The 144,179-nt window shown below is 41.1% G+C and overlaps 1 protein-coding gene across 1 annotated transcript; it reads right to left on the bottom strand.

Moving 5' to 3' along the window:
- Positions 1 to 49,008: 49,008 nt before the first annotated feature.
- On the bottom strand, positions 49,009 to 124,168 carry TIP1 (Ankyrin repeat family protein with DHHC zinc finger domain-containing protein). Its single transcript, XM_087701045.1, has 13 exons — positions 123,609 to 124,168; positions 122,902 to 123,042; positions 122,234 to 122,346; positions 122,067 to 122,146; positions 121,795 to 121,958; positions 121,576 to 121,714; positions 121,371 to 121,470; positions 88,762 to 88,819; positions 88,404 to 88,481; positions 88,215 to 88,313; positions 81,980 to 82,058; positions 81,686 to 81,834; positions 49,009 to 49,857 (listed from the first exon to the last, which is right to left on the bottom strand). Exons 1-13 carry the CDS (start codon positions 123,894 to 123,896, stop codon positions 49,453 to 49,455), a joined length of 1,893 nt encoding a protein of 630 aa, XP_087557171.1. The 5' UTR covers positions 123,897 to 124,168; the 3' UTR covers positions 49,009 to 49,452.
- Positions 124,169 to 144,179: the final 20,011 nt, after the last annotated feature.

Genomic DNA, 144,179 nt, shown 5'->3' with positions numbered 1-144,179 from the left:
AAAGATGATGATGATGCATCGTGCCAACAAGCACCAGTCTCACAATTCCAACAGGCATCAGAGGGTCCCTGTTATGTGACGTTCCTGGACGCGTCATCAGAATATGAGTCTTCAAGCCAAGAGGTAACTAATCTCGAAACCAAACCCGAAACGGCTCTAATCCCATTTCAACATCTCAAGGAGAAACCTAAGTCTCCACCAAAAGGGGTAGTTGGTTCTAGTGGGACATCACAAGAGGACACCACCCCCTTTAAGGAGTCGGATCTGTACCCAAAAGCAGTCCGTGGGACCTTCATCCGTGAAATAGAAGGTGAAAGGCAGTTAACCTTTGTGGATTTAGATGGCACTGAACGCCACTTGAAGGTGGGTAACAACCTATCGGAAGAGGAGTTGTCAACCTTGTACAACTTGATGAAAGAGAATTTGGACGTGTTTGCATGGTCCTACAAAGACCTAAAGGGAATTGATCCCACAATATGTCAGCATCATATTGACTTGGAGCCTGATGCCAAGCCAGTACGGCAACGACAGAGGCGAATGAACCCGAATTATTCCACATTGGTGAAAGCAGAGCTGCTGAAGCTTCTGGAAGCCGAGTTCATCTGTCCAATGGCAAATAGTGAATGGGTCTCACCCATCATGGTTGTACCCAAGAAGAATGGCAAGCTTCGTATATGTGTGGATTTCCGCAAGTTGAACTCCAAGACCAAGAAGGATCACTTTTCGATTCCTTTCACATACCAAGTGTTGGACACAGTGGCAGGACATGAGCTTTATTCCCTTCTAGATGGATTCAGTGGATATAACCAAGTGCAGATAGCAGAGGAAGATCAGTCTAAGACAACCTTCACCATAGTGGGGGACCTATGCTTACAGAGTGATGCTATTTGGGCTCTGCAATGCCCCTGCTACCTTCCAGCGAGTGATGATGGCCGCATTCCAAAATCATCTGCATGACTTCATTGAGGTATACTTGGATGATTTCTGTGTTTACAGTTTGATCCTTAAACATTGGGAACATTTGGAGCAATGCTTTGATCGAGGCCAAGAGTATGGGATCTCCCTCAACCCCGACAAATGCATATTTGGAGTCTCTTCTAGTGTTTTGTTGGGCCACATTGTCTCTGAACAAGGGATAGCAACAGACCCTGCAAAGATTGAGAAGATTGCAGCTTTGACAGCACCCAACAACCTCAAACAGTTGTGCGAGGATTTCTTGGCCATGTGGGATACTACAGAAGGTTCATAGCCCATTTTGCAACAAAGACAGCTCCCCTGCATAAGCTTTTGAGGAAAGATGTGGAGTTTATTTGGACAGAAGATTGTGACAAGGCCTTCAACACTCTGAAACAGTGCCTGGTTGAGGCACCCATCCTGCAACCTCCTGATTCGACGAAGGAGTTCCACGTGCACACTGATGCATCCATTGAAGGCTTAGGCGCAATTCTATGCCAGAAGGGCTCCTCGAACCTGGATCAACCGATCTATTGCCAAAAAGTCACTGATAGGGAATGAAACTATACAGTGACAGAGCTTGAGTGCTTGGCAATGGTGTTTGCCCTAAAGAAGTTTCGCCACTACCTACTGTCTGCCCACTTTAAATTTTATGTGGATCACAAGGCCCTGTCCTTCCTGATGAACAAAGCAGACATGAAAGGACGAATGATGAGATGGCTCCTTCTATTCTAGGAGTTTGGCTTTGAGGTAATTACCAAACCTGGTCGTTCCCATGTTCTGGCTGATCATCTGTCGCGTATCCCACAAACTGCAGATGAGGAGCAGGATTATCCAGACCTCCCTGATGCTTCCCTATTTCTGGTCGATACTGTAACTCCCTGGTATGCAGACATTGCCAATTTGCTGGCAACCCAACAGTACCCTCCTGGTATTTCTAATCAGGAAAGGAAGAAGCTCATGTTAGAATCAGCCCCCTACACCCTGTAGGTGGTGCACAGTACAAGAAGGGCCAAGATGAAGTGCTTAGAAAATGTGTTGCAGGAGATGATATTGGGATTGTTCTAAAGGCTTACCATGACGAGCCATGTGGAGGCCACTTTGCAAGAGAAGCTACAGCCAGGAAAGCTCTATTAGCAGGTTACTGGTGGCCGACCCTCCACAAGGATGCTTATGATTACTGCAAGCGATGTGATGCTTGTCAGCGAATGGGGAAACCCACCAAGACTAGTGCTATGCCACTACAACCTATCCTTCCCTTGAAGCCTTTCGAGAAGTGGGGCATCGACTTCGTAGGCCCAATCGATCCTCCCACCGGACGGAAACAGAATAGAAACATCTTGGTATGTACGGATTATGTCACAAAGTGGTGTGAAGCTAAAGCCCTAAAGCAGGATGATGGTAACAGCGTGGCCCTGTTCATGTACGAGAATATCATCACCCGTTTTGGCAGTCCCCTAGAGCTGATAAGTGACAGAGGCACTCATTTCATTAATAAAGTCATGGAAGAGTTGACAGAGTTGTATAAGATCTGCCATCGCAAGTCCACTCCTTATTACCCCAGAGCCAACGGCCAAGTCGAAGTCACAAATCGCATCCTCTGCTCGATCCTGACAAGAACAATTGCCGCACATCGTCATGATTGGGATGATCGACTTACAGAGGCCCTCTGGGCGTACAGAACCTCCCATAAAGCAGCAACAGGACAGACACCCTTCCAGCTGGTGTATGGTATAGAAGCTATTTTCCCTGTTGAACTGGAATTGCCCTCTTTGCGAGTGGCTATTAAAGAGCATTTGGGGGATGATGATTCACTGCAACGCCATCTCATGCACTTGGAATGTTTGGACGAAACTCACAGGATGGCTCTACAGTATATGGAAGCCACGCAAGCTCGACGTAAGGCTTACCATGGCAGCTTCATCAAGCACAAGGAGTTCAAAGAAGGTGATTTGGTCCTAGCCTATGATTCATGATTTGGCAAGTTTCCTAGCAAGCTTCAATAGCGGTGGATGGGCCCATATAAGCTACTTGCTGTCAACCCTAATGGCTCCTGTCCAAGTGCAGACCGTTGATGCCTCTGATGATCCCTTCCTGATCAATGGATATCGCCTGAAGAAGTACTTCCCTCCTTGGGGATCTTGACAATCACAGTCACCTGATCCTTTTCCCCATTGGTGTGGCACTATAACTCTTATGATGCTACTTCTAATAGCCATTCTTTAGCCACTCCTGATGAGGTGGACATAACCCTCTGTCCCCTCAGCCCCATCTCCCGCCCCTGATCTCTTATCCTCTATTTTCCACCAGCGACAGTGGCGAGGATGGTTCTGACACATGGTATTTCTACCATTCTCCTTGTTACTTGAAAAAAAAAAGATATATCGGTCATGGGAGAAAAGGACTTCGGTCCCTATCATGCCGACCTTTTCTTCGAGAAAAGGTGGAGACACCCTCGGGAATAGGGGAAAACAGGAAAAAAGAAGAAAAAAAATAAAGAGAGGAAAAAAAATTTATTATGGGAGAAAATGAAGAAATTCCCTATCATAGCCTCTTGCTCCAAGAAAAGGTGGCAAACACCCTTGGACAGGAAGCTGGCTGTGGAAAAGGTAGTAACACCCTATAGTTTAGGATAACTGACTCACCAGCAGAAAATTGTCTAGAAGAAATTTGAAGCCACCTCCCTTGGTGCGTTGTCTCTGCAACTTCATCAGTCTGTCTGCCCCCTTTCGTAGACGATCTTTTCTACAACCAATTGAAGTACCAGATTTGTTGGCTGCCTCCCTGGGTATGCCTCATCTTCAACACCCTGATGACAACAACAGACACAACGATCTTCATCGACAACCCCTTGAGTAATGTGAGCTTTCATCCTAACCGGATGGGGATGTGAGTATGGATTGCCCTCTGTATTTATTAAATACGTGCGAGACAGAGGGTGGAATGAGTGACTAGTCTTTCCCCTGTAAATCAAATGAGAGGTGAGAAGTGTGAATGGAGTGTTGCATGCACGGGAAGGGCCTCTCAATGCACGAAGCACAATCTGTTTTTGTGCACTGCACCATAAGGCTCCCTGGCCTTCCTTTTCGCACCGTATGCCGGCACAGGGCGGAATGCACAGTTGCACCATAAATGCGCACAAGGCATACAACCTCTGCACAAGTGACCGTGAGGATTACATCAATGGATTTCAGGACATGGTTTCCCTCTGTATCTTTCAACAGAGCGTGAGACAGAGGGTGGGCTGAGTGTGACTGGAGTTTCTTCAATCAATTACCGAGAGGTGAGGATTGAGGGACGTTACAACACTTGGAGTCAGGTACGTTCTCGTTTCCCTATGCACCCACGGGGTGGGTCTCTGCCGTCATCATAGGACACGCCACCCTGTTCTGTACACTGCACTGTAAGGCTCCCTTGCCTTCCTCCTTGCACTTATGCCAGATGGGTTGGACGCATTGATACACCATCAACTGTGCACCCTGGCATACTTCCTCTGCACCATCCCCCTTTTCAATTCCTAAACCGAGTGTGAGATATGGGTTTCAATCATTATTCATCGAGTGATATTCGTACTGGGCGAGTGACTATTCTCTCATTCCATCTGAGTGCTGTAAGAGCTGAGTGACTCTCCTTCGTCACAGCAACACCGACTCGACGAGATTCATCCATCAGCTACCTCCCTGGGTGCTGCCGCGTGGTCCCTGCCACGAAGGAAGTGTGCTATGAAGATGCCTTGGTACCTCCTGGAGAGCCGACAACGACAATGGACGTGCCATCGCCAATCAACCTTGATTCTCGACAACATGGGCCAAGTTTTTCTAACCCTACACCTTGTGTTCCCCCTTTTCAATTCCTAAACCGGGTGTGAGATATGGGTTTCAATCATTATTCATCGAGTGATGTTCGTACTGGGGCGAGTGACTGTTCTCTCATCCCATCTGAGTGCTGTAAGCTGAGTGACTCTCCTTCGTCACAGCGACACCGACTCGACGAGATTCATCCATCAGCTACCTCCCTGGGTGCTACCGCGTGGTCCCTGCCACGAAGGACATGTGCTGTGAAGATGCCTTGGTACCTCTTGTAGCCGACAACGACAGTGGACGTGCCATCGCCAGTCAACCTTGATTCTCGACAACATGGGCCAAGCTTTTCTAAACCTATACCTTGTGTTGTCAGTGATGTTCATGTTTTAAGTGTGGGGACATTTGTGGATGGTCTGTTGTGTGGTATTAGGTCCCTGTTGCTCAGTCAACCCTACCGATTAATGTTTTAAGTATGGGGACACGTCCCTGAGCGTCACCGCCCTGCATATGTCTCACTTGGATCATGCATGTATGCCATGACTTTTTGTTACGCTCCTGGGGTCCCTTCCCCACCCACCCGTCTCCTGTCACCCCTCCCTTGGGGCTGTTCCTCCTCCATTTCTCTTTTTCCCTTATTTTGTTGTGTTTCTATGTGAACGTACCCTACGTTCAGCGGCATTCCCATTTACCTTTATAGCCCTATTTGTCCCTTCGAACTGTCCAATTTTCCTATTTACCTACCCCTGTTCTGATGCACTGTTTTTGAGTTATTAATTTTTGACGAATTTTGCGTAAATTGGTCATTTTTCCATGTGACCATATTTGCTTGCTTCGAAATGGTGATCTGACATCCTAGCCCTGCCAACCACTTTCCCCCTGACATTTTTCCTTTTTACTCCGTGTCCTTCCGATGCATGGTTTGTCCAATATTAATTTTGCGGTTTTTCGGGACCTTTTTGTGTGTCTTTTTGACATTTTTCCATGTGAACCTTCCTTGTTTGCATCGGCATTCCAATTTGACTTGACAGCCGTGTCCAGCGCGCCTTTCCTTACATTTTTACTTTTTTCTCTCCCCTATTTCGACTTCTGGATTTTTAATTATTAATTTTCAAATGTGTTTTTGAGTGTCTTTTTGGTGTTTTTCGCATGTAAACCCCTCCTACTTCCGTCGGAACTGAACTGCATTCTAACATGACAACCCTGTGCCACCCCTTTCTGTAGACCTTTTTCCTTTTTACTGCATGTCATTCCGGCAAGCGGTTCGTCCAATATTATTTTCCGATTCCATTTTCGAGTTTGTTTTTTGGGTTTTTCCCATGTGAACGCGTCCTATTTCGGTCGAAACTGTATTATCACGTGATCGGATTGTTGGGCACATCTTTTTGCACATTTTTCCTTCTTCTTGCACCTCGTTCCGAGGCACGGATCTTCCGATATTAATTTTCATTTGCATTTTTGGGGCCGTTTTTCGTGTTTTTTGCATGTGAACGGCCTTTATCCCCCCCGGAACCCCCGTTGCACGTTTCCTCTGTCTTCCCCAAGCCGTCCTGCACAATTTTTGTTTTTACAACATTTCGTTTTGATGCCCGGATTGTGAGATTTTAATTTTTCCTTGTTTATAAGTGTCTCGCGCGACTCGTCCCGCGCGTAAACGAGCTTGTTTTCGATTTTATGTTGAGAAACATGCGGGATCTAGAGAATGGCAGTGAGTTATGGTGGATGGAAGGAGAAGTGTGGACTCATGATGGAGAAGACAAAGACATTGTTTGTTACACAAGTGAATTAGGTTCCAAGATTGAGACTTGGACTCATAAACACAATCTTGTGTATGTGGACAATGACATTGACACTTCACTCAAAAGAAAAGAGTACTATCATTGCATTAAGAAAAGGAAGCAAGTACAATGCTTTATAGGAAAGTAGGAAATTGCAGTAGGCACCACTGTGCATATGGGATAGGTTAGCCTGCATGTCCTTGTCCTTGAAGCTCCATACAAAGAGGCTGTTTAGTGAGTGTGATTGCTGAATCTCAACACCCCTCCTCAATCACAACTAGAAAGGCACAAAGTGTGTAGAGGTTGTAATGAGAACCACCTGCAAAGTGTGGGCACACCACAAACATGGTAGACACCAGAGGCTGCAAAAAAGGCTAAGTGTGGGCACCAAAACATGATGGACATCCAGAGGCTGTAACAGGGGCCTCACAAAGTGTACAGGGACTGTAATGCCAAGTTACATAAGGAGTTTACAAAGCTTATGGCAGGAAGCATTAGGGCAAGGAAATACAAGGCTTTTAAAACAGTCTATCAGAGTAATGAGAGTAGAAGGACTGATGAGTCTTGTCCTTCCGATCCTGGTGGTCTTCGTCTTCATCTTCTTCTTCATCTTTTGGTCCATGGTCTTATTCTTCTTTCACAGCTGCAAGATAGGCCTTTTGGGACCTCTTCCTAGCACGACAGAACTTCTCAGTATGTCCGGTCCTTTTGCAGAAGTCACAGAAGAGCGGTTCCTTTTTACCTTTGTATTTGTTGTTTACATATAACACTTGTTCATCCTTTGAAGTGCTGGGCTCTTATTTGCTTTTAATTTCTTTTCTTCTTCTAACAGAGAGGCTTTAATATCAACAAGTTGAGGATCAGGCATATTGGTTAGAGTGGTTGATACATTATCATAGGCGGGAGGCAAACTTTTTAACAAGACACCAATACAGACATCTTCATCCATTTTTAGCTTTATTCCTGCAAGTTGAGTAAGTAGGCTTTCCATGTAGTTCAGATGGGATGCCAGGGATGTATGAGGCTTCATATCAAGTCGGAAAAATTCAATTAATAGACCGTACTTAGATGACTTTGACTATGCACCAAATAGGGTATCCAATTTATCCGAAGTGTCATGAGACGTGTCACAGGCATCCACATGATGGATGTAGCTGTCATCTAATTCCAATTTGATGATGGCTTGTGCCTTGTCATCATTCTTCTGTCAAGTAACTGCAAGGTCCGCATCTCAGGGTTTCTTCTCTTTACCATTTGTGATGGCCCAAAGACCCTTCTTCATCAGGATGAGCTTGATGCGGGTTTGCCAAGTGTGGAACCCGACTCCTTTGAATCGAGCATTTGGAGAGTCTTTTCCCATGTTGAGGTTGCAAGATCAGCAGCAAATCAACACCAGAATTCTGAGATTTTATCAGTAGAAGAGCATATTGCAATGTGTCAAGAGACATAGTTAATGACAATGTGAAAACACACTATGTCAATGTTGATGTTGAGCTTGATTCTTCTTGTTCGGGATCGTTCGGTCATTCTTTAATCTTCTCAGGTCCTTCCCCTCCTTGATTTGATGCTGGGTCAATGGATTAGAGTGGGCTTTAGCTTGGTTTAGTGTCAAGAGTGAGAAAAATTAGAAAAAAAGAAGCTTGAGAGATTTTGGCTATGGCTAACAGTTTAGGGTTTCAGATAGGGGCCTGGTTTTTTGCAGATTGCAAGAGCTATGGTTGATCATTTCCAAAACTTTTTTTATGGAAATGAAGCTTACTTCAAGCTCTTCAAAAGCCCTATCCTCCTCATCAAGATCGTGGCCTGTATGGCACGCGCAGAGTGGACGAACAGGCACGGCGCAGATTTGGGCAGCGATGTCAAATGTCTACAATACCAGGGCTGTAGATCACCAATGTGGTCGATTCTTGTGCCAGGAGGGAGCGCCCTAAGTAGAGGAAGATATGTCTAGAAGAAAGTTCATCAAGATATGCTCTACAGAGAGAGATATGAAGGCTCCATGAAGGGTATGTCCTGCAGGTCACAGTTGAAGACTATGGCAGTGACTGGGAATTTTCACAATGCTGAGCTTCAGATAGCCAAATGTCATAGATTGATGTGATACAGGGAAGCTTTGTGAGTTGGGGAATACTTTTCTAGAAGGAAGCTCCAAGAGATTTGACCTGTGGAGTGAGATATAAGCAGCTCAATCTGACAGGGTGCTGCTGGCTATGGCTGCCATGGAAGCTTCAGTGAGGGTAGAGTTGGGAGATGAAGTCATGGGATGGAACTAAGCTGACCAGAGATTAACATGAGCTGAGAGAGGACAGAGGAGAGCTAAGCCAAGCTGAGCCATGCCCGACTGGGCTCTGATACCATGTTGAGAAACATGCGGGATCTAGAGCATGGCAGTGAGTTATGGTGGATGGAAGGAGAAGTGTGGACTCATGATGGAGAAGACAAAGACACTGTTTGTTACACAAGTGAATTAGGTTCCAAGATTGAGACTTGGACTCATAAACACAATCTTGTGTATGTGGACAATGACATTGACACTTCACTGAAAAGAAAAGAGTACTATCATTGCATTAAGAAAAGGAAGCAAGTACAATGCTTTATAGGAAAGTAGGAAACTGCAGTAGGCACCATTGTGCATATGGGATAGGTTAGCCTGCATGTCCTTGTCCCTGAAGCTCCATACAAAGAGGCTGTTTAGTGAGTGTGATTGCTGAATCTCAACATTTTACACGTCTCAACACACCCCGGTCGCGTACGCATATCTCGTACCAACATCCCGGCTGATCCCGTCACGGCAAATTTTTTTACCCCGCCCCATGCACGCGCGCGGGACGGGGGCACGCCTTTCTTTTATTTAATTTATTTATTATTTTAACAAAAAAAAATATTTATTATTTAAAAAAATTTAATTATACCCCCTCCTCCTGCGTCCCTTCCCAACCACCCCCCCTCTCTCTCTCTCCTTATTTCTTCTTCTTCCTCTTCTGTTTGTTTCTCTCTCCTCCCCCTCTTTCTCTCTCCCCGACCCCTCCCTCTCTCTCCTCTCTCCTCCTGCCATCCTTCTTCTCCCTCCCCTCCATCCTCCCTTCTTCTCCCTACCTCCTCCCTCCCACCACCACTCTCTCCCTCCTCTTCTCCTCCTTCCTCCTCCTCTTCTCCTTCCTCCCTCCTCCCTCGCCCCTCCTCGGATGCCTTCCGCCTCCCCTGCTTGGGCCCTCGTCGCCTCCCTACCTCAGCGTTCACCTTGCCATCGCCGCCTAGGCCTTGCCGTCGCCGCTTGGTGTGTTGCCCGTCGCCGCCTGGTCGCGCCTCCGCCAGTCTGGCCGCCTTGGCCCTGTAGCCGCCGCCCTGATGCCTTTCGCCAGGCGCTGCGCCACCCGCCTGTAGCAGCCCGATTCCCTGGTGGCACCCACCCTTGGCGTCATACGCCACGCCGCCCGTTGTCGGCGCCTGCTTGCTCCCCCTCTAGGGCCTCCTGTCGCCCTACTGTCCTACGCACCCCCCCACACACACCCCCACCCTCCTTAGCCCCCGGTCACACCTCCATTCCCGCCACCCATCCAACCCACCCCCCTAACCCTGGTTCCCCTCCCCCAACCCCCCAGTCACCCCCTCTTAAGCCCCCCTTCTCACCCTCTTTCCCCTACCCCCCGCAGAAGACCTACAAAACAAAAAACAAAGAAGAAACCCACAGAAACCCCTCTTAAGCCCCTGGTCCCCTGTCACGCGCAGGGTGTGTGTGCGCGCGAAGTCATATGTGCGGGTTCGTGCGGGCTTAGCGACCGTTCACGCACGAGAACGCGCGTTAGCTTGTCCGTTCGGCGGTGTTCACCAGCTAGCTGTTCACACGCAGCTGACACTCAATCCATTCCCGGGTATATATTCTCAAATTTTTAATTTCCAAACCCGAAAAAACCCTAAAAATACATTTAAAAAAACAAAAAATCATTAAAAATCAATTAAAATCCAAAAAAATTACAAAAAAATCCTTTAAAAATTCCCAATATTTTTGCAGTCAATTGAAATATTCTTCCAAACTGAAAATCTCAGAAAAAAATTTTAAAAATTTCTGAAAGTAAAAATTCTTTCAAAAATACATACAAAATGAGCAAAAAGTCATTGAAATTGATAAAAATACCACTTTAATTGCAAAAAAATTCTTGAAAATTCCATCAACTTTGTTGCTTATTTTTGGAGTGTTTTCTAAGTTGAAAATGATGTGTCAATTTATTCCATTATTATTTTATGGCAAAAATGCTTCATTAAATGCCTAAATTCATGAAAAATCCTCTTTAATTCCAAACACAAGCTGAAAAATCTAGAAAAATCCAGATACCTTGGTCACACATGGTAGATTGATGTTGAAAATCTTCAAAATTTTATATGTGTTTCATTGTCAAAATTTTGCCACAAATATCACCAAAAACACGAAAAAAGAAACATTACAACAATCCAAAATACACAATCAACAATACATAACATTTGAATTAAAAAAACAAAAAAAACAACAACAACAACATATAAGCCATCAGTCATCCAAACAAATTCATACACACTAATCTTGCTATGGCGTGTGTCCAATTATTTTCAGTTCGTGGTTTTTCTTTTTGGATTGCTGACCTACATTTTGGGGATTGAGACGTGCGCATTTATTGCATACACATACATCCACTTTCAGGTATTTTTTCTTTTATATTTTTTATTTTTTTCGCTACCCCAAAATTCACACTTAATTTTTAACATGAATCTTAAACACCACCATGGCATGCGCGCTCGCACCAAACACACCTTTTTCTAATTAAAATCAACCCACCGTTTACTTAACACATGCTACGTGCGCTTCAGAGGCACCTTAATATTTTTAATAACAATGAACCAACCATCACAAGAGCATGCCCTGGCAAAAAAGCACTCCACATCACATTAATTTTTAATAAATGAATTTGCATTTAGAGACCTCAATCTGGTATCGAAGTCCGGGATTCGGATTAATGCACCGCTCCAACCTAATAATTTGTAATTAAAATTTTAAGAAGGAACCGCCATTTTTTTGTTAAGGTTTAACACTTAATTAAAAATTTACCCATTTCTTAATAATTCATAAAATGAACCGTTAATTAAACTATTTTCTCTCACTGCACTTATTTTCCCCTTTTTAATGAACTCGCTTCGTGGGATGGGCATGTACAAATCTATTAGTTGCCACTGATAGTCAAGTTATGGTCCAGTCTTGATGTCCGTTTTTTTTTTGTAGTCTAATTTGTCCATGTGTTACGATTACGGGTACGGTGTGTAGTTTTTTTTTTCTTTATTGCCTGATAAGGGAATTTGGGTGCTTGCATGTTGCATCGCATGAAGCTTTCGGTCACATATGTGTAGAGGTCATGTCGAATTTTTTCTAGGCTGTGGTTTGCTTGGGGATAGTCGGTCAAGTCACGTTTTACCACCTTGGTTGATATCTTATCCTTGGTTGTCGTTTGTTGCTTTGCAGGCATTCTCTTTGTTTGTCTGTGTTTGTGGTGTGTGTGTGTGTAACCATTTGAATGGTGCCCTCTCGTACTCCTCCCCCAATCCAATATGTTCCTTTGGCTTTATATGATTATTCTTTGTTACTGGATTCGGTCATTGTCGCTAAAGCGGGCTTGTCCAAGTTCGTAAGCCTTTCTTTCCCACTGGTTCCAGATGATCCTACCATTTGTGACGAGTTTTTAACCTCTTACAATAAGAGGTCTGGTCCAGTCCATGGCACTACTGTTCTTCTGACACCGAAGAGTCTAGGAAAGGCTCTTGGTCTGCCATATCGTGGGGAGTCTGTCCCTACTGCCACACAGTTGTTCGCCAATGACGATATTTTGAAGCTATTGCAGAAGCAGACTCAAGATGTTCTTGATCCGAAGAAAGTCATTACCACGTCAGGAGTCGGTGTCTCCATGATTTCCAATCCCCTATGGAAACAACTATGCCAATTCCTTCAGGACAGGTTTATGCCTGCAAAATCCCCATCTCATTATCTTTCCAAGAGTTGTTTACAGCTTCACGAATGATTTTGAAAGGCATAACTATTTATTGGAGTACCTACCTCCTCTCCAAGATGGATCACCACTTTATACGAGCTACTCGAGGAAATGTGACTAATGTTACATTTGGGTCCTTCCTCTATGTCTTCTTGCTACATGCTGCCCCTACAAAGGAAGTTCCTTTACCTCTAATTGATCCTCCAAAAGTTCCTCCTCCGCCTCATAATGAAGATGATGATGTGATAATTGAGGATGATGATTCTCCTCCTCCCCTTGTCATTCAGAGAAAACACCTCAAGAGGGTGGCTGAGTCAGTGCCTATTCCTCCTCCTCCAGTTCCAGTGACAGTTCCTGCCCAGTCTTGTAGCACCTTACCTGCATTCCTTCAGACACCAAATCTTTTCAGAGCCCATAGAGACGGGATGCTAAAACTTACTATTCCTTCTATTCACCGCCTGGTAACACGAGATGCTATTCCATTCCTGCGTAAGGATATCCAGAGTTCTATTGAACTTTCGATGACTGCCTGTATCCAGCAATTATATTCTTCATTTTATGATGAAGTTCAGCAGTCTAAGGAGGAACTGAATAAGACCAATACTGAGTTAGTCTCTGCTCAAGAGAAATTCTTTGACCTTTGTACGCAAATGGAGCAGCAGAGTAAGCTCATGGATACTCAGAAAGCTGAAATCTCTAAGTTGAAAGCTGAGTTGGCAGAAGCTAGGTCTCAAGTGGTTGCTGTAACAGAGGAGAGGGATAAGTTACAGAAGGAGAGTCAAGAGATGAAGGAGGTGAAGCTAGGTCTCAAGTGGTTGCTGTAACAGAGGAGAGGGATAAGTTACAGAAGGAGAGTCAAGAGATGAAGGAGGTGATAGCTGCCCAAGCAAAGAAGTTTAAATCCACCACAGCTATCTTAGACCAGAGCAATGCTCAAATCCAGCAACTCAAAGATCAGTTGGCTCAGTCTCAGTCTAATACACAGAGTCCTGTGCAACCAGTTTCTCTTTTATCCCCTACAGACTTGGCAGCTCTTCAGAGACACGCTATAGATACGATGCTTCTGTCCTATATGTATTTGAGGGGTGATTTACTGATTCCAGATGATGAAGATCTGGCTTGGTATATCGGAGATGTGGTATTGCAAGCTTATTTGTATGTCTGACATTTGGAGTTGAGGATTGATGAGATGTTCCAGGGATATTCTTCAAAGGTGGTTGAGTGTCCTGAGTTTTCATGGCACACTATGGTTGATGCTGTCATTTTGAATCACCGTCAGGTCAAAGCTTCAGCTCATGCCCAGAACATTAACCAACTGAGGGTGGATCTTTTAGCCTATCTCTCCAACCAACCCCCATTTGATACTTCTTTCTTTGAAGCCTATCATCGTAGATCAGCATCCTTACCATGCCTAACTCATTATCAACAAATGGCTCATAGGTATGATGCTTATATTTCCCTTTTTCAATCTAACCCAAAGGTCATTTTACCCCTTCTTTTCCAACCTCAAGGATCTCCTCAAATTCTTATATTTACCCATTGTTCTTTTATTGAAGATCGAGTTTTTCTACCTCCTAATCCTTGTCCTTCCACATTCTATCAACTTTCCCTGCTTATCTTTTAACGCCTTTCTTAACCGAATCTCCTCAATTTTCAGCAAATCCATCTTTAATCCATTCTTCATTTTATGATTTTGCCTATCCATCGCTTCATCCTCTTTCATTAGTCCCTCTTCCGTCTCCTAATACTTCTATTCCTAATCCTCCTCAATTGGTTAGTGGGTATCAAGGTTTTGATCAGAAGATTCTTTGAAGAAGAGACTGAGTTCAAATGATTCCCTTACTGGACCTCAAATCAATTGGCCATTGACCCCAGGAGAATGGATAATTGCTAGTCAGGCTTATCAAAATTATCTGCATTTTGCTCAGCAATATTCTCAGTTTGCAGATCCTTCTGTGTGCTTAACTGCTCATTTTACTTGGTACCTGGCATATATGCATAGGCATTCCCATAATGATTCAAAATCTATTCCAAAGTTATGCATGAATGTCAATGTGAGCATTGATTCCCAGCAACTAGATGCCTTGTACTTTCATGCCCTCTATTTGCCTAGCAGATACCTTGTCTTGTTGGAAAGGATGTGCTGCCTTCAATTCTTTCAGAATCCTCCCAAGACATTTGTAGATGAATCCCTGTCCATGGATCGTTTTCGAAATCACCAAGCCTTCAAAAGGGATCATCTCCATTGATACCTTTGCAATGTATTGTGGATGATTTTTAATGATAAATCTCTCTTTTTGGAGGAGTCATTCAGATGGTTGTGTTGTGTGCAGTGTTTGTGTTGTGGGTTCATTTATGTGATAAGATCGTGGTGGTTGCCTATTCGATTTGATGATTTTCATAGATAACCTTCTTTAAACGTGCCGGCCTCGAGGAAACTAGAGAGGAATTGCAAATAGGACATGCATGATATCCTGATGTGGTTAAACCTGAACAAATAAGTGAATTAATAACATGCAATTGATTCAAGTCTTGAATTTCAAATATAGAGTTATATACATGTACCTGAACACTCTCTATATCCTGAAAATTCATGCATGGTCCATAATAACATGGCCTTCAACGTGAAATCTCTAGACCTCTTATATCCTTTACAAGTTTGTTGAGATTTCCAGTTTGATAAGAAGTGTTAATATATAAAGGGTTTTCTTTTCATTGTATTCTTTATATCAGATACAGGTTATAAGTTGGGCTCGTGGTTGGATGGATTGTTTTTGAAGATTTATTGAAGATCAAAGTTGAGCTCTTGAATGAACTTGTATTCCCTTTTTCCTGGGTCGCAAGGACGCTTCCTTATTAAGTATGGGGATATGTTGAGTGTTGAAATGACTTTTTTTTTGGCTGATTTTTGTTGTTTTTGAGAGCTGAATGGTTGATTTTATGAGATGATTGATTGGTTTGGAAGTGGTTTGAGAGTGTTTTGGATAGGTTGGAATGGTTTTATTAAGCTCATGATGTTTATTAGTAGAAATGTGAAGTTATGTTGATGTTCTGATATGTTTTGTTTGGTCCTGATAGCTTCTGTTGAGCTTCTGTTTTGTTCTGTTTTCTCTCTATATGGAAGGATCTAGTATTGATTGATAGGGTTTGCGATTGTTTGAAAGCTTATTGAGTGTTTTTTTATGGTTTGGAATGGTTTTGGTATGAGTTATGTGGTTCTAATGCTTTCAGTTGACCTTCTGTAACTCTCTGTTGAGCTTCTGTGAGCCTCTGTAGACCTTCTGTATGCCTCTGTATGTGTTCTGTTGGATGAGAGTGTAGCTTGGGAAATTTTTCTAGCCTTGGAAAGAGGTGAATACAAGTGCAAAAGAGCTAAAAGAAGTCAAAGAAGTAGCTGCTAAAGACTCAAGTAAAAAATGGAGTGAAGTGACAGTGGTGAGCTATGAAGAGTCACTGTAGTGGCTCTGGTGCCTCTTCATATCAGACATACCTCTTGGGAGGTGCATCCACGACCTAAGAAGGATTATTGAGGGTCATTATGAGAGTATTTTAGTGAGGATATGATGTACTATTGATGGAGAGAGAGAGAGAGAGTCAGAGATAGTCAAATCTATCAAAACAGTGTGATTATATATGAGAGATTGAGAGAGAGAACTGTGAAGATATTGAAGATGAATAATATGTGATTGATTTCCATTCAAAGATGGTGTATTCCTTTGTGTTCTTTGTTCTATTGATGGATTTTGTGAAGATATTGAAGAATGTGGTTGATTCTATCAAATCCGTGGGAGATATCTACTATGATGCTGCATGAAGAATTGTTGTTTTCTTTGTTTTGATGATCAAAAGAATGAAATAAAAGCTTGTTGATGTTACAAGATAGATTTTCTTGCAAGAGAATTCCCTTTTCCTTGGTGTTCCTCTTGGGGCTCCACTTATCTTATTTCTATGAATTTGAATAAAACTTTTTAGAAAAACCTGTGGTATCGCGATTAGTAAAGGGTTGTTATCTGCCCCCTCACTCCGTTAGTGACTGCTCGCAACTCCAACTATTGCTTCCACATTAGTAGGGTCATTCACGATTTTTGTGTTTGAATTCTTTCTCTTCAAGGCCATGACGGAATAGAGGTATGATAGAATAGGATAGAGTTCTTCAATGTCTTCTCTTCTTGGATCAGAGTAGAAGAGAATGAGAGACCTTCAGGGTATCCCGGATGATGTCTCTTCGTCTCGTGGAATAGAGTCTTCTCCTTCTCGATCAACGTCTTGTCCTCGTCAAGATTGCTCTTGTCACTCTCCCTTCTCGATCAGCGTCTTGTCCTGTAATGATTGCTCTTGTCGCTCCTCCTCTCGTGGGAGCCATGGATTGGGGAGAGAGAGAGAGAGAGAGAGAGAGAGAGTGTGTGTGTGTGTGTGTGTGTGTGTGTGTGTGTGTGTGTGTGTGTGAGTGAAGCTGATTACAGCAGAGCTTCGTCGTGTCAATAGCAACAAAGAGACTTTGCATGGGTCGTTGTGTGTCTATGTGTGACGCTCTACCCCTGTTTATATAGTAGTGAGAGAGGGGGTAAAGAGAGGGCGCCTGCTTTTTGGCATTTTTTATGACATCATCGATATCAAATATTTTCACTTTTTTCTACCTTGCGACTTGTTTGGATCATAACTTCGTCATATGAACTCCAAATATAGACGTTCGGGTACTTAAAATGATCGCAACACATTTGGTTGAAAAGCTAGCGTAGGAAAAATTACAAAAATCCATCAAAAATTGGCAAAATGATGATTTTTGTAAATCATGTTATATTTATCCATCTTTTGTCTTGGACGACTTATTCCCTTTAAAATAAGCCACTCTATATATTTGGATCCATCTAAGGTGGGAATTAAATTGTCTAAACATGATACTAGAGATTTCAAACTATTCTAGTAAACCAGTTCTGCTTCTTGTAAATCCTGTAGAGATTCTGCAGTTTTTTCCATGTGTGGATGTACAACATAAATCAATTTTCTTTGAAATATATGCGCACATTGTTTATTAAAATAAACTAATTAATGGGAGCATTACACTTAGTGAAAGAATTACTTCTCCTCTTAATTCATTAAGAGAGAAAAGACCCTTAAACCTTGACTTGTAAGGGAGAGGATGACCCCAAATGAATGCAATACTCATTACACACAAGTAAACGTTCCCAGGGGTCCCCGAATACATACATAAATACATATACACAATGCTAATGCACTTTCTCTTCTTAGAACTCAATCCACCTTCATTTATGTGTAACTCCTTTTGGTTATTATGTACACTCTTACACTTGGCAGACACTTTCTTCCCCCTTCATAAATTATACTGCATGTACCAGATATCCCCGTCATAGTGCTCTGATCATCCCATTAAGTGATGCACTAGGAAAACTGGCCTCTAAATGGTCACATGCCCATGGTAGATCGTCATCCACACTTAAAGAAAAGTGAGTCATTAGTTTATTGATATAAATTTACTAAATAGAGAATGTGTAATAAGCAATCAATTTAGTGACATCACTCTGGCTATAAATAGTTGACCTCAACTATAGAGGGGATACATAGTCCTTAAGAAGATCTGGAAAGTCTTGTAGTTCTCTCTCAATCATAAATTGTGCGTCCAATGGGGGATAATTCTTAAACTTAACCAGATACTTCCATGATATCTTACGTGACCTTAGAGTATTGTCGTGATGGTGTAAAATTTTTTCAAGCATAAGGAACTCTTTTGTTTCTTCTATGTCAAGTAAGTCTTCCTTGATTAGTTCCATTGGAGGTTCTCCAATATAGGGACATAGCAAACTTATATGGAAAGCATTATGAATGTTCCAATGACTTGGTAGATAGTGTCTGACCACTAGGACATGTCATAGCAATACTCTGCTACAAATCAGTTTTGTAGATACATGAGTAAAAGGTGTATCCAATGGCATTGCAGCTAGTGGTATAGAACAAGAGGCTATCTCATCAAAGATAACATCCCTGCTCACCAAAGTCTCCCTGGTAGAGGGATCATAGCATTTGTATGCCTTCTTCTCCTGCGAATATCCAATGAAAACACACTTATGCGCTTTTTGATCCAGCTTCTTCCTTTTCTCATATGGGATGTGCACATAAGCAAGACAGTCGAAGGCTTTCATGTGACTTACATCCGGCTTAGAGCCATACAGCTTCTCAAATGGTGTCATCTCATGAATACATGCAGTGGGAGTCTGATTCAAGATATACATGGCTGTCATAATAGCCTCAGCCCAATAATAGAGCGGCATCTTCTTCTCGTTCATCATGGCACGAGCAGCTTCCATCAATACCCTATTCTTACGTTCAGCCATTCCATTTTGCAATGGAGTATAGCTACAGGTAAGCTACCTATGTATGCCCTTTTCAGTCAAAAAATTATCAAACTCATTTGACACATACTCCCCACCACTATCTGAACCTCAAGCAAGAGATATAGCAGTCAAATTCCTTTTCAACCTGCTTTTTAAACTGCTGAAAAGCAGCAAACGCCTCGCCCTTTGTTTGCAGAATATACACCCAAGTATAGCGACTGTAATCATCAATGAATGTTACATAGTACTTCAGCCTCCCATAGATGCACTATGGGTTAGCCCCCAGACATCAAATTGCACTAACTACAATGGGGACGTGTACTCTGCTTTACATGCCTGACAAATGGCAACCCTAACTACTTACCAAACTGGCAAGCATCACATACATGACCAATATCTGTGTATTGGAACTTGGATAAACCTGTAACAAGCTATTTTCTCTACATAATTTGCAGCATTTGCAAATTCACATGTCCCACTCTCTTATGCCAAATTTCCAAATCTCTAACAGTGCCAGAACCATGGGAAAACATAGTTGAATTCAGCTCTGGCAAAGTGTCATCAAGAGTAAACATTCTGCCATTCCTGTGACCACGAGCAATCAACTTGCATCCATATTCCAAACTCTTTAATAAAGCAACCATGCTTATTGAACCTAACCTGCAAGTTTTGCTCTGTCATCTGACCGATAAACAGTAACTTCTTTGTTATCGATGGGACATACAATACATCATGCAAATTTTTATTTCTGCCATCATGAACAACAAGAGGCACTTTGCCTTTATGCTCAATGCTATGTTGCATGTCATCACCTGTGCATACATAGCCATGTCTTTCAGCTACCATGTCAATGAACCAATCACCGTAAGGGGTCATGTGGTTCGATGCCCCTGAATCAATGTACCATGCTACATCATCAGTGGATTTTTCAGCAGCCCTGTCTTTGACATACTGCATGGCAAACAATCTATCTCCTAAAGCATCATCTGCCTAACTGGACGTAGCAAAATGTCCATGCTATTTGCCCTTCTGATTGCCATGCTTCTTCCAGCAATCCTTGGCAATATGACCATACTTGCCATAGTAATGACAATCCTTATCCTTATTCGGATTGTCATGTGGATGCTACTGTTGCTGCCAAGAGCCTCTGCCTCTACGGCTAGAACTCCCCCTACCTCTAAAGTTTCCACCACCTCTTCCATTCAATATCTACTCATTGTTATTGCCATAGGATGCATTTTTTTGGCCTCCTCTACTAGAACCATAGCTTCTACCACGGCTGCCACGACCGCGTTGATTGGAATGAAAGACTGCATCCTTACTTTTGAAACTACTTGACCTTGTAGCCAAGCCAAGTTTAACCTCCTCATGGATAAGCAATGCAACCAATTCATTGAAATCATGCATTTCAACTTGCACAGATGCAGAAGTATCAAAAGACTTATACTCAGGCCCCAAGCCATTCAAAGTCACATCAACCATGTCTTCATCTTCAACCTATGATCCAACAGATGCCAGCTAATCTGCAATGGTCTTGATCTCTATGACATAGTCTTGTATAGATCTCCTCTTTCTCTCCACATTGTTATATTTCTGCTTTAACTCGATCTTTCTGGCACTTGTGGTCATGCCATAGTACTTGATCAAGATGTCCCAAGCATCCTTAGGAGAGCTGCAGTTCATTATCTGCATTACCATGGCATCTGATATACATAGACACAGCCAATGCAACACCCTTCGAGCTCTTTCTGTCCAAGCTCGATGTAGTCATCTTTGATCAGCTGTAGGTCTCTCTGGGAGCTCAGATTCGGCTTCTACTCCCATCACCAACTCCCAATATCCTTTCTCGATTAAGAAGTTCTCCATGCGAAACTTCCATATGGCATAATTATGGCTGTCCAATTTCTCCCCCACAATCTAGGTAATATTTTATGTCCTGTCAGCATTTGCCATAGTGTAAACCTTGCCTGGCTACCTACAAACTAAACCTTTTTTACAATTTAGTTTCAGCCTACAACTGTTCATGACAGTTTTCAGCACACCCTCTGCTCAGAACAATTATTCTATTCACTGTATGTTTAGGACAGTTTTAGTCCTCCTATTTTCAATAGTAAATTCACTACAATATACACATTATCTAAGCTTCCAAACTTGTCCAAACATGTTTCAACATGTATACTCTTAGCTGAGCATCAACACTTAAGCATTGTGATCATAATAGTAACACAAGCTTCCCATATTTATGTAAAAAAAACTTTCAGCAATCTGAAATTTTAGAAAATTGCAGTATTCAGCACAACCTTATTTCACAATTTGTGCCCATAGCAACTCAAATAGCAAGGCATAATCATATAGCAGCATTCACACATGTATGAGCATCAAGACATGCTACAATGAGCTATTTCTAGTAAAATAACAACATGTCCAAGCATCTTTACAGCATATGACATGCAACTATTCTTTCAAGTTGCTTGCCCAAATATTCAACCACATAAGTTGCATGACAAGTTCAATGCCAACATTTGTGCTTACCTTCCAAGTTCTATTCCTTTTGCATTAACCATTGAATATGGATAAACCTTTCAGATTCTGATCATATCACTCTCCTGAATTGTAGCCATTGAGCTCTAACAGGCTTGCAATGATGCCAACCAACTATTGACACATATACTCATTGTAGACAAGGAGAAGCTTGATGATATCACATCTGTTCGGATTTGCCACATTCTTTCTGCAAAACATGTTTACACAGCATCATGCCTTTTGCTGGTAGCATCAGCTGATGGTAAACTCATGATGCATTTCATTTGTACACCATTCAAAATAGCTTTTCCATTTCAAGCTGCCTTGTCATCGCCTTCTTCCAATGCCTCTTTCAAAGCTTCAATCAATTCATGATCTTAGTCAGTGTAGGTGCTCTCAGCCTCTACAAATATTAATCTTGCACCTCGCGTAGCGCTAATCTGCTACAATTGAGATACCTCTCTCAAAGACTAACCATGCAAGGTTAGTTGTATGTGTCCATGGAGGAAGATAAAGCAGCCGCGTATTACGACGATAGTATGAGAAAGGGAGGGGATGCTACCAAGTTCAAGCAAGGTCTCGACTATGGTGCCGGCTCATCACCAGACGCAGCTCAAGGGCTCCCAAAACCTCGCCTTTGTTAGCTTTGTCAAAGGAGACAACCATGTCGACAGCATTGCAGTGATGGAGAGAGAGGATAGGATTACCATAGTCCACACTAGTTCTAGCTGCCCATGTTGTCAACCAAGAGAGATAAGTGCAATCTCTAGATGCTATCCATGTTGTCAGCAGACCAAGAGAGGTAAGCACAATCTTAGAGTCCACACTACTATCCGCACTGAACCATGCTATTGTCCACGCTGTTCCACGATGAGATTGCCATTTACTATAGTCCATATTCAGCTCTTGGCTATACTTACTCTCAGCCAAAACCACTCTCTAGTACCATGTTTGAAGTGTGAGAGTAGTTGGAGCAAACATTGCTGAGCAGAGAGCTCACACACACTCTTCTCCTTTTTTCATGTGCATTAGTCATCACTAAAAACAAGAACTACAACCTTAGGTCTCAATAGGACCATTCACACCAAAGACATAGAAGTAGAGCTTGAAGTGCTTGAAGTCTAACATCTCACGAAAATCATGTATGCAGAAATAGCTTTCTTCATTTCTTTAGAAATGCTAACATGACTAACCATTGGCAAAGGCCAATCTCCAACATCAACAATGCATACTATGTTCCGACCCTTGAATTGAAATGCAAGGGTCTTCTTAACAAAATCGAGAAGAGGTCTAATCTTGTAATGCCAAGGCATACCTAAGATAACATCACAGTTACCAATGGGTGCAAGTAGAAAAGATTCTTGGTCGCGGTAATCCCCAATTCTAAGATTCACCTTCCCCTGGATAGGAGTAGAATTGGTTGTAAGTCCTTCAAATGCTAAACCTAATCCAATTGGTGTTCCCAATCAATCTAGTGGAATTTTTAGCCTTTCATCAATAACTACTGACACAAAATTATATGTGGACCCTGGATCAAAGAGTATCAAAACTCATTGTGTCCCCAACCCTTTAAGAGTTGTCTCTTCTTTTCATTTGAATGAGTGTTAGCTTGCACATTTGGAATAGAATTTGAGTATTAGCTTGCACATTTGAATGAGTATTAGCTTGCACATCTGGAATAGAATTTGAGGATTGCAAATGAGGATCTTTAATCACATTTTCTTCCTTCCTTTTGTGAGGACAATCAAGCTTCATATGCCCTAACTCACCACAAAGAAAGCACCTTCCTTCCTCTTTGTACTTTTGTATCTCAAAGGGGGAGAGATACTTGTGCTTCTTCTTGTTACCCTCTAGCTTTGAATATTGTTCATGGTGGGTAGAGGTAGGTCTTCTTCGATTAGTCTTGTCTATTGGTTGATCATAGAGTTGCTCTTGTCTAGCTCTATAAGAACTCATCTCCAACTTTTGAGATGTACCATGTGTATGCAAACTTTCAGCTATGATGGCAGATTACATCATGCGAGATAAGGTTTCATGTGGATACACCTTCATGTTCTGTGTAAATGATGGAGTAGGCCACCTTCAAACTTCATTTTCTTCTCTTCATCGCTAATCTCCATGAAAGGAGTAACCTTGAGAAGAGTAGACCAAAACTTGTCCACATAACTAGTGACCTTCTCATGCTCTTTCTGGCCTAGCCAATCCCACTCCTTCTTGACATCGTTCTCAAAATCAGGATGCAAGAACTGAGCATAAAACTTATTTTGGAACTTCTCCCAAGTCATAGGTTTCCTTCCCTCCAAAGTGAGAGTCAACCACCAATTGCTAGCGGTGTCTTTCAAGTGCATGCATACATGCCTAATGAGCTTGGACTTTTCCGAGAAATTACCATCAGAAAAAACAACTTCAAATTGCTTGACAAAGGCTAACGCCTTAGCAAGATCTCTCTTACCGAAGTAAGACTCAAACTTTATGTCCTTATCCCCAGAGTTGAAAGTTTCAGTCTTCTTAATCTTGCTCCTCTTATGGTCCCTCTTTGTCCATTTGCGGATTGCACGAGACTTAGAACCAAGAAAGTAGGAACTAGAAGATGAGAAGGAGGAGGAACTTGAGCAATCAGGGAAGTAGCTGGTTGCTGAGGGAGATAACTTCCTCCTTATCTACCTCACTTGAGGTGAGATCTATTTACTCTTCTTGACCCGAAAGTCCTTCTTCCTTCTAGGAAGCTTCTCGGCAATTGGAGGCTTTGCACCTTCACCATCAATTGATGCAATGGTGTTTCCTTTAGTATCACCATCTTTTGGAGGATTCAATCCTTCATGAGTAGCTTCTTCCCTTTCCCTTAAGCTGTCAATCAATTGACGTACTTCGGGAATCTCCAACAAGCTACAATACTCTATCAATTGAGCTTGTAATTGCTCACTTGTAGGCACTTCATCAATTGCCAACTTTACCTTCTTCTTGCAAGGATTGCCTTTACTTTGAGAAAAGTAAAGAGACCTGCTCTGATACCACTGTTATAAGATCTGACATACACACTCAACCTTCTTTTATACTTAAAATATATATGGTGAATATTATGCTGGAGCGCAGAGAGAATAGATGAGAGAAAAGAAATATGTAGAGAGAGAGAGAGAGAGAGAGATTGACAACACACTAGGGAATGGAAGATGGGCTAGTCCCCCCCCTTGTGGATCTATATTATTGACAAGGAGGAAGCTCCTCTATTACACATAAACTAGTTCTTAACTTGTAGATCTTGGGAACAAGATCGCGGTTCCTTACACGATATACAACCAGCTAACACTTGCACAACTTGGAAGTTGGCACCTTTTGATCCTTCTCGAGTCTCTTCTTCGCTCCTACTACACAACATGTGTAGAGCTCTACTCTTGTAGCTTGATTTTTTCAGCAAAGCTTTCGCAGTGCTTGCACCTTCTCTCCTACACAATATGTGTAGGGATCTCCTCTTGGAGCTTGATTTCAGGAGAGCTTCTGCAGCGCTTGCACCTTCTCTTCTCCTCTTGGAACTTGATTTCAGTAGAGCTTCTGCAACACTTGCTCAATCTCTTCTCCTCTTGGATGCATGCAAAGTAATGCTTTTCTTCACCTCCTCCCCAAGGAGAGCCTTCCTTTTGATAGGCTCCAAGAGCTTCTCTTCTTGGAGAGAGAATTGAGTGCCAAGATTGAAAAGGTTGATCTTCATGCAAGATGTGGCTGTTCCAGGACCTACTCTACAGCACAAATTTTGAAATATCTCTCTATGTGTTAGTCACGGATGGAAATACATCCAACACAAAAGTTGTACATCTCGTCGTTTTTGATAACCCACGCGGGTCGTTTTTAGAAATCGGCTTTCTATCACAAGATATTTTAAAAATGGATTCACCATGTCTATTTTAAGAAAAGCAGCTTTTTAAACTCTACTCCTAACTTATGGTCCATGCAATCACCTTAAGCCAAAGATAAAGAGAGTTCATTAGATTGCCTTGGGCCTCAACCTTAAGATTGACTTCCCACAAAATCTTGTGTCATCTTAGACCTTAGAAAGAGAAAATCACTTCTCTCCTCACTTCCAAAGGATCACGTCTCTTGTCTTTCTTAGTGAGATAATTACCTCTCTCATTTTTCTTAGTGAATAAATTACTTCTCTTCTTAATTAATTAAGAGAGAAAAGACCTTAAACCTTGACTTGTAAGGTAGAGGATGACCCCAAACGAATGCAATGCTCATTACACACAAGTAAACATTCCCAGGCGTCCCAGGATGCACACATAAATACATATACACAATGCTAATGCACTTCCTCTTCTTAGAACTCAATCCATCTTCATTTATGTGTAACTCCTTAGCAGAAACTTCCTTTCCCTAATCATGAAGTTTTTTATGAGGTTGATAAGGCTAGACAAGGGCATTTTGGATCAAGTCCAACAAAGAAAACTTAAGCATCCTTGAGTAGGGATGGAATAAAAATAAATGCCACTCGATCCTTTAGAGTGGAAATTGTAGGCAAATGTGGACTAAGTTCATGTGCTGATTTGAGTCTCCCTCAAGGTGTTGGGTTTAGTATTTCTATAACTTTTGGGAAATTTTATTTGATTGCAGAGACATGGGAAGAAGTGGATTGTTAGGTGGATGCTATCATACTTGTGTACACAATCTACTTGTGTGGACAAAGTGACATTCTTGGTGGAATCATAGCTGGTTAATGGAGTGAAGTGGTAATCTGAATGGAGAATGCTTTCTTTCTCCGGCACTATTTTTAAGCTGCAAGGAGCTCAGTTATATTGTTTGCAAGGGAGGAAATTTGATGTTTGCTTTCAAACTTCTCTGAATTCTCTGTTTGTATGACTTCCAGCTACAGGGAGAATGCTGACCAAACTTGCAAGATATTTCATTATCACACAAACAACAGTACCATAGCTTGGTCGAGGAAAATGAGACAGACAATGGTTGATCACTGGAAACAACTCAGATCAAGGTAAAAGGTAGGCATCACACAACATTAGGTCATTTCTCAGATGGAACCCAAGTGATAGTTCGACGCACATGCGAACCAAGTGTAGCAATGCCTCATCCTACGCCCTCTCCCTGCAACCCCAACACAAGTGTAAGAACAAGGTATGTTTCAAGAAGCTAGCCACGGCCAAGATGACTGACATGTATGTCCACCCTTGCAACAATACTATCCCATTGTCTTTCACAATAGGATGCATAATGAGGACCCCATAAAGGTGGCAAAAAACATTCAGTTAAAGCTTTATCATTTTTTAAAATGCTTTAAAAATTTTAAGCTAGCTCTAAAACAAACTAGAAGAAAAAAAGCCTCTCGACGTGGGGAAGGAAAATCTATATAAAGGAGGTGTATGAGGAGTTTTGGACATACCCTCCTTGATCTCTCCATGAAGACCAAGTATGAGAGGCTCTTGAGTCGAGCTTAATGCTTCTCGCCTCCTTGAAGACTTTACATGGGGGTGGCTTGAGTATGAGCTTGAGCTCCTCGCCTCATTGAAGATCTCACATCAAATTCGGGAGAGAAGGCTTGAGATCGAGAGCTTTAAGCCCCTCACCTACATTGAAGTTTCCCTAGTGAATCATTTATGAAACTTGGTTTGAGTTGAGCTTTAAGCCCCTCGTCTACATTGAAGTTTCCATCATGAGTTGTTTATGAAGTTTGAGCTTTAAGCTTCTCACCTACTTTGAAGGTCATCATCAAGATCCGCAGAGTGGCTTTCAAGTCGAGCTATGAGCTCCTTGCTCTCTTTGAAATTTCAACATAAATTCTATGGGAGTGGCTTGAGTTCGAGCTTGATGCTCCTTGCCTTCCTTGAAATTTTTCCCATAAAATCTAACTTCCCACCTTCTTCTCTTCTCTCTCAGTTTGAGAATTCATCCTTGTCTTTCCCATAACTCTTTTGATCTAATCCAAAAGTCTTATGAACCTATAGCTTGCCTATATTTTTAATCAACAATGTGCTTTCTCTTTCAAATTCTTCTGGATAAATTTATTTCGTTGAATTCTCCCATCACAAAGAGTCCTTGTGGCAAGAGACTTTCACGAGCCTTGCGCAAATTCCATGTGACAACGGGCCATTGTGCAGCTATCTATTCTTGCATTAATATCAAAAAGGAAGGGCAGTAACCACTCTTCCTCTACAACAGGCTTTTATTTTATTAGTATTCACAAAAGGTAGAGATATGGCATGTGGTAATGAAAGCAAGATTTGGGCACAAAGTGAATTCTCTGAGGACGCCTGCTATTGATGGTGGGAAAAGGTCCCTTTTAGTGAAGGTTAAGCATTCTTCAGGAGATGTGGCATTCACATTGTAGATCATAGGTAAGTCATACCTACCATGCGCCTTCCGGTTGAAATCAACTCCAATCCTCCATGGGTAGGGTATGTAGGTAGGATCATCCCTCTTGTATGGTAGGGAGCTATAGAAATCCATCCAAGCCTCTAAGTTAGAGTCCTAGATGTTTCTATGCCTCATACCCTTTCATTTTCTTAGGCACCTCCACTACCTTGTCTTCCTAATAATCTATAGGCTCCTGTTGACTCCTCATGGGGTGTTTCATTCTTTCCTCCAACCATCTCCTTCCCAGCCTTGTCAAGAGCTTTATTACATCCTCCACCACCCTTGGAGATAATACCCTATCTAGTATTTGAGGGAAGGTGAAGGTGAATTTGAAGAGGTGGCTCTGATTTTTCCACTACTCCCACACTGCAAGTTCCTAGCCCTAGTTTCCAAGGTTGCACTCCTCTCCTTGAGGATGGCCACATGCGGAACATGCAATGGCTTGGCTTAGAATTTTCTACGTACTACTTCTACCTACTCTCTTTGTGTCTCATTTTCACCATTGTTTTGGATGGTATGGCTTCCTCCCCTTGCTCTTCTAGTCGTGCTTGTGATTGCAAAGCGGGGCTTGGTTCATGCGGAAACTGCTCTTCTTCAATGTGGTCATGCTCAAAGCATGGCTCTTCTTCATGGATTGGCTTTGTCAGTTCTTGTGTGGAAGAGGCTATGCTCATTGCTCTGACTCCCCAAACCCTAGCAATTCAAATTATTATATGGTTAACCCAGCTGCAATCAAATGGGCTCTTTACTCCTCCACTCCTAAGCTAGTGCTAGGTGGGTGCCTTCGCATGGAGTCCATGCTTAAGCACTCTCCTTGCCAGCTCTAATTTCCTTTTTACTTCCTCAAATGTTTATTTCTCTCATGACTAGGTTACATTTAGCACTATGTGTAAAAAGTTTCTTTTCTACTTCGACATCCCCATTTCTACCGCTGCAGCTTTGCTCTCTGCCCCATGAGGCATTCACTCTCTGAATAGGCCAATAGGTAAGTTAAGTATTTAATTGTATCCTCATTTTTAGCTGTCCGTTCTTTTGCTTTCTCTTTCATATGCTCCAATCCTTGGCTCCAGCATTAGGCTAGGGTGATGATGACCTACTCTTGCTCTCACCATAATGTATTCATTTGTTCTTTTTCTTGGTTGTTCTGATGCTCCACTTGTTCCTCTAGGATTGCTTGCTCATGGAGGCTCTTTGATAGTGATGCATCGAGTTCTATGACTCCCCAAGGTGATTTGATACAAGATCTTTGTCTATTCAAGAGTATTGTCATTACTGGGGATGGCCTACTCTTGCGCTCACCATAATATATTCATTTGTTCTTTTTCTTGGTTTTGGCACTCCACTTGTTCCTTTAGGATTGCCTGCTCGTGGAGAGCTTCTTGGAGTTGGTTATGCAATTCTGTAGCCTTTATCCTTCCTTCCCGCTCACTTGATGCCTTTGCTTCTTATAGTTCTTTTGATAGATGTTCTCTTTGTTGCTTCAACCTATTGACCTCTTCTTCAAGGCATTACATGTGTCCTGAGATACAAGAGCGCATTGTGCCTCTAGGAGCAATGAGAATCTCCCTTTCTTCATCATATAAGTCTTTTAGACTTTCTTCACCATGGCTTGCCTTTAAAGCCTCATTTAATGCCATCACCTTCCTAGATACTATCGTATTCTCCCTTGTTTTTTGTAGATGATAGGTTGTGAAGGCATTCTTTTCTTCTTCCAACTCTATGTTGAGTGTAGCCTTTTTCTCTTCAGACATATTATCAAGTTGGCTCTATAGTTCTTTTACTGACTTGTCATACTCTTTTATTTTGTGCATGGCTGAGGGCACTGAAGTAGTTGATACTTCTAGGCAAGGTACCTTTGGCCCTAGGTGCAATTCAGTGTTGTCAACTACAGCTAACCTTTTAGTTCCTACAAGTGGGGCTCCTTCACTTGGTGCATGTATAAGTCTTGCACTTTGCTCACAAGGTATTGCACACCCAAGCCATGATACTGCTTTCATCAACTGTCCCTTTTGTGGTTTCCTACATTGGGGTGATTGTTGGAGTGACCATGATTTGTGGGATTGCATGCAGAGGGGCCTTTTCCTTTCCTTCTACCCATTGGTCTTTGACCTACCTCTTTTGCAATAGCACTCATGCTTGGCATGTCCTCCCATGTGGGGCTCATCATAGCTAGCTCATGAGATTGAGAGGGTTGCTCCACTGATCTTCTACTGGCCAAAGCTATTTTTTTCTCCTCCTCTTGTCTCATTCTTTTTTTCTCTTCCTCTTCTTTCTTCTTGCACTCCTCTTCAAGTATCCTAGATTCCTCCTCCACTCTCTGCAATTCTTTGTTTTCTTCTATGGTGGACCAAGTTCTCCTGATAAGGATTTTTCAACATGATCCTTCTTCTTTCTCCTCATTGCTCTGAGCCCTAATATTTGTTGAATGTCCTTTCACTTGAGGCTTCTTATTGCTAAGTGGTGTAGTCGACTTCTTTCTCCTTAGTAGCTTGTTCTTCCTTCTCCTGCTAATCTCTATTGAATTCTTCCTCTCACTGCTCTTCTACTAAGAACAAAGTGAGAGGTCTCACTAGGGTGGGGGAGCAATGCTCCTCTTGGATCGATGATGGTTCAGGGGTTTACTACTTCTTCTCTTTTCACCTCCCCTAAGGCTTCCTAGATTATAGTTGTCTCATCACCTGTCCAAAGACTATGGTTGATGCCTTGGGCGTTGGTTTTTTCCTTTTTAAATCTATTATTATAGCTGAAGACTTCTCCCTACTACGGTTGGCACTATTGCTAGCACCTTTGCTTATGCTGCTTGGATTGTTTTTGACGTAAGCATTCTAGTTCACCTCATTCTCTGTGCGTTTGGTACAAGGCTTTCAAGTGAAGGCACTCCTATTTTGTTCATGAGGTCATTATATCTTTGGCTTGAGAAGAGGGCATGGACCTTCTTTGCTTCTAGTCTGATGGTGGGCTCAAGGACACCAACCAAGTTGATTCTATCATTTTCTTTGGCTTGAGAAGAGGGCGTGGACCTTCTTTGCTTCTAGTCTGATGGTGTGCTCAAGGACACCAACCAAGTTGATTCCATCATTTTCATAGACTTTCTTCTTGTTCATTCCCATCATCCCATAGACATCTCTCTTGGGCCTCTTCTCTGACTTGTCCACTAGTCCCAAGGTCCTCTCCATAATTTATGTGCTAAGTTCAACTTTCACCCTTCTAGTGGCATCTCCTTGTCTAATTGTTACAGTGCCATTGTTCCTCTAGGCATCAAAGGTCTTCAAGAACTTAGTGCATTTGCTATGGTCAATGTCCTGCCCCACCTTCTCCAAGTACTTGGCAAGGTTACATTATTCTATTATTAATCTCTCTACCTTTTCAAATGTCACAAACCCCCCAGGTTGTGGATACTACAATATTTCAATTGTTTGAAGGCGTGTATCTCCATGGCTAAGCCATTTTTTCTATGTTCCTTCTTAGAGAATGGAAGCATGTTGGTTTTACCCTATTGCCCTACCATTTGGGTTCTTATTACCGCATGATAGCCCACAATTAGTTCTCCTTAAAGGATTTTTTTTGCAAGGAAGGTAAGGTGATTAGAAAAACCACTATCAAAGGATGAAATGTAAAACTCACGCAATGAGAATTTTTAGATCAATCAATCCATATATTTCACACTAGAGCAGTTTTACTAAACGAAGAAGAAAATTACATTCATCCTTTTTTCTTTTGAATTTTAATTCCTATTTCAATTTTTCCTTCACTCCACTTTACCCCCTTGCCCTTGGAATGATGAATATCCTTTCTAGGATTGTGGAAGTAAAGATGTAAGGGCCTTCAATGTATTATTGTTGTGCCTTAATTTTTCAAGAGCCAGTCATAAAACGTTGGGTTATACTGAGATAGTCCATATCATGTGGGTGAATGCCTACTTGTGTGATATAAATTCAATACATTGGTTAAGAGGTCACCCGAGATAATTTATCTTGCAATGTGGAGTTTCTCCTCTGTTAGGATCCTATCCAAGCATGGATATAGCATGATATTATCTTCCAATGGCTGATTTCTTGTCACGGCTAATACCCTAAATAAAGTTGAGGCCACATATGTCTAGTCATACTCAAAATTCTTGATGGCACGTCATTGCTCCACGTTGGTCATGATTTGATAACCCTCTTGAGCCAATGAAATGTGTAGAGTATAACACCTGTGCAACAAATTAGACTCGAAATCAACTAATCATTGGAGCTAAGCAAGTTCCTGTTGGGGCATGGGAATTTTGCTTTCTTTTAGGATGTGATTAAGCGTTGGCTTAAGGCCTATTCTTATGAGATTTCATTGGCAATCATATCTTCTACAATGGTGGAGGCCTTAATGAATATGAACTTGTATTCTTCCAAAGAACACGGCAAGGAACACACCTCATTTGATATGGGTTTGTTAATAAGTAGGCCTAGGTCTAAACATTCGTAACTTCTAGCAAGCAACATGAAAGTTGAGTCCAATCATCAGACGCATGCTACTAAGTCATCCCTTGTGTCCATGGCCATGTTGAAAGCCACTTCAAGAATGGGTCGTCATTTCTTGTAATGGCTTAAGGCCTACCGATGGCTTTGATTTTTGTTCGATTGGATAAGTTGGAACATTTTATTTCCACCTTGGGGATTCTCATTGGATTTGGTGAGCTTGGTTTGAGAAGTTTGTTCAATTAATGCTTTGTCGTTGGTGTTTGTAGTGGTGATCATGTCAGAGTCATTAGGTGGGAGATCATTAACAATTGGGTGCACATTGGGGCTTGGTTGAGATTTTGGTCAATAGACCATTGGAGCACTCATGTACTGAGCATCCTTCCTCTTGGTTTTTGTCCTACCTTGTTTTGAGTTACATTTCTAAGCATTATTTTTTGGAGCATGAGATAGAGGGGCATACATGCTACTTGTGGTTTAGGCAGCCACACCAAGGTGTTACCTTTGTAGTAACCTTGGGCACATAATAGGGATTTTGGAACCCAATGTGGCCTAGTCACTTGTGAATTATAGAAGTACCAACTCCTCCATTTAGGTCTAGAGTGTGAGACATGGAAACTATGAGTTCTGAATGATTGGTGTTGGCGAGGCTATGGTCTACATTTTGGGAACCCATTTGATTGTTTGGATCATAACTTTGGTTGTGGTCTCTAGATGTTGATGGGACTTCACCATGGGTGTACGTTGTGGTGCACTACCCCCCTCAGGGTTGACACTAGGTTTAACTACCATTGGCACTACACACTCCCAGATGGCTGTGGTGCCCTTGTTGCTGAAAGATGTTATGATTCTAACATTTCATGTGGTAAGGTGGATACACTACGAGTTATAGTCAACATTACAATGAACTTGTTTTTTGAACATGAAACCCAAGAATGATTCCTTGCAAGCACTTTGTGTGTTAGGTAGCACATAAAAGATGATAGGTAGGCTCTTAGTCTCAATAGAAACTATTAATTTGCATTTCCCCAAGAGTGGATAGGACAACCCCCCAAATGGACTGAGTTTTTCATTGGTTGATTGCAATTGGGGTTGACCCACATGGGTCCAATGTTCATACATTAAGATGTTAGAGCCAACTCCCTCATCAATTAGTGTGTCAAAGATGTATGCCTTTTGAGAGCGGTCACTGTTATATGTAGGTAGGTTGGTGATGTTGCTTCTTCCTCATCCTCATCCTCTAATTTAGTAATGGTTGCAATGCTCACATTCATTGGTGGTTCTATCATTGGAGGTTCATGGAGTGGATGTGATCGAGAGTAATACTTTTTTATGTAACTTCCATTGAAAAATCCTATGCCCTCCCACCCCTCTAGGGTTTTGAGTTCCACATTGCCTATTCTACTGGTATTGCAAACCTTGAAGGGTCCCAATCCTCCTCTGAATTTCATCTTCTGGTTATGTCCCTTAACAAAGTATAGTAATACTAGGTCTCCTTGCTTTTGAAGTCTCATTGCTTGACCTGTTTATCAAACCAACTCTTACATCATGCTCTTTCACAGAGTACAGTATGAGTTGCGATAAGGCGAGTCTCAAATAGGCGTTCTAGCTCTACCAGCTAATTTGTCCATGCTTCCTTGCCCTCCTATATCTTCCAAATTTCTACTCTCAATTTTGGAACAAAGAACTCTACTAGTATAATCTCTTCAGTTAGATAGATCTATTTGAATGAGGTCTGTCCTATGGCGGCTTTGTAGGCCATCTTATATGCCCACAAAGCTTCCACATGAAAATATTTTCCCAATCACTATGGGAAGCAGAAACTACCTTTGTTAGGATATTCATCAAGATCTTATTCATGGATTTAACTTGACCATTATCTTGAGGATAATATGGTGAGGACTTCTTGTGGATTATGAAGAAGGTGAATAACAAGTGATCAACCACTTCATTGATGGAGTGTGTGTCTTGAGTTGGTCACTACCAACTCTATGAGACAACCAAACCATGAGGTTACTTGCCCCGAAAAGAACTTGGACATGGTCCTAGAGTCATTTTTGCGAGTTGCTCGAGTTTTTTTCCACTTGGTAAGATAGTCTGTGACAACAATGATGTACTTGGCTTGTGAGCAGTATACTGCAAGGCTAATTGGACCAATGAATTCAGTTTCCCATTTCTCAAATAGTTGGCATGCAATCACTAGAATTGACTCCATTTTTTTCTTACAAATAGGGACTTTGGTCTATTGACACTCATCACAATGCTTTGCAAACTTAGCTACATCACGCAATAGTGTTGGCCACCACAATTGAGACTAGAGTACCTTGCATGTTGTGGTGTCTCCATCCAGCAATCCCACCATGTGCTTCCATGAGCACATCATGCATTTCATGTTTGCAGAAACATCTCCTTAAGAGTCCATCTTGTCCTAATCGATACAATTCACCAATAATCAACTGATAGGGTTGGATCTTTAAGATTAGTCTCCTTAACCTAGCTTTTTCTACGGGTCATTCGGGTAATCCATTCTCTAGGATGTGGACTACATCATCTATCCAATATGGTGTGAGGTTTGCTCTAAAAAAATCTCATTGTTGGGATGCCCTATCCAACCGCTTCACTTGTGGATATGTGGAACATATGATCTGCCATATAGTACCGTTTGCTCTTGCATACTACCACATCATAGAGAAGTTAAAATCCAAAAGAAAAAGTAACCATTGAGTAATGTGTCTTATTACGCAAGGTTTTTTCATAAGATATAGCAATGCTTGATGATCAACAAATAAGGTAAAGGGTGTCACTAAAAGATAGTGTCTAAACTTTTTTACAGCAAACACCACAGCTAACCCTTCCCTCTTTGTTGTGGAATAGTTTATTTTGGTATTAGTGAGCTGTCTACTAGCAAAAGTCACTGGATAATCAAGGTTATACTCACCAAGTTAGCACAACATTGCCCACGGCTAATTCTTATGCATCAATGTGCACATGGAAGGTAATGGACCAATCTGGGGCTCTTAAGATAGGGGTTGAATTTAGAGTATATTTAAGCCTTTCATAGGCTTGTTGGCATTCTTCAGTCCACTCGAATATTATTAATAGCTTGTACAAATATCTAGCAGTCAATACATAGTTTAGCACAAATCATCAGTAGTACCCTATGTCATTGAACTCCCTTGAAGTTGGTTAAAGGGAAAAGGTCTACAATTACCCTAACTTTCAAGGAGTTAGTGGCTATCCCATTCCTCAACATAATGTGCCCTAAAATACAATCATGCTTCACCCAAAATTGGCACTTTAAGGGGTTCAGTGAGAGATCGTGTTGCCTATACCGTTCAAAGACTATTCGTAGCTTTTCCAAGTGCTCTTTGTAGTTGGTGTGGATGCACAAGTCATTGACAAATACTTCCAACCATTTTTTGAGCATGTCCTTGAAAATGGCACATACGAGGCATTGGAAGGTAGCAGGGGCATTAGTCAACCCAAATGGCATGAGTATGTAGGCAAACACTCCCCATTCGTGGTGAACATCATCTTGTGCCTATCTTTTGGATAGACTTACACTTGGTTATAGCCTAAAAAGCCATCCAGGAAACTATAGGCTTCCTTTCCTGCCACTCTCTCTAGCATGTGCTCAGTGTATGGTAATGGGTAGTTGTCTCTCTTTATAGTTGTGTTGACCTTTTTATACTTTATGCACACTTGAATCTTCCCATTCGTTTTCATGACTATCGCTATTGATGATACCCAGTTTGTATGCTCTATCTCGTAAATGAATCGTGCATTCAATAGCTTATCAATATCTTCCTTCACTACATGTGCATGCTTAGGATTCATTACATATGGTCATTGCTTAACTAGTACTTGTCAAGAATCGCGTGGTGGGGGGACTTGCTTGAGCTGTGGCGCCAAACATACACTGTATACACAAGAGGAAGCTCACTCAAGAAACAAGAAGAGAGATGGAGGCCAAAACGTTTTCTTGCTGGTTTTTTCTTCTTCTTCCACACACTATACAATGTACACAAAGTATAGATAAGATACAACATAAAGGAAAGTGGCCTACTAAGTCAAACAGTGCATAACCGATTGCACTAATCGACTGGCGCTATGCCTTTGCCAACTGTAGGTAGGTGTAACAAACTAAATATAATAAGTGATAAGTCAGTGGCCATGTGAGTATCATAATGACCACCAACATGCTAAGTGTAGATGTGCGGACACATCTAGCCAGGCGGTCCATCATCAATGTCTGCACATGTTGAGCTTGCCATCTCAACAGTACTGCATTGGGATGGAAATATTATAAGTCATGACACTCAAATTTATTCCATTCACCTTGTCTAAGGACCATGCGAACACGTCAAAGAATTCCCGAAAGAGATTTATGAGATTATTCTCCTCCTCCTTAGTTAGGTCATCTGCTATGTACATAGGTTGAGGCTTTTCCCCTTTCCTTGCCAAGTTGACTTCTTTAAATTTGGCCGGCGGTCCCTCAATGGATTCACTTGCTTGCCCTTTCTGCTTGGCTCCTGATAACACCAATATTCAATCACCCTTCTTAAACTTCGTGAAATGCTTGCATAGGTCCTAGGGTTTCTTCAGTCGGTCAGCTTCTGAAGACTTTGATTGTTTCCTTCTCTCCTCTTTTAGCCTCTTGTGCCTTAGATGGACTGAGAGGTCCCCCTTGGTGCATCTAGCCCGAGGTGATCAATGCATTTTGGGGTTACTATCAAAGCTCACCTTTGACTCGAAATTGTACTCACAATCCTCACTAGACGAGATTATCTCCCCTGGTGGTCATAGCTTTGAGGACGAGTCCCCAAATGATGGTGTGGTGCCATGCTAAACTAATCATGCTTGCTCATAATCTACTACCTCTAGGCTTTCTAGCCAAGTTTAATCGCAATAATCTACCTTGAAAACTCCTTTGTTCACTCTAAAGCATTGACCTCTGGGCATTTTTAATCTGCTCTGATTTTCTCAATTACTCTTCCATCTGTGTCATTTTCTATGATATCCACTTTCTCTTGCTTTCTTGATTGATGGAATGGCAGTCGTTGTACTCATCATCAGAATCCTCATACTCAGACTATGCATTGTTTTTAGGGCTCCTATTCTCAAGCTTTTTCTCACTTGTCATGAGAGTCCCTTTGTATGAAAAGTTTAGGTCATGCACCTTAGTCCACTACCAGTCCTTACTCTCCATGAGATTCTTAAGGGGCTTTAGGTTTGTAGTTGGGTTGCTGATGGCTAGTTCACTTACAGGTACTCAAAGATTCTATGGAGTTCCAATTTGTTAGTTGGGACCGAATAGGTGATTGGTGTTGGTCAGTTGATGGAACTCCTAGCCATCTTACATAGGGGCAATGTGGCTGGGTTAGAAGTTATGGCTTTGTTGGGTTTGTTGTAGCAAAGTCTACATCTTGCCTATATTCATCCTCATCATCCGAGAACGGAAGGGCAATGGTTGCCAACACATGCATCTAGTTTGCTTATCCTCAAGGCAAGTACTTTGTTATAGATCCATAATCGCTTCTCACCTTTGAGTCACCCTTTAACATGGCAAAGATGGCATCTAGGTCTACTAGTAAGGTTTCCCAAGTGTCCATCTCTACTCAGACTACTTTTGATCCATTGCCTAAGAATATCATGCCATTACCCCAATCCTCTATCACTTGGGCATTCCTTATCCAAGTCTATCTACTAGGATGTCATAATCCACTCCTTCATGACTATGAAGTTCACAGAGAATTGAATTCCTGCTATCTTTAAAGGCCAATCCTTCAAAACTTCAAAGGGTCTAACCTTCATCCCATTTGCTAGAGTGACATTGAACAGTGCATTTTCCACTAGTGGGTTTCCCCAATCTTGTAGGACTGCATGGCTGAGTATATTAACTCCTAATCCTATGTCTACTATCTCCTTCCGCGTAGTATCCCCAAGGGCAATGATAGGTAAGATTGTGTGCATCTTAGTGACTTCCCAAAAGGCATTCACTTGTGGAGACTTAGATATTGGATTCAATGTTAGTCTTGGTATCTGCATCAGAGCGTCATGATCAGGCAAGTCTTGCGGTTCATGTCTATCAGTTTGTTCTACCCATTGGTTTAACCCTTGCTATAATGCAATGTTTTGCCTAAGCAATTCTCCCTATGGCAATGTTACAGGAGTTGATATAAGTGTGTTTAGCAAATTACCAACCGTCTTTTCCTCCTTGGTCTCATGGGATTCCTATCAATGCTCTTGGACGGGGCCCATCTATTCATGGCATCCATGCTCTACCTATGCAGTTGTGTATGTAGTGATGTTGCCTCTCCTACTCTCAAGTACATGGGAGAGACTAGTGGGCTCATAGTTGAGAGTTTTTTAATCTCATCCTCGACAATGGGTTCAACATCTTGCAAGTAAGCTTGTGCTTGTTTTATCCATTCTTTGACCTTATCCATGGCCTTTAGTTGCTTGTTGGGGTCAAGGTACTCTCCAACCTTCACACTTCCCTTCTCTCTCTTGTCTTAGGTGTAGATGTTTCTGCTTCTACATCAATAATGTGCTTTCTCGTTATTTTTGTGGTCTTCCTCTCTGTCTTGATTGAGTGTTATTTTTTCCTCGGGCCTCTTTCTTCTTCTTCGTCGACTCTTCTTCCCTATAGAGACAGCATCTAGATTGCTAGTTCCAAGTAATGAGATACATGCATGCTTTGTTTGGGCTCATGTCATGACATTTATGAGGATGGGTGTGGCATCATTGATAGGTAACTCGACACAAAAGAGTCCGAGCAGCACAGATGGTACAATTGCCAAGTTAATGGAAGATTTTCGCCTAGGAAAATTGGCAAAAAGGTGTGTAACTCCACATTCAAGACACCTCAAGTTGGCCTTCTTCCTATTTGCTTGCTTCTTTTCAGGGCAGCAAGATGAGATATGCCTTAGATGGCCACATGTCCACCAACATGCTATGAGCTCATGGTTCTGAACTCCTCCTAGGTCTCTGTCTCTCCCTCTACCTAAAGCCATGACTGGCACAGGTCTAAAGTCCATCAATATGGGATTGCCCTCCTTGTCATAAGATACATAAGGGGTCACATGTGAATCTTCCTCCAATGGTTCCTCTACAAAGTGCATTGGAGCTTCGCTTGGTGGATGGGTCACTATAGGTCCTAGCGGTCTAGGGATTCCTGTTGGGTCAATGTCGTGGGTCAATGTTGATCCTTGGAGCGGCTCGCTTTAAATTGTTAGGTTCAGGTAGAGCCAAAGGGTCTCCCATTCCAAAGTAAGGCTATCTAACTCTTGGATAGTCTCGGGTAAGTTACTCATAAATATATGCGTGCATCACATGAGTTCAAATTAAGGTATTTTTAAAATACCATTTTTATGCATTTTTTTACATATAGAAAGGTGTAATATAAAGGGGTTATTTACAGATTGAATAGAAATGGATTATATTCTATTTAGAAAAAATCACATATAAAACTATTTATAAATAGGCCTTGAACACACGTGATGTAGAGGTTATACATACAATAACTTCCCCAAGTGGATAATACGGTTGAGCATAGGATTGCTAGTATGGCAACGGACTTGGCAATCATGAGCAATGCATGGCATTATGTCTAAATCTTCTACAATTAGCATAAGGCCGGGATCTAGGATCGGGACATTCAAATGGCAGCAAGTGGTTTTCTCCACAATGCACATACTGCACGTACAGTCGTACTAGCCTTCGTATTGAGTCATATAGTCTGGTCAGGTCACTTGAGCTAAGCTGTTGCTTGGGTCTAGTCGACACTCTTTCCTTTATCTTGCTTGCTAGGGGCTACTCATTTGCTAACTGCTCCAGCTCTCTCAGTATTTCTAAACATGTTGCTCCCTTACTACATAGCCCTGGAGCTTCTCTCTCTAAGCAAATCATCCACTCGTATGGCCTCCTCAAAGACTCTTGCTAGCACATCGCTTTTCTCCTTACTCGCTAAGGCCTTATAGAGTTTTTCGTTGTGGATCTTGTTAATGAATACAGTGGAGACTACTCTCTCATTGGGTCGCTCAGTTGTAGGTATCCTCTTGTAGAGACTCCTCACGTAAGTGACTTAGTCTCGTATATTCTCTTTGTCTTTTTTTATGGCATTCATCAACTTAACAATGAGGTTGTCAAAGTGTCCTACCTCCAAGAATCTCTTCATGAAGATATCCTTTAGATCGTTGAAATTATTGTGTTCAGCATTATGTAGACTAGTAAACCAAGTCTGTCCCTTGGCTCCTAAGCAAAGATCAAATGCTTATGCCCATTGAACGAGGCCCATGAGGTTGTTAGCCTTGCACACCTGCTCAAACTACTCAACAAAGCTGTAGAGATCATTGCATGCTTGATATTTATCAAGTTGCTTTGTAACTATGGGTATCTTTGTTTGCTCCTAGCATTTGGGGTGGCTCCCAGCCCTGCTAGCAATGATGCTGCCAAGGGCATTTCACTTAGTTGGCGATGGTGTTGTCTTAGCAATCGCTTTGTGAGAAACTCACTCACTATAATATCTGCTTCTAATGCTCACTCCCTATCAGCATTTCCTCTCGCTCTGTTTCTATCTGAGACTGCTAGTGTCCTATGAATCTCATTAAGCTCTCTGTTGGCATGACCTCTGAGCCTTTTTCTATTGGCTCTAGCTCGCTATGCATTGCAATGCAATCCATCCTAGCCTCCTCTCCTCCTCAAGATCAACTATGATATGAGTTGGAGTTCTTCCATGATGCGCTATCCTTATATCTACTGATCATATTGTGTGATAAGTTGTCGAATGTCCTCCGGGTACCCTACTATGTTGAAGTCAAGGTCGAGGTCGAGGTCATTCTTATTCGAGTCAATACTTGCCATGGTGGTTGTCTCCTAACCCACTAGTATTTCTATGAGGTTGACTAGGTTGGCTAAAGATATATCTCTAATCTTGGCTAGTCCTTCGATCCCTCTATGGTCTAATGGTTTTGTCTTCCCTAGATCTTTGTTCTTGGTGTCTTGGATCACTTGTCTATTTCTCAAGGTTACCCCTAATGAACAAATGCTTGAAGATGAACCTTATGGTAAATCGCAATGCTTTGAAAATAATGCATTTTAAGAAGGAATCAAACACTCTTATGTGGCACAAAGTAATAAGAATGTTTGAGAAAAGTGTCTAGCCTTAACAATATATAATGCATCATACGAGATGTAACGACATAAGGGTTTCTCTAATTGATTACCATTTAGGTACTTCTATCACTCCCAATGAAAGAGACTACTCTCTATCCCTATCCCCTCCCCCCCACCCCCTCTAGCTTACAATCTTTAAAGTGAACATGATTTTTTTTGGGAAAAGGGCAATGACCAAAATGACGAGTGAGCACCCATTGTACATTCTTATATAAGTGAATATGATAAAGAATAAGGTTAATAGAGTACCTATAAAAGCTTCTTGTGCTCTCTCTCTCTCTCTCTCTCTCTCTCTCTCTCTCTCTCTCTCTCTCTCTCTCTCTCTCTCTCTCTCCCGACAGGAGATCCGGAGGATTCTTGATCTACATCGACAGCAAATTGAGATCCGACGACACTCGACACATTGGATCTCAAATCTCCAGTTTGCTCTTTCTCCACCGCCGATGTACCACATCCTGCATATCCAAGAGGAATCACCTGCTATTAGCGACTTCGACAACTACTACTACATCCCATGATAGTATATCTCCATGCATCTGTTACATATACACATCGCACCACTTTATCACAGCCGATAGTTGTTTCCCTATCACAACCGACAGTTGTTCCCCTTTTGTAGCCATTATCTGGAGTACTAGAGCTACATACGCACATACACATACACGACACTTATCACACTCACAACACCGTATTTTTAGTTTCCAGTTTTTAGCTTTTCATTCAGCACTTTTATTTTGGATAGCTGGACCTCATTAGTTGTATCACAGTTTGTCTCATAGGCCAGTTTTGGTCTTTAGAAAACATTAATATAACTTTCTCTCTCTCTCTCTCTCTCTCTCTCTCTCTCTCTCTCTCTCTCTCTCTCTCTCTCTCTCTCTCTCTCTCTCTCTCTCTCTCAAGCTTGTGACTCCATAGCCCATTAGTGCCTTTCAATTGGTAATAGAGCATCATATGTGAGAGCTTATGGTTGGAGTGAGGAGTCCATGGCTTTTGCGAGATAGAGGAATCATTGCATATTGTGAGATCGATTGCTTCTTGCGCAAATCTAAAGGACTAAAAATCCGAGAATTAAGCTTTCCATGTAAGGGACAGCTCAATGTCACTCAATTTGGGGGTTGCCACAGCCAAGTTTGAAGTGTTTGGATAACAATAGCAATTGGAAACATGGCAAATTAGATTCATTTTTTATATCTCAAGAAACTTGGTTTATGTATTGGTGTATGCAAGCATAGGAGTTGCTTACGCATAGGGGCACCTTATTCAAGAACCTTAGAGCTTGGTTGAGTTTCTCTTTGTAATAGAAAGAGAAACAAGAGATTAGAAAGTTGATTTGATATTTAGGAGCATTGGGTCCCAAAAGCCAATGCTTGATGTGGGAGACCTTTTGTCTTAGTTTGATTGCAAAAATGTTATATCGTCCTCTTGGTAGAATCACATCATTTTTAAGATGGTTGCTCTTGTCCATATTTTATAAGGCTCAGTAGTCGTAAGCCTTCTTACCTAAGGCTTAAACCCTAATGCTAGCCAAACCTTTTAATGCTACATCACCATTGGGCTGGTTTGGAATCAAACTAGTTTGAAAGATTTGTGTTCACATTGCTAGAGTTAGAATTGGATGCTTGAAGATATGCTAATTGAATATTTGAGCCTTTCTTTCATATTGACTACATCTGAACTAGTTTTGATTGAACCACTTCGCAAAATAGCTATGCTTACATTGCAAAATATTGAATTGGTTATATTTGACCCATATGTATAGAATCATTTTTACAGTATCAGAGATTTGAAGTGGTTATTTAGGGAATTGGTTAATCTAAATTACTTTTTTTTTGTAGATAATTTACAAAAGTAGCATATATCAAGGAGTGTGTATGATTATTTTTGGGCATCTAATTGGGCTATTTTGGTATTACATTTGCCATTGGCTGGCTATTTCTTTGAACACTCAATCTATAGCCTTACTATGGTCTTGCTAGTGATGCAGTTGACATTATTTTGGTTGCTTCTTGGTTTGGATATGTTGCATTGGTTATGACTTCATCATTTGCTTTAAACATTGCAGTATATTTAACATTGAAAAGTTGGATAAAACTAACGTCTCCTATTGGAAGGAAGAATCTATAATGTTTTGGTGTAAAGGAAACATGTTAAAGCCAATTAAATGCAAAGGTATAAAACCTAAAAGGCATTGACGAAGATGATTGGGAGGACGAAATGATTGAGCTTGCACACTATACTATTATGTTGCACACTCTAAATTAGTCTACTTTAATGTAAAGGACATAGATGCTAGTGCATATGGCATATGGAAAAAGCTTTGTAACCTCTATGAACTGCAACATTTTAGGCTTACTAGTTGAATAACCTTGTGCTATGAAATCATAAGCAATAGATCTTTGTATGAAAGAGGGGACATCTATATCTAACCACTTATATGAGCATAACACTATTTTCAATTAGTTGTCAGCTCCTCAAAAGATTGGTTTTGAGAACTTCATCAAAGCCATGCTTTTTCTTGTGACAATTCTTGAAAGTTGGGATACTTTTAGGACTGCTATTAGCAATTCAACATGTGCTAGAGTTTGAACTAGCTCAAATATTGAGAGTGGTTTCCTTTACTGAAATGGTTCAATATAAAGAATAAAGGAGGTATTAAAGCTTCTAGTACTATGAGAGGGAAGTATAATGGACTTACTATGAGAGGAAAAAAGTAGATACTAAAGGTTGTAATGTACTTACTGTGAGAGGGAGGTCTAATGCAAGGGGAATATCTCATGAAAGAGAAATCTCTAAAACTAATACTCTCATAAAGAGGGATGTAGAATGTCTTGATTGTGGAAAGAAGAGTTACATGAATAAACATTACTTCAAATGGATGGGCAAAGGCAAAGTAAAACAAAAGATTGGTGAGGATGGCAAAAAGGAAGAGAAATCCAAGGCAAAGATTAAGGAAGAAAACACTATTTTGCAGGAAAGTGTTGATGGTGATGCATTTTCAATTACTACTTATGATTATATATCACATGATTGGATACTTGACACAGAAGCATCCTTTTATATGTACACATGGAATGGTTTGCTTCATATGATGCATACAAAATAGGATATGTTTGTTTGGGCAAGATTATGTGCCATGTAACATTGTGGCAGTGGGAGATGCCCACCTATCTCTTGCTATGCTAGTGATTCTTATTTGTGCTAAAGAATGTATGGCATGCATGGGATCCAAAAAAGAGGTTAATTAGCACATGAAAGCTACAGGTCTATGGATATGATGTTGAGAGGAAAGTGATGAATGGTACGTCATTCTTTGTTATCTTCACATATATATTCCTGTACAAGGTATTTACACAAGGGATGCCCACTTGACTATTAGTTATTGGCCTTTACCCCAACAACCTCTCACTTAAAGGCTCAAGAAGAAAGTGATGATACTATCTAATGCCTATTAGCACTCTATTGATAAACTCTTCATGAGAAGATCTACACGGTTATGATCTATATATGGACCTTGACAAGCTCACTTTGCTTATCGTCAAGCACATCCCTGATGAAGTGATACTTAGAGAGAGGGAGCATTGATGTGAGTGATCAAGGATAGAGAGAGAGAGGGAGGGGGGGCGGGGGGGAGAGATTTTAAGCCTTGATGAAGGCTATTCAAAAAAAGTTGTAAAGAATAAGAGGCACGGGCTAAGAACAAAGCTAATAGGAAGGAGGAGGAAAAAAGAGTGGAGGAATTGACAAAGGCTAACCAAAATGGAAATGGCTACCCAAGGAGGAGATAGGGCATGTATAAAAGTCAAAAAGTGAATGGAGAAGATCATTCTTGGTGTCTGGCCAAACTTCCTCTTTTCTTGCTTCTTGCTCTTACTTCCTTCTTGTGTATGAGGGAGGGAGAGACGAAGTGTGAGAGAAGGATAGTGTGTGTATGTGAGAGTGAGGGACCTTGGAGAAGCTTTTCTTCTTCTCTCTTCATCTTCGTCTTCTTTTCTTCTTCTTTCTCGTGTGCATGGCTATGGAGGTTGAAGCTTAGAGCTTGTTTGAAAGCGCATCTTGGATCGTGGAGCTATCAACAGTGTGGGAGGAGGTAACTCAATTGGATTCAAAGGTAAGCTCACTACATTTGTGTGGGAGAGTGTGCACGACTATGTGAGAGGTAGCCATAGCGCTAAGCTTGAAATTATTGAAGAAATAAATGGTACGTGGGTCTTGGTGGTGTGCTCGCGAGAGCAATGACATTTTGGTTCTATTGTCAAGACCAATTGATTCAAGCTTGAGTGCTTGCCCACTCCAAATCAAGTGACAAAGAGGAGTTCGTCTCCAAAATGGCGCTTGGTTTTAGATAGGAAATGAGGGAGTTAGAGGCTCGAGTAAGTTACTCATTAATATATGTGGATTCAAAATAAGATATTTTTAAAATACTAGTTTTCATATTTTTTTTACATACAAAATGATGTAATATATAGGGATTATTTATAAATTGAATAGAAAAGGATTATATTTTATTTAGAAAAAAATCATAAATAAGGATATTTATAAATAGGCCTCGAACGCACGTGATGTAGAGGATATACATATAGTAACTTCCCCAAGGTTAGAGGCCATTCAACCTCTCTTGTTGACTAGTTCAAGTTTAGAAAGCTTTGTATGCATTGGTTAGAGTAGAAGAGGTGTATTTGGATCAAGTTTGAGACATTAATGTTTGAAAAATAAGAAAAAAAGAAGGAAAAGATAAGTCTCTATATAATGAGGAAACATGGAAACAGAGAGAAAGAAAAAAGATTTTTAATGTTTGGGAAGGAAAATAGAGAGTAAGGGAAGAAAGAGAAAACACAAAAGGTGAGGAAGGGATAGCTCATTTGCACATTGAGAGATTCAGAGAGAGAGAGCTATTGAGAGAGATAGAGAGCTACAGGTCAAGAGGCAGAAACAACAATAATTTTTTGTATCCTCGCATTCGAGTGTTTCAGGTACGCTTTGAGTCTCCCTTGATGTTTGTTGCATTAAGTTAGAACCTTGGGTGCATTAATAGGTAATGCATTGGATTGGTTGAGTCCATTTTGTACCATTCGGTGTTTTTTCCTACGCTGCTTGGATGGCAACCACATGCCTTGGATGGCAAAATTTCCATCAAGCTCGAATGTCCGAGTCACTATCCACTTAGATGTTCAACTCGGACAAGAGTCTACTTGGACTTTGACCAATTTTCGAGCCTTAGATGGCCAACCCTCAAGCCTCAAACATTCAACTCTAACACTTAGATGTGTACCCCTCATCTAAGTCAGAGCAACCTGTTGACCACTGTTGAATGGTCATTTTTATTGAGAACCCACTCAGACGGTCAAGTCTAAGACTTGGATGAGTTGTCTAGAATATCAATTTTTACCATTCATGGTCATTCTAAGACCTACTAGGCCCATCATCTAGCTGTCTAGCATTACACATTTTGAAATCTAGGCTTGCAAACAAGACCATAGAGCCAATTCTCACCAGAACTTTAACATAACAGTCTAGGAGTGATTGAAATTACTGACCATCGATCGCTCACCTCTAATAGAGACTCAATTTGACTGCTTAGGCTTATTACATATTAGATCATCTATCACATTCTGCGAGGGACCCAAAATAGACTCTTAGGAGTGATCGAGATCCGCTTGAAAGAGCTAAATTGCATGAAATAGACCAGATATGATTGACTTCATCGAAAATTGCACCTTGCATCATAAACACTTAAGTGCATATGAAAACTGGAAGGCATAATTTCGCACAGTTCGCATTGAGTCACACTACTCAAGTGTAAGTATGTATACATTAGCAGACTCATTGGATGAACAAAGAACACACTAAAGGGGATTAAGCTAAAAATAAACCCACCATAGGAGAGCATTGATTGTCCTACTTTTCTTCCACCTGAATTCCACAAAAAAGCAATAGAACAGTAGAATCTTCTGCAATAAAGAGATCGTGAGCTTATTTCACAATATACCGAGCGTTCTTGGAATGCCTTATTGCAACTTTGAATGCTCGAAGATGTACCTGAGGCGATCTATAAGTGCAAGTTTATGTCGGGTTTACTTGATCACTTCTATGTGGAGGTGAACATGTTCAAGCCAACGACTCTCGAGGATGCAATTTCTTTGGCCCATGATGCTGAAGAAAAAACTCGAGGACGAGAGAAGCTACTACAACATTTCCCAACTAAAATTGATCTCTTTAATATTTCTCTTACTAGCACTCATTGAATTATCAATCCTACCTCACAATTGCTGGAGACATGAAATAACAATAGGTTTTTTTTATTAGACTTGTTCTCTAACATCCCAAGTCTCCTCTCATTGAAGTGAACAAGATGTCCTAAACCCCTTCTTACTAGTGTTCATTTAATGAAGGATCAAAGAACACCACCACACAATTATCGAAAGTGGCCATGACCCTCAAGTAATCATCTACCTCTCTCTCCACCCTAAGGTTACTAATCCCTTGATTAGATTTGTTTTCTAAGATCTCAAATTTACACCTCATTGAAATGGAAAAAGTTGTCATCCACCTCCCTGTCTCTCTCTAGCCAAGGTAACTAATCCAGCCTCAAAGCGCTTACATGAAATGGGAAAACTAAACTCAACCTCCACCTCTCTCTAGCACTTGCAACCGCATATGATAAAACATGCATGCACAATTGATAATGCAACTTCCATTCCAAGCCCAATGTATCGCGAGCCAGCACAAGTATAATAGATGCCAAGCCACACTTATACATTTGAAGGTGTTGATAGACCATCTTAACTCTAAAGACATAGAAATATTCTAAGTCTAGGGAAACAAATCCAATGTATTGAAGAGACAATTCCCACGTGATGTATACCATATGTCCTTTCCTTTTGTGTGCATATCTAGGTTACATGATGATGTGGATCAATGGGCATTTCGTATCCTTTCTTTCCTTCTTAATACCCGTGCATTTGCTACCAATCCCAGTGGATTAATTGAGGCCAAGAAGCGAGTAAGAAAGACTGCTATCGATTGGAAACTGCCTTGTCCAATTTTATTGGGCTTTGTGAGGTCTTTGCCTTATTTACAAAACACTTAGCAAATGTACATAGCTTGGTCCCAGAGGGTTGTGTGTTTTGCTGAGAAGTCCTAGCATAGCGTTTTGTGTGTTTTGCTTGGAATGCGCCAGCATATCTAATCTAATGTGTTTCTATTTAGCTTCTAGAGTAAAATCTCCCTACTGCTTAGCAACTTAGTTTATCGCAAAGTCGACCGTCTCACTTACCCCTTAACCCATAAGCAGATGGGCGCTGGTTTGGAATTTTGGAATTTGTTTGGAATAATTGTAAGCTTCTCGCACAATGATGTTGGATGCACCTCTCCCTCTGAATTGGGGTATTTGTGGGGGAATATATGGCCCTGTTCAACCCCACGTCGATTCGAAAAGGGCTGAAGACAAAGGGAGGGAAGTTGCATACACACGGCAGCCATTTATTGCATACACACGGCAGCCATTTATTACATCCAAGGCACGATGCTAATTAGCTAGATATGAACAGACGAAATCCAAGTTCGAAAGCTAACCATGAAGTTAAGCCAGCCTGATTTCTATGGCGATCGAATGTCATGACTCCATGTGTCACTCTCATCTTCAGAAGACGGCCCTGTTTCTAAAATGGGTTTTTTCCTGTTTTAAGAGAGAGAGAGAGAGAGAGAGAGAGAGAGAGAGAGTGTGTGTGTGTGTGTGTGTGTGTGTGTGTGAGTTCTTTGTGCCATGTAACTTGAATACTGTTACGTACCCACTGGCATGGGAAATATTTCATGTAAGATTACAAGCACCCTGGTGTCCGCTTTTTACATCCCCAGGAGTGAGCACTACAAGTAAAAAATTTGGCGAGGTGCAGAGAACCTCAATGACAAAAACCCATGTTTTATATATCACATGATCAGATGGCATTATTGAACAAAGAATTAGTGGTGAAGACAACTGCCCTTTTCCTCAACCACTTTGGATAGCTATGGGAAGCATCACATGCACGAGACTTGCTCTGTTACTTAGATTACCCTGGCTTTGAGAATTGAGAACCTGCATTATTACGCATCAATCCAAGCCCCAGACCTGCAGGAATGGCACCTTCCTGCCCATGGATATGATTATTATAGTTGCATCCCAGCGAATGTTGATGAGCCCTTGCCCCACTCGAGCTAGCTGCTGTGTTTGGAGAAGATGCCGTGGAAGATGCAGATGGTCCAGATTTCTGCATCAACTGCACCATTCCAATCCCATTCTGCTGCAGCGGTTGCCAGGGCACTTCAATATCTTCATTGAACCCATTTATCAGGAAATCACTGCAGTTTTTGCGAACACCATAATCGTAAGGGTTGTAAAAGCGACCATCAGGACCCTTCAAGTAGCTGTATCTCATTGCATTTGTAAGCTCATTTGTGGTGATGTTTCTTGCAATCTGCACATTAAAAGGGTGCATACACATTTTCAACAACCAACCACAGTTTTATTACAAGCTAGGATACATCAGCACAGCAGTAGAGTCCAATACCACAGTTTTATTACAAGCTAGGATACATCAGCACAGCAGTAGAGTCCAATACCACATGCAGTTCTTAAAAGTTAGTAAAATCAGAAACTACAGAAAAAAGCGTGTGCACACACGACGTACTTATTTTTTGGCAACCATTTTTCTGATTATGTTGGTGTACAACAGGTCATCTCCAATACAGCCAGTGTCACAAAGAATGTGGGAAACCTTTGGAAAACCCAAACATAACCATTCATCTCACCACACCAAAAAGCAATGCTGACCTATGAAAAACAATGCAAGGCTCAAATTTTGCAAGAACACGCATACATGCAGGTGCACACCGTGGACATGCATTCTTTTTGCAAAACCAATGTCATATCCAGTTGTTTACAAGGGGATTGATGCTACCAAGGACGAGAGCACCACAAAAATGTGTCTAAACATTTGGATAAACATAAGAGCATGGAACCATCCACATGACTAATGAAGTACAATCACATGGTGATGCCAGGTTTTAAGAAAAAGAACAGCTGAAAAGATGAACACCCACAAACTGGGCCTAGTTGTGTCCGTATGCAACAAGACCCAGGTTTTAAGAAAAAGAGCAGCTGAAAAGATGAAGACCCACAAACTGGGCCTAGTTGTGTCCGTATGCAACAAGACTCACTCAAGCTTGCCAAATAATGTTGGTTAATGTCACATGAACTAGTAGGCAAGACCAGCTTGGCAACATTGTGTAATTGGAAAAGGTACAATCTTTAATGCAAATTCAGACTCATACACTTATTACTTGGCACAACATAGCAGTAAGACGATCGAGTTTTCAGTAAGGAGTCTAAGAGAGTAGTCCACACACACACACACACACACACACACACACACACACACACGCACGCACGCACGCACGCACACAGAGGCATAGACAGAGATCCACACACTCACAAGAGACTTGCACAATGTGTAGGTCAAGAATAACCATGAATCTCTCAAACATGAATACAAGGTTTAGGCCTTTATATATGGGCGGCCAATGAATTCACCTATAACTTTGACCCCTATTTAATGTAGGTAGGTATAATGGCATGTTCACATTGACATGCGCACACACACACACAACACTGTGTTCATAGAATGGATGATTAATATCTACACAGTGGAGGACTAACATTTAATGTAGGTAATATAACGGGGTGTTCACATTGACACCCGCACGCACGCATGCACGCACACACAACACCGTGATCATAGAATGGATAATTAATATCTACAAGACTTGCACAATGTGTAGGCCAAGAATAACCATGAATCTCTCAAACATGAATACAAGGTTTAGACCTTGATATATGGGCGGCCAATGAATTCACCTATAACTTTGGCCCTTATTTAATGTAGAGACATATGGGAAGGGATTACCTGTTTCTAAGTCATGCATAATCCCTTGCAACAAACATTTTCAATGGAAAGTCTGAAAGAGGTAGGAAGGTGTGGAGAGCTAGAAATATCGTGTACTTCAAATAATAACTAAATTCAGAGAGGATGCTCAACATGATCAAAGGTTTGACTCTATGCATGCTCAGAGGCTGAACAAAGGCCAACATTGTCAAACGCACAGAGAAATATGATGGAAAGGTAGAGCCCACATGGTTTTCTCATCTTCCCACCATGGTACATACAAGAATGAAAATCAGATAGGACCATGGATACCCAAGCAATGGGTGATCAAGCACCACCAAGGTGCCTCGAAAAGACTATTCAAGTCAACATCCCAATTCCTACAGAGTAGAAATAGCTAATCTCAATGCCTGTCATGAGCCATGGAAAAGCATTATCATGACAATGGATTCCCCACCTTCAGCCAGACCACCAAAGGGTACTCCTCATGTGGAAACAGGCTAGGAGCTAACATCACTCTCTATCACACCTGCCATCGTGAACTTAGAAGGCAAATCAACTCCAAAATATCAATCTGCCAAACTTCATGAGGGCATGTAGAAAAGCCATGTTCAAGGTTCATCACACTTGCATATGGATGAGGCTCACATGCTCCACCACCACCCACTCACGCTCCCCCTCTAGCACTGGAGAAGTGTGAGGGATGACATCACTACTAGGATTAAAAGAATGATTTTGAGGCCTTCCTGACCTTTGCCACATTGTTTGAGTTGAAATCCAAGGATGACAAAGAATCGGAAGAGTTCGTTCCCTTCTTTTTCTTCTTCCTCTCCTTCTCTTTCCACAACAAGCATTGATCCTTTTTCTTTTGCATGTCACCTCTCTTTGAAGTAGTCAAAGCATTGAAAGGGTGGATGTCAAAACAAGATTAAAACCTAATCATAAGATAGACTTATGCTCAAGTAGCATTGAGATCATCTATTGGAAATTGATAGGAGAGAATTCGATATCTAAGCTTGTAAGGCATTTGCAACTCCAGAAACAGTCCGTAGAGAAAGGTCTCCACAAGGTTGGAGGGTTGAATGTGCAGCTCAATAGACACAAAGTGGAGTAGAGAGAGAGAGAGAGTGAGAGTAGACAAAGAAAAGTGTGCAAGAGTACCATCACTAAAATGAATCACAAGTACAAGATACCCTTGGGTTACATAGACCTACACACTGAAGTGTGCTCACATGAGAAAAAAACCCATCCCACACAAGAGGGTAAAAAGTGCTTGTGAATAGAGTGTGCTCACACTAGAAGAACTTAGGAAAATACAAGGTGGTGTATCTAACAGACCCCCCTTGCAAGAGCAAAACAAGGATGTCGTAGATCAATCCCCAAATGGAATTAAGCCCATTTGGAAAAAGCTTCAAACTTTGCTCCAGATAGAGCATTGGTGAATATGTCTACTATGGTGTCATGTATCAGCACAAACCAAATCAATCTCCTCTACTTGGAGTCTCTCTAAAACATACCGATAATGCACCTCAATGTGCTTTGTTCATGTATGAAATACTAGATTTCATGCAACTACCAATGTGCTCCAATTGTCAATGTGGATACACGTAACTGACAAAAGTGCAATATCCAGGTCTAATAAAAGGCATCAGAGCCAAACACACTCAATTGTAGCTGTAAAAGCTGCCCTGTTTTCAACTTCACAGCTGGAAGTGACCACTACAGATTGCTTATTTCTAGGCTAAGAGACACTAAGCATTGCCAAGTAAGAAATTGTTTCCAATAGTGGACACTTGTATCAAAACATCCTACCCACACACTATCTGTAAAAGAGTGCAAGTAGAGGTGTTGCAAGGGTAAAACAGCCCCAAAGCTTCTGTGCCTTTCAAGTATCAAAAGATTCAATTAACTGCTTGCCAATGCCATGTTCTTGGGTTATGCATAAATCAGCTCAACCAGATACGGCATACCCCAAAGCTTCTGTGCCTTTCAAGTATCAAAAGATTCAATTAACTGCTTGCCAATGCCATGTTCTTGGGTTATGCATAAATCAGCTCAACCAGATACGGCATATTGAATGCCTGGTTGTGTACTGTACAAATACATCAAACATCCAACTTTGCTGATAAAGAAAAGTGTCAGAAGGATCACCAGCATTCTCAAGAGAAAAACGAGAGGAGTGACTCAACCAAAGTAGAGACATGTTTGTAGTTCTCAAACTAAAAAAGTTGCAAGAACTATCCAATACTTGGACTAACTCAATACAACACCCCCTCAACAATATCAAGCTTGATACCAAGATAGCAGTGCAAGTGGCCAAGATCTGTTCCAGCAATGCTTGTTGAAATAGCCTTAAACACTGAAATTATCTGCTAATCACTCTAATCATGAGCATATCATTAACATATAAGATCAGAATGAAGATATCATGCCCTTCTTGTCTAATGTAATGGATGCTCTCAATTAGGATCTTTTGAAAGACTAAGCGAATCAAGTAAGAATGAATCTTCTCGTACCGTGCCCATGCTGCTTGCTTCAGCCCACATAAGCTTTTCTGAACGGCAAACTTTGTCTTCCGTACCCTCCTATACACACCCTAGTGGTGGCTGGCTGACAAAGACTTCCTCATAAGTTACCATGTACGAAAGAATTCTTAATACCAAGCTGATGTAAATTCCAGCCCTGATGTGCAGCCCATGACTCCACAGATGGTCATCATACATGGTGTGGATGCAAAGGTCTCCTTGTAAACAATGCCTTGTCTCTAAGCATAACCCTCTGCCATGAGTCCAGCTTGATCGAAATCAATGCTATCATTTGCACGATCTTGAAGCTTGCCTTTAGGCAAGTTACATAATGCAGTGACGGGTAATTTAGGCATGAAGATCCAGACAGCAGGTGTTCGTTAGTCGCAGAGAGACAAAGAGAGTGATAGAGAGCAAAGCAAAGACTGAGCACGATTTTAGGTACAATGATGAGTGTGTACCTCTAGATTTTTTAAATAGATATATATGTATAAGTACAAGTGCTAAGGGTGTGTTCACACCCCAGCACATTTAAAAGGCACGAGGGCCTTTATTCCCAACAACCTCCCACCTAAAGGCAATGTGCCTTAAGAGGAGAAAAGAATCAGCTAAGTCTAGGTATGTAAACAGGTGAAATACATATATCTATCCAACTCCCATCATTTGTCGGCAATGAGCAAACCGCTCTGTTGGAAGACCCTTCGTGAGAAGGTCTACAGGATTATCATTTGTATGCACTTTGACAAGCTCAATGCTCTTGCTGTCAAGTACATCTCTAATGAAGTGGTGCTTCACCTGTATGTGCTTTGTCTTTGCATGAAAGACAGGATTCCATGCTAGCATGATAGCACTCTGACTATCACAATGGAGAACAGGTAACTCTGTGATGCCAAGCTCTCCCACCAGATGTGAAGCCATAAAGCCTCCTTGCATGCCTCAGTGGCAACCACATACTATGCCTCTGTACTAGACAATGCAACACACTTTTGTAGTCTGAAGATCCAAGAGACGACTCCTCCTGTGAAAGTAAACAAATATCCAGAAGTGAACTTCCTGCAATCCGCATGACCAGCATAGTCTGCATCCGTAAAGCCAACAACAGATGCCTTCTGCTTTCCAAAGCACATACACAACTCCTTTGTGCCTTTGAGGTAACTCATAATACCTTTCACTACATCCCAATGCTTCTTACGAAGGGTTGCCATGTATCTGCTAACCACACCCATTGCAAAGGCAATGTCAGGACGTGTAGCAACCATAGCATACATCAAACTGCCAACAGCTGAAGCATATGGTATCTTGGCCATTTCAGCCTCCTCATCATCAGATGTAGGGTTATCCTCTTCACTGAGTTTCACATATGGAGGCAATGGAACCCCAATTATTTTCCCCCCTTCCATATTGAAACGTTGCAAAACCTTGCAGATATATTCTTGCTAAGACAGATAGAGTAAGCCTATCGATCTATCTCTGAGTATTCGCATGCCAAGAATGTGATTTGCATCACCAAGATCCTTCTTATCAAAGCTACCATGAAGACTTTGCTTCAGTAAGTCCAAGGCATGAGTATTTCTGTCAGCAATCAGCATGTCATCAACATACAAAACCAAGATAATCAAGCTGCCATCTATTGCCTTCTTGGTGTACAAGCAATGATCCACTTGACTTCTATGAAAGCCTTGAGACTGCATCAATGTATCAAACTTATGATACCATTCTCTTGGTGCTTGTTTCAACCCATACAAACTCCTTTTGAGTTTACATACCATTTTTTCTTTCCCTTTTTCAACAAACCCTTCAAGCTACTGCATATATATGTCTTCATGCAAATCACCATGTAAAAAATACAGTCTTTACATCTATCTATATGAGTTTCGTATCTTCAACTACAACCAAGCCCAAAATCGTTCTCAATGTAGTCATCTTAACTACAGGATACAGAGGAAGAGTTGAAGAGTCACGTGGCGGACCACACCTCCCAATGGACGGGAGAAGAAGGACTAGCATTGTTTGCACAACAGTGGCCTGGTTGCATGATGGACATTAACTGGTGGGTTGGTGCCGAGGCCCCTCACCTGAGCATTATCTTTCGGGCCCCTCCACAGTGGAGAGCTCCGAGGGATGTGATCGAGTGGCCCCTGGCACAGGCAGCCCGTTTCTACCAGTGCACAGAGTCTTGACTCTCAGCATGGCTGATAGATGCATTGATAGTACCACCTCGAACTTCTATCACCCCTATGGTCCAACCGAGGGCCACCATGAGGGAATGGAGCTCGCCGTCCAAACCGGAGGCAAAGCGTACATGCATGCCTCATAGCTCCTCCTCGTCAACAACAACCTCCACACCGAACAAATACATATTCAAGCAGTCATAGGTTTCCCCATGACCTTACACCTTGCATCCTAGAAAGTGAATAGCACTCCAGTACAGTGGGGCACGTGGTTCCAGAAATTGATTGTTCAGCATGAGTTGCAGCCTGCCCTTGCCAGATGGATCAACATCTTACTTCTACAGGAGCACAAGCTCACCCCCACCCAGGCCCAACAGGTAGGGAAGGTACTCCCAGGCAGCTCGCACACTTACTGGGAGCACGCCATAGGTGCCCACGGTAGAAGTGGAGACGTATGCACCTCTATTGGTCCGAGTCTTACCGCTTGTATTCGAGACCACGGGACGATAGTGGCAAGGAGGGTGCTATGGATCGGATTGGATATTGGGGACTCGTGCATTGGAGTCCTTAATATCTATGCCCCTACGGAGGTTAGAGCACGCAACAAGTTCTGGGTGGAGATCGCGGAAGAACTCCCAGAGGTGGACTCCTGGATTGTTGGAGGAGACTTCAACAACCTGGAGGCTTTGGAGGACCAGCAGGGCAGAGGGAGAAACTACCAAGGCATGGCCAGGGAGGAGCAGGAGACATGGGAGGTGTTTCTACTGGCAGTAGGAGCACGCAATGCCTGGAGAGACCTTGCCTTCCACAGGAGGGAGAGGTCGTTGGACTTCTCTTGGGGATATAGGCAGCTAGGTGGAGTCCTACTGGAGCGGTTGGACAGGTTTAATGTGGGAGAGTGGGGAGGCTCTCGGGGAGGCCAGATTGGGCAGTTGGCAGACACCACATTGTCCGATCATTGCCCAGTTCTCCTGACACTAGATCCCCCAGCATCTGCCCTAGATACACAATCTTGTCGAATCCCTGACTCGATCTACAGGAGGGAGGAGGTGACGAGACAGATAGAGCAGATTTGGACCAAAGAGTGGAGCAAGAGGGGCCAAATCATAGAGGATGTTGCATAGACCCTAGCTGAGTCGAGCAGAATATGCCAAGAGGCAGCCATACAAGCCAGGCAGCAAAGCTGGGAGAAGGAGAGAGCACTCCGGCAGGACCTTGCAGCCACGCAAAGATTATTACAAGAGGCACCAGGGGATTCCACTCTCCACGCACAAGAGGTGCGTGCGCAAGCAGCCATTGCTGGCCTAGACGATAGGCGCTCTGAGTTCTCTTTCCGCACCTCAGCAGCTTTCTGGGCGCGGAAGGGGGACACGATGTGCAGAGACTTTTTTCAGGTGCACCAACCTCACACCTCATGAGAGCAGATACGCAGCCTCCGAGATCAATATGGGAGGACTCGTTCTAGCCCGGACGAGGTGATGGAGATTGCCACCGACTACTATAGTCGCCCCTTTCAACAGGAGACAGCCTCAGCTTGGACAGCGATGTAGACAGCATGTCTAGGATAACATCTCGTCCCTCATCACAAAGGAGATGGGACGCTCTCTCCTAGCCCCCTTCACAGAGAAGGAACTAGACGAGGCTTTCCATACACAGGGCGGTCAGAAATGCCCGGGAGAGAATGGCCTCTCTAAGGCTTTCTTTACTACCTTCTGGGAAGTGGTGAAGAACCCCCTACTGATGGCCTTTCAGGAGATTTTCACTTCAAGACAGATACCAAGGAGTCTATCGGCAGGCCTTATCAGTCTTCTCCCCAAAGGGGGAGATCGGTTGGAGCTTTCCCAATGGAGACCGATCACCTTATTATCAGTGGCCTATAAGGCATTAGCAAAGAAGATTGGTAGGCGACTATGCCCCTTGCTTCCAGACATCATCCATGACACACAGACAGGCTTTGTCCAGGATAGGAGCATCCTAGACAATGTATTCACCTTCTTTGAGGCGACAGAGTGAGCCCCGTACAATGGGCAAAGACTGGCCGTACCACTCTTGGATTTTGAGAAAGCCTATGACAAGGTGGATTGGGATTTCCTAGAGGGCACCATGGTGAGGTTGGGTTTCCCCCAAGCTTGGATTTCCGAGGTCTCTGCACTTTACAAATCAGCCACCAGCAGAGTTCTCATAGAGGGAGGCAAGGGGGGAGTTTCGATTGGAGAGATCGGTCCGACAGGGCTGCCCCCTGGACCCATACCTGTTCCTTCTCTTCGCAAAAGGCGATGTCTCACTTCCTCAGGTCACGTGTGAGCGGTTTACGTGGCCTTTGACTTTCAATAAGAGAGGAGACCAAGTTGTTAGACTCAAAGTATGCAGATGATACAACACTCTACATAGAGGATGACAAGTTGATGCTGGAGAGAGTGAGGTTGGCTCTTGAGGTGTTTTGTTCTGCAGCTAGAGCAAAAATCAACAGGCGAAAGTTGGTTGGTTTCCTCACAAACCCGGACTCTAGCATGGAGTGGGGCGTCCACCTGGGATTTAAATGGGTGAGCAGAGGACAGACCGTCCGGTACCTAGGGTTCCAAGTGGAACTCGACATCACTCCCGCCCAACAGTTTCTTCCAGTCCTCGATTCTATTCGGAGAAAGCTGACCTACTGGAGCACGGCTCGCCTCTCACTAGCCGGCCAAGCCCTGGTAGTTAACCAGGTCCTCCTAGCAACGGCCTGGTACATCGCCTCATGTTGGTGCTTCTCTTCCTTCTGCGTAATGTAGCTTTGCCTCCTAGTGCGGAATTTCCTTTGGCCCGGGTCAGACAGCTCTAGGGATTTCAGGGCCAAGGTGGCGTGGGCAACCATTATACATCAGTCAAAGGAAGGGCTTGGGATCATAGACCCAAAGTATCAGAGTATCGCCCTCCTGGGCAAGCTAGTTGTTCACGGCCTCACACCGAGAGGGCAGACCTAGAAGGTCCTATTGCAAGAGGGTCTTCAGGACTATAGACCGAGGCTTGGCGGTGAGTGGAGGCCGTAAAGAGATGGATCTTCATGTCAGCCCAGATCACCCCCCCTCCCAAGATCACCCTTCCTACGCAGCCTGCTCCGCGTGTGGCAGGGCCTCTATAAGGCCCTAATCCAGAGCCCCCCAGGGTGCCAGGAGATAGACCGTCAGCCAGTGATTTAGAACCCCCAAGTCAGGGACCGGGAAGGGGCACAGATTGGCGAGCGCCCCCACATCTAGTGGGCTGGTTGGAAGGCTAGCCCGGCTCATACCATCAGGACATGGCGGAAGGTGTATAGGATGGCGGACGAGGAGGTGCTGAAGCAAATATCAGGCTGCCAGCGAGGAGTGGAGCTGAGGAGAAGGGAGATAGACGCAACGATACCTCAGGAGTGGCTTTCTCCCCCGATCCGAGAGCTAATAGAGGCCGGGGGGGTATGGGCCGCTAGGTTTTCACCAGCAAGCATCCTCCTACAGGCGGCAGGAAGAGAGGGTGGCGCTCCACCTAGGATTTTTTTCACACTGCAGGAGGGGGGGCATCTGGCTCTTGAGAGAGGGCACCAGGACGAGGAGATAGCTGTCCTTTCATGGAAGAGGATCCGGGTGGTTGGCCCTCAAGGGAAGACATGGCGGCTAGACACTTTGGTCTTTTGGCAGGAGCTCAAGGAGTGGCACCTCTAAATCTGGGAAGGAATGCCGCTTGATAAGCTGGAGTGGAATCTGGGAGAGTGGCTTTGGTCGGCCACTACGGTCGCCAAGAAGCCACCGAGGTTCCTAGAGTACACCGCCAGGATTGGCAGGCACGTACTGATGCAGGAGGACATGGATTGGGCACCATCACGTAGCAGGCACTGGGCGGAGCACAGCATCACGAAGCCATTCCGACGGACCTTCTGGCGCCGCCTATGGGACAACTAGAGGCGGAGGAGGGTATTCTATTTTTTATGGTTGTTGGCACATGGAGGCTTGGAGGTGGGAAGCTTGCTTGCCCAGGTGCAGAAGCAAGGAGTTTATAAGTGTTGCACACAAGTCTATGGAAACCCCAAAGCACTGTCTTTGGTCATGTGAGACGGCACAGCTCATGTGGAGAGGAGTATGCAATATCCTACGCCGCATAGCACCCAGCCTTGGATGTATCTCTTGGGGTGCTTTCTGTTAGAAGGCTGGGCCGTCACCTTCTGTATGAGGCCGGGATGCAAGATACGATATTCATTATCGAGGCAGGGTCGTGCTCAGTGGTGGGTTTAGAGGCTCTACCCATCCACCAAGTACTGGAGCCCACAGCAGACCACTCTAAGGTATGGGAAATCATAGGGAATCTTAATGGTTGGCATATCTGGAAGGCGCGGTGTCAAGTGGCTTTCGACAGAGAGAGACTTTCAATACAGGCGACCTTAGCAGAGCTCTGGATCTCCATCATCCACTCCTTTCGAGGCCGATGGGATCAAGTGCAGGGCAAGTTCAGGGCTCGTCAGGAGCTCCGAGGTCATTTCATGCGCACTTGGGGCGGCCAGGACCTGTTCTTCGTAATACAAGCAAGTAGCCCCAGATGGCGATACACCCCCTCTCCATGGCTTCTTGACCCTATCCCCCCCAAACCGCCTTGAGAGGCTTGTATATATGATGTATATGTGACTTTCACCAGCTCCAGCTTGGTCTGTTGAGCATGAACACTTCTTTGTATTCAGGGATTTTTTCTGAAATAATATAATTAGCCACACTTTATTTGCAAAATTGCTGCGTACTACTTTCCTTTTCTCGGGATCCCACAATCTATACACCATTTCACTCTCGTCACCATATCCTAGAAAAATGCATTTACAGGACTTTGGCTCAAGTTTACTGCGTTTTTCTTTACAAATGTGCACAAAAGCCTCGCAACCAAACACTTTCATGTGAGCATATGAAGGTAGCTTGCCCGACCACACTTCTTGGGGAACTCCCCCCCCCCCCACCACAAACTTGTTTGATGACCGATTAATTAAGTGTACGGCTGTCATAATAGCCTCTACCCAAAAACCATGGGGTAATACAGCATAAGACAGCATCGTACAGACCTTATCCTATATGGTCCGATTCATACACTCTGAAACTCCATTTTGGGGTGGATTATGAGAGGCAGTGAGCTCCCTCTTTATCCCTTTGCTGTCACAAAATACCTGAAAGGCCGTGGACACATATTCCCCACCATTGTCAAAGCGAAGACACTTAAATGTCTTATCTGTTTGATTTTCAGCCAATGCCAATAATTTTTTAAACTTGTCAAGCACTTCATCCTTGCTACAAATAGGGTAAACCGATATCTTTAGGGTAGCATCATCAACAAAGGTGACAAAATATTTCTTTCTCCCTAAAGATAATCCTAGCATCTAACATACATCTGAATGTACTAACTCTAGAGGAGAAGATTTCAAAGAAAGAGACTATTTATGAGATGTCTGTGCATGTTTGCCATAAACACAATGATCACAATGCTCAAAATTAGCATAACAAATACAAGACAAGTAACCCAAACGAGAAAGAACTTTCATTGCTGTTTGACTCATGTGTCCTATTGACCCCCTATATAAACAAAGAACCACTCACGATAAGGGGTGACATGAAAGGAAGCACCTGAATTGAGAATCCAGGTATGCAAGTAAAGCATGTGCACCAAAGTGTGAAGAGACAAAGAGTATGTCACTCCCACTATCAGTGTCATGAGTGACTACATTCAGCTCTTCAATTTTGGCCCTGCTCTTCTTAGGCTGACTGTTATTTTTCTCTTCGTTGCTATCGTCTATCTTCTTGCTCTTTCCCTTCCATTTGTAGCAGTCACGTTTGAAGTGACTCTTCTTGCCACAATGATGGCATTCAATATCTTTGCTACGTGATTTACTGTGTTGAATCTTTGCTACGTGATTTATTGTGTCCCTTGCTATCAGATTTGCCTTCCTGTTGTGATCTACCCCTAGTATGTAAAGCACTAGAAGACTTACTGGATGCATTATTCTGCCAATTCATTTCCTCCATGAATAGAGCACTCTCTACATCAGCATACAAAAGAATCGCATTCGAATTGCTCATAGCAGTCCTGAATGTATCCCAACTCTCTAGAAGAATGCAAAGCAAAAAAGAAGCCTTAAATTCCTCATCAATCAAGACTTCAAGGCAACCAGCTGGCTGAAAATGGAGTTAAACTTACTCAATTGAGTACACATTGATGTACCCTCTTTCATACGCAAATCCAATAAGCTTTTTCAGCCAATACACTTTGTTTGCAGCACTCTTCAATGCATAAAGTTCTTCCAGTCGAGTCCATGTAGCATATGCAGAATCCAAACCTTCAATGTTAAACAGCAAGGCATCAGAAATCGATAGCTGGATGGTTGAGCGTGCAAGCTCATTTAACTCATCCCAATCGTCCTATTCCATATATGCGGGCTTGGCCCCTTGTGTCTTGATCGGCTTTGCCTGCTTCTTTTGTAACAGGATATTGTAGCACTGCTTTTGCCAAACTGCAAAGTTATGTGCTCCTTCAAGCTTCTTTATGTGCATTAGATTATTGGTGTCATTACTGCCAGCCATGATTCTCAGCCCAAAAGTGACCAAAAAACAGCAAATGCAGGCCCAAAACTGTCACCCAAGCGACCAAGGTACAAACAAGGTACCAACCAGCAATAAATGACCACTTAGAAGCACAGATTTCAGATCTGTAATTAAATTTTCAGAAGCACCAAACTATGTGCTATAGCATTCCACAACTGATTACAGCTGTTCCAAGGGCATATGCATCACATTACATGAGAAATCCCAAATTTTAACTGCAATTTCTGTTGTACATGTACCCACAGGCATAAAATTTGATATGAACGGTCAAAAGCCCCAAAATTTTGTGCTCAAAGCATCAACCACACATCTGCATTTTCTCTGTCATGCATAGGACAAGTCAATTTTGCCAAAATAGAGCAATTTCAGTAAAACCCCCAAATTTTACCAAGTGTTGATGTCCAAATTGCATGGAATTGAACCTGCATGTACATAAAATGACCAAATGCTGCACAGATTTTGCCCAAACTGCAAAAGCCCCAAATTGCACAGGGTCCAATGTGCATCAATGTCGAGAAATTTGGTAAATTTCAACCCAATTTGTGCATGTACATGAAAAGCCCCAAATGTCAGAGGCAAGATTTCACAAATTCCTGCAATTTCTAAGACAAATTTGCTTGTCCTACATCACATTCCCCAAATCTGGAAAAAGCCCCAAATTTTCTGGCCAAGATTGCACAAATTTCAGTGAAATTGACTCATCCAAGAAAAAATCTCACTTGTGTTTGAGAATCCCCAAAAAAATTCTAAGGCCTGCACATTTAATGTCTGCAATTTCTGGTCCAGAGAACACTGCAATGTGTATCGAGCACAAATTTGGGAAAAACCCCAAATTTCAAGACACAGATTTGCCTTCTGAGCTTGCAAGTGTGAACACCCAATAATAGGAAGAGGAATTTAAAAAATTTTGAAGGGGGAAAATGTTGGATGACGGGTTCGTTGACCCATCAGCGATGACAGCGCCCCTTTGCGAGAGTTCGCTACCGCGTTCGTCCTCAGCCTTGTCGACCCGCCACGCACGCCACACAGTCCTGTCACGCAGGACAAACCCCCGTCAATCGTGTGACATAGACGCCCGTCAGTCCCCGCTAGTCGTCGCAACTCTGGTCAACGCCCCACTGCTAGCCGTCACCCCACTCGCCAGTCCAACAGTCATTCGTCAGCTGGAGCCTGGCCCTGTTGCACTCTCCACACCCCGCCTTCTGCAGCTCATGGCCTATTCAATGGTTGCCTACACGACCTGTCACCCACAAACTCACGACCTGAGCTTGCTTGTCAGCTCCTGCTCGAACTCCGAGAAGTACGAACACCTCAACCGCAACTCTGATACCAGTTTGTAGTGACGAGTTAGGCACAAAGATCGAGATAGCAGGTTTTCGTTAGTCGCAGAGAGACAAAGAGAGCGATAGAGAGTAGGGCAAAGAGTGAGCATGTTTTTAGGTACAATAACGAGTGTGTACCTCTAGGTTTTTTAGATAGATATATATATGTAAGTACAAGTGCTAAGGGTGTGTTCACACCTGAGCACATTTAAAAGGCACGAGGGCCTTTATTCCCAACACATAACTTCCAAGTATTGTTCTCATCAATGTTGTGCACTTTGATCACATAGCATTCAGCCACTGAGTATCCTCCAAAGCTTCCTCAACACAAAGAGGTTTTTCACTATAAGTAGTGGCTAATAAAGCACAGTTTCTAAAGTTTCCTGATGCTTCCAAGAAGCTGCTTTAGTACATCCAAGAAGAGGGACCGCTTGTCTGCTGTCCTGTAAGGTATCCAGCAGCCATCTAGGCATTATCTTTGCTTCCCAGATACCAACCCTTTCTAGGCCTTTGCATCAACATGATCTACTACCTCACATGAGGGAAAATGAAGCTGAAAATCAGCGTGAGCAGGTTGCTGAGTTTGCTGCACCATGCATGAGATTGAGTGGGTGATGGTCAACAATCTCTCGCAATGATCTGAATAATGGCATAAGCAAATCAAACACATTTTCGAGGCCAACAGTTGACTAATTTTTCCAATCACACAAAGGTACTTCTGAATTTTCAGCAAAGACAACCTCTCTACTGACAAGCACTTTGCATGTAACCAATTGATACAACCAGTAGCCTTAGTGTCAAGTGCTCAATACTATACCCAATAAATATGCATTTAATCACTTTGTTGTGCAAGTTGTGTCTCTTTCAAGGGGAACATCAATATAGGCAAGACATCCAAAAGTACGCATGTGTACAACCACTAACCTTCTACCATTCCATGCCTCGTGACGCATGATAGTCTTTAATGCCCAAGTAGGTGAACGATTCAGCACATAGCAAGTTGTATGAGCCAAATCCAACCAAGACTTCTGTAGCAAAGACTTTCCTTTAAGCATACATCTAGCCATCTCCATAAGAGATCTATTCTTGCGCTCAGCAAGACATTCTTCTGCAGTATACAAGGCATAGTGCATTCATGAAAAATCCACAAGGTTGTCTATCATATGCATCAAGTCTCTTCAAGCCATGACATAAACTATCAATGATAACAATCACATTATCATCATACGTGTCCATAACCACACACCATGGCCCAATGAAGCAAACTTCAAAGCCACTAGTAGCAATGTTTGACACTAACAATAAGTTTTTTTGAATGCCAAGCACGTATAAAACCTTCCTTGAGGTGATAGCATCCCCATTCACTACAGTGATAAGGATTTTCTCAATGCCTTTGACTAAATAAGTAGCATTGTTGGCACATGTGATAGTGCCCCTTGTGTAGCATTGACCAAAGAAATAAAAAGATGCTTGGATGAGGTGATGTGCTTGCTAGCACTACTATCAAAAAGCCAATGTTGCTTATTGTCCTCTATTGAAAGGCCTAGATCATGTATGGTGGGGTCATAAGAACAAGACATTGCAAAACATATGAACTCAAAGTTTCTGCAAGATGAGCAGCCTTATCCTTTCCACCACTAGGGGCACTAAACATGGTAGTCATAACAACCAATGCGGCTTGTTTCTGCTTCTTATCCACAACCTTGCGCTTGTGGCACTCAAAGATCCCATGCCTTGGTTTGCAACAATAGTTGCATCTCTTGCTTTTTTGCTTGTCATCCTCTTTGTGTGAAGAAAAAAATAATGAGTTACCCTAGCCCTTTTGATGACTAGATTAAGAACATAATGACTTTCCTTTGCCTCTATGATCAAAGTAGGCAAAGCTCAAATCATCAAAGGCAATAGCAGAGTGGTTGAGATAACTTTGCTCCTCTTGCAATAGAAATGTGGTCTACTCATCAAGAGAGTATTAATGCACATTGCCCTAACAAACCACTTACAAGGCGATAGCAAACCTCTGATATGACTATGGAAGTTTGATAAGCACAATAAAGACAAGATAGCTCTCGGATATCTCCTACTCAATGTTCACCAATTGCTCATATCAATCTATAATCCATGTAAGATAGGCATCCATATTACCTCCTCCATGCACCTTCTCAAAATCTAATCGCTTTCTCAAATAGGCACCACGTACCTCATTCCTAATCAGATAAAGAGATGCAAGCTTATTCCAAGTACTCTTTGTAGTCCGATATAAGTGGATCTGCGGAATAGTAACTCTCTTGATTGAAAGAGCAATCAAAGAGTGTGCTTAAGCAGCACGCATATTGCAACATGCCTGATCGGCAATGGAAGCAAGAGCAATAGTAAGTCTTGAAGAGCTAAAAGTGGCCGTAGAACTACCTGAGGTAGAAGTAGTAGCACCTACGGTTGCAGTAGGGCACGCTGGCTCTACCTGTGAACCAATGACAATTCCCCAAAATACTTTCAAAAATAATACATGATCGATCATCTACAACCAACTGGAATAGTTGGTACCATCCAACTTGTCACCAACTGAAAGCATCCCAAATGACTCAATTTATTTGTGTCATTTTTGCACACACTGATTACACAAACATAGCTTAGGCAACTGCTCAAATTTGTTCGAAAATGGACAATGGAGCCTCTTTTCCAATACATGTGTACAAAAAAGTTGGCTAAAAATTAAAATGAGATGAGAAAGAGCTTACAACCTATGCGAATGTCAATGTAGATGTTGTTCAAGCATTTACACGTAGAAATGTCAAAGCAACAAGCTGAACTTTGTCAAAAACAAAGTCAATTTGGGTAATGTGGACAAAAATCACCGAATATAGTGTGTGAATGTCAAAGAAATTAATTCAACAAACATCCATGCAATGGAAGGTGAATCTAGCAAAAGCCCTAAATTTTCTTATGAAATTTTTAAGAATTTCAAAAATGGGAAAAGTTGGTGGTAAACCCCTAGTTATGTTTATAGGGAGCATGCAATTGAAAATTTCTTTGAAATTCAATTTGAGACAAGCAAGATGGACCGAAAGTTGCACAAATTTCTAAAAACCCCCAAATTGAAAAAATTAGGGTTTCTGTATCCTTAGGGTTCCTGAGATTTTCTATGCAATAGAAAATGCCAAATACAAGCAAGATGGGCCCAAAATTAGTATTGGTGGTAAACCCTTAGTTATGTGCACACGGTGCACGAAATTGAAAATTTCTTTGAAATTCAATATAAGATGGGCAACAAGTTGAACAGAAAGTTGCATAAATTTCTAAAAACCCCAAATTCAACAAATTAGGGTTTCTACACTTCACGATTTCTAAGTTCTTTTGTGCAACCAAAAATCGCAAAGATGGGCAAGATGAACCTAAATTCACACAAATTTTTTGAAAATCCAAATTCAAAAATCAGGGTTTTCTAGATTTTTTCAAGTCTATAGAAAATGATGGATAGGACTGAGAGAAGCTATGTGTAGGGTTGTGTGGCGGGTTGTGTGCACAACTATGTGGAGAATGCATGTAATCCGTGCAAAGAGTGAGTGCACAACAGAAAAAGTTGTAGCTACGTTGGCAGGAGAATGGGGACTACAAGCAACAATACCATGAGACTCCATGTGTTAGAGCTAGTGATGGAGCCTATGTAACAATGGTGGCAAGGCCAACAACACAATGGCTTTGATACCACTATTGGATTATATGTCCAGCTCAATAAACACAAAGTGTAGTAGAGAGTAAGAGTGACGGTACATATACAAAGAGAAGCATACAAGAGTACCTTCACTTAAATAAAAGAACTCTCCCATGCAAGAGGGTAAAAGGATTTGTTGTGAACTGAGTGTAGTGAACCAAGGCATGACGACGGACACATTTGAGCCTTCCCTTCAGTATGAAAATTTGGCTGAAAACGCAAAAAACAGGTAAATGCAGGCTGTCAAAGTATCGACCACAAAAAAGTATGAAATCATCAACAGCCGAGTCAAAATTGTTGCATGTAAAGTCCCTTCATGGTGTAAATAGTCTTATGAGTGTGAACACACCCTTAAAGTACCCTAAGATATAAATACATTCTTTTATTCTTTGTGTACCATCACCATCTGACACACCTATCTCTACATTCACTCTCTCTAACTCTCAACTTTGCAGCTCGCGCCTCGATCTCGCACTTCATTGCGCACTCTCTCCCCTTCAAATTGGTATCAAAGCATTGGTAACAATGTTTACGCTTCCCAAGAAGTGTTAATCAAGTCTGCACAAGAAAAAAAGCTAGCTTTTGCACAACAATTGACGGCTGAGGTGACACGCAACAAGCGTCAAGTCCAAGACAACAGCAAGCGTGACGGCACTGGACTTCGTGTCCAGCATGACAACTAGCAACTACTATGCAACAGGCGATGTCTAATGGGGGAACCAACGTGGCAATGCGCAAGTGACGGCTGCAATGAGTTGTCATGCCCTGCGTGAAGCGTCAATAGACAGGCGACAAGCCAACGGGGTTCAAGTTCACACAACGTGACTGTCGTCAAACAAGCAGCCGGCAAGGCTCCAAGTCACAAAGCATGATTGGCCGGTCAACGGACCCCGTTACTTCTTTTTTAAGTCACAAATCCATTTTTTCTTCAAAATCTTCTTTGAATTTCCCCTTGGCTTGATGGGGGTTCATGCAAGCAAGCACAAAGTTCAAATTTGTGCATATTTATGCCCAAAATTTTGGGCCTTTTCAAATTGAGTGCTATTCATGCAAAATTGAGGCATCTGCGTCAGAAATTGCACACATTGTGCGCGTTTGAATTGAGAATTTTGCCAAATTTACTGAATTTTTGTTCATTTGAGTGAAATTTCTCAACATTAGACCCATAAAATTTGAGTTTTTTCTGTATTGAAGAAATTTTGTTCAGCTGAGTCAAATTGGCTAACGTTCATGCACACTTGGTCCCGGAAATTTTGGGGCTTTTGCAAAATTTTGTGAAATTTGCTAAATTTTCCTATTTTATGCTTTCAGAAACATGTTAATGCAATTGGGGCAGATTTGATACTGAAATTTTGGGGCTTTTGCTGAAATCTATGGATTTTGCCAAAGTTAATACGTGAAATGCACTTTGGGAATACTGTGCTGAAGCAATCTTGTTATCATAAGAAAAGTGATTTGAGCATTTTTATCTCCCGCTTGTGTGATTTTGGAGAAATTGAAGAGATTTCTTGGTGCTTTGTGTATTAGAAGTTGATACGAGCACATATGTATGCAGTACACATATCGGACAGCTCCCATTGAGTTGATGTATTGCTGATTATTCATGTTGCAACAATCTTAGTAATCATTTGCAAATCTCGGGTTATTGCAGATGTATTTTTGGTGAAACTGCTGAACTGGGAGTTAACTGGCAGTGATGTATGCATTTAATGTATGCTGAAATTGCAGTCATACTCTTGAAAGTCATTCATTCTACTGCTGTACACATACCTAGACTGATTCTTGCTATTATTTGCTGAAAATTTGGGCTGAAATCAGCTGAATATTCAGCTCATTTTTGTTGTCATAAGTTGCAGCATTTAACTTCTGGTGTATTGTTGAAAAATGACTGCAAATGTTTCTAGCAGCAGTGACACTAAATCCCTCTTTGAAATCAAGAGGTTTGATGACACTGGCTTTGACTTGTGGAAGGATAGGATGCAAGGCATTTTGTTTCTCAAGGACTATGAAAATACTCTCTTGGAGACTAAGCCTGCAACTATGACAGATGTGGATTGGGCTAGACTTAATAAGAAGGCCATTGCATACATTAAGATGGCAATGTCTGATGATGTACTTATAGACATCAAGCGTCTTGAAACAGGTAATGCTATATGGAAAAAGCTTAAGGACACTTATAAAAATACAACTCCTGTGAATCAAGTGCATCTTGTGCGTAACCTTGTGAACGTGGAGTTGGATGAGTCTAAGCCAGCATCTGAGCATATAAGTGCTTTCACAGGGGTTTTGAGTCAGTTGCAAGACTTTGGTTTGGCGGCTTTCGATGATAAATTGAAAGCTATTTTCTTATTGATGACTTTGCCTAACAGCTGGGAATCTTTGGTTGTGTCACTTAGCAACAACCCCACTTTGACTTTTAATGGTGTTAGAGGTTCAATCCTTAACGAAGAAATCAGAAAAAAGTCTAGTGGTGAAAGCAGTAGCTCAGCTTACCATGTAAGAGATAAGTTTGAAAAAAGGGGTAATCCAACCAATAAAGGGAAAAGCAGAAGCAAAAGCAAGGGCAAACAGCAAGATGTCACATGCTATCAGTGTGGGAGTAAAGGGCATAAAAAGCCTGATTGCTGGTACTTTAAGAAAGATCAAGAAAGAAAGAAACATCAGGGTAAGAAAAAGAAGGATGATAAGAAAGATAATGACAACTCTTTCTCAAAAGAAGTTGCAAAGGCAAATGTTGCATCTATTGTGGTGATTGAAGAGCTTCCTAACACTAAAGAGACACTTGTTGTAGCCTCATGTAATGATGCAGATATTATGGCAGCAGCAGGTGATATGCACATCACCAAAAAGGAGGTAATTGAAGCCTTACTTTCAGCTCATGATAGGCTGTCATAATCATGGATAGTGGACAGTACTGTCTCTTTTCATGTTACCCCCTCTTTGGAGTCATTTTTCGAATACACTACAGGTTGCCTAGGCAAGGTTTACTTGGATAATAACTATGCATGTGAGATAGAGGGTGTTGGCACCATTCACTTGGCTCTTGAAAATGGCCAAGAGCTGATTTTGCAAGATGTCAATTTTGTACCTGGCATAAAGAAAAGTCTACTATCAGTTAGACAGCTTGATGCTAAAGGGTATTTCACTACCTTTGGTGGTGGATCTTGGAAAGTCCATAAGGGTTCTATGCTGATTGTTGAAGGCAACAAAAGGGGGACTTTATATTGCTTGCATTGTAAAGCAATACCTGGCAAGTTCTTGGGTATGGCTGAAGTCCATTCACAAATGGAGCTTTGGCACAAAAGACTTGGTCATATGAGCCAAAAAGGCTTTCAGGTTCTCTCCTCTTTAGGGAGATTTGATGTAAAAGGCTCTGGTCTCAAATTTTGTAATGATTGCTTATATGAAAAACAAGTGAAGTCTCCTTACTACTCTGGTGCCATTAAGAGGTCTAATGCTCTTGACTTAGTACACTCTAATGTGTGCACTATGCATGTTAATTCATATGGGGATGCACGCTACTTTGTTACTTTCATTGATGATTTCAATAGAAAGTCATTGGTGTATCTACTTAAGAGCAAAAAGGAAGTGTTGGATGCTTTTAAAAAGTTTCATGCTTTTGTTACCACACAAAAAAGGCTTAAGTTGAAAGCCATAAGAAAAGATAATGGGGGTGTGTATGTCTCAAATGAATTTAATAAGTTTTGTGAGATACATGGCATTAAGAGGGAGTTGACAACCCCTTATAATCCTACATCAAGTGGCGTGGTTGAAAGATTTAATCACACACTTTGTGAGAGAGTCAGATGCATGCTGTCCACAACTAATCTTTTGCAACAATTTTGGGGAGAGGCTCTTAAAACTGCAGCTCATTTATGCAATCACTCTCCCAATCGTGCATTGGAAAATGGATTCCTAAAGAGGTTTGGTCTAACAAACCTGCTTCATATGACCATGCGTGTCTTTCGTTGTGATACCTTTGTGCATGTACCTGTAGAACAGAGGACCAAACTGGACATAAAATCCATCAAGGGCATCTTCATGGGATATGGAGATGAGTGAGAGATGGGTTATAGAGTTTGGCTTCCTCAGAGTAGGAAGATAGTACGCAGCCGAGACGTAGTATTTAATGAGGCAAAGTTGCTGAAAAATGCTACACATGGTGATCTTGACAAAAAGAAGGTCAAATTTCAGCATGAACAGCCAGACATTCACCAGCCATTAGCTGAAAGTTCTATCCCTTTCGATGCTGAAAATGAGAAGCAACCTATTGTGCTACAGCCAGAAGATCATGGGCAGCAAATAGATGCAGAGGATGAAATAGGACAGTAAGAAGAACATGTTGAAAACAGATTACAGCAACAAGAAAATGCTGAAAATCAACCACTTGGTGATGGTGTGCACATTCCTCAGGATGTAGGCCCACTGCCTAATAATACAGATCATTGGGTAAGAAGGTCTACACGTATCAGAAGGCAGTCACAGAGGTTTCAACCATCTTTGGATTACATTCTGCTAATTGATGAGGGTGGGCCTCTGACATTTAAAAGAGGGTGAGCCTCTGCTGACTGATGAGAGTGAACCTCTGACATTTAAAGAGGCACAGTCATGTGAAAACAAGAGAAAGTGGAAGCTTGCTATGCACGAAGAGATAAATTCTCTATATGCAAATAACACATGGGAGCTTGTACCTTTGCCCAAGGATAGAAAAGCTTTTCCTAATAAATGGGTTTACAAAGTGAAATGTATTGATGGGAAGCCCAAGTACAAGGCACGGCTAGTTGCTAAGGGCTATACACAGAAGGAAGGCATAGACTTCCAGGAAGTCATTTCACAAGTGGTGAAGATGACTACGCTCCATGTTTTGTTAGCTCTCACTGCATTCTTGGATTTAGAGTTGGATCAAACGGATGTGAAGACTGCTTTTCTTCATGGTGACTTGAATGAAGAGCTGTATATGAAGCAACCAGAAGGATTTGTCATTCCAGGAAAAGAGCATTTGGTTTGTAAGTTGAAACGCAGCTTATATGGGCTAAAACAAGCCCCTAGACAATGGTACAAAAAATTTGATACCTTAATGCTCAACCATGGATTTAAACACAGTCATGCAGATCACTGCTTATACACTAAAAAGGCTGATGATGGCAGCCTTGTTGTGTTGGTTTTATATGTGGATGACATGCTGATTGCAAGACAACATAAGATTACTTTGAATGCTCTTAAAAGGCAACTGAGTTCAGCCTTCTCCATGAAGGATTTGGAGCAACTAAACACATTTTGGGCATGCGTATTAAAAAAGACAGAGGGCAACATTTGTTGTTTCTCTCACAGGTGAAGTATATCAGCAAAGTACTTGACAGGTTTAATATAGCTAATGCTAAGCCTCTTGGTGTGCCTTTACCGCCACATACAAAGCTTAGCAAATCTGATTGCCCTAAGGATAATTTAGTTGCTAGTGCCATGAAGGGCATACCTTATGCATCACCTTGTGGATCTTTGATGTATGCCATGGTTGCAACTCGCCCAGACATTGCTCATGAAGTGGGAGTTGTTAGCATATTTATGTCTAACCCTGGCAAGCCACATTGGAAAGCAGTGAAATGTATCTTCATATACTTGAAAGGTATAAGTGTATATGCTATGGAAAGGGTACACTAGAGTTGCAGGGATTTTGTGATTCACACATGGCAAGAGATCTTAACACTAGAAAACCTACCAGTGGGTATGTTTTTACTTTGGCTGGTGGGGCTATCTCTTGGTGTTCAAGATTGCAAAAAATTGTGGCACTGAGTACTACAAAAGCTGAATATATTTCAGCCACCGAAGCTTCTAAGGAAGCTATTTGGCTTGGTCGTTTGGTCAAGGATTTTGGTCTTTCTTCACATACTCTAGTGCTTGGTTGCGATAGCCAGAGTGCAATATGTCTAGCTAAAAATGCCATGTTCCATGCACGTACCAAACGCATAGATGTTCGGTATCACTTTATTCGACGGATCTTGGATGATGGTCTTGTCACACTGACTAAGGTCAAAACCCAAGATAACCCTGCAGATGTGCTCACTAAGTGTCTTGCAAAGGCTCAACATGAGCATTGCATTTGTTTAGTGGGAGTTAGTTAGCTTAAAGGTACCACTTCGATACTTTAAGTGGGAGGTTGTTGGCTGTAAAGTCCCTTCATCTCCATATAAATAGTCTTATGGGTGTGAACACCCTTAATGTACCCTAACATATAAATACATTATTTTATTCTTTGAGTACCATCACGATCTTGTACACCTATCTCTGCCTTCACTCTCTCTAACTCTCAGCTCTGCAGCTCGCGCCTCCATCTCGCACTCCATTGCGCACTCTCTCCCCTTCAAAAATGATGGCTGGGCAGATCAAAAGGGCAGCTGTACCAGTTAAAACACAGGGTCCAGCACTGAAAAACGCAGTTAAACAGGCCACAAAGCAATTTTGTGCTGCCTTTTGGCTGTCAAATGACATGCCCCAGCTAGCCAGATCAGGACAGCAGCAAACACAAGGTTTGAAGCACTTGGGGAGAGCAATCAGACTTGAAACAGAAGTCAGAAACAAAGGACAGTACCAGAACCAAAATGCTTGGGCTCTAATATCAGGTCAAAATGATGTGAAGCAATGGAAGCAAAAAGATAGAGGTGCTGTAAACATAGAGAGCTCAACAAAAACAAGAACATGAACCCAGAAGTAATGAACTCAGGAAATGGAACCCATATACCATGGCACAAGAGTATGTACAGAGGCACAGACTGTGGGCAACCAGCAAAGTGCTCCTGGTCTCCTCTCTTCAACAAGTTGGTGTGTGCATGCATGAAAGACAAATGAGATGGAGAGGGGAGAGCCTATAAATAGGCAATAATAATACATCAAAAGTATCAGGTCAGGTAGCATCAGTTAAAGCCAACAAAACAGGTCAGTCAATTGGGAAATATGTACATCGCTAACAGCAGCTTGCATTTCCATCCTCGCGAGGACAGCCAGCTGACATCTATATCTTCCCAACCTACTGCTGCACACGAGGCTGCCATGAGTCAGCACACCTTGCATTTTGCTGCCCCAAGTCACCACACGATATCATGCTGCCAAAAGGACTCTGTTTCACCCCCTCTTTTGCTGCCCACGACATCACCTGTGGACTGTCCCTGCTGTGTTTTGCAATCTCTCATGAGTATGATACACTCTTGAAGCTATTCTCGGCATCTCCAACACCACCCTCAACTCTCCTCATTCCAGTCCTTGAGACACGGAGGTGTGAGGCACCATTATATAATTTGCTTCATATATCGCTCACCTTCATTGAGCATGTGTTCATCGAGTTGTCATACAGTATGGGTTCTCTATGTTTGCCCTTAGCATTCTTTTGCAAGAGGTATTAGGTGCCTAGCCAAAAGCTTCTCCCATTGGTGCACCCAGAGTTGTCCTATGGTGTCAGTTTGACATGAAAGGCTGGCCACCGCTACCTCAACTATCTGCCTAGCTTCATTATCTGGTATCTATCCTAATCCGAGTGTTGGGGAAATTACAGAAACATCTCTAATAGAGAGAAGACGTAGAAGGCAAGACAACAGCATCATGTTCAATGCAATGTCTAAAGTAAGTGATGCGTAGTGGCAAGACAATGTCCGGAGATGAAAATGTCAAGTAGAGAGCAAAACATGAGCAAGAGTAGAGAGTAAGAGTCAGAGAGAGAGACACACGATGTTCTTGGGTACAATCCTTAGTGTGTACCTCTTTAGGTTTTAGATAGATATATATAAAAGTACAAATGTGCTAAGGGTGTATTCACACCCGTGCACATATAAAAGGCACGATGGATCTTTATTCCCAACAACCTCCCACCTAAAGGCAATGTGCGTTAAGAGGAGAAAAGAATTAGCTAAGTGTAGGTATGTACAAAGCCGAAATACATATACCTATCCAACTCCCATCATCTATCGACAATGAGACCGCTCTGCTAAAAGACCCTTCGTGAGAAGATCTGCAGGATTATCATTTGTATGCACTTTGACAAGCTCAATGCTCTTGCTGTCAAGTACATCTCTAATGAAGTGATACTTCACCTACTTCCTCTTTGCATGAGAAATGGGATTCCATGCTAGCATGATAGCACCCTGACTATCACAATAGAAAACAGGTGACTCTCTAATGCCAAGCTCTCCCACCAAACATGAAAGCCATAAAGCCTCCTTGCATCCCCCATTGGCAGCCACATACTCTGCCTTTGTAGTAGACAACGCAACACACTTTTGTAGCCTAGAGATCCAAGAGACTGCTCCTCCTGTGAAGGTGAACACATACCCAGAAGTGGACTTTCTGCAATCCACATGACCAGCATAGTCTGCAGCCATACAGCTAACAACAGATACCTTCTGCTTTCCAAAGCACATACACAAATTCTTTGTGCCTTTAGGTATCTCATAATACCTTTCACTGCTTCCCAATGCTTTTTACCAAGGTTTGCCATGTATCTCCTAACCACTCCCACTGCAAAGGCAATGTCAAGTTATGTAGTAACCATAGCATACATCAACCTGCCAACTGCTGAAGCATATGGTATCTTGGCCATTTCAGCCTTCTCATCATCAGATACATGGCTGTCCTCTTCACTGAGTTTCACATATGGAGGCAATGAAACCCCAATTCTTTTCCCCCCCTCCATATTGAAACGTTACAAAACCTTGGAGATATACTCTTGCTGAGATAGATAGAGTAAGCCTGTCGATCTATCTCTGAGTATTCGCATACCAAGAATGTGATTTGCATCACCAAGATCCTTCATGTCAAAGCTGCCATGAAGACTTTGCTTCAGTGAGTCCAAGGCATGAGTATTTCTGCCAGCAATCAGCATGTCACCAACATACAAAACAAGATAATCAGGCTGCCATCTGCTGCCTTCTTGGTGTACAAGCAATGATCCACTTGACTTCTATGAAAGCCTTGAGACTGCATGAATGTATCAAACTTATGATACCATTCTCTTGGTGCTTGTTTCACCCCATACAAACTCCTTTTGAGTTTACATACCATTTTTTCTTTCCCTTTTTTAACAAACCCTTCAAGCTGCTGCATATATATGTCTTCATGCAGATCACCATGTAAAAATGCAGTCTTTACATCCATCTACATGAGTTTCATATCTTCAACTGCAACCAAGCCCAAAATGGTTCTCGATGTAGTCATCTTGACTACAGGAGAGAAAATTTCATCAAAGTCAATACCATGCTCCTGCTTATACCCCTTTGCAACCAATCTTGCTTTGTACTTTGGTGAGGAACCAGAAGTGACCTTCATCTTGTAAACCCATTTGCATGAAAGTGTTTTCTGCCCTTTACGCAACTGCACCAAGTCCCAAGTGCCATTTTTCTCAAGAGATTCCATTTCTGACAACATGGCCTTATACCACTTCTTGCTGTCTTGTCTGTCCATTGCTTTCTTGAGGCAAGACGATTCACCACACTCTATCAACATGACATAATCAACCACATTGTTTGCACCAGGAACAAATCTGTTAAGTTGTCTGGTAACCCTAGACGATCTCCTAACCCAATGCTCATTGTTTGCTGGCTGTTAAGCATGTAAATTTCCATTTTCAGCTTATTTTCCTGGCATTTCAGCCTGCAAATCAGCATTAACAGCTTGCTGACCTGGTTGTTCCTGCACATGTAGTGGCTCATTATCATGGGCAATAGCTGGCTGATCATTTCCAACATCATTTCTTGCATTTACAAGTTCATTTACAGCAAGTATTTGCTGCTGTACAACGGGCACATTTTGCTGTCCAAAATGTATTTCTTCCCAAAATACAACCCTACGGACCTCCTCAGTCTTTTCAGGTTGTTTATGCATGCGATCTTTCCGGAAAATAACATCATTGCTGCGTACTACTTTCCTTTTCTCGGGATCCCACAGTCTATACTCCATTTAATCCTCGTCACCATATCCTAGGAAAATGCATTTACATGACTTTGGCTCGAGTTTGTTGCGTTTTTCATTACGAATGCGCACAAAAGCCTCGCAACCAAACACTTTCAAGTGAGCATATGAACATGGCTTGCCTAACCACACTTCTTGGGAAACTCCCCCCCCCCTCCAAAGACGTGTTTGGTGTCCGATTAATCAAGTGTACGGCTGTCATAACAACCTCTGCCCAAAAACCATGGGGTAATGCAGCAAGAGAGAGCAACATACGAACCTTATCCTGTATGGTCCGATTCATACACTCTATAACTTCATTTTGGAGTGGATTATGAGAGACAGTGAGCTCCCTCTTTATCCTTTTGCTGTCACAAAATGCCTGAAAGGCCTTGGATACATTCCCCACCATTGTCAGAGCGAAGACACTTAAGTGTCTTATCAGTCTGATTTTCAAACAATGCCGAGAATGTTTGAATCTTTTCAAGCACTTCGTCCATGCTACGAATAGGGTAAACCCATACCTTCTATGTACCATCATCAACAAAGGTGACAAAGTATTTCTAAACCCCTAAAGACAACCCTGGTATCTGGCATACATCGAGATGTACTAACTCTAGAGGAGAAGATTTCAGTGAAAGAGACTTCTTATGGGACGTCTGTGCATGTTTACCATAAACACAATGATCACAATGCTCAAAATCAGCATAACGAAGACAAGGCGAGTAACCCAAACAAGAAAGCACTTTCATTTCAATTTGACTCATGTGTCCCAACATCGGCCATGCAACAAAGAAACACTTGGCTGCTCAGTCACGGCAACAACAAGGTCACGCACACTCGATACATGGAGAGGATAAAAGGTATCACTTTTACAACCCTTGGCAATCACTCTAGATCCCTTACAGATCTTCCATTTCCCATCACCAAAGGTGGTATGAAATCCATTGTCATCTAGCTACCCTATGCTAATCAAGCTCTTCTTGAGCTCAGGTACATGCCGTACATGCTAAAGTATGAAGACACAACCATGCTGAAACTACAACTGCACATTGCCAATACCTGCAATGTCACATACATAGTTGTCCCCAAGATGAACAAGACCATATCGACCCCCCTGTATAGTCAGAAAACCACTCACGATGAGGGATGACATGAAAGAAAGCACCTAAATCTAGAATCCAAGTGTGCATGGCATCATCGGTATCTGCAAGTAAAGCATGTGTACTAAAGTGTGAAGAGACAAAGAGTACGTCATTCCCACTGTCACTGTCATGAGTGACAACATTCACCTCTTCAATTTTGACACTGCTCTTCTTAGGCTGACTCTCTTTCTTCTCTTCCTTGCTATCATCTGTCTTCTTGCCCTTTCCTTTCTCTTTCTTCCCTTTGTAGCAGTCGCGTTTAAAGTGACCCTTCTTACCACAATGATGGCATTTAACATCCTTACCACATGATTTATTCCATCCCTTACTATCAAATTTGCCTTTCTGTTGTGATCTGCCCCTAGTATGCAAAGCACTGGAAAACTTACTGGATGTATTATTTTGCCAATTCATTTCTTCCATGAGTAGAGCGCTCTCTACATCAACATACAAAAGGATTGCATTAGAATTGCTCATAGCAGTCCTGAATGTATCCCAACTCTCTGACAAAGTGCAAAGCAAGAACGTAGCCTTAAATTCATGAATTTCAAGGCAACCAGCTGGCTGAAAATGGAGTTAAACTCACTAAAGTGAGTCGACATTGTTGTATCCTCTTTCATACGCAAATACATAAGCTTTTTCAGCCAGTAAACTTTGCTTGCGGCACTCTTTTGGGTATACAGTTCTTCCAATTGAGTCCAAATAGCATAGATAAAATCTAAACCTTCAATGTTAAACAGCAAGGCATCAGAAATCGATAGCTCGATGGTTGAGCGTGCAAGCTCATTTAACTCATCCCAATATTCCTATTCCATATCTGCGGGCTTTGTTCCTTTGGTCTTAATCGGCCTTGCCTGCTTCTTCTGCAACAGTATATTATAGCATTGTTTTTGCCAAACCACAAAGTTTTGTGCTCCTTTAAGCTTTTTAAAGTGCATGAGATGACTACTGTCACTGCTGCCAGCCATGATTTTAAACCCAAATGTGACCAACAAATTCAGCAAATGCAGGCCCAAACTGTCACACAAGTGACCAAGGTACAAACAAGTACCAAAGTTCTTGCATATACATGAAAAGCCCCAAATATCGAAGACAAAATGTCACAAATTCCTGCAATTTTTGAGACAAATATCACTTTGTGTCTTGCTCACATCAAATCTAGACAAATCCCCAAATTTCTCAAGTCGGGTGTGCACAAATTTCAGTGACATTGGAAAAAAATCACTAAAATGTGAAAAGCCCCAAAAATCATGAGCAAATGTGCACCAATTTTGCAATTTTTGAGTCAGATTGTCCAGTTTTGCATTAAAGTCCCCAAATCTGGAAAAAGCCCCAATTTTTCCAGGTCAGATTTGCACAGATCTGGAAACTGTGCTTCCATGTGTGAACACTGTCAAAGGAAAGGGGGTAAAAGAAAAGATTTGGGGAAATTTTTTTAATTTTTTTTTTAACACCTAACGTGGGGTTCGTTGACCCGCCGGCCTGTCGCATCAATTACACGACACGGCTGGTCACCTATCTCGTCATGCGCCTGCAAATTGCTCTGTCCGCCGGTCTTCCCCGTCACATTGTACATGCGCATGCCTTGTCGCCTGATTGCTGTGCCTGCACCTGCCTTGTCGCCTAACTGCCTCATCACGACTGCTTCCCCGTCACGCACACCAGGTCCATTGTAGCCTGCCTGGTCCCGACCGTGTTGTCTAGCACCCACAGCTGCCTGCTGACGTCTGTGGACTGGGAAGCGTTGGGATTGTCTGCCCAGAACCTTAAGCTCTGATACCAATTTGAAGTGAGTGATGCGCAATGGCGATGCAATGTCTGGTGATGAAAATGTCAAGTAGAGAGCAAAACATGAGCAAGAGTAAAGAGTGAGAGTCAAAGAGAGAGATGCATGATGTTCTTGGGTACAATCCTTAAGTGTGTACCTCTTTAGGTTTTAGATAGATATATATGAAAGTACAAATGTGCTAAGGGTGTGTTCACACCCGTGCACATATAAAAGGCACGATGGCCCTTTATTCCCAACAATGTCAACACATTCATTTGCAGCTGCCCATTTTGTACACTTGTTTACCTCTATGCACAAAGCTAGATAATGCACAAGTGCTTCATTTTGTATGAGATTCATTCCTCCTCGATATCTCCTCATTCACAAGTACTCTGAGGAGTCTTTTAAGTACTCAAAATGCACATTCACAAGGATTGGTGATTCTGAATGAAACATCAGAACTTCAATAAATTAAACATGACACATGCTAACAAGTCCCCCCTCTCATCAATTGGACCACTTGTTTAGCAGGTAACAGACACTTTGATCAGCCAAAAGCACAAACAGCATATACAGTATAGATCAACCAGTATGAATTTGCCCACACGAAACTTGGGTAGACATCTCAAATAGAAAGGTGGAAAGCTTCCACTATGATTCTGCCTGCTACCAAAAGCGAGCAGCTGTTGGTTCACATCAGATAGAGCTGATGTGTAAGGGCAAACCTGACACAACAGGTATAATTGCAGGCACACAACTATTGTTCAAAGGAGAAATCAAGTACATCATAATGCTTAACCTTGATCATCGGGCTTATATCAAAGCACAAACTTTCTCTGTTGGAGAATTTTGCAGGTATGCACTGGTCCATCTGACTCCATTGATTTTTCAAATTCTGCCGTCTAAATGTAATCAAGACACCTGTGAAAGGAGACCCTGTGTCTACACTGAATGTACATCAAAACCACTTTTAACACCTATCCTTTCCACATTTATACACCTCAATGTGTCCCAGTTCACATTTTCTTAAACTTTGTTCCTCAAATTCACGTGAGCTCTAACAAATTCTGGTTCATGAAATATGGACAGCATACTACAACAGTTCTAGAAAAGAGCCACCATCATCTATGACTTCTTGAATACAAACAATGGTGCAAAACAAAAACAAAACTCATATTCTAGAATGTAAGCATCCTAGAAATTGTACCTGAGTAGCCTGCATTCCCGTCAATGTTGCCACACCCATAAAAATGAATCCATCGGCAATCAGAAAGGCAAGTGCACCAGCATGGCGTGTACCAATATAATTGATCCAAGCTCCTACTGACTCAGGAGCACTGGGGTCAGACCACAGTCCTGCAAGCTCAACCATAAATTTCTGTATTTGGACCTTATAACCTCGGACTGCAGTATTTACATGCCTATGTTTTAGAGAGCTAAATCTTGGCTATAAATTAATCCTGAGATGGAAAAAACGTAATATGTGGAAGAAATTGTATACTTTGGATTGTTACAATCCCAGTAATCAGCATGGCAGTACACTCCAGGCAGAGAAATAGGAAGAAGTCCCACTTATTCCTCTGCAGCAACCAGAAGAGAGGTAAAGTATAAGCACTGGTCAGATGAAGGTATCATAGTTGACTCTCAACTTCCTTTTTAATGCTTTAGTAACAATTAAAATAGCTATTGGCAATATATCAGATATTTGCTCTTTCACAGATGTACCATGGACTCTTCAACTTGGGCAGCTCAAATATATCCTTTTAACTCACAATTCATAACAATATGGGCACATGTTCAGCTGTCTGCAGAAAATACTGTCATACAGGTGCATTCAAGAAAACAAACTGCAACATATAAGCAGTTATATAGAGACGACACCTCAAATACACTGAATGCCATATCAGAATCAGAACCTGCATAAACTAACACTGGTGTAGAAATGCAAAACAAATAAATGATCGACACGATGTAAGAAGAAACCTGCAAGAACTAGCCATAGCCTTTCTGAAAAGGTGCAACTTGCCTTTGGTTATGACTAACAGTACAAATACCATAAAGCAGCCACACACTCAAAACCAAAAGATAAGTATAATGCACTCAAAACCAATAGATAAGTATAACATGTGTGATACGAAACAAATCACCTATTCAGCATCTTCTCATCCTTACCTATTGCATGTAAACAGCCAAAAAACTCAATGAAAATAAGAAATCAAGCAATCTTTATAACTCCTCTCCAGGCTGCCATTGGAACATGATCCCTTCTGTTTTATGGAATCCCAAAGGATGAGGGCTGGAAATGGCAAGTGGGCACAATGAGAGATGCAAGGGCCAGTTCTACTGTCTACATTAGAAACATAGATCAGAGTAACAGACTCTCCTCTGTAAGAACACTGAGCTGGATGCTTTCTTCTTTCTTTAATCTTCTTAGCTTATGTTCCTGAAACTCTAGTAATTCTCAACCACACATTAACTTATAATTAATACTTCAGACCTGTTCTTACAAGCACCAAATCATTCTCTAATGTTACCCTTCTGTTGGGCACCAGCTGGCCTGACTGTGATGGATAAGTCATGTACTCAAGGGATATGTCCATCCAGATCCACCAGGTATGCCTATTGGCAGCCATTTGCAACTGCAATCTATGTCCATGCTCAATGAATGGAATGATGATGATGATTTTGTCTTGCAATATGTTTTCTATGATATTATATGCTTTTCATTTCTATTCTTCTGTTCTCATGTTTCTATGCGCAATATGTTAAGTTTCTACATATTCTATTCTGGCAATATGTTTGTATCCAATTACACTTGGCAACCATGAATCCTTCCCTCACCATTGAGTATGCATGCACACACATTCGTAAGGTGCACCTTCACCACTGCTTACATCAGTTTGCAGGCAACGCACTTGGCGTCACATGAGCTTGCAACACCTTCGGCTTCGTCTGGACGGTCTTGGCCTACAGCCGACCACACCATCAACATCCTTAATACCACTCGATCACCTCTTTCAATCCTACAATCCTATGATGCTTCTGCCTATCCACCTTTCAAGTCCAACATCGTCTGCAAGACGACACCTCTGTTACCACCACTTCCACCTATGATGGCTACCAAGCCCCCTTTCCCCAAATTTTATGGCACTTCAACAAAGTAAGATCTACATGCCCCATATTCGAGAGTTTGAGTAGCCTATGCTTATCTAGAGCAAGTCAATATGGCTTGTTTTTTAAAGTACCATACAGAAGGAAGCTGCAACTTGGCTAATGGATGAGAAAGGACGGAAAAAATATGCAAATGCCAAGACCGCCTTCCTAAATGGGTTTTAGCAAGACCACATTGTTCCGCAAAAGATGGAAAACTTATAGAGCCTAAAGCAAGGGGACCTAGATCATGGATGTCCAAGCTTACAAGGCTAAGCTCCATGTTTTACTCCAGTGGATATCCACAAATCCGCCAGTTGGGGAAATGCTGAATTCTATTCATGTGTGCAGCCTTAATCACACACTATGGGCACCTTTGGCTACTCAAGATCTAGCAACAATCACTACAGAGAATCTAGTTAAAGGCAATGCTTGAGGCAAAACACTCCTTGATGCATGTTTCTAACAAAAAGTCAAACCTTTGAGTCTTCCAAATTGACTAGCAAAAGCTAGCAAATTCCATGGCAATGATTCAGATTCAAATACAAATCCAAAGGAAGATAGCAACAATGAGGAGGACTCTAAGGATAATCATGAAGTCGAAAGGAAGCCCTCCAAGTCCAAAAGAAGGGGACAAGGGCCAAAAATCCTCAGAGAGCGCTCGCAAATCTTCTACAAAGGTCCTTTGGTGCCCAAGCGTAATAATGGGAGCAGATTGCACTTTAAACCAACAATGGTGCGCAATTTGGAAGACTTCTACTCATAATACAGAAGTATGCCAATATAATGCACGTAGCCAACTATCCTGTGGTGGTGGTTGGCAAGGAACCAAGATAAATGCTCCCGCAAATAGGATTGCACTAGGACCCTCTGTTATAGTGTTACCCTTGGATTGGCATTGTCAAGCTACAATTGTACAATTAGTTCTCTCGAGCACAATCACACATTTCCTATTAGTCTTTGGGCAATTTCAGCTGTCACCACAAGTGGGTACCTTTACCTAGCAGATCGGATAGTTTATGGGCAGGCAGCAATGCCACATGGCACATCTACTATTAGCAGATCGCTGTTTTTATCATTATTTTATGTGCAGTTGGCAGATTGAGCTGGTCGTTGGCAGCTAGTTGGCTGGTTTTAGCTAGCAAACCTCATCAATTTTTATGGCTATTTTTCCAGCTATTTAGGCTGAGCCCAAGTTAGTCCACATTCACTTGTGTTTCAAGCGGTGAGAGAGAGGAATTGGCTTGAGCAGATACTTCGACATCCTGCTTGTATATCTACCTTCTTCATTTCTGCATTCATTTACTGCAGATTTCTGCATTCTACTGTCTCTTTTCTCTCTCCCTCTTCTCTCGTGTTTATTGTCTTTTAGTCTTGTCCATACACTCTTAACCATTAGCCTGCCTATTTTAGGGTTGTCAATCTATCATCTCCAGGTTCTGAGCTCTTGTCAAAGTCTAACATAGACATGGGAGCTCTAATAGCTTAGTGTGCATTTCTTTTGTTTTGAGCACATTTTCTAAGCATTTTCTAGGTTTGCCAGCCTCTCTGCTGCCTTGACCCTTATTTCAGGTCGGCCAGCTTTAGGGGCTATATATAGCTGCTCCCCACACTTGACACATCACATTCTTCTGCAAGCTCCTGATTTGCACACTCCGTCTCTAACATACTCCGTTTGCGGTGCTGCTGCCATCATTGTTTTCTGCTTGATCTGGTGCCCTCACTAATGCCTCACACTACGCACAAGGATTGATCACTCCAAATGTTGTATCCAGCATTCATCTTCAGTCAGTGCATATTTCTTCTTTCTTCTTCTTGCTGTCTCTCTCTTCCTTTCTCCTTGTGTTCCTATCCTCCATCCATTGCACACTCTCACATGGTCATCATTGCCAAACAAGAGGCCACAAAGCTGTTTGAAGCTGAAGGAGCCCTCCTAGACTGCAATCACTGCCCTTTGCATTAGTGTTTTGCTGAAACACAGCCATTCTTGGTGCCACGCAACAGTCCACATTTGCATTTTGCTGAAACACAGCCATTTTTTGTGACAATCGATTGTCCCCATCAGTGTTTTGTGCAAACGCAGCTGTTTTTTGTGCAAGCAACAGCTTATCTCCTCTACATGGACCATCTATAATGTTTCTATCACGAAACTGTAGAGCTGACTTCACTGTTCGAGGGGCTATCTAAAGCAAACACACATTTTCTGGATATTTTGCAGGCCATTAAAGATGTCTTATTAGCAATTGTTTACAAGCTTTGATAATTCAGAGGACATGTGTTTCTATCATTCCTCTTAAAGGCCGCGAGATTACCATGATGATTCTCGCCAAGACCATGAAGAACACACATCATCAAGTCCATTTATCCGACTACCTTCTCTTCCCCCCCTCCCTCCATATTTCTCAACTACATTGTGCACGAACAGTCAGGACAACAAGCTGTTAATGTTGATTTGCAGGCTGAAATGCCAGGACAGCAAACTGAAAATGCTCAACAACCAACAAACAATGATCATTGGGTCAGGAGATCATCTAGGGCTACTAGACAACCTGATAGATTCATTCTTGGTGCAAATTATGTGGCTAGGTGAAGTACCACTTCATTAGAGATGTACTTGACAACAAGAGCATTGAGCTTGTCAAAGTGCATACAGATGATAATCCTGCAGACCTTCTCACGAAGGGTCTTTCAGCAGAGCGGTTTGCTCATTGTCAACAGATGATGGGAGTTGGATAGATATATGTACTTCAGCTTTGTACATACCTAGACTTAGCTGATTCTTTTCTCCTCTTAAGGCACATTGCCTTTAGGTGGGAGGTTGTTGGGAATAAAGGCCCTCGTGCCTTTAAATGTGCTCGAGTATGAACACACTCTTAGCACTTGTACTTTTACACACATATATCTACCTAAAAACCTAAAGGTACATACTCGTCATTGTACCTAAAATATTGCACACTCTCTGCTCTGCTCTCTCTCACTCTCTCTGTCTCTTCGCGCGTAACGAACACCTACTGTCTCGATCTTCATGCCTCCAGGTCACTACACAGATGGACAGACTAAAGCCACTACCAATGACAAGACTACGAGTTCTATTGTGGCAGAGGCAGCAATGGCAGAGCACACAGTGGCAGAAGCAGCAAAGGCAAGGGATATTAAAGATGGAGATGAAGAGCAAACACTAGAGGGTGATATTCCTGCCTCCCACCAGCCGGCAATCAGCCATGGCCCACTCTGTCTCACACTGTGAAAAGTAAGTAGTGAGCACACTGATGTGCCTGCTGTTTCAGAATCGCAAGGTTGGGTGTATTTCAAGTGGGTCATGCCAAAGTGGACAGCTGAACCTCGACCTAGGCTCACAGTGTGGTTGCCTGAGCCTTTGTGAAGTTGATCCCACACCTGATCAATGAAATAAAGATGAGCCTGCTCCATCCCTAACAGGCGGAGATAGCTGCGGTGCTGACCAACTTGCTTTGAAGCTCCTCATTCAGTAGCATTGCTAGGCAAAGTTGACACATTAAACTCTTCAGGTGCTGTAACCAAAGGACAGGAGGAAGGAGAGAGCAGAACAAGGGTACTAGCAGTAGCCAAAGTAGTGGTGGATGCAGTTCCAGCTTGTGCATCTGACCAATAAGGGGAGGAACTTCAAGGGCGCTTCGTGGCCTGACTGCCACTCTAAAGCTGAGCACACTTTGCCTAGTAGAACTGTAGTGATTGGTTGAACTATGGGCAAGAACTATGGGCATGGACTTTGGAGCATTTTGGTCCAAGAGCTCCAAGAGGAATGGGATGAAGCTACTCATCTGTTTCATGCAGCCTTGTCTGATTCTTACTCCCAACTCCCAGCACTACCCAAGGATGCTCAAGATCTGGATGCAAACACCCAATCCAAAAATCATATTTCTGTGATACAAGTGGAAAGGTCCACAACGATTGATGTATCGACTTTTTCTCCTACTAATCAAATAACTTGTAGTTTCTATAGCTGCCAACTGTTGCACTCAATCTACTACTGCTTTATACCACATATGACTGTAAGGCCTGCTGTATAAGCACTATCAGCTGGCCTGCAAATGATTCAACACAGACATTGCAGAAAGCTGCAACAAGACAACAGGGGACTGATTAATGATGCTTCGCAACAGTGAAACTGCTGCATATGCAGAGCTATCAAAATAGTACAGACGAGGCTATAATAGATGAATAATCATCTTCACTTAAAATCACTGCAAGATTGACAGGTTTTAGATGAAGGCCTTCTTCGTGCCACATCATCTATGAACAATGGCATCACATACAACCTGAGAATGATGCAAATAGATTCTGGGCATATGTAACCTTTTCATTAAGCTGATGATGTGCTTATTTGATCAAATTGCTGATGATGTGCTTATTTGATCAAATAATCTAAATTGTAGCAACCTCATTGCCCCAATCACTTAGCAGCGCCAGAGCATCCAATGAAAAACAAATATATCATGTGAAAATATCTCAGATCAGGTACACAATATTTTGACTAGGCAGCATCATATCCAGCATATGAAAAGCTCATTTTGACAAAAATGTGGTCACTTCTTTTTTGTTCTTACCTTTCCAATACAGTTAGAGATCCATGGACAATGATGATCGAATTGCTCTACACATCTGTTACAAGAGGAGCAGTGTTTTGACCGGATAGGCCTTACAATCTGCAAGAATTGAACAAAAACTAGTCAAGACAAGGTTCAAAAAGCTCAACCCCAGGAGCTTAATCAGCAAAACTCAGGATCAGTCATAACCTTACAAGTTGGACACAGTTGTGCCCAATGCCCAGCCCAAAGGGCTGGATTGCTCAGCTCACTCTTCAACAGTGGTTGCTGTGATAAGCAGATATGACATTAATCACACCTCGCATTAACATCAGAACCCTTATGTTTGATTATCTCCTATATGCAAAACATCTAAGACATCCAGATTCCAAAAGAAGAAAACAACCTCTCCTCGTTTGTATGGGCATCACAAACTCAAATTCTAGAAAAAAACCCCCAAAATAGCTCATGTTTTAAACTTCAAAAGAGAAACAACAAATTACTGGAGCAGTTTCCAACACACATTGAAAACACGGAAAGAAGCATCAAAAATGTCCTTTGAACTCACTTTATCTTTTTGGTCTTCACTACCAACATTGCTAGCTTTGATATATCCAGGATCTTTTCTGTATTAATGACAAAAAGGCATAAGTAAAGCATCTCCATTCACCAGATCCCTGATGCACTGTAGCTCCATTTTAGACAGTCAACCATCGTTGGCAATGGAATCTCATAAAACAAATATGAAACATGAAGCAATACATAAAAACTTAAAGCAAAAAATAAATAAATAAATCTTTGCCATCTCATCTACATTTCCACTACTTTTGCTCTATATAAGCTATCCTTATGTAAGAATCTGAGCTAATGCTTCCATATCATGAGAGCATGCATTAATGAGTAATTCTTTTTCATAAATCCCAAAATTGTAACTAGTTTTATGTCACACCTATGCATGAAAACACTAGCTGCTACTCTCAAGTCACCCTCAAATATGTGCAAATAAGCAAAGAGGGGAAAGAAAGACTAAAGGCTTTGAGTTTCAAATAGTTCCGCAACTGATCTGACCTTTACAGGTGAAAGGGAGTCGGTTAGGAAGGGTTGTGACTATACAGGATTCTCCCTATGGTTGTTGATTGGTTATTGTTAATCTCTGCAATGCCCAATCAGGCTCTTGTGACATCTTACACCAATGCAACAGTTCAAGGCCAGTTTAAGCCCTCAAGAGAAGCAACTCACTAATTGTTCAATGGCAGTCCAGGTGCATAATTGTGAATGGTTCTTTTCAAGTGCTTTAATGAGCTCCCATCTAGCAGTTAGTTCATGGTCAAATGGAATGGGGAACGGTATGAGGAATACAATTGGAACAAAAAGGCCCCATTTAGGAAGGGGGAGGCAATGTGACATTAAAAAATCAATATGTTTATGATATTTTCATAATTCCGCAATAAACAACTTCACAAGTATTCAAAAACACCAAAACACACTCTAAAATCTCATATTACACTACTGAAAACCAAATGAACAGTGCAGGATATATTAAGACCAGTCAAGGCCACAAAACAAGAACAGGACTAAAAACAATCTAAAGAGTAAAGGCTCAAGAGCCATAAATGTCTGAAGACTTAAGTACATATCTTGAAAGAGCCAAGGCCAACAGTAGATATAAATATTCACCAAACTATCAAAACAGTGCTCATAAATGGCAAGGTGAAGCTGTAAGCTACACCTATGAATACTCGAAGGCTGCTAGGCTCCTCCGAGGTATCCATGACAGCATCCTCGCCTCCGTAAAGAAATCCTTGAATAGAGAGAACTCAAAGTGTGTGACAAACACAATGAAAGCAGTGAAACTCGAGAAGAAGAGAACTAAATGTGGTGAATGAATGAATGAATGGAATGTTCAAACTTTTGGCTGGTATGAAAAATGGTTCTCAAAGCTCCATGTCTCAGGTGCACAGGGGGGATGAGATGAGCTGGAAGAGAAGTCAAAGACACCGATGGCGACTCCCAGAGAGAGTCATATCTCGAATGGATCCCAAAATGCAGTAGGCTATCTCTAATGATGTCACTAGTGTTAAGCTAAAAATGCACTCTATCCTGATTAGACATTTTAAACAGCCCCAAAACATGCTTAATTAATTGAAGTACCAAACATTCATTAAAAAGGAAATGTGTTCCCAGAGAGTGTCTCTATCCCATAAGTGACACCCTGAAAGATGACTTAGGAAAAGACAGAAAACGATGAAGCCTGAAGAAGAATAGTTCTCCTATGTGAGCACGAGTCCGTTTCTCCTCCCAACCTCGCCTAGATAAGTGCTGGCTCCTCTCTCCCCGTTTCCTCTGCCAGCCGTCCACTTTTGGTGAGTCCTACTATTCTTGGACTCTCTTACTCTCTAGGCTCCCCTTAACCCCGTTCGGGCGCCCAAGAACCCGGACGGTCATTCTCGTGCATGTTCCCCTAGATTTACCTTAATGTCACATTAAATGTCACTTTAATGTCACATTCAATATTTGTGACCTTAACGTTACATTAAATGTCACTTTTAATGTCACATTTCCTTCCCCTTAAGAATCGGTTTCGTCCTCGAAAACGATACTTGGAAGGTCTAACTGTAAATCGGGAAACCTTTTCTTTAAAGTACTTACTTGCTCCCATGTTGAGCTTTCTTCTGAACAATCTTTCCACTTAACCAAACATTCTTGATAAATAGTATTCCTTGTTCGTAATAGACGAACATTTAATATTATTTATGGTTCATGTGGATTAGATTGGTCATTGAATAGCTCCTCAATATCATCATTTAAGATTAGATTATCCAAATCACCCAGCTTCTTCCTTAATTTACTTACATGAAAAACTGGATGTATTTTACTACCAACAGGTAGTTGGAGCTTGTAAGCCAATTCTCCCACCTTTTTAAGTATTATGAAAGGACCACAATACCTTGGTGAAAGCTTTGGACATTGTCCCTTTTTCATAGTTTTAGTTTGTTCAGGCACCTTAAGATAGACCACTTCTCTTTCTTCAAAGGAGATGTCTCTTCGGTGAGGATCTGCATATGCTCTAGCTCGATTTTGAGCTTTTTTAATATTTTCTTGAGCAAATTTTAGCATACTATTCATATCCTCCAAAAAGTATTTAGCTACCTGAACCTTTTCCTTATGCAGTCCTACTGCAAAAGGAGCTATGGGCTGAAACCCATACATTAACATAAATGGACTATATCCAGTGGAAGAGTGCTTGGCACTGTTATATGCAAACTCTGCTATCGGTAAATACTCTTCCCAATTAGTTTGCATTTTACTTACATATGCCCTACGCATATCTTCAAGAATTTGGTTAACCCTTTCAGTTTGCCCATCTGTTTGCGGATGATCCGCCGTACTCATGCTAAGTTTAGTATCCAATTTCCTAAATACCGCACGCCAAAAATGGCTATCAAATTTTCTATCCCGATCAGAAACTATATTTGCCGGAAGGCCATACAATCGGTATATGTTCTCTACGAACAATCTAGCCAATTCTGGTGTTTTAACATCAGTTGAAGGTGGAATGAACGTAGCCATTTTGGTTAACCTATCCACAATCACCCACACAGAGTCGTGCCCCCTCTGTGTTCTAGGTAAAGCAACAATAAAGTCCATGGAGATACTCTCCCATTTTCCCGAAGGAATTTCTAGTGGATGGAGAAGTCCTCCAATTTTTAATCTTTCAACTTTATTAACCTGGTATTTATTACATTTGACCACATAGTCAAGGACGTCCTTATTCATTCCAGGCCAATAGAACTGCCTTTTAATAAGACTATAAGTCTTATTAACTCCTGGATGTCCCGCGCTAGGGGTATCATGATACTCAAAGAGTATCTGGCGCCTTATTTCTATATCTTTCAGGACACAAACCCTACCCTTGTAGAGTAAATAACCATTATCAATGGTAAAATTCTTCCACTTGAATCCAGTTTGAGCAACCCCTGATGCTCCATTTCCTTGTTGAACATCCTCAGATATTCCTTCCTCAGTAGAAGCACTTTCATTTGGATCCCCATTTTTTATTGCTTCCCATATGTTGGAATATGCCGGATCAACCTGGCATTTCCCTTTTAAGGATTCAAGCAAGTTGGAAGTGAACTGAGTAAAACTCAATTCATTAATGATGGGCATTCTGCTGAGTGCATCAGCTACTATATTATACTTTCCTTTTCTATATCTTATCTCATAGTCGAACTCTTGGAGGAGTTCGGCCCATCTGGCTTTACGCCCGTGTAAATCCAGTTGATCATTAAGCCACTTAATGCTTAATGATGGGCATTCTGCTGAGTGCATCAGCTACTATATTATACTTTTCTTTTCTATATCTTATCTCATAGTCGAACTCTTGGAGGAGTTCGGCCCATCTGGCTTTACGCCCGTGTAAATCCGGTTGATCATTAAGCCACTTAATGCTTTCACGATCCGATAAAATCAAAAGTTTGGCACCATACAAATAGTGCCTCCATTTCTTCATTGCATGTACTATTGCATACAGCTCCCTCTCATAAACAGAATAATTCTGTTTTGCACGGTCTAATTTCTTGCTTTCAAAAGCAACTGGTCGACCTTCTTGTAATAAGACCGCACCTATTGCCTTATCACTGGCATCAACTTCAACCACAAATGGTTTATTGGGATCCACTATTAATAGTATTGGAGCTGTAGCAATAGCTACCTTAAGTTTTTGAAAACTTTCATTTTGGTCTGTTTCCCAATTAAAACTTTTTCCTTTCCCTTTAAGTTGGTCTGTCATTGGAACAGCTATTTTGGCATAATCTCGAATGAATCTACGATAAAATCCAGATAAACCTAGGAAGATCTACAGCTCTTCCAGGTTTCTTGGAGATGGCCATTCAATAATTGCCCTTACTTTTTCTGGATCCATGTTGATTCCCTCTTTCGAGATAATATACCCCAAATATTTGACCTCTTGTGCAAAGAATTCACATTTAGTTTTCTTCGCATAAAGGGAATGTGTTCTTAACAGTTGGAATACTAATTGTAAGTGTTCCAAATGTTCTTCTCTTGATTTACTAAAGATCAAGATATCATCCAAGAAGACTACTACAAAATGTCCTAGATAGGGCCGTAAAACACTATTCATCAGCTCATAAAGGTAGCTGGTGCATTAGTGAGGCCAAAAGGCATCACCAAAAAATCATAATGCCCGTATCTAGTACGAAATGCTGTCTTGGAAACATCTTGTGCCTTAATTCTTACTTGGTAATAACCTGATCTTAAATCTATCTTTGTGAAGAATTTTGCCCCTTGTAATTGATCAAAAAGATCTTCCATTCTGGGCATAGGAAATTTATTCTTCACCATTATTTTATTAAGTGCTCTATAGTCAACACAAAGTCGCATAGAACCGCCTTTTTTCTTTACCAATAAAATTGGTGAAGCCCAAGGTGAATTACTGGGTTGAATAAACCCTTTATCCAGGTAATCCTTAATTTGTCTTTCAACTTCTTGATGCTGTGTTTCGCTTAACCTATACGGTGGTTTTGAAATAGGGCGTATATCCTTATTTATATCAATTGGGTGATTTATATCACCCCTATCTGGTGGAAGGCCACTTGGTAAATCACAAGGAAACACATCTTTAAAATCATCTAACAAACTACTTGATTCATTATTAATATTCAACTCACAAATATAAGAAAATTGTTGCTTTATATTACAGAAAGTAAAAGTATTCTGTACAGGAAGAGACCATAACATATATACCTCACAAACTTCCGTCTTTATCAGCTTCTGAACTTCAGTAGACATAGCAAAGGATTATCAGATACTTCATGTTCACCTTGAATAACAAAAGTCTTACCATCCCTTTCAAATTCCAGCGTATTATGGTGATAACTACGTTTTAAGGATGGTTCCAATCCCCATAGCCACTCCCTCCCTAGAGCAATATCAGCTCTTTCCATGTTCATTATTTGGAAATCAAGTTTATCTTTATATCCTTGAATCTCAATTTCCAAATTGGATACCATTATATCCCATATTTTATTGTCTTGGCCTTGCATCATACGAACAACATATTGATGCCCACTCTTTTATTGGGCAAGTTTCAATTTTTTGACAAGTGCATAATTTATAAAATTATGTGTGGCAGAGTCATCAATCATGACTCTAACCCTCTTTCCAGCTATGAATCCATGTACTCTAAGTAAATCATGTGGCCCAAAAGTAGGCTGCCACATAGAAGTTGACATACAACACTTATGTTGTACATCCATGTGCAAGACCTCTAAAGATTTATACTTTTCATGGCCCTTTAATTCTAAGGTCTGCACTACATGGATTTGTTTTTCTTTTCCCTTGCCCTTGACCAATGAAAGATGACTTAGGAAAAGACAGAAAACGATGAAGCCTGAAGAAGAATAGTTCTCCTATGTGAGCACGAGTCCGTTTCTCCTCCCAACCTCGCCTAGATAAGTGCTGGCTCCTCTCTCCCCATTTCCTCTGTCAGCCGTCCACTTTTGGTGAGTCCTACTATTCTTGGACTCTCTTACTCTCTAGGCTCCCCTTAACCCCGTTCGGGCGCCCAAGAGCTCGGATGGTCATTCTCGTGCATGTTCCCCTAGATTTACCTTAATGTCACACTCAATATTTGTGACCTTAACGTTACATTAAATGTCACTTTTAATGTCACATTAATGTCACACACCCTAATTTGGGAGAACCTAGCCATCTATAATAGACAAGCTACCCACCACTTAGCCTTAATCTCATTTTTGTAGCTTGCAGGCACCTTACCTCTGCTGTCCAAACCACATTCATGGAGGATATCTCAGTTCGAGTTGCTGCCTACTACTTCCCATCATCAAGCACCTGTTGTTCAGCCCCCTACTACTGTTGGTGACTGGTTTTCAGCCTGTTCATGCTGCTGTCCAGCTGGTGACTGCTGCCTAAACCTGCTAGGACCTGTCATCTGCTGCGACACATCACAAGCTGCTCCATTTATATTGTACAACCAGCTGAAAGGCTGTGTTTTGCAGTTGAGCTTCATCAACTTCCTGCCACACCATCAGCAATTGTTGTGTTTTGTTGTCCCCTGCACTTCCTACCTATCTATCACTCAATGATCCGGCCATCATAGAGTTGCATTTGCTGCTACCAGACATCTCTTGAGGCTGCCTACTGCATTTCAAGATCCATCAAAGTACAACACATTCTTCTGCTCATACTCTCTGCCATGGTTCCTGAGACATGAGAGGCTCAACATTCACCTTGCATAATCTGTTTGCTGCATTGAGCATTGTATTTATTCAATATTCAAATCCCTTTCATCTTCTGTGTTCTTTGTCTCTATGTTACCATAACCCCAACTATGTTTTTTTACCAATCTATGCATCTCTCATACAATTGCGTTTGTATTCTATAGTCAACCATTTTTTTACAACATGGACATGAAATTTGAATACTATGCTTGGCATTTGGCTTAGATATTAAGTAAACATGCACATGTGATGTGCAAGTCAACTAAGTCGCAATGATAGGCCCCACCCCTAGACCCCAAAATATCAATGGGTATCAAAGGCAAAAGTTGTAATAAGTTATACAGTTTCGGCACTTGGTGGTACTTGGTGTCAATTTTAACTTAGGGCACTTAATTAGTCAATAATTGTCAATGGTGACACTAGGAACTAGGCATTAATTAACTAATTAATGCATGTTCAAGAGTCAATTAATGCACATGACCACTTGGGAGTCAAAATGGCCTAGCCAATTTAATCGTAGATGGGCAAATGTAGATGGATGAAAATCCTAATTAAAAGGCTGCCAATTGGAAAAACTTGCCCAAGCAAGTGAGGGAAAGGTTGTTTGGGGGCTAGCTAAGCCTCATTCCAACATTGTGGAGGTTGGCAAAAAAAGAGAGAGAGAGTTGTTGCTACAATTTTCCAGCCATTGGAGACTGGCAAAGAGCTACCTTCAACTAATTAAGAGGCCATTGGAGCCAAGCGACATCTCCTGTTGACTATCTACAAGCAAGCAACAATAATTTTGGGGCCTATAGGGCCAGGTGACCGCATGTGCAAGCTCCTATTGATGGTGAGCTGCAATCAATCACCCAATTCCTATAGGAAAGGAGCAAATATAAGCACTCTCTTGCAATAGAAATCAAAGATTTTCCTCTCCTCATCTTTTTCTCTCTTCTACAAGAAATCCCTCAATAGATTTCAGCCTTTTTCAGGCCCTCATGATGAGTAGTTGCATTTTTGCTATTATAAACCCTAATTTATAGCAAAAATTAGGGTTTAGCAACCACCTCAAGTTTCGTGCCAAAAAATCAAAGGTTTGGAATTAGTAACAACTGAAATTCAAGGAATTGCTAGAGATTTCAAGAAACCAGCCATCCCAATGGAATTTCTGGCTAGATTTGACCAGCCAAGGGTCAAGTAGAGGCCAATCCACTATTAAATCAAGGATCAAATTTTGGTTTAAACCAAAATGCAAGTCCTTCTAGGCCTCTTGAAGCCGATGACCCACAAGAGGAAGCGAATTTTGATGACCAATTTAAAGATCAACTAAGAACAACAGCTGAAATGTTTGGGTAATTGGCAAATGATCCTCAATTCATCCATTTCTTGAACTCCCCAAAGGAGGGCAATAAAGACAAGAAGAGGCAATCGTCTTCAAGAGCTTTGAAACAATAAGATGCACTAAAACAAGAGCCTGTGCAACAGCAAGCTGTTCCAAATGTGGGTAATGAGCATAAGCAAATGATTTCAATGGAGCAATTGATACATATGCAAGGCCAATTTGAAGTGCCAATCCAATGCTTTTAGACAACAAGGCATGCATGCTGATGTGGCTACTTGTAGAACTTTGGTGGTGGTTCAATTTTCAAAGCAATGGCTAGTAATGCTTCGACCATGGGGATACAAGGACCAAACATATTTGGTATGCAACAAGCAATACATGGAATGCAAGGCCCAATGTATCTAGCTATAGCAAGTGAAATGCAAAATCCCAAGTGCAGTAATGTTCTCATGATGTTAGGCGTCAAAGTGGCATATTCGATAATGCATTTAGTAACCCTAGTGTGTTTCGAACTCATATATTAATGTTAGTCGTGCAGTCAATTGTAGCCTATGGTATTAAATTGGCCAACAAGTGGAAGTGGTAACACTAGGAACTAGGCATTAATTAATTAAATGGACAAGAGAGTGACACTAGAAACTAGACATTCATTAAATAATGTATGTATGTATATATGTTCAAGAGTCACTTAATGCACAAGACCACACAAAGTCAAAATGGCCTAGCCAATTTAATTGTGGATGGACACATGTGATTTTTTGGGCAAGAACAAGGGCTAAATTAATTTTCAGAATTACTAATTTTGAAAATTAATTAAAGGGCTAAAAAATCTAATTGGAAGACTACCATTGGTAAAACTAGCCCATGAAAGTGAGGAAAAGGTTGTTGGGGGCTAGTTGAGCCTCATTTTAGAATTGTGGAGATTAGGAGAGGAAGAGAGATAGTTGTTACTGCAATTTTCCAGCCACTGAAGACTAGCCAAGGGCTCCCGCTAGCTCATCAAGAGCCCATTGGAGGCAAGCAACTTTGAGCCCCCAAGGTTCTTAAGATTACTATCACCTCTATGGTTTTAATAAGTCATTGGACAGTCAACATGCCCCGTTTCTCCAATGCCCTAGTTATTTGGGGGGGGATAGTATGGTTATTCTAGACTAAGCTATGCTTTGTAATCCCTGTTAGGTACCACTCTTAGGTCCCTCTTGGGGTGGGATGTTATGGGATATTCTATGCTGAGTTGTCACAAGGACATGAAATTTTGTTGCTTTGCTTAGCATTTGATTAAAAGTTAATCAAATGTGCTAATGTGACTTGCACATGTGAGGTGCAAGTTAAATATTTCACAGTGTAGAACCCAAGAAATATCAGTTGATGCCAAAGGCAAAGAAAGTTATGTTTGACAAGTACTAGGTGGTACTCAATGTTAAAATTTGGCATGTTAGTCTAAGGGCTAATAGCTACTCAAGGATGCTTGGAAGACTTGGTTGGTGAAATTATTTTTCTAGACACTAGAATAATTATTAAATTAATTTTCAGAATTAGTATTCTAAACATTAATTTAATAAGTTGAATGATATTGGAAAATGGGATTAGAAGGCTACCACTTGGCAAAACTTGACCATGCAAGTGGAAAATACACTTTAGGGAGCTAGTGAAAGTCTATTTCAACCAATTGTGAGAGAGGAGAAAGTTGTTAGAGAGCAAGAAGATACTCCAAATGTGATTTGTAGTCACCAAGGACCAGTCCTATAACATGCAACAATAGTTTGGAGCTCTCCAAGTATAAGTGATAGCAGCTCCAGGTCCTTTTGGTGCACGTGACAACATACAAGAGGGGGTAGGAGCCTTTCTAGTGGTCCTAAGCTGCAAGTTACAACTTCCATGGTTGTTTCAACAAGAGAGCAAAGTTTTTCAGCCTTTCTCATGATGAAACTTCTCTCTCTATAGCATTCTATCATCCTCCAGTCTTCTCTCAAGTTATCGCAGCAAAATTTAGCCATTTGAGTCACCAAATGAAGAGATTTCAGTCAATCTCTACTGTAAACCCAAAATTACAGTAGAAATTAGGGTTTTGAAAAGCCACCTCCAGATCATGCTCAAAATTCAAGACTGGGACTTGGATTCCAACAGCTAAAATTGAGAAATTTCAGAGAATTTAAGAGGCCAACCGATTAATCTTAAATGTGGGGCTAAATTTGCCTCACAAGGAGCACAATGAAGGCTAATCCCCAAGCAAACCAAAGGACAAATTGGTTTAAAGGCTTACTGGTCAGTTTTGAAGCAAGAGACACTTGGATTAGTGGAGAAGATCAAAAAATCTCAATTGCACTTAATTCATTTGCAATACAAGCTAAAGAAATACCGCAAGGGGTGCTAGTTTTGTGGCCAACAAGCTATCCATTGCTCAAGATTAAGTGATAACATTTGCATTTTCCATTTCTATGAATTTTATTTACCTACAGTAATTAGTGCTTAATCAAGTTCTTCACCACTCTATTCAAGGAGAAAGCTTTGTTTCAAGGTTTCATTGCCACAATACCATCAACTCCCTTGAATTGGTGGGCTTGAGGCACTTGATTGGAAGTCAAAAGCTTTGCTCTAGTACCAAAATTATATGCAACTAGGCATTATAGTAAGAATGTCTTTAGACAATGACTTAGAATCAAGCAAGGATAATGCCTCTCAATCTAAAAATTCACAAAGTGTCGAGGAAAATGCAATGTTTGATCTTAGACAAGGCACTAGCATAACCAACAAGCTGATAATGTTGGTTTAGACCAAAATGTGAATCCTTCTATGTCTCTTGAAGCTGATGACCAACAAGGAAAAGAGGAATTTCATGACCAATGTAAAGATCAACTGAGGATAGCAGCTAAAATGTTTGTGCAATTGGCAAATGATCCTTAGTTCATGGGCTTTTGGAATTGATTGAAGGAGGGCAACAAAGACAAGAAGAGAAAATCACCTTCCAAAGCTTCATGAAAGCAAGATACACCAAAGGAAGAGCTAATACAAAAGCCTGATGTTTCAAATGTGGGTAGTGAGCATAAGCAAAAGATGTCAATGGGGCAATCGATGCATATGCAAGGACAACTTAGAAGTGCCAGTCCAATGGGTTTTGGATAGCATGGCATGTATGCAATTATGGGGCAGCTAGGGTACTTCGGTAATGACACTAGTTTCCATGCTATGGTGAGTCAAGGAGCACATATAAGGATGTATGATACAACTCTTTATGGTATGCAACAACCAATGTGTGGTATGCGAGGCCCAATGTATTTGGGGTATAGCTGGCAATATGCATAACCCCATGTATGGCAATATTGGCGTGATACTAGGACACAAAGTGACAAGTTTGGCAATGCATATATATACAATCCACTATATTTGGAACTCATAGTATTAATGCTCCATATAGTATTGTTCACAAGGAAAAATGCGGCTAGTAATGCCTACATGAGGAAAAATGCAACTATTAATGCATGCAATGTTTGGGAAATTGTATCTTGGTATGGGTGGTAGTATGCAAATTCCCATGCACAATCACATTGCAATAGTCAAAAGTATGCAAACATGAATGTTTCCTAATGTATCTGGTGCTCCTAGCATATCAAGCACACAAGGGGCTAGTCAACTGGATGCAATGTTGCATATTAGTTAAGTTGGAATTGCAACAATATGAAAGTATAAAGCATCACAATGCTTAAGAGCGAAAAAGATCTAGAACTTAGTGGAGATTTTGAGGCAAGTAAAGTTAGAGTTAAAGTTTCCATGTGTTTCTTGTTGAAAATTCAGCATTGTTTCACCTATGAGAAAATGATTGGATGGAGAAGGGTGACTAGGCAAATTATCCTCAATGATGCACTTTACCTTAATGTGTTTTAGTTAGAATTGATTTTGAATTGAGCTCTTTCAAGCTCAATAAAGCGAAGGTCCAAAGTATTGCATGATCTTTAGTGGGAAGGTTGCATCTCTACTCCCCTAGTATTGCCTCTTGAAGGGCAAACTGCATATGTCGAAGCGGTCTTGTACTTGTGTAAGACGAAGCAAAAAAGACTGAATGGTCTCCTTAGGCTCAAACTTCATCTGCTGAAGTTGTCCATAAATGGTCACTACACACATGGTGGAAGGTGCCTTATACAACATCTGAAGCTTCAACCATACTTCTAGAGATGTCTTGCAAGAGGTAACCGCTAGTAGAACTTTAGAAATACATCAAAGAAGAGTAGATGAGGCGCACGCATCATCTATATATCATGTAAGCACAGCTTTCTCATGGTTGTCTTCATCAAAATCTTCAAGAATTGAAAAAGGAAGTTGAGGGCGTGCAATAGCTCCACAAACAATATACCATAACTGCTTCTACACAAACCAAGCTTTTATGACAACACTCCAAGTTAGATAGTCAGGTCCATGTAACTTATCATCAGTAGAAGTGCATGGAGGAGTCATATGGAGAGAATAAAAAGAGTAAAGGAGTGAAGGTATGGAGAGAGAGAAACGGAGATAGCCAACCAAACGACGACGACTGCACAAACGGAGAGTTCACACACAGTATTCACGAGCTGATCACACAAAATCGGCTACAAAAACAGTCAGAAGGGAGAAGATATTGTCACCAAGTCTCTAGGAGCAATAGATGCAGAAACGCAATAGCTAGATATCAAAACACAAGCTCATCAACAATAAAATAAGGCAGAAAATCAAAACGCAGCCGACAAAAGGCTGGAAAAAAGGCAAAGGACAGCAGACACAGTAGACGTCAAACTGTAGATAGTGTGCTGTAGGAAGGAAAAGGCAACAATCAGTGAGGGCAAACCTGTAATCAACAGAAAAACAGCAACAAGAGCAGAGATCCTCGAATCTGATACCATGTCAAAAGCGGATACAGCAATGGAAGCATAAACAAGAGAACTAAACTACCAAACACAAGACAAAATAGAAATAAAGAGAGAACACTACAAAGAAGAGAACTCAAAAGAATGCTCGGGAAATGGAATCCATATTCCAAACACAAGATAGACGGATACCATAGTGAGTCGTTGGCTACGTGGGCACTGTTGAGCTACAAATGCATTAGCCTAACTTAAACAAACCCAAAACACACTTAATTAATGAAAAAAACCTCTTATTTTAAAAAGAAACGCAATCTTAGAGAGTTACTATATCCCACATACAAAACCCTAATTTGGGTGCCCCAAATTTTCTATAAATAGGCATGCAACCCACCACTCTCTCCTAATCTCGATTTTGCAGGTTTCAGGAGCAGTATCTCTACTACCCACACCTCATTCACAAAGGACATCATAGTCAGAGCTTCCCCCAGCCATCTGCTACCATCTAGCACCCGATTCCAACCTTCGTCACCTATCTACAACCTTCGCTTGGTACCCTAGAGCTATCGTAAACTCCTTGAGTGCTGCGTTTGATGTTGACGTCAACATCTAGTGCTGTCACCAGCAATCTAGAGCTGTTGTCCTGATCTTCTCTCTCCTCAACAAGCTACGTTTTCAATTTCTTACCGTCGCCCTGATCTTCTCTCTCCTCCACAAGTTGCATTTGCACCTAACAACTATCACCTAGTTTTTCTCCTTAGGTACCTACGTTTTTTGTCACTCTCTCTCATGCACTGTCATTTGCATCAAATCCAACCTTCCCTGCCCGCGTTTCCTAATGTTTGACACATAGACGCTGCCTTTGCTACAATTTGAAATCCATTCAGAGTACAACACACTCTAAAACTCATAACCTCTACCTTGATCCTAGAGATACGAGAGTTCGAGGTTTAGTATTCACTACATGGTGTGTTTGCTACATAAGCACTGTATATTCATTATTCATTCACTTGATTATTCATTGTGTTCATTGTCTCTGAGCTACCCTAACCCTAACCCTAGCTATGTTCTATGTTTATCATTTGTCATACGATTGGTTTTGTGCTTCTTGCAATTAGAGCATTTCTTCACATGGAATCAAAGCTAGGTAGGTTCTCTCTAAGAAACCTTGGCCTTTAATCGGAAAGCTAATTCATGAAAGCAAGAATAACAAAAGGGTCTGATGACTTTGGATACATCCCCAACATCGCTCTAATCTCGGCAACCAAACATGGATAAAAATGATCAGGAGTGAGCCTCTCAACTTGCTACTGCCCGATCTGACATGGGCGGAGAACCATCCGACTACCATAAGGTCTAAAACCACATCAAATTTCTGCCACCGAGTATAATCTCATCCTTATGCATAGGGCTCAATAGGAGGTTGAAGGTAAGCCTAAGTTTTCTCCCTTAGATCCAATGGATAGAACTAATGATCTTACACAACCTTTGAAATCTCCACTACAAACCAACCATCCGCAAGTGGAACCTAACTTGACTCCAATGCCAGGTACAAACTCTATTATTTTAGATTTTATGCCACCTCATTCTATATTTTATGTTGGATCAAGAGATACTCGTCAAAAAGAGACTCTTCAAAACAAGTTTTGATTTGTGAGTAATCAAAAAGACGGGTATTTCTTTATGAACTCAAAACTAGGTTAAAATCTAAAAGAAGAACTTGTAAGTATTCCTTCCCTTCCTTTTCCTTCAAATGATTTTATTTCTCATGGTCAATATAGTATAGGTGTATCTTTATCTAATGCATTTAATGGACAAAAGGAACTAACCATGTTTCCCACAACAACATCCATCACAAATCCATTTGGGCTTCCACCCATCCCTTCCTCATCTTCCATTGCACCTTCCTTTCCACTTCCATTAAGTACACTACATTATCCACCACACACCACACTAGGGGGTTCTACACATTTAGGCACAACCTTTAGGACCTCTACATACCAGTTTTTGGGTGGTATACCAATGATGGAGACTCAACCTCCCACACACACACTTTCAGGTTATCCCTCTGGGAGTACCTCCCAGACATAGTTGAGTGTGGATCATTTGGTATCGCAATTTGCCTCTATGGCATTACCTAGTGGACCATACACTCAATATATTGTGCCCCAACCGACATTTGGACAACACTATCAAGTCCCAATGCCTACACCTATACCTAAGGTATCATATGACCTATGTCCGTTTCAATACCTTCACAGCAATTGGTATTCGTTAGACATCAACCACCTATTTTTTCCTATCCATCTTTACCCTCTCCTCCTCCTTATCCACCACCACCATCTTATCCCATCTATCCATCTTAAGAGAGACCTCATGGTTCTAGCTCCTCATCTGCCAAGCATGCCTTTAATGACAAAATTCGTTTCAACAAGTCAAACTACACCACTTGGTCAAATTTGATGAGGCACATCTTAGACTCTCAAAACCTATGGAATGTAGTGCAAAGGTTGGAACCCCAACCTGATCCCGCCCTTATTTCATACGAGATCGTCTGCTCATGGAAGGCCCATAACGCCTCCACTATTGTCGAGCTTATGCAAGGCTTATTGCCTGAGTTTCACTCTCAACTTCTACATTTTGACTTTAGCATCCAAGCGTTAGGCACACTTGACTAACTACTATACAGCTTGGGATAGGACACTTCAAAATCACAGATAAGGATGACTTGAAAGTCAAGTTGGTTCAATATCAGTCTCTTCTTGCTGAATTCTCAACCATTGGGGCTCCTAAGTCCTCTGACGACCACATTACCCTGTTCCTTAACAAGCCGCCAAGAAAATATTTCCATTTTGTGCAGTAAGTGATTTCATAGCCTCAGATGCCCACATTTTATGAGTTTTGAGTGTCAGTTATTGCGTTACATATGGTTGTTTGATCAATTTCATAACATATCCTCGGTAGAGGGGGCTCTAGTTACATCTTCTTAGAGGGGGCAACAAGGCAAGGGCAAACAAAACTCACATCAATATCAAAATCAAAACAAGGCTACTGAATTCCAAGGAAACATTCAATCTATCCTTAAACATGGATGGCAAAATGTACCTAAAGTAATAGGTATTGTCAATATTGTCAAAAGGCCAGCCATTATGACGACAAATGTCGATCTAAGGCAAGAGGCACATACCAAAATCCAGGAATCAGATCTCCACACCCTAGTCAAGTAACTTTCAACAAGGGAAGCAAGGTGGTGGCAATCCTTAGTAGGGGTAGTAACAAGGCCAGACCCACACTGCCACCTATCAATCATCACAATTGGTGCACTACTCAACTCCAGAGGGTTTGTCTAGCTCATTTACAAAGGCCCACATCATCTCCTTAGAGACATTGTCAAACATTTTTCTGAAAATGGAAACCCCTAGTCAAACTGTAGTTAGGTTTAATTTCTGCTAGCTTAGTTGTTTGCGTGACTGATTACTTTGTTGTTTTGTAACTGGATTTCTTAACAGGGCTACTGAATTCCAAGGAAACATTCAATCTATCCTTAAACATGGATGGCAAAATGTACCTAAAGTAATAGGTATTGTCAATATTGTCAAAAGGCCAGCCATTATGACAACAAATGTCGATCTAAGGCAAGAGGCACATACCAAAATCCAGGAATCAGACCTCCACACCCTAGTCAAGTAACTTTCAACAAGGGAAGCAAGGTGGTGGCAATCCTTAGTAGGGGTAGTAACAAGGCCAGACCCACACTGCCACCTATCAATCATCACAATTGGTGCACTACTCAACTCCAGAGGGTTTGTCTAGCTCATTTACAAAGGCCCACATCATCTCCTTAGAGACATTGTCAAACATTTTTCTGAAAATGGAAACCCCTAGTCAAACTGTAGTTAGGTTTAATTTCTGCTAGCTTAGTTGTTTGCGTGACTGATTACTTTGTTGTTTTGTAACTAGATTTCTTAGGATTTGTTTATGTCATTTTGTTTGGTTTGTTGAGTGTGGAAACTTGATAGCCTTGGTCGAGCTTGGTATTTATTGAAAAAGTTGAAACTAGAGTTTGCTAGTAGCTGCCAAACATTGTGGAACAAGGTTTGTTTTCTTGCCGAGACTCTTACACATCACGGGGATTATGGGTTTACGAGCACTTCACGCTGCACTTGTTGATGCACTGCACTCGGAGCTCGTCTCCTGTTCTTATCCTGTTCCTATAAAATACTTCCATGCCATAGGTCGGGTTTATACACATTTGGCACCATCGTTGAGCACTAGCACGGCATGAGGCCCGCTGCAGCTATATGCAGTAAATCTTAGAAGCACGTGCACTTGAGAAAGCACCTGCCTTTGAGCATGCACATTTCTTGCACGCACGATATTTGGGATATTCATCACAAAAATAGGAATCTCTGGTTGAGCGTGTAAGGTGGTTGGGTGAGTTAGAGGGTCATGAAGAATGTTGCCAATTGTGAGATGGGTTGTTCTTATCTTGTCAATATCTTAAGGACCATCATTTCTAGAGAGATTGTGAAATTTTGGATGGGTGGAGCGGAGTTTGATATCTTTTCTTCAGTGCATTATGCATGGCTAGGCACAATTTCTTCAGTGCATTCATAATTTTTCGTGTGAGCATTGATTGATTGGTTGCATACCACGATCCAACATTGCATATTTTTCCAAATCATCAATGATTGGGCACGGTGTTCATTTCAAAAAACCATATTCCTACTAGGGCACACTGCATAAAAAACAAGTTCATATCCAAAGAATGTTTATTTTTAAGACTTAAGCATAAAAGGAAAATATCGTGAGTTTTACATCGTTAACGAGTATTTCTTGAAGAAAAAGAGGACACGTGTGCTAAAAGTGTGTGCAATTACAAGAACAAAAGGCCGAGGAGGTGAATAAGTCATCCAAGATAAAAGATAGAGAAAAACGATGTGATTTATAAAAATCAATATTTTTGCTTGGTTTTTATGGATTTTTGCAATTCTGCCCACGTAAGCTTGTTGACCAAATGTGTTCCGATCGTTTTGAGTACCCGAACAACTATATTCGGAGTTCATATGACGAAGTTATAATCCAAACAAGTTGCAAACAGACTTAGGGCAAAAAAAACGAAAATAGTGAAAAGCAGTAGAAAAGCAAAAGCCAAAAGCTAAAAGCCAAAAGCCTAATGTATATGAAAGTGAATGAGAAACTATATAAGGAGGTGTGAGAGGAGTCTTAGGGGCCTTCCCCCTCAATTCCAATTGTATCTTGTAAGAGAGGTGAGAGGAGGGTCGCATGCGAGAGAGCAAACTCTTGATGTGCTAACTTGTAAAGTCGGAGAACTTGGAAGTTAAAGCGCGGAGTGTCGGCCAAACGTTATCAAGGTACAAGATTTTTCATGTTTTTGGATTTATCTTCAAGGATTATTAATTGAACGTTGTGTTGGGCTTGTGTAATGCTCTACCCGCATTTGGGTTTCAAGTTGTTTTGAGCTACAAGAGGCGTTGTTTAGCGTTTGTTTCGTGTGTGGTTTATGGTGTTCTGTTGAATTTTTTAACTTTTTTGTGCTGTGTTGTGCATCCAACAAAGTCAATTCCCCCAACCGGCACTCCACATCTCGTTATCGGGTTGTAAGTGAGTCTTGCTCTCAATCACCGCTCGCGTAACATCTTTTTTTTTGTGCCCCCGCTAAGGAGAGCCGAAATTGATTTTGTCTTGGTTGTTTTATTTGTATGCGACCTAGTTTTGATTTCTTGTGATTGTTGAAAATGGTTGATGATTTCCCTAAGTTCCATGGGAATCGTACAAAAAATCCCGAAAGATTTTTAGAAAAAATAGAGCTATGTTGTTTGATTCAAAGAGTAATAAACCCTGAGGATAAATACCAAATTCTTAGGTATCAATTACAAGGAGAAGCACGAAATTGGTTGCTTGACTTTGAGAGAAGCTTGAACTTTAGGAGACAAAAATTGGACTATGAAACCATAAAAAATGTTTTTTTATCTAGGTTTAAAAAAAGAGAAAGTCAATGTGAGATTTGGATAAAAATAAAAACTTGTGTCCAAAAAGATGATCAATGTGTTGAGGATTTTGATAGAGATTTCGAAAGATTGTGAAATCGATGGAGTTTGACATTGTCAAAAGCTGAGATAGCCCCAGTTATGTTGAAGATAATGTATTTTGTAAATGGGTTGAAATCAGAAGACTAGAGAGTGAAAATAGAGATTAAGGACCCTAAGACTTTTGAGGAAGCGGTGAAGATAGAACAATATCAAGAGAGAAAGACCAAAAGAAAAAAACAAGGGAGAGGTTGAGTTCAAGGCGAGTTGAGAAAAAAGTTTTTGAGGAAAAGAGAGTTAGTTATGCCTATCCTGAGAGAGGTATACTATATTCACTGTTTAGGAGAGATGAGTTGACTTATGAGAAATCTATAAAAGTTTATGATGAGAAATTCCCTAGGGTGGTTGAGGAGAAAAATATTTGTTTGACTGATTGGAGTGAAGAATCTATGAGTGTGAATTCATACCCATTGACCACGGATACTCCTAGTCCAGTGATTAGTGATTTAACTAAAGAGAAGGGATCAACTGATGATACTTTAGAGCTTGAGGACTATAGAGATGATTTGAGTCGTAAGGAAGAAAAAGAGAGTCCAGATTGTTTTAAGAACCAAGAGTTCTCATGTTTTTGATATTTCTGATGAGGGAAGGTGTGATGAAAGTTCTGATAGTCATGGCAGTGTTAAAGAGAGTAAAGACAATTTAGAGAGTGAGCTTGTTTGCCTTGGTGATAGTATAGATGGATCTGATTGCTTGAAAGATGAAGAGAGAATAGAGGATGAATTTTTGAGTTTGTAGAAATTGTAAGGTTTCAAGATGAAGTTGAGGGTTCGAATTTGTTGCCTTATGAGTTTATTGAGATTTGTTGTGAGTTTGTTAGTCAAGAGAGTATTGAGATTATGGGTTCTAACTCTTGTTGTGATGATTTTGGTGTTGGTGTTGTTGACTCTGATGAGTCTTGTGAATTGGTTGTTGATGGTTTGAGTAGCCCTGGAAACGCTTTTGTTTGTGGTGTTGATGATGTGGTTTTAAGTAGACTTGACCACATGCTTCTTGATAGTTGTGTGGATGATTGTTTGGTTGAATTAAGCAGCAATGTCGAAGAGAAAACTAGTCTTGTAGTTTCTTTGAGTTCTCCTGAAGTTTGTGATGATGTTTGTGAAGATTTTGATTCGGGTTTTGAGAACCCTAAGAGTGACATCGATGAGGATGTGAGAGAAAATTTGAGTAAGGCTTTGAAAAGAATTGAAAATTTGAGGGAAGAGAGGTTTAAAACCGAGGAAATAGAGTTGAAAGGGGTTTGTGAGGAGATAGTTGGAGATATGGTAGTTAAGGAGTCTTTGGTTGAGGTTATTGACCCGAAGTTGTTGCATTGTGAAAATGTTGTTTGTGATGATGAAGTTTCTTATGAGGTTGCTTGTAAGGATACTATGGAAGGTGTTTACCACTCTTTGTGTGTGAAAGACTCGATCGAGTCTTGTATTATTGATGAGTTAAGTGATGCGGGTGGGTGTCCTAGAGTGACCCCATGCGTTGATATTGTTGGTTCTTGTGGTGTTATGAGTCTGGAGTTGACTCCTTTTGATGTTGTATTTGATTTGGATTTTGAGTTGGCAAATCCTTGCATAGTATCTTTGGGAGAAGTTGTTCATGATTGCATAGATAAATCAGTGGATGAATTTGAGATTGGCAACAAAGAAAGGGTCAAAACTTTATTTAGAGACTCTAGAAATAACATGGTTTTTCCTAGGAAGGATGGGTGGGATTTGGACATTTTTGAGTGTGGTTGTGATTTGAGGGGTTTGACGATGTTGAATTATGGTTGGGATTTGAAGATCTTGAAGGCTGATATAATTTCCTTGGATAATGAGGATTGTCTCAAGGATTTTGATGAGAATTTCATAGATGAGTTTTGTTTACCTGTAAAGGAGTTGTTTGAGAGAGATGTGCCATTTCAGTTTGTAGAGAAGCTTGTGGATAGATCGTTAGATTCGATTTTTTATTGGCTCATCAATGTTGCATCATTTTATGAGAAATTGTTGCACGTGAATGTTTACAGACTAGGGGGAGGGCTAAATATGTTAAGCGTTTTTCTAAAAATGGAAACCCCTAGTCAAACTATAGTTAGGTTTGATTTCTGCTAGCTTAGTTGTTTGCGTGATTGATTGCTTTGTTGTTTCATAATTGGATTTCTTGTGTTTGCCTAGCTTAGGATTTGTTTCTGTCATTTTGTTTGATATGTTGAGTGTGGAAACTTGATAGCCTTGGTCGAGCTTGGTATTTTTGGATAAGTTGAAGCTAGAGTTTTGCTAGTAGCTGCCAAACATTGCAGAACAAGGTTTGTTTTCTTGCCAAGACTCTTCCACATCACAGGGATTATGGGTTTACAAGCACTTCATGCTACACTTGTTGATACACTGCACTCGGGGGTCATCTCCTATTCTTATCACATCCTTCCGTGCCATGGGTCAGGTTTATACACATTTGGCACCATCGTTGAGCACTAGCATGGCATGAGGCCCGCTACAACTATATGCAATTAATATTAGATGCACACGCACTTGAGAAAGCACCTACCTTTGAGCACACACATTTCTTGCACGCACGATATTTGGGATGTTCATCACAAAAATAGGAATCTCTAGTTGAGTGTGTAAGGTGGTTGGGTGAGTTAGAGGGTCGTGAAGGATGTCGCCAATTGTGAGATGGTCTTATCTTGTCAATATCTTGAGGACCATCATTTCTAGAGAGATTGTGAGATTTTGGATGGGTGGAGCAGAGTTTGATATCTTTTCTTCCTACTGAGCGTTGAGAGATGAGATTAAGGATTTAAAGAATCAAGGAACTTTATTTGTATTATGCATGACACACGAGCACATGTAGATAGGCTAGGCACAAATTCTTCAGTGCATTCATAATTTTTCACGTGAGCATTGATTGATTAGTTGCATACCACAATCCAACATTGCATATTTTTCCAAATCGTGAATGATTGAGCATGGAGTTCATTTCAAAAAACTATATTCCTGCTAGGGCACATTGCATAAAAAACAAGTTCATATCCAAAGATTGTTTATTTTGAAAACTCGAGGATAAAAGAAAAAGATCGTGAGTTTTACATTGTTAATGAGTATTTCTTGAAGCAAAAGAGGACATGCGTACTGAAAGTGTGTGCAATTACAAGAACAAAAGGCCGAGGAAGGGAATAAGTCATCCAAGATAAAAGATAGAGAAAAATTATGTGATTTATAAAAATCGATATTTTTGCTTGTTTTTTATGGATTTTCACAATTCTACCTACGTAAGCTTGTCGACCAGATGTGTTCCGATCGTTTTGAGTACCCGAACAACTATATTTGGAGTTCATATGAAGAAGTTATAATCCAAACAAGTTGCAAACAAGCATAGGGCAAAAAAAACGAAAATAGTGAAAAGCAGTAGAAAAGAAAAAGCCAAAAGCTGAAAGCAAAAAGCCTAATGTATATGAGAGTGAATGAGAAACTATATAAGGATGTGTGAGAGGAGTCTTAGGGGCCTTCCCCCTCAATTTCAATTGTATCTTGTGAGAGAGGTGAGAGGAGGGTCGCATGTGAGAGAGCAAACTCTTGACGTGCTAACTTGTGAAGCCGGAGAACTTGGAAGTTAAAACGCGGAGTGTCGGCCAAAGGTTATCAAAGTACGAGATTTTTCATGTTGTTGGATTTATCTTCAAGGATTGTTTTTTGAACGTTGTATTGGGCTTGTGTGATGCTCTACCCGCATTTGGGTTTTAATTTGTTTTGAGCTACAAGAGGCATTGTTCGTTTGTTTCATGTGTGGTTCATGGTGTTCTGTCAAATTTTTTAAAAAATTTGTGCTGTGTTGTACATCCGACAAAGTCAATTCCCCCAACCAGCACTCCTTAAATGTCTCATTATCAGGTTGTGAGTGAGGCTTGCTCTCGATCACCGCTCGCGTAACAACGTCGAATGAGAGTCTTGTTCACATCTACGAGTTGCCTCCTGATGAGGTGCCTATAGAGGCCCACTTATCATAGCCCAGCACATCAGCACCTATTTGGCTTATGGACAGTGAAGCTACCCATCATATGACTCTTGGAGCAGACATTTTCATTTCACAAACCCCTGTAACCAAGAGTGTCAGCGTAGGAAACAACTCCTCGATCAAGATTCAAGCCGAAGGTTGCATCAATTTTTCCATTGACTTGGATCCAAATCTCGCTTCGTTGAATGACGTCTATCATATCCCCCAACTTGGGATAAACTTGTTGTCCCTTCAGCAACTTTGCCAGTTGGGGCGAGCAATTTTCTTCATAGTGACCACAATCAAGGTCCTAGACTCTCATATTAGTTTAGTGAAAGCTCGAGATAAGACACAACCTAATGGCCTTTACCACATGGCACACTTTCTTACGAAGCTATCTCCCAATGATCGAAGTTCTATCACTTCAAGGCTTTGGCCACCACATAAGAGCCCACGGACTCTGAGCGTCTTTGGCATTTTCACTGAGGATATCTTGGCTACAAGTCTCTTTATGAGCTATCGCATCAGAGGATCATTGAGGGCCTTTTACGCCTAAAACTATCGAGAGAGGTCTATAAAGCATGTCAACTAGGTAAGCAACAACGTACACCCTTTCCTGAGCAATCTATCACTCATGCTGCATAACCCCTTAGGCTCATTCATGTAGATCTTCGTGGTCCCACATCCACTGCTGCCTTGAGTGGCGCGTTGTACTTCTTTTCGATAATGAATGTTCTCTAGATACATGTGGGTCTGCTTCCTAAAGACCAAGGCCGACACTTTCATATATTTTAGTGTTTGGGCATTGATGATCCATAACTAGACAAGTCATCGTGTGGGTACTATGGGCAATGATTGTGTTGAAGAGTTTACGTCCCACAAGTTTTCCGAGTTTCTATAGAAGCAGCGCATTGCACGCCAGCTCACCTCTACCAACTCCCCCACACAAAATGGAGTCCGAGCGTAGGAACTAGACAATCCTAAATATGGATCCTAAATATGGCATGCTCTAAGCTGTTCACAACAAAGCTCACCCCTGGAGCAAATCTCTTCATCTTTGTGGGCTTTTCTTTCGAAGCAAAAGCCGATTGTTTATTCAATCCTCGGACGAACAAGGTTATCATTAAGAGGGATGTTGTCTTTGATGAGCAGAACATCATGCAGTCTTCTGCACCAAACTCTTCGTTCTCACCTCCACTTACATCATTTGAGATCGTGCCTACTAAGCCGGATCTATTGGCCACTCTTGGCCTTCCTCTAGATACTTCAATCCCCAAGCCGGGACACGTTATCTCGCTAGTACCAATAGACCATGCGGGATTCGAGGATCCTTCCACCAAATTTCACTTTGAGCCCCTCAAGCATCATATGCATCGTTGTTTACAACTAATTACCTTACACATACGTTCATTGTCTCTAAGTCACTCTTTACCTCTAAGGTCTATTATCACTCTATGCTTTGCCGTACATTTGTATTTATTCTCTATGTTCGAGCATTTCTTTACATAAGATATGGACTTTTCCAATGTGGAGTCATCCTCATTTGACGTAACTCCAATTCACATCCTATGGCATAAGCAAAGACCAAGGTGCGAAAGAGCTCATCTTCTATAGGAAAGGGGAAGGCCATAGCAGCCTTCTAGTTTACAGCACAATGGAGCCTCATCCATGTATTCCATACAAGTGCAAAAGACCCAAAGAGGGAATTCCCCTCTACATCGACAAAGTCTGGCAAGCTTTGGAATTCTGTAGTTGGGATTAACATCCAAGTTCATGATGAGCTCTTTTGCTTGATAGAGAGCAGGATTTACTCCTAGCCTGAGCTCACATGAGGGGACACTTTGGCAGTCTGGCCAAGGCCAAGGAATCTATGGTTATGTATACTACTACAAAGGCATTGTTGACAGACACAGAGAGCAACTATGACTACTTTCTATATCCAAGATCTAGTATGATTGACATAAACATCTGATTCTCTCCAAGGCAACTTGGTGGTGGCTTGATCACCCACCGCTTTGGTATCCATGATCCATTCTAATTGTCATTGTTATATATACTATGATGAGTCATTATCATTGTATATTGTATTGTATCAAATCACCCATGATCTGAGAGGCGTTAGCATATATTATCCATGTGTGAGTCTATGTTGCATTTGTGGGTTGTATTATTTACACCTAGTTTTATGTGGACAACTTGTTGAGCAAAAAAATCATTAGCCTTCATTAAACAACCCCAAAACTTAAGTTAATTATAAACTTAAACCTTTTACTAAAAAGAAACGCGGTCCTAGAGAGTTTCAATGTCCCACATGTAGCCAATAATTTGGGAGGCCCCAAACTTTCTATAAATAGACAGGTAGCCCTCCCACTTAGTTCAATCTCGTTTTTGCAAGTTTCAAGTGCTAAAGCTTTGGCCCACACCCCATTCGCAAAGAACATCTTAGCAGCAATTGCCCCACACTATCTACCACCTACTAGCGCCTATTTGCAGCCGTCTTGTTGCTAATCTCACCTCCTACAGCCATCGCCAACTAATCCAACCTCTCTCTCCTGTTGCATTTATTATTAACGCAACCAACCCCAAGCGGCGTTTATTGCTCCGAAGGCGCCTCCAACTATTGTAGACAATCATCAAGCTGCTTTTGCACTCCTCCAAGCTGCCTTTGCAAATATTGTTCCATTTTTCCACTCCTATAGGCTAGAGCTGCCCACCTTGTCGTCATCACTGCTATTGCTGCATTTTCAGCGTCTCTCTCTCCTCTGCCTGTCAAGCACCCATCTAGCTACCACATTGTTGTGTTTGCTATTGCCAAACATCTTCGGAGATTGCTTTGCTGCGTTTTCTGTCAAAGTATGACACGCTCTCTAGCTCATTATCCCTACCCTTGTTAGATATGATCAATGCCCCACCCTCATTAGGTGCTACCAATGATCCATGGTGCTCAAAGTTGTAAGGCCCCCATTATGAGGAGAAGCCAAATGTGAGCCCGGACATTGGTTGAGTCCTGACTTGTATATCAGATGAGGTCTATGTGACCGGATGGCAAAAAGGTGACTGTTGTGGGTCTAATCTTTGGGTTAGACGGAGTGGTTATGCTGGTAGCAACTCGAGGCACATTGCATTGAGTTGCGTGGTAAGGGAGTTAAAAGGGGCCCCTATTGTGGGGTCCGGGGGCCGCGGAAGCGGCCCCTGGCTGGGGGGTCCCAGGGGGGCCAGCGGCCCCCCTGGCGGGGGTCCGGGGGCAGCGCCCCCGGCCCGATGGTAAAGGGAATATTCCCTGGAATATTCCCTGGCCGACTAGTGGAGGCTCATATGGTAGGTCGGTCAGCAGGCCGACCTAACGACCTTCGCGGGCTATAAAAGCTAAACCCCTTCGCAGCCATCTTACACTCATCTTTCACCCAGTCAGAGTTGTTGTTCCAGCTAGCCTTAAGCTCTTCACCTATCTTCTGTCTAGATCGCCATCTAAGCTTCACACAGTGGAAGCGCACGGGTGGACAGAGCCATCTTTGTATCAGTTGTTTGGAGTTAAAGAATTTTACTGATTCTCCTCTTATCTGTTGTGTACTCTCTATCTCTTTCTCAGATTCTGTTCGCTGCGCCGTGTAATATTTTACATGGTATCAGAGCCCAGGGGGCTCTAGAGATCGGAGAGCGTGCAAGAGGCAAAGGCTTCAACAGCAAAGAGAAACGATGTCGACTCCGGGAAGCAGTTCTGGCGCATCAGGAAGCGGTGCAGGAGGTGGTGCTGCTGTACCGGCTATTCAAACACTGAGGATTCGTCCACCAACCTTCAGCGAAGGCAAGTTAGATGGTACAAACTACACCTTGTGGAAGTTCAAAATTACAACTATCCTTGATTCTTATGAGCTTCTGGAGACTGTGCTGGGGACTGACGCAGAACCACAGCCTACCCCCGACCCATCAAATCCTAGTGTGATGATTCCTCCGAATGCAGATCTTCTACGAGCTTGGAAACGAAGGAATGCAGATGCATTGTGTGCCTTAGTTACAAGCTGTTCTGACAGTGTTTTGACTCTGATTCAGCATACAACCAAAGCGTCAGAGGCTTGGAATGTACTAAGGAGTCAGTATGAAACACGAAACCAAACAAGGATTCAAAACTTGGAGAATCAACTAGCAGCGGAGAAGTTTGCTGAAGGAGAGACGGTTGAAGCATTCATCACTCGGATTAAGAATCTGCGCGACCAGATGGCTGGCGCTGGGATACAAAAGACTAGCGAAGAGCTAGCTCGGAGGTGTCTTCGGATTTGTCCACAAAAGTTTGATGGACTAGTAACTGCCCTTAATACTCAGGTGAGACCTCAAGCTTTGACTTTTGAGGAGTTTTGTGCATTATTAATGGAGGAGGAGTTGAGGCTGAAAGCCCGAGAAGGAAGCAACAATGGAGATGCTGCATTCTCTGCCAATGCAAAAGGCAAAGGTGTTTCCTCCACCAAAAATGATGGTGACAAAAAGAAAAAGGGCGGCAAGAAGAAGTTTCAAGGAGAGTGCTTCTACTGTAAGAAGAAAGGACATGCAATTGCAGATTGTCGTGTCAAGAAGGCAGATGAAAAGAATGGTACCCTTAAAACTAAAGGGAAAGAGACAGCCAATACGGCTGAAGCAGAGTTGGAATTATTCATGGCGACCATTGAGGAAGTGTGCTCCTCGGCGCAAGAAGAATCTACCACTGACTCTTGGGTGTTGGATAGTGGGGCCTCCCGTCACATGACCAACAAGAAAGGTCTATACAGTTCTATGCAGCCTCTACAAGAATCCATCACTGTGACGGTTGGAAATGATGCTAAATGCCCTGCTGCGGGCACAGGTACTATTTCTTTTGTTGCTGCAAATGGTGAAGTCAAAAAGCTTTCAAATGTGTTGTATGTTCCCGAAATCAGGAGAAATCTCTTATCAGTTGCTGCCATAACTGATCTTGGTCATGAAGTGAGGTTCAAGAAGACAGGTGCAGAAATTATTGATAGTGCTGGCACAATTGTTGGCAAAGGAGAAAGAAGGAACAACCTGTATGAGCTAAGTGCTCTTACAGCCACCGCTGGAGTGGGCACAAGTAAGCTTTGGCATGAAAGGTTTGGACACATCGGATTTGCAGTATTGAAGGAGATGCAAAAGCAAGGTATGGTTGCTCACCTACCTACAATAACTGAATTGAAGGAACCATGTGAAGCTTGTATGATGGGCAAGCAACAGAGAAAGGCATTTCCACAAGAAAGCAAGAATAGAGCACATGCTCCTCTAGAGTTGGTGCATGCTGACTTGTGTGGTAAGATGCCTACACAGGCCTTGGGGGGATCTTCTTATTTTATGTTGATTGTCGACGACTACAGTAGGAAGATGTGGGTGTACTTCCTTCGTGATAAGGCTCAAGCTTTTGGTAAGTTTAAAGAATGGCTAATACTTGTTGAGAATGAAACAGGGAAAAGTGTGAAGAAATTTAGAACAGATGGTGGTGGTGAGTTCAACTCAAAGGAGTTTGAAGGCTTTTGCAAGAGCAAAGGGATCAAGCGTCAATTGACGACACCTCACACACCTCAGCAGAATGGTGTTGTGGAACACAGGAATCGTACCATTGTGGAGATGGCAAGATGCATGCTAAAGGGCAAGGGATTGCCTAACCATTTTTGGGCTGAAGCTGTTAATACTGCAGTCTACATTCTAAATCGGAGCTACACAAAGGCTCTCAAGGGAAAAACACCTCATGAGGCTTACACTGGTAAGAAACCATCTGTTTCACATTTCAGAATTTTTGGATGTGAATGTTATGCACATGTTCCAGATGAGAAGAGAAACAAGTTACAACCAAAAAGCAGAAAATGTATCTTCTTGGGTTATAGTGATGAGCAGAAGGCTTACAAGTTATATGACCAAGAGGCAAAGAAGATCATCGCGAGCCGTGATGTGGTGTTCAAGGAGGAGCCGCATACAGTGGAGGAGGAGAAGGCAAGGTCTTCCACTTTATCATCAAGCGAAGAAGTAGTCCACTATGAACCTGTCCCGAGAGCTATCCCTATCCTTAAGGAGGAGGAAGCATCATCTTCAGATGATGAGGAAAAAGTTCACCAACCTGACATCACCCCACCGGAAAAGCCATTGCCGCGCTGGGTGAAGCAGCTCTATGACCACAATAATCCTATGCCTGCATCTGTTGAGGAGAAGGCAGACGGACCAAGGAGGTCTCAGAGAATAGAGGAGCAAAGGAGGGCTTCTGCTCACATAGTCAACATGGCCTTGATGGTTGAGATTATGAGAGAAGTAAAGGAGCCAACTGACTTAGAAGAAGCACTTGCAGATCCATCATGGAAGGCTGCTATGCAGGCGGAGTATGACAGCATAATGAAGAATGACACTTGGGAGCTAGTGGATCGGCCAGCAAAGCGGAAGATTATTGGCACCAAGTGGATCTGGAAGGTAAAGTACAAGGCTGATGGTACCTTAGAAAAGTACAAAGCTAGACTGGTTGCCCAAGGATTTTCACAAGTTGAAGGGTTTGATTTTCAAGAGTCATTTGCCCCAACTGCCAGAATGACCACTATTCGCACGGTACTTGCAGTGGCTGCCCACAAGAAGTGGCCAGTGTACCAAATGGATGTTAAGTCAGCGTTCTTAAATGGTGACCTCAAGGAGGAGGTGTACGTGGCTCAGCCACCAGGGTTTGAGGCCCCCCATTCTGAGAACAAAGTGTGTAAACTGAAGAAGGCATTGTATGGGCTGAAACAAGCCCCCAGAGCATGGTACCAGCGGATAGATAGGTTCTTTTTAAACCTAAACTTCAAAAGATGTGCCTCAGATGCTAACTTGTATGTTTACAGGGATGGTAAAAAGTCTGTAGTGATTGTCCTATATGTGGACGACCTTCTTATTACAGGTGACTATGAAGATATGATCAACCAAACTCGAAAGGCTTTGAGTTTTGAGTTTGAAATGACAGACTTGGGCTTGCTGCACTATTGTTTGGGGATTGAAGTCTGGCAAGAGCCAGGAAAGATCTTCATCTCTCAGAAGAAGTATGCATGGGAGATCTTGAAGGCATTTGGCATGACCGAGTGCAAGGAGATAGCTACACCTATGGAGGTGAATGTAAAGTTATCCGTTGAGGATACATCAGCACTAGCAGACATTGGGAGGTATAGGAGGTTGGTCGGCAGTCTAATCTACTTGTGTAACACCAGACCAGATATCAGTTTTGCTGTTGGTGTTTTGAGCAGGTTCTCAAACAAACCTCATGAGAGTCATTGGAAGGCTGGGATGCGGGTGCTCAGATACTTGAAGAAAACTCTTGACTATGGTATCACATACAGTTTCGGAACTTCTCTTGTGGGGAACTGTGACTCAGATTGGGCAGGAGACATTGATTCCAGGAAGTCAGTTTCTGGTTATTGTTTCTCTTTGGGTTCAGGAATTTTCTCTTGGATTAGTAAGAAGCAACCAACAGTGGCATTGTCTTCTACCGAAGCAGAGTACAAGGCAGCTTGTTTTGCTGCATGTGAGGCCGTATGGTTGAGAAGGATTCTATGGCATATGGGAGTGCAGGATGAAGAACCAACTGTGCTGAGATGTGACAATCAGAGTTGCATCGCCATTGCCAAAAATCCAGTGTTTCATGCACGCACCAAACATATAGAGATCCAGTATCACTATGTGCGTGATTTGATGGAGGATGGGATAGTGGAATTGGTCTACTGTCCAACAGAGGAGAATGGAGCAGATATCTTCACCAAAGCACTTACGAAGGATCTGCTTCAAGTTCATCTTCAGAGACTCGGCATTGGGCCGAGGAGATAGTTCACCTATGGGTGGACATTGAGGGGGGGTGTTAGATATGATCAATGCCCCACCCTCATTAGGTGCTACCAATGATCCATGGTGCTCAAAGTTGTAAGGCCCCCATTATGAGGAGAAGCCAAATGTGAGCCCGGACATTGGTTGAGTCCTGACTTGTATATCAGATGAGGTCTATGTGACCGGATGGCAAAAAGGTGACTGTTGTGGGTCTAATCTTTGGGTTAGACGGAGTGGTTATGCTGGTAGCAACTCGAGGCACATTGCATTGAGTTGCGTGGTAAGGGAGTTAAAAGGGGCCCCTATTGTGGGGTCCGGGGGCCGCGGAAGCGGCCCCTGGCTGGGGGGTCCCAGGGGGGCCAGCGGCCCCCCTGGCGGGGGTCCGGGGGCAGCGCCCCCGGCCCGATGGTAAAGGGAATATTCCCTGGAATATTCCCTGGCCGACTAGTGGAGGCTCATATGGTAGGTCGGTCAGCAGGCCGACCTAACGACCTTCGCGGGCTATAAAAGCTAAACCCCTTCGCAGCCATCTTACACTCATCTTTCACCCAGTCAGAGTTGTTGTTCCAGCTAGCCTTAAGCTCTTCACCTATCTTCTGTCTAGATCGCCATCTAAGCTTCACACAGTGGAAGCGCACGGGTGGACAGAGCCATCTTTGTATCAGTTGTTTGGAGTTAAAGAATTTTACTGATTCTCCTCTTATCTGTTGTGTACTCTCTATCTCTTTCTCAGATTCTGTTCGCTGCGCCGTGTAATATTTTACAACCCTGGTCCTTGAGACACAAGTTCGAGGTTCAGTATTCATTCATTGCATAGTGTGTTTGCTACATTGAGCATTGTATATTCAGTAATTATTCACTTTATAGTAATAATTGTGTTCATTGTCTTGGAGTTACCCTAACCCTAACTATGCTCTATTACTAGTTTGTGCTTTGTCATACGATCCATTGTATTTATGTTTTTGCATTAGGGCATTTCTTTACACAACCAACATTTTTTACTAGCCGACCTTTTATTTTTTGTGCCATTATTGCTGGCCGACTTATATAATTTAGGGCATATTACAAGTTTTGTTGGAGAGGGAGCCAGTGCTCACAAATTTTCTATTCGTAGTTCTTTTGCAATGATCTTCTTTCTTTGCAATGTTTCTCCTTTCTCTTGTGTTTGTGCAGTCTATTACAGCAGATACTCACACTTCCATTGTTGCACCCTGTTCTAACATCATGATGTACATCTCGTGCTTCCTATTATGGATTTCATTGACCATCCATTCTGAGTCCTTGTGTTCATCCCCTTGTCAGTGTTTATGCTTTGTTTTTTCCATGCTTCCATTCATTTGCACATTCTCACAAAATGAACAATCTAATACAAGAGCCTCTCCCTGTTCAGTACTAGCTGGTAACATCATCCCTTGGATAACTGAATGTGCTTCATCATTTCATGTAAACCAAATTCACATGTAATCTACCAATTAGCAACCCAAATCATGAGGCCTAATCTTGTAGGCTAGCTTACTGCCATACTTCTACCACTGCACATTCGTAATTGAGAACCATTAATATCAGTGCTAGGATGTGATCCCTCCTGAATCCTCAATCACACTTTATCTCCCACAGGATGTTCCATCGTACTCCAATCCTTCCATGCAATCTGTTACAATTTTCCCATTCCCACTTTCTTTCTTCAGGAACTCCCCCAGAATTAATCATTTCCAGCATAATAAAAAATTTTAACACTACTTGTGAAGCAAGCTTGGGCACCTTTAAATTCTGTTAGAAAAGCTGAAACAAGAGTCTTTTGTTCTCCTAAACATGTTTAATGGTATGTGACTGCTTAACTGGAAAGTCCTGTAATCGAAGGCCTCCTGAAATGAGTAACTTACGTGCTGCATCTGTACAGTAGGAAAAGTCCACCTGATCCGAGAAAGACGCCCAACCAAGCCCAAACACCAACTACAGCTGGTATTGTGAAAAAAGTTGATGCTGAAATCAACAGATTGACAATTATGTAGCAACCATAGAATACAACATTCTTTGTGACCCACTATGGCTGATTATAATCAGTGATGCTGGCCAATTTAAACTTACACGTGATAACAGAGTTGACAAAAGTGATGATCAATGCAACAATTGAGGCACACAAGATAGGAACAAGCCCGAGCTTGGTTAATTTCCCTAGGCGGCTTTTGTTGTCCCCTCGATTGTTGAAAACTCTCCTTGCATTTGACTGACAAAGAGAAAACATCAGTGCAAACAGTAGGAACACAGTTATGTCTTAACACCAGCATCAAGAATGTGAGCACTTACAAGAAAAAGTGCCACGTGTCTGTGGCCCTTGTCAGCAGCAAGCTGAGCAGGAGTGCAGCCTGTGTTGTCAGTGATTGTCAAATCCTCCTTTGTACCTGCTTGAACCAGCACTGTACATGCTTCTAAATTTCCTCTTATGGCCGCCCAATGCAGAGGTGTACAACCTGTCCTTTAAAACAAACATTGATGATCATAACTCTCTCTCCAACAACATAACTTTGGTAAATAGAATGAACATTAATTCCTAATAGAGCACTAGCAACATGAAAAACCTTCTCTATCTTGCCGGCTTCGATAAGCATCCATAAAGAGGAGAAGCCTAACACAATCAACAAAGCCCTTATATGCAGCCCTACAACATGAAAAAGTACAGTTGTAAAGAAGAAATCTGCTCTCAATGGGAGATTAGAAGTAGCTGAAAGAAATGCTTAGGTTGTACCAATGGAGAGGACTTCTGCCATCATCATCAGGTGCATCAATATCTGCACCCCACTTTGTGGCAATATGGTAAAGAAGAGGAGTTTGTCCATATTGTGCAGCTACATGAGTTGCCTGCAAAAACAAAAGTGTAGAGAATCTTTGAAGTTATAAGACTGTGGAGAGAAAACATACATGTAATAGCAGACTCATAAAATTTTGGCAGATTACTAAACAGCTTACACACACAGACTACACCTCCCAAGTGAATATAATCTAGTAAATCGTAAGGACCTCTTAAGAAACCTCGAACTCTTCTAATTGTACATATTATAATTGGAGCTTACACATACTCACAGGAAATCAACAGATAAACTTCATGAAAAATCTGCAACGATAAATAACTTGACACCTCATAAGGACACAAATCATAACTTTCTTGAATCACAATGTGGCAAACAGGTCATCTAGCAGTTCCCAAACTTTTTCTGTGGCTTTGAGGACTTTGAGAAAGCTTGTTGCAGATGATATGATTAAATATGGCTAAAGGTTAAAAAACCAATTTCCATACAGGGGTTCTGGATTAACTTAATTGGTGCGAAACGCCAATATACTGGGTTCCCTCACTATTTTCTTGCATATCTTGAAAAATGAAAATGTGACCTATCTCAGAACAGACAAAAAGCATACCCTATATCCATGGGAATCTGCAGCTTCCAGTCGAGCTCCATTTTGCAGCAACAGCTCTGCCACTTGGATTGAATTGCGAACAGCTGTCCAATGTAGAGCAGTCTGTCCAGTATGATCACTGGCATTTACATCTGCTCCATGCTGTGGAGTATCAAATAACGGAGATCAGGAATAATCTGCAGTTTCATTTGCGGGCAAGTTCCCAAAAACTAGGCACGGAAAACTCCCACATTAATTGGTCCATTTGGAATTTTTATGAGGCCATATAACTTCCAAATGCACAAAAGACTTGTTTTATGATTCAGCCATTTATGTGCTAGTTTTATGATTTGGCGATTGATGTGAGCAACCATTGATTTACCACATACACACACAATCATGTCAGGAACACCTAGAGACTGCCAACATACAATGTCACAATGCGAAAGGATGCATGCGGGATTGTCCAACGCCACAAATATAATCTCAAGGAAAGCCTGTGCACTTTACTATGTGCATAAAGCCAATATAATTTTGGAAAGGATGGGAATCACATGTATGTCTCATGGTTAAGAACAACAGCTAGCAGAGTAACAAACTGGTAAAATTACCGAAGAGGTAGGTTGAGGCAGTTAACAGAAGAACAAAGTGACAAAATAATGGAAGAGGAATTTACCAGCAAACAAAGAAAAACAAAGAGGGGAGATGATCGAAGAGGAGGAACTGACCTCAATTATGTACTGGGCAGCAGCGACTCGATTGTTGAGGGCACTCCACTGCAGGGCATAGTAGCCTCCGCCATCGGGCTCACAGACGGAGCACCCCTCTTCCTCCACAAGCCGGTGCAGCTTCTCGAGGTCGCCGTAGGCAGCAGCTGTGAACACATCGTTCTGGAGCACCTCCTCCTCGCCGACCTTGCCATTGATCCCATTGGGGGTGGCGGAGGCGGAGACAGCAGCCACAGAGGCCGCGTTATTCTGCTGCGGTTCTGAGATGACCTCTATCTCGGATGCCATGTCGAGAGAGAGAGAGAGTGTGTGTGTGTGTGTGAAAATGGGGCGAAAGCTTCGTTATAATTATGGTCAACTGACTATTCTCGCCCTATCATCTCATGTGCCCTGCGTCTAGGTAGCTGCTACTGTTGCTGATACGAGATCCAGGAAGAAGGGATGCGGCAGCCTCATAGGCTCACATCGATTTCAGAAGTCCTCATGTCACACGAACTTGAACGAGTCACAAAATCACAGAAAGAGAGAGAGAGAGAGGGAGATTCGACGCTACGGTCCGTGGCCGGCGTCATCGTCGAAGTGGGCTTCCGGATAGGTGCTATACGGGGGGGGGGGGGGGGAGAGAGAGCCTAGAAAATGGGCGCCCGCCGCATTAGGATCATTTACAAGGCACCACCAAGTCGGCTATTTTGCTAAGAGTAAAGCTTATTTCCTGGTGCATTTAGAGAGGACTTAGTTCCAATGGTTCAAAAGTAAAGCTTATTTCCTGGTGCATTTTGCTAAGAGTAAAGCTTATTTCCAGGCCATTTCGCTAAGAGTAAAGCTTGTTTCCTGGTGCACTTAGAGAGGACTTAGTTCTAGTGGTTCAAAAGCGGAGGATTTCTAAGGTAAAGGGGCTAAAAGAGTCACCTGAGTTTCGCCTCGTTAATTTTTTTATATAAGGCTTGTTTATGTCACACACATAGAAGTAGCCTCCCTTAAATTGAATTACCCGTCCATCAAACATGGAGGAAATTGTGGTGTTATAGTAGGGGAAAAAGTAGGTTTACAATCAAGCACCCAAATGAGGACAATTTCAAGAGAAAAATAGATCAATCTTAGCCATTCAAGGAGTGCCAAAGTCAATCATTTTCACTTCATTGCTTGTTGAAATCATGATTCTTGATGTAGCTTTGCATGTCAAGGAAAAGTTAAGCTACTTGTGAACATGAGAATTGAGGAGATAATCCAACACTAATGGTTGTAGCATTTGTCTGCAAAGGGCTCCTTAGTTATCATTTAAATTGGGGATCAGCAATGGTACTTATGGAGCTAATTGAGCCATGTTAATCACACTTCAGTAGGTGGTCAATAATGTTACTCTTTTTTTAGTTGAAAAGGCATTTGAGAGATTGTTGAAATATGCAACTTTACACCATTCCTACTAGCATAAGAACAAGCCTCAATACAAAGGTTTAATGAGCTAATGTCAAAGCCATAGCATATTTGTGATTATATGTAGTCATGGACAATTTTATTCTTCACACGCACAACATGCAAGACTTATTATTTCAAGAGCTTCAACACGTGTGCATCATGCAACTACCCCTCGCATAACTCCCCTATGCACTCTTTTCTAATTTGATCTAGCACCTATCATTTCTATCTAAGAAAAGATGGGTTACGCACATGTGGAGAGGAGTAGATGTACCAAAATGGGAGAAGATGTGCAAGAAGAGCTTCACTCCTATACCTCTCTCTCACTCAACCTCACACACACCCTCTACTTCCTCTCACCAAGATGGGATGGATACAATGAAAGAAAAAGAGAAGGGGCTTTATCTTCTACTTCCTCACTCCTTCTCTGTGTCACTTTATTTCTCTTCTTCACTCTCTCACAAGCATGTAAAAAGAAAGCAAGATTAAGAAGACTCAAAGTTTGCACCCACATGAATAGCTTATTACATTCTCTTTCTTCACTTATATACAATTTTTCAAGGGTTATCACCCTCTTGGGCATCATGTTACTTTATGGCCCCATGACTAGTCTTATACTAGTTGCATACTTTCCCCTAAGGTCCATGAGCCATCCTAATATGAATTTAAATAAAACATATTGCTTTGTCCTTTGGAATCTACTGATACTAATACAATTTGCATGGGAGTGAGCCTAGTTCTCATACTAATATTACAAATAATAATGCAACTACTTGCATGTTGCAAATGATGTCATCCAATCATTATAACACAATCTACAAAAATATAATACATTCCAATTAAATGTTGGCATATTGCGCTCCTACTTGACTAGCATTCTTATTGTTATTTATGGTTAACATTATTTCCATCCTAGACAAGTGCTAGTCTCATGGCACTCACCATCGTAGATGCATGCTCCAACTTATATCGAAGATGTAGATACTAAGCACATCATAGTATTGTCCTTGGAGAAGTTTTGGTGTTGATTGATGAAGAATGATGGTAGGTAACAAGGTTTTTGAAGATTTTGGTATTCTTGAATTTTAAATGCTAGACTATCACATTGAAATATAGGAGGATTAAAACAAGGCTTATATAACAAAGGAAGATTCGATGTCGAAGAAGAGGTGATGGCAAGAAGGTCTCCACAAACTTCTGTACATGTAACAGAAAACCTCTTGTGCATTCTCTCCCTAGGGGAAGTGCACTCTCCCTGTGGAAAGTACTAGACTTACTTTTCATGCACAATATATGTTTTGTTGGTTTGGGAGATGGATCAAATGCCAAGTGAGCCTAGCATGTTGTCCCACACTTGAGTATCTAATTCCTATCTGAGTTATTGAGAAATTACTATGTGAGTGCATGTGTACTTAGGTATAGTTAGAAGACCACTTTAGCTACATAGTCAATGAAGCAAGAGATCTTGGTTGACGATGGAAATAATTATTGGTGTTTAGGCAAACTGTACTTGAAGAAGATTATTAGAAGATGCCATTAATAAGTTGGACAAGGCATTGTATCCAAGCTGAAAGGACAGGGTCTCCTATGGTTACAATTGCTCATGCTTTCACCTTCCACTCACCTTTTGACTAGTATTAGAGTGGGCATTTGAGGAGCTTCATCTATCACTTGCTTCAACCCATGAAGAAGCTTCAGCTCAAGGTTGCACGATAGCCATAGTTTCTTCCTGTTGAGGTATACATTGCATCTTTCCTTCTCCCCTATTCTTCACATTTTTGGTGCTCCAAATCATTCATTGCTACTATTGGCTCTTGGGGAAATATCTAAGCACTTGTCCTAACATCATTGGTTTCCATTTGGTTGTCATTCAGAGTAGTATAATCTATCTCATTGTTGTAATACACAATAGATTTGCTACATATAGGTCTAGGACAACCATTCCTTCTTTATTTGAGCTTCATTGATACTCATGTGCTCATGTATTGGTACTAGGATCATCACTGGATGTATTGAGGTGATATGTGGGATGTAATGAGCTTGCATAACTTAGTTTTAACAAGGTTTTGCTACTATATACAATGTGGACAGCAAGCTAGTTCAGAGGGAAACTTTATGCCTATTGTATCTTGATGCTATTTGGGTATGCCACGTATATGTATTGATGATGTATTAATGTTTGAATTTGGATATGGTTATGACATGCTTTGGCTCTTGGATTTGAGCTACATTTTATATACTAGAGCTTTGGACGATTGCTTAGGTGACTACTCACTCACTGTAAGGTTGAAGGCTTATTGAATGTCTTGCTCCCTGATATATCTTTGATGTGCTTGGGCTTCCTAAACGATTTAATGTACATTCATTGAGCTTGGTTTTTTTACTTATCATTTTGAATTCACTTCTCGTGGAAGACACTTGTATCTACTTGGCAAAGCTTGGTTCTTCAAGACAATGAAAATTTCTTGATTTAGATATATGCTCTCACGTATACCAATGATGTAGTTACTTCTACTTGTGGGCTGATTTGATTCTATATGCTTTGGACGTCTACACTTACCTTTGTCAATAGTTTGTTAGTGATGTATACATGCATATTGGTTTTGTACTAAATGTCATTGCTCTTTGCTTAGTCAATTATGCATTTAGTAGATCTCATTAGTTGCTCTTGAGATCTTTTATATACATGATGTTTATGCTTATGGGATGTATGGTTTACTAATACTTTGGTCTTTACTAATGACGCTTTATGCCTATTCACTACTAGTTGCATTCTTTCTATCTTGGTTGCTACCCGAAAGAGGCGAATGAGTTCCACTCTATTTTTACCTAACTTGTTTTGCAAGACATCAAGTTTGAGGATAACATATTGTTCTTACTTGTCATGTTGCCTAAGTCATGGGATACTTTTCATACTACTATGAGTGCTAATCCCCTGAGGATGGTTTTAAATGCAATGATGTAGAGAGTCTTCATACATTGACTGCTAGAGGCAGAAATGGTAATAATAACTGTAGTAGAGACTCACATCCCAATAGGGGCAACAACACGGGCAAGTCTCAATCTCGTGGGCAATCATGTAGTAAGTTCCATGGTCATAAGTCCTCTTTAACATGTCATTATTATGGATAGCAAGGTCACATTAGGCCACAATGCTATAAAATGTGCAATGATAGGCATAATGAGAAAGGCAAGGGGAAAATATATGAGAATGCAAAGTCCGCTAATATTGTACCAAAGTGTAGTGTGAAGATAGAGGGGATAAATATATTGGAGTATAGTTTTGATGATTATATTCTTACAACTTCATCTCTTGATGCTACTCAATTGAGTGATGCACTATCTACTTACTCTCAGTGTGTTGGCTTCTTAATTTGGGGGCTTACTTTCATGTTACCTTGCATGACCATTGGTTTCATAGCTACTATACTATTATGGGGTATATTAGACTATGGGATAACACCACATTAGATATCATTGATATAGGTGATGTTAGACTAGAATTTGGATTGTGCTCTATTTGTGCTTCATGATGTACATCATGTATTGGCTTTGATGAAAAGCCTAATTTTAGCTCGATAGTTGGATGATGATAGGTACCATATATCTTTTGGTGATTCTTCATGAAAGAACACATGTAGCAATCTTGTTTTTGCTGGAGGTGTCAAGATTGGCAGCCTCTACTCTTTGCTTGTTTCTGGGTCTATTGATCATGTGTTGACTATGATCAATCTTCCACATGTATCTTTATGGATCTCCCTAGGCACATGTCTTTGCAAGCAATGAAAGTATTGACCCATTTGCAATATCACTTACCCTTAGATTACTCTTGTTTTGATTCATGTGATCATTGTCTTTAGGGCACGTAGACTCATTATTCACACAAGAAGTCTGGTTCTATGTGTGTGAGTGAGCCTTTGGCTATTTGCATTCAAATATTTGTGGCTATATGCCATGTCAGTCCTTGGGTGGCATGAAGTATTTTGTTACATTCATAGATGATTTTTCACATAAGATTAGTGCCTACCCCATTAAGCAATAATAAGATGTTTTGCCTATATTTTAGTGCTTTTTTCTTATGGTTGAGGGATAATTTTAGTATAGGCTAAAACACTTGCAATTTGACAATGGGGATAGATATGTATCTAAGGCTTTTGAGCAGCTATACAATGAGAGGAATATTAAGCATTAGTTGACCACCCCATACACCCCACCCTAGAATGGTATTGCAAAGTGCATGAACAAGATCATTCAAGAAACAGTTTGAACTATGCCTATTCATGCAAGCTTAAAATAGCAGTTTTGGGCTTGGGCATACATTACCATGTATCTCATTAATAGATCCCCATGCAAGCACTGCTCTTGGTGGTAGAGTTGTAGAGGAGGTATGGTTTCGAAAACCTCCCTCATATACACACGTTGTAATTTAAAAAAAAATTCATATCCTTAGTCTAGTTAAGGTATAGAAGGCAAGAGGGTACTAATGTAACATATCTTTTGCACATTTGTAAACTTGTCCATTCGTAGAGCTTGAGGGTTTCTTACCTTCCCCAACATTGACGGTGGATACTCAATGCCCACCATTGCAAGGGGTGGATTTGTTGCAGCATCCTCTCATCATCTTAATTCTCATTATACCATGATTCAATTTAGCTATGGCTATCTCGTGCTACAGTGTAATACAAAGTTTAGCTATGGCATGGCTGTAGCTAATTGATTCACATAGTGTGTTTTCTTGAATTCTTGGTTATTTTAGTTCAAGATAGGAAAAGTTCATTTCAATGGTATCAAAGCTTTGCTTTTGATCCATTAGCAAGGTTGGTTTCAAGTTTTGGTCTAGTTACTAGCGTCATTACATGGTAACATTTAAGCAATCAACTTTAGCATTAATCGCTTCTCTAATGCATCGAGTATTGCTTCTAACACTCCCTAGTGAGTTATCAATGAGCTCAAGCGATGTCTTCAAGGAAGGCTAGTTAGGTTGAATCTCTCTCCTCCTTTGTCAAGATCTCAATACAACATTGAAATTTTATGAATTTCTTCAAGATTTTATGGGGCTTTTACTCCTCTGAGCTCCAAGAAGCTTTCTTATACCTCAATCATCTGACATTGAACCATTCATCACTCTTGAAGCTTCATTCAAACCCTAGTTATGGAGTTTGTGGTGGACAGCAAAGCAATCTCTTGCTTGAATCCTTAAATGCTCATGATATATATTTTCCTGAACACTCTATTCAACCTTTAACATGCATCAATGATGCAAGATTGAAGCATTTTGGCAAGATTTGGAGTACTCTTGTCTTTTGAACTTGGGTAAAATAAGAAAGCTACGAATTTCTTTAAATATTTGGTCAATCTAGGCTCAAATCATGGGGATTATGAAGTATTTTGCCCCAAGGAAGTAATAGCAATGTCGTACCATGAAGAATTGATCTACATTGAAGCAACATATAAATATTTATGTCATTTTCCTATTCTCAAATGCTTGAATAGTTAAGAATATCTCGAATCTTCTTGAGTTCTTGATTCTAATCAAGGATTGGAGTATTATCATGGAGCATGGACTTCTCTTTAGCCATTATTAAAGACATTTGTTCAAGAATCACACTTTCATAGCTATTTGGAGGGCTCAAGTAGATTTTCCATCAATAAAGGTCTCGTGTGGATTTTCCATTAACATTATGATAGAATTTGATCAAGGTCAGCATTCTTCTTCATCAAGCATTGAAAAAGGTACTTCACCTACTCTTTTCTAGTCTCTCCATTTCTATTTGTTGAATCATAGCCAATTGTCGAAGACAGGTTAGGTTGAGTATACCTTCATTGCTTGCTTGTAATTTTTAGCATTGATCAATTGAATTTTTATTCAAAATAATTGAAGATTGAATTTTAATCATTATGAGATTGATGATTCATCCCATTAGTTTGTAATCTTCCATAAATACTTCCCATGTTTGATACATGAATGCAAGTACTTTGGAATTTTAAATTTTGAGTGAATTCTTACATATGTGTTGGCTAATCTTTAGATTATGATCTCTTGTTGATCTTATATATTGAACAACTTAAGAAGTTGTAAAAAATGAGTTTAGTAATTCAACGAGTCACTAATTACTAAAGGTAAACCTTTCTCACTCCTCTTTGATCTTCATTGAGCTTTCAAATTCTTGCATATTATTAAATGGCCAAAGCTTTATTTTGGTCATGCATATCATCCTTAATTTCCAGAACACTAGTACTACCATGTATACATACTGACTAAGGAATGAGATAGCAAGACAAAAGAGAGGTGACCCTCCCTTGCTATTTAGGACTCCCTAGGCACACGCACCTTTCAGAGTCCATTTAGGTACCCCATCCACCATTTTATCCATCATCACAAGTGGTTGACCATGGAAGATCACTTGGAAAAGACGCAAGGATCATTGGTACCAAAACAGGGGCAAAACAAGGTAGTGTGCATAAAGAATTGCAAGAATTTACAAGATTACAAGTCTTGTAGATGTGTTTGGATAGTAGTTGTAGGATATACATATTGAATTTCAGTAACTATTAGTGTACCATTATGGTCTACAATCATATTTTGCAAAATAAGGTTTAAACATTGAAAAAAAGAGTGGAAAAGATGCAAGGATCATTGGTATCAAAAAAGGGGCAAAATAGGGTAGCGAGCACAAATAATTGTGGGATTTTACAAGATTACAAGACTTATACATGTGTTTGGATAGTAGTTGTAGGATATATAGGTTGAATTTCAGTAATTATCGGCGTATCATGATGGCCTATGGTCATATTTCGCAAAACAAGGTTTAAATAGTGGTATTGCATGTGTATAGAGGTTGCTATCTCATTCTAGATAGTCACAAAGAATTAATCATAGAAATAGATATCTTGATTCTAACATAGATTTCTTGTATTTCAACATTTGAACAAGACAAATTTAGCTTTGATCCTAGCCAAAATGTTTGGCAAATAGAGACGTGGATCAAAAGTTATGGTTATTTACTAACAAGTGGCCACTACTATAGACAACCTCTAGACAATAAGATAGGGTTTATTGTTTTAACATGGATCTACCTCCTACCTCTTTCCAACTTGTTATTTTAGTAAATCTACCTTACCCCCACAATATGAGCTTTGTTTAAAGCCAATAACTAAAGGGACTAGAGAGTACAACTCAAGATATCAACCATTATACTGATAGATAGTCCTATTGCACTTATTCCAATGGCAAGAAACAAGAAGAAAGAGCAAGTGCTTGAGAACATGAATGAGGATTTGGATGACTACTATGTAGAGGTTAATTCATCCATGAGGGCAACAAAGTAAGGGCAAAATGTTATAGGCAATAGCAATGCAAATGATGAGACACATTGGCTAAGAGGCCCTCATGTTGTGGAACCTATGGCTAAAGCCAATGTATCTCATGATTCAAATGAGGATCAACAACTCTCATAATGTATTGAGAGCCTGAATGAAAGTATCATCCAATTAAATTTGGTCAAATGATTATCCATTTTGAAAGGTTTGGTGGTGCGCAGATCGGTCGCAGATAGCTCACGTGGTGAATCCTGGAAGGTCCCCAAGAACAAAGAACTCTACCTTTTTGCACAAAAAACCATGTAAAAGCATGCACGACAAGAGGCAAGAGACAAATTGGGTTCAATCTCCCCCATGCCTTATGTGAGCGCTTCACAAAGCATGTATTTTATGTATATTTCCAATCTTCATGCTCAATAATAGCCCAATTACAAAAATATGACAAGCTTTTAGCTTTTGAGTTTGCTTTCTACAAAAATAGGAAAATAAAGCTAGTGGACGGTGCCCATAGAGTCTGGCACGCCCAATCTCAATGTCCAAATAGAAATAACATATTCGGGCGCATAAGCGCATACAAAATAATAATCGATAATCAATGTCTCTATAGACATAACAAAATATAGGTGTGGCGCCTATCAAAATATATAGTCCAAATGTCGAATACTCGCTAAACTCCAATACTTTCCTCCGCCACTGCTGCTATCTCTACACATCAATTGAAGCATTCACAATCGTTAGTAAAATAATACAATTAAATCGACAAAAGTGAATACCTAGCAGTCTTCAGCTACATAAATAAATCAACTGGTTAGAAATAAATCCTAACCTTAATTTATTACGAGTGCGCACTCTAAACTCATAAACGTTTATTAATTTAATATGCATTTTGCGGAATCACCCGCTATGGAATCACCCATGTACACACTAAATTAATGAAACGCCCGAAAAGGACAGGCGTCCCCATCAACTTCTCGCACAAAGAATCCTCTTTGCGTATGAGCCCCGGTCATCTAAGTTTACGGAATCCACCGTAAAACCTCACAGAATCCACCGTGGAATATGCCTCTTGGCATCATACCCCCGGGGTGGGATAGCAATTGACCTCAATTGCTATTAGCTCAATGTGGAGCTAACAGAGTGGGGAAAGCATTTAAGTCTCTAGCGTGCATCCATTGTGCTTCCTCTACAGGATGGTTCTTAAATTTTACTAGATATCTAGAATACCTTCGGCCAGTTCTAGTGGTCATGTAGTCAGTGTCTATGATGGCTTCTGGTTCAAGTATTTCAATCTCTTCTTCTAATAAAGGCGGGTTTTCATAGACAGGGTGGATAGGTAATTGGCCTCTAAATGGTCTCAATAAACTAATATGAAATGTATTATGAATTTTCCAATGAGATGGCAGTTCTAACTTGAAAGCATTGTCATTAATCTTATGAATGATTCTAAATGGTCCGTAGAATCTAGGAGCTAATTTGACAACTGGATGTCTATCTACACTTTGCAGTCTACGCTTTTCTATTCTAAGCCAAACATAATCATCAACTTTGAAATTCATAGCTTGTCTTTTCTTGTTGGCTTGTTTGGTATATGATTGTTGGGCTTTAGCAATCATATCCTTTACTTCATCAAAAATAGTGTTATGCATAACAGCAATATCATCAGCACTCTGAATTCTATTAGACAAAGATGCAACAGGTGTAGATAATCTATATCCATAAATAACTTCAAAAGGTGCTTTCTTTGTAGATGTGTGCGGTGTATTGTTATATGCAAACTGTAATAAATGTAAATGAGTATCCCAAGTCTGAGGTTTAGAGATAGTGTATGCACGTAAAAGATCTAGAATAGTGCTATTTGTGGCTTCTGTTTGTCCATTTGTTTCTGGATGAAATGCAGATGAAAAATCAATCTTTGTGCCTAGATTTGCAAACAGTGTAATCCAAAAATTATTACAAAATCTAGAATCTCGATCTGAAATAATCACTTTCGGCAATCCATGGTTAGTAAAAATAGTTTTCAAAAATAACTGTGCTGCTTGTGATGCTGTTAAAGTTTTCTTACATGCAATGAAATATGCTTGCTTACTAAATCTATCTACAATTGTCCAAATCATGTCATGGTTAGATTTAGTATTTGGTAAACCAGTAATGAAATCCATAGATATATGTTCCCAAGGTTTAGATGGAATAGACAAAGGCATTAATAATCCATACTGTTTACCATGATGTCTCTTTATTCTTTGACAAATCAAACATTCAGAAATGAAATTAGATACATCTGCATCCATATGCGGCCAATAAAAATCTTCAGTTAACATGCGTAATGTAGAAATGATACCTCTATGACCTTGATATGGGGGACAATGAATTTCATTCAAAACAAAAGATCGGAATGGAATAGTAACACACAGTCTCTTTTCAAAGAACATAAATCCATCATTATATGACAATGAATCAACAGGAATGAAATTATTTTGAACTAATTTTTGCCAATCAGAATGAAAAGTAATATCCTGGTGATATGTGTCTTTCATAGCAATCAAAGAATCAAAAGATATGATGGAAATATTATGAATTGCAGGTCTTCTACTCAATGCATCAGCAACTACATTTTCTTTTCCAGGTTGGTATTGAATGATAGGATGGAAACTTTGAATGAATGAAGCCCATTTGATATGACGGTCAGAAATTTGGGGTTGGCTAAGTAGATGTCTAATGCTTTGTTGGTCAGTCTTTATCATGAATTCTGAACCCATTAAATAATGCTTCCATTGTTTTAATGCTTGTACAACTGCTAAGAGTTCTTTGTCATAAGTGGAATATTTAAGCTCAGAGGGTTTCAGCTTAGAACTAGAATATGCTATTGGATGGTTATCTTGCATTAATACGGCTCCTATTCCTGATCCGCTAGCATCGGTCACAACTAGAAAGAATGGTCTATTAAAGTCAGGCAATTGTAAAACAGGGGCATTGGTTAATGCACGTTTCAGTAAATCAAAGGATTTCTGCTGATTTTCAGTCCATTGATAAACAATTCCTTTCTTAAGAAGTTTGGTTAATGGTAAAGCAAGTAATGAGAAATTACGTACAAACTTCCTATAGAAACTAGCAAGACCAAGGAATGAGCGTAATTCATGTACATTTTTAGGAACAGGCCAATGCAATATTGCGTCAATTTTCTTAGGATCAACTTTAATTCCTTCTTTTGATACAATATGACCTAGATATTCTATTTCTGTCTTAAAGAATTCACTCTTTTCAGGATTTGCAAACAATTGATTTTCTTTCAGTAATTGAAAAACTAATGATAAATGCTCATAATGCTCTTTTTCACTTTTACTAAACACCAAAATATCATCAAAGAAAACAATCACACAATATTGATATTTCGGAAAGATACGGTTCATCATTCTACTGAAAGTAGCAGGTGCATTAGTTAATCCGAATGGGATGACTAAGAATTCATAATGGCCAAACTGTGTCGTGAATGCAGTCTTAAATATGTCAGTTCTATCTAACCTCACCTGATGATATCCAGACTTAAGGTCAATTTTACTAAATATAGAAGATCCTTGCAGTTTGTCCATAAGGTCATCAACTCTAGGTATAGGATACCTATTCTTTACAGTAATCTTATTTAATGCTCGGTAGTCAATACACATACGATAAGTATTATTCTTTTTCTTGACTAAGAGCACAGGTGCACCGAATGGAGAACTGCTAGGTCGAATTAAGCCTCTATTTAGTAATTCTTCAACTTGACTCTGGATTTCTTTTTGCTCTATTTGATTGTGCCTATATGGTGCTTTGCAAGGTGGTTGTGTGCCAGGAATTAAATCAATCTTATGGTCTTCTGGTCGTGAAGGTGGTAAACCTGGTGGTAGGTCTTCTGCAAAACAGTCCTTAAAATATGCAAGAAATTCCTTATGCCTAGGGTGCATATGATTTTCCTTTGCGTGCAATTCATTCACCCAAATGAGATATGATTTAGTATTCTTGCGTAGTGCACGTTTTGCTTGAGTATGCGAAAGCAGTGGAAAAATATGAGATGCATGCATACCATATAATGTAATAGATTTTCCTTGAAAATTAATATTCATTGTGTGCGTAGAATAATCTATATTTGGATTATGCTGGTGTCTCCATGGCATTCTTAGAATAATGTCACTTGACTGTAATGGGACAACTAAGAAATTTCTTCTTTCAATGTATGGACCAATTTGAATTTCTAAATCTTGAACTTCTTGTGTGCCATTGTACCTAGTGCCTAAAAATGCAGCTTTTATGCGATAGTGCGTAGGTACAGTATGCAATTTCAATTCCTTTACCAATTTTGCTGAAATAAAGTCATGGGTACTACCGTCATCATGCAATATAGTTCTTTCTTTTCCATGCACCATACATTTCATAGTCAACAATGAATGTGAAGTAGGCATACCTGGTAAAGTGTCGGAAGTAGTAGTAATATCATCCTCTTCTTCAGTGAAATCTGGCATATCCTCATGCTCTTCTTCGTCCATGGCTCCAAGGTAGTTGATATGTGCTGATGGCTTCTTTGAATGACAATTGTTGCGAGATGCCCTGGCTGGTGACACTTGTAGCATACTATTGGCTTAGCTTTGGTCACATTATTTGCAATGGCTGGGAGTCTGGGTATATGTGGATTTGCTTGTGGAATAGGCTTTGGATTTGAATTGACAGTGGATGGTAATGCAGGTGGTTTAGGCCAAATCTTGCGGAAAGATGGTGATGAGAAACAACCTGGATTAAATCTTTTGAAATTGGAATTGAATTGTTTAGATCCATAATTACTGTTGGCTTGGAATGGCTGTGGTCGTCGATCTCTTCCGCGTAACTTATCTTCAGTGTCGTGAGCTAAGGAGATGGCGTCTTCAAGGGTAGCAGGCTTGAACATGTTCACTTCAGTGTAGTAATGTCCAAGAAGTCCAGACATATACTTCCGCTTATGTGTCGTCTCTGGTACGTCTTCAAGCATGCGTAACTGTAGGAGTGCATTCCAAAAACGCTCTGTATATTGTGGAATAGGCTCACGATCTCGCTGTTGAAGTAGATCCCATTGTTTGATAGCCTTCTCATGAAATTGCGGTGGAAGGAAATTTTGCATGAACTTCTTCTTGAAATCTTCCCAAGTAGCAGGACATTCTATGCTCTTGCGGACTACAGTTCACCAAAGTGATGCTCTGTCTATCAGATGATTAGTAACACACTTGATTTTATCTTTTTCGGGATAAGTTTTCTCATGGAAATAGTCATCAAACTGGCTAATGAATGATAAAACAGTCTTTCCTTCTCTTATGCCATTGAAAGTGCGGAACTTGAAACTTCGTTTACTTATCTTGGATTCCTTGCGAATGGTTTGTGCTTCAAGAGTGGCGTCGATGGTACGGCGAATCAAATCTTCAGCTTGCAGTTCTTCTTTATCAGTGGACGCTCTTTGTAGCTTTGTCAATTGCGCTTGCAAGGCTTGCCTAGCTCTTCGCTCTTCTTCCAATTGTAGCATGATAAGATCCAGCTTTTGTTCCATGGTAGGCTCGGGTAGGTCGTCTTCAGCCATAGGATCATCCATATGTGGGGTAGTCATCCTGTAAAATTCAACAAACCTTTCTCACTCAAAATCAGGTTAGCGGGATGAGCGTAGCTCAAATTTGGGGTTACAAGGCTATGTATTTTTGGATATTTCTTCTTCAATTTTCAGAAATTCTGCAATATTTCTATCTCCGTTTGCTGAAAGTACTTCAAGGAACTTGTAGATAGGTAGAACACCTTGCTGCGAACAACTTTCCAGTTCAGAGTTTTTGCATACGAACAAGTCTTCTATGAGTTTTAAGCACTAGTCAGTTCTGATTTAGTCTGACTTGCAGAGTTGCAGACTTAGCAGACTTGCAGAGTTGTTGACTTGCTGGACTTAGGCCGACTTGCAGAACTTGCAGAACTTGATTACCGTCGACTTGCTGAACTTGACTTTGACAGCGCAGGACCTGGAGTTTATGGACTTCCTTGTCCTGTGTGATTTGCAGAACTTGGCTTAATTTGACTTGGGTAATTAAGCTTAATAGCTTAATGGTGGACTAAACAGGCCGTCGTTTTTTTTCGTGAGGGGGGGGGGGGGCGTTTTTCACGTCACGAAAATTTCAGGCTCCTCCAGATTAATCGATTTGATTACTTGTTGATAGCCAAGCTTCATAAGCTTTCTCTTAAGCTTTTTTTTTTTTTTGAAAGAAATAATGATAAAATTAATGAAGCTTATCTCTGTAACTCCACGACTTGATGATGGAGATGTATGCGTGGTCCTCCGCCTGCAGAGCCTGGTCCTTCGCGATCTGACAGTGGAAACAGGGGTTCTTGATCGCCAGAAGTCTGCCTGTATCGACGGTTCGCGATGAGATTGACTGTAGAGCCCGTTTGTTCCTGGAGCTCCGCCTTCGCCCGAGATTGGTAGCGATTGGAAGCTCTTGATCTTTGCTCCGCTCTGATACCACTGGTGCGCAGATCGGTCGCAGATAGCTCACGTGGTGAATCCCGGAAGGTCCCCAAGAACAAAGAACTCTACCTTTTTGCACAAAAAACCATGTAAAAGCATGCACGACAAGAGGCAAGAGACAAATTGGGTTCAATCTCCCCCATGCCTTGTGTGAGCGCTTCACAAAGCATGTATTTTATGTATATTTCCAATCTTCATGCTCAATAATAGCCCAATTACAAAAATATGACAAGCTTTTAGCTTTTGAGTTTGCTTTCTACAAAAATAGGAAAATAAAGCTAGTGGACGGTGCCCATAGAGTCTGGCACGCCCAATCTCAATGTCCAAATAGAAATAACATATCCGGGCGCATAAGCGCATACAAAATAATAATCGATAATCAATGTCTCTATAGACATAACAAAATATAGGTGTGGCGCCTATCAAAATATATAGTCCAAATGTCGAATACTCGCTAAACTCCAATACTTTCCTCCGCCACTGCTGCTATCTCTACACATCAATTGAAGCATTCACAATCGTTAGTAAAATAATACAATTAAATCGACAAAAGTGAATACCTAGCAGTCTTCAGCTACATAAATAAATCAACTGGTTAGAAATAAATCCTAACCTTAATTTATTACGAGTGCGCACTCTAAACTCATAAACGTTTATTAATTTAATATGCATTTTGCGGAATCACCCGCTATGGAATCACCCATGTACACACTAAATTAATGAAACGCCCGAAAAGGACAGGCGTCCCCATCAACTTCTCGCACAAAGAATCCTCTTTGCGTATGAGCCCCGGTCATCTAAGTTTACGGAATCCACCGTAAAACCTCACGGAATCCACCGTGGAATATGCCTCCTGGCATCATTTGGATAGCACAATCATATGTTGGATATAAAGTTTGATTACATGATTGCAAATCTTAGCAACTTGGGTAGCAAATGGCAAAGTAATCAACCATCTAATGACAATGGTATGCCACTCCCAAATGACAATGTAAAGTCTAAAGTAGCCAATCAATTTGTACATTCAACTTATGGGCATGGTGGCCCTTCAAGAGTTAAAGAAACATTTTAGCTCCCTTCTAATTCATGGAATAGAGAAAGTCCCAATTATAACTTCTCAAAGAATCATGGACAATAATATAATTTTAGCATGCTTTTAAAGATGAGGTGACATTCATGGATGCGATTCCCTCTACAAACAATTTTATTACCAAAATACTCACATGCATAATGCAAGGAATGGTTAAGATAAACACATTCATGATAAACCAAGGAGAGATGGCAGATTTTAATATGATGAAGACATTGCTAACATGATGCCACATGGATAATCCAACCAAAACCGTCAACCATGTCAGACTATTTCACTTGGTCATCATTCATTTGACAATTTAAAAAAAAAATCATCTTTTAATAACAATCATTGATAGGAAACATTTGGCAGTTACTCTCATAGATAATAACTAATTGGTTTACCCAACAATAATGGACAGTATTATCACCATGGCAAAAAAGATAAGAAAAAGATTAGTATACCTCAGTTTAAAGGAGATGACCAACCCCTCACCAATGGAATTAGAAGAATGGATTCAACAAGTTGAAAACATACTTTACTCTCTACCCAAGTGATGATGAAGCAAAGATATGTTATATAGCCCTACACCTAGAGGGTTATGCATACACATGGTGGATATATATTAAAAATTTTGGGTAAGATTTTCAGACTTGGAAAGACTTTAAAATAGCTATGACTCAAGTGTTTGTATCTCCAATGGAAAAAGAGAGAATAGAAAGAAAATGGTGTGATATTAGATATAGAGGGGCTCTACAATTAGAGAGTATTCCAACTAATTATTAAATATTTCCATGTACATTGAGGGTATATTTGATTCAACAAAATTGAATAAGTACATTTTTTGTCTTGATCCAAACCTTTCAATAGAAGTTGGGGCAACAAAGCCTACAAATATCCATGTAGTCATACAATATGTTAAACACTATAGTCAAAAGTATAGAAGAGAATCGAGCTCTTTTTAGCCCAAAATAGGTGTGACTTATCATTCAAATCTTATGATAGTCCTTGTAGTAACCATTTTACCCACTAGATCAAGGGTCTCCTCATAACCAATATCGTGAGTCTGCGATATCCTTTTCCAACCAGTCGTGCCTTATAGTGCTCAGTAGATCTATTTAATTTATGCTTGACCTTGTAATCCCATTTGTAGCCTTTTTTCCACTTAGCAACTCCATTTTGCTACGGACTATATCTACATGTATGCTGCCTATGTATACCATTTCTCTGTAAAAAATAAAAAAAACTCATTGGAGAGATATTCTCCCCCTCCGTTCGACCTTAGGCAATTAATATGAAGCCCTGTCTTCTTCTCAACCAAAGCCTTAAAACTTTTAAAGTGAATAAACACCTGACTTTTCCCATGCATGAAGTAAACCCATACTTTGCGAGTAGGATCATCAATGAAGGAAACATAATACATGCAACAACCACACAAAGTTGAAGTCCTTTCCAAATGAGAATTGGATAGTAGTTCAATCAACAAAGAGAGGTTTATAGACAAGAAAATAGGGTTTCGAATACTTTCAGTAAGATTCCCACTTATCCTACAACATATACTTCTAAACAAGGCAACAACTTTAGGTATAATACTAAAACCAAATGGGATTTCAAGAGAGCTAATGGTGAAATTAAATAGTCACCTAATAATATTAGCAACAAGTCCTTTACTAATGATAAGCTAAAAGGATTATATTTCAAGTGTGGCGAGAAACGGTCACTTGATCATAAACAAAAATGCAAAGCCAACAACACCAATTTTACCATGGTAATCATGGAAGACTGAGATGAAGATGAGACACATGAAAAAAGTCTATTATAGGTAGAGCCACTTCCTACTTGTGATGAGATACGTGACCATGATGATTAGGATACTCAAAAGGATTTAGAGTCCGTTAATAGGTTTTCATTTGATCCAAGTGGTTCATTTAATCTAAGTGGATTACATATGGATGATTCTTTAACTATTGCATGTTCACCCATGTTATATTACATATCTCAAGATGCTTGGATGGGTTACAAAGGAGAGAATACACTTTTTCTCAAATGCACTATTAATTCTAAGGCTGCTCATATTTTCATTAATATGGGTAGTAGACATAGCTTTGTTAATGCCAAATCATTACGTGAGTTGAATTTTTTGTCTTAAGAAATTGACGCTCTACTAAAGGTACAAGTTGCAAATGGAGCTCAAGAGTTTAGCAAGGAAATGTGCCTAGAAACTCCCATTGAGTTATCTCGGTCTTGTACCATTATGATAGAGTTGATTCTCCTAGATATGGGTCCCATTGACATCATTATTGGTTGTGATTGGCTCAAAAAGCTTGGCAATTTTTATTTGGATCTCAATCATATGTTTATGGAGTTTACTTAGAATGGATAGCAAGTAACACTCAATGGCATAGAGAGGAAGCAAGTGAAAATAATTAGGGAAAAGAAGATGAATAAGGAAATCAGTACTATGTCTTGTATTTTCACACTTCTTCTTTCAAAGGTAGATGAAAATTAGTAATCTTTTTCAACCAAGGAGTGTGATCCATGTGTATGTAAACTTTTGAAATAGTTTAAGGATATATTTTAGCCGCTAACATCATTACCTCCTAAGTGAGAAGTGGAACATCCCATTGACTTGGCACCTGACACTAAACCTATCAACAAAAAACCTTACAAGTTGTTGAAGTATGAAAGAGAAGAAGCAAAAAAACATGTTAAAGACTTGCTAGAAATGGGGTTTATTTAGCCTAGTCAGTCACCTTTTACTTCTTTAGTATTACTTGTTAAGAAGAAGGATAGTTCTTTCAGAATGTGTATTGATTATAGAGACCTTAATAAGAGCACCATAAAGAATAGGTACTCAATCCCCTGCATTGGTGATTTGTTGGATGAACTCAAGGATGCAAACGTGTTCACTAAGATTTACTTGAGGTCAAGATACCACCGAATCAGGATGAAGGAAGGTGATGAGTACAAGACATCTTTTAGGACATAAAGGGGTCTCTATCACTTCTTTGTTAAGCTATTTGGGCTTTTCAATGCACGTGCTACTTTTTAAGCTCTCATGAACAAGATCTTATAGCCATTCTTGTATAGATCAGTCCTGGTATTATTCGATGATATCCTCATAATATACAATAGGAATAAAGAGAATCATTTATAGCATGCTTGGGAAGTCCTTCTCACATTAAAAAAACATAAGCTTTTTGCAAAGGAAAGAACACGTACTTTTATGGCCAATGAGATAGAATATTAGGGTTACATAGTGGATGAGAAAGGGATCATGGTGGATCCAAAGAAGGTACAATGCATCAAGGATTGGCCCATACCACAAAAATTCTTCTTCATTTGCAAGGATTTCTAGGATTATTTTCTTTTTATTGGAGATTCATCAAGAATTACGCCCATGTAGTAGCTCCTTGTCACTAATAGATTGAAGAAAAAAGCTTTCTTTCAGTCACGAAGAGCTTTAATGAGCTGAAACATCTTCTTATTTTAGCACATATTTTAGTGTGCCCGGACTTTTCGAAGGAGTTCACTATATTTTATTGATACTAGTGGTTGTGGTATTGGGGCTATTTTATGCCAAGATCATGGTGTTATTTCTAATGAAAGCATGAAGCTAGATAATAAAAAAAGGGAACGCCACGTTTATGAGTACGAAATGTTAGTGATATTATCAGGACCAAAAATGGGCACGACAATGGCTTTGGGGCTCTAGCCAGGCCTCCTAAACTCATCTAAACGACCCCGCAGCCTCATGGCTAGGAGTGTACAAACATTATGAATTGATTTAACTGAAGAATACTTTGTAGGTACTATTTCTAAATTGTAGTCTAACGTGTTGCCCTTCTCAACTCCAAGCAATTAGAGTATCTACACATAATAGTGTTTAGAACCTTATAACACAAATAAAGGAAGCACCCCCAGTTTATTGCTGTGGCCCCACTACGGCTCTTCTACACCCTAGGGTTTAGCCCCAAGATGCTTGTATTTCCGCACCTCTGTCATGTATGCATAATGTTTCACTAAGTATCCATTGTAGGTTGGCCTATCCACTGACTTTCTCTCTGTGATCTCCACAATGGAGCTAAACTAGATTCTACTCTCTCGTGAGATGGTATGTATCTTTGCTTAACTCCAAGTCCAAGGACTTACACTGCCAAATGCATCCTGAGTAGGTCCACTCATAGGCATAGTGTCTTGCTATCCATTTTCATCATTCATGCCCTATGAAGTGTCATCATATACTATAGCCTGCTTAGCT

This window comes from Lygodium microphyllum, chromosome 20 (assembly GCF_053477565.2).
Source record: "Lygodium microphyllum isolate KBCC chromosome 20, Lygodium_microphyllum_v1.1.10, whole genome shotgun sequence".
Lineage (NCBI taxonomy): Eukaryota > Viridiplantae > Streptophyta > Polypodiopsida > Schizaeales > Lygodiaceae > Lygodium > Lygodium microphyllum.
This window is presented reverse-complemented; position numbering and strand designations above follow the sequence as displayed.

Coding starts and splice junctions, on each gene's coding strand:
- TIP1 (XM_087701045.1), bottom strand. CDS start 123,896: ATGGCATCCGAGATAGAGGTCATCTCAGAACCGCAGCAGAATAACGCG. Junction 81,835..81,979: donor TGGGATTGTAACAATCCAAA/GTATACAATTTC, acceptor TTGAGCTTGCAG/GACTGTGGTCTGACCCCAGT. Junction 49,858..81,685: donor CGGGAATGCAGGCTACTCAG/GTACAATTTCTA, acceptor TTTAATGTGCAG/ATTGCAAGAAACATCACCAC.